The 121,896-nt window shown below is 53.9% G+C and overlaps 1 protein-coding gene and 1 long non-coding RNA gene across 9 annotated transcripts; one reads left to right on the forward strand and one right to left on the reverse strand.

The window, feature by feature from the left end:
- Window positions 1-12,678: 12,678 nt before the first annotated feature.
- On the reverse strand, window positions 12,679-24,210 carry LOC128312608 (uncharacterized). 4 transcript variants are annotated; one of them, XR_008292100.1, is made up of 3 exons: window positions 22,150-24,161; window positions 17,345-20,092; window positions 12,679-16,962 (listed from the first exon to the last, which is right to left on the reverse strand). It is a non-coding gene; the product is annotated as an uncharacterized LOC128312608 (long non-coding RNA). The 4 variants fall into 4 exon arrangements; XR_008292099.1 differs by having other exon boundaries at window positions 12,679-17,559; window positions 17,668-20,092; window positions 22,150-24,160; XR_008292097.1 differs by having other exon boundaries at window positions 12,679-20,092; window positions 22,150-24,210.
- A 13,632-nt stretch (window positions 24,211-37,842) lies between these two features.
- On the forward strand, window positions 37,843-117,905 carry PAX2 (paired box 2). 5 transcript variants are annotated; one of them, XM_027062876.2, is made up of 11 exons: window positions 37,843-38,651; window positions 42,166-42,334; window positions 43,131-43,328; window positions 69,364-69,449; window positions 70,724-70,843; window positions 76,411-76,479; window positions 95,754-95,929; window positions 98,122-98,248; window positions 112,600-112,701; window positions 114,888-114,974; window positions 115,449-117,905. In XM_027062876.2, exons 1-11 carry the CDS (start codon window positions 38,609-38,611, stop codon window positions 115,523-115,525), a joined length of 1,254 nt encoding a protein of 417 aa, XP_026918677.2. In that variant the 5' UTR covers window positions 37,843-38,608; the 3' UTR covers window positions 115,526-117,905. The 5 variants fall into 5 exon arrangements, with proteins under 5 accessions (XP_026918677.2, XP_026918674.2, XP_026918679.2 ...); XM_027062873.2 differs by having other exon boundaries at window positions 115,468-117,905; XM_027062878.2 differs by lacking the exon at window positions 76,411-76,479 and having other exon boundaries at window positions 115,468-117,905.
- The last annotated feature ends 3,991 nt before the right edge of the window (window positions 117,906-121,896 follow it).

Raw genomic sequence — 121,896 nt, forward strand, 5'->3', positions numbered from 1 at the left:
GCCTGCTTTCTCCCTTCAGACTCAAAGCCAAACTCTGACACATCCCCTTTAACCCAGTAATTCTACTTCCAGGAGAGCCACTTTGGCATTTTCTGCAGCAGTAGAAGACCCGTAACAACCAAAATGTACGTCCACACTGGTTTAACTAGTAACGATACATCCTCACCATGGAATGCTAGGCAGTTGTTCTCAGGCACAAGGAAGATCTTTATGTATTACTCCGGAATGACCCCTCAAATAATTTGTAAATCAAAAAAACCCCAAGATGTGGAGTGATGCGGATGGTTTGCCCTCATTTATGAACGTAGGGAGTATTTCTCCAATGTATGTGTACAATATTTCTACACACAAAAATGACACCAGTTGTGGCTTCTGGGAAGGAGAATGGTGACTGAAAGTTGAGGGTGAAAATGCACCTATATATAATGTTCGAAGTTTCACCATGCCCATGCCCTTAATACATAAAAGAGCAAAAGCAAAAACAAAGACAAAAATTGCCAAGCTTTATCTGATCACCCCACTGAGCCCGTCTTGGCTCCATGTATGTGAAAATGTGTGTCCTGGTCCCCCCTTTTGATGGGGACCTCCCAAATTAGTGTCGAATATGGACTATTTTCAGAGACTGAAGAAGTAGTCTCTTCCATCAGACTATAGGATTCTGCAGTCACCAAGGCCAAGGACTTCTGTTCCAGCCCTAGCTCTGTCATTTGCTGGCTGTGTAACACTGGACAAATCATTTGACCTCTCTGAGGGTAAATTCATTCTGTCTTCTCCATCAGTCAGGTGAGGAGTTCTCCACTGGCCCCCTAACTTCCAGATCTTCAAACAATGTGTCCCCTCTAGCTAAAAGTAGCCCTCTTCTCCCTTCCCTGTCTCAGTAGCTCCTACCCATCCTTCAAGATTCAGCTTTCAAGTCACCCCTGCAGGAAGACATCTCTGATCTCTTGGTCAAGGTCCTGTTCTCTTGCTGTGGGCTTCCCTGTCACAAGCCCCATCACACTTGGTCAGCACGACTTGTCCAGTGTTGCCGTCCCAATTAGATTACAAGCTCCATGAGGACAGGAGCCATGCTGCGTTGATCACACCTAGCACAGTGCCTGGCACATGCTTGGGCCCAGCAAATATTTGTTCTGAGAGTAAAGGGCCACATTGCCTTTGCCCAGCCCCTTCCTCAGATACCATGTCCTTATAGACTTTAGCAGCCTCCTCTTGGCTACTCATGAAAGAAGGGATGAGGCCTCTCCATTCCTGTTCTTTCTCCAAAGTCTCTCAGCCCCCTGGGGCATCAGAGCCTGAGATCTTCCCCACCATCACACCCACGGTCTCCAAAGCAGGCTTCTGGAGGCTTCTGTCCAGTCTAAGTCTCTCCTTTCAGGGAAAGGCCCACCCAGGCCAAAGTCAGGCCCCAAACCCATTCCCCACCTCCAACCCAGCCTGAGAACACGGTGACCCAGCCCAGCCTGGCGGGCCTGGCCCATCAATCGTGCTCCCAGGGGTACAAACCAATTTCTCTTGCTTTCCCGAGCCCGTCTCCCTGGCGGAGCCTGGAGGAGCCTTCAATCGCATTAATCCCAGCCTGGCGGCGGTGACGAAGACGGATTTCTCCACCAAACGATCCATTTGTATCTCTCGTGCACTCACTTGGTTTTTTTCTGCGCGGATGTTCAAAATATCATGAAAAAGGCGTTAGCCGGGTAGCTGTGGCGCAGCGAAATAATAGAGTGATCCGGCAATGCGCTCCTGACCTTGCAGGACAGCTAATCCATCCGCACATCTATCTTAATTATTCCCGGTTACAAAAGAGAAACTCCACCATCCATTCATTCCAGGCTGGCAATTCCATTTTCCACCCCCACTCACGCCCCATCCTTTCTCCACCATTCCCCTAGCCAGAGAGGCCCATTCACCAGGGCGAGAACAGACTTTCCCCATGGCAGCTCAGTCTAGCCAGGCCTGGGCCCATCCCATGACAACCCAACCCCCAGCTCGCTGCTCCTCGAGATCAGAAGAGGCACTTCCCTTCCCCAGTTGACCGACCAATGTCCACTGGAGGAAGACTGGCTACCAACAGGATTAAGGTACAGCAGGGACACACACGGACACACACATGGAGACACACACACACACACGCGCGCGCACGCACACACACACGAGACCCTCACAAAGGCAGCCGTGGACTCAGTCTCATCCAGACTTTGACATTCAGGCCACCTCTCACACAGACACCAACAGACAGGCCCACCCCCCTGCCCACCCCAAACCAGATCATTGGAACTCTCCTGCTGCCCTAGCTCAGATACTGGGACAGATACCGAGGAGGAGCATTTTGACTAAGGGGGGGGCTCTCTGGGTGATGTCTTGGTCTGTCTCCCTCCCCCAAAGCCAACCCCCCACCCCCCAAAACACACACACTGTGTCCTCTCAGGCCCACCCATTAATACAACCTGGGCAGCTGGAGGGGCAAGGTGGAGCAGGGCAGACAAAGAAAGCCAAAGAGGTGGAGAGAGGAGAAAGAGTTTGAGCAGAGGTCAGGCAAATGGGAGAAAAAGGAAGAAGGAAAGAGAGGTGGGTGTGGTATGGCGAGTAGGTCATTGGGATGGTTTGTGGAAGTGTCTGTTTGTGTAACACAATTTGAGCTAATTGTACCAGATTCACTTCGGGGATGCCTGGGCCAGTCTCTAAAGCCCTTTCTAATTCTACTCCTTCACGTACAATTTTCAGATCCCTCATTCTAATGATTTTAATGCAATCAGCAAAACTAAGCATGTAATTGTCTTGGCTCTGTGCTTGGCCATGGGGGCTCCTGGGACCCCCGGCTCCCAGCTCCTGCGCCCTCCTCCCCCAATCCTCCCCTCCCTCCTCTTTCACCCCTCTCTGCAGCCTCAGTCAACAAGTACCCACTGAGGCTTCTTTGGCTCTGGGGGCCGTGAGAGAAATAGAAGGAGGAGTTTCAGTCCCTTGCCCCATGAAGCCCAGGTCTGACTAAGGAAAGGACAGTGATGTCTAGGCTAGAACTGGGCAGCAGGGACTGTTTGCTGACCCAGCCTGCCTACATTATTGGGGATGGAGAGGGAGGAGGGCTTCCCGGAAGAGCGCGGTGGGCTCTCCCTCCCCTTCCCAGAAGCAGCAGGCAGCCGGGGCTGGGCCTGTGGGGCGGCGTGCAGGGGAAGGGCCATTTGTCCCGAGACAATGGCAGAGAAGGGGTCTCGGAGCGGCTGTTGAGAGCCAATTTGTAGTGGTGACGGCCGAGGTTGCTCCAAAGGCTGGGAACAGCTGGAGCTCCGGGTGACTGATGGGTGGGCCCAGGAGAGGGGCCATTGGTCTGGCAGACACAAAGGCCCCGATGGTGCGCGGATGGAGCCCGTCAAAATCATTAAGTGCCGAAGATGGGAGCCGCGGATCTCAGATGGGACCAGTGGTTGGGGGGGAAGAGGTCAGGGGCCTGTCCCTCCCACCCTGAAGCCCCTCCCCGCCCCCCATTCCGGCTTCGGAAAGTCGGCCACCCACACCTTCATTATCATCTTCCTGGCATAGACACCCCACCCCCAGCCTTCCAGGTCCCTGGCCTCACTCCATTGAGAGTCCGGCCTCCGGTCCTATTTCAGCAGCTCTGGCTCTGGGGCCAGCCCCGCGCCTCTCAGGGGACCCTGTCCACCCTCAGACATCGCAGTCTCTAGCCAGCGGCCTCATCCACTTCTCAGGGAACAGAACATGTCAACTCGGGACCTGGAAAGAGCTCCCCTCCGTTGCAAAGGAAAGAAACTGAGGCCCAGGGTGGTGATTTCTCTCGCTCTCCCCCTCCGAGGGAGATGCTGGTCCCACCCGACCTTCTCCGAGGCAGGGGGGCTGGCGGCGAGCCCGGGAGCCCCCCGCCCCTCCCCCTCTCGGCGGCGCTCCCGGCAGGAGGGAAGCAGTGACCCGGCCAGGTGGTGATGATGCGGCCGGCCGCGCTGGTCACTCTTGGCCGCTCCCCGCGCGCAGCCCGACCCCCCTCGCATGGGTCACGGCGCCGGCAAAACTCCCTGACACAGAAACGCCGCGGGGCCTGCGCGTGTCGGGAACAATCCTCCGCCTGATGGGAAGCGACAGCTCCGCACCGCCTCCCTCCGCTCCCATCCGTCCCGCGGCTCCTCCCCCGAGCCTCGCTCGCTGCCCCGCCGCGGGCCCAGCCCGGCTGGGGGACCCCAGCAGGTGCCCCGGGCCCCCCAGTCCGGCCCGACAAGTCGCCACCAAGCCCTCCTGGGGGTCCTAGGGTGGGGACGGGGAGGAGAAGGAGCCTCTCTCTCTGCCGCGAGCCCTCGGGGCTGGGGTGAGGGGGAGTGGGGTCAACAGGGACACCCGGACAGGTACGCGGCAGCCCTCCACGGTGGCAGGGGAAAGCAGGCAGCGGAACCGCTTGTGTTGTGCGCCCCTGCTTCTGGTTTCACCGTGTTCGCGTAGAAAAAAAGACTGGAAAGAAACACATCAACTTTAGAGGGGGCTTTCCCGGGGTGTGAAATGACAGGTGGGGTTTCCTTTCTTCTTTTTTGCTTATCTGTAACTCCTGGGTTCTCCACCCCGCCTCCCCCCTCCCCGTGTGTGTGTGTGTGTGTGTGTGTGTGTGCGCGCGCGTGTGTGTGCAATAAACGTAAATAAACATATATAAAAGCCATGCCAGGGCAGAGGTGCTGTTGGAGAGACGCTCCCACCCAGACCCCAGGCCCTGGCACTAATTTAGTCACAGGGAGGGAGGCTAGTGCACTCTGGAAGGGCCCTGGGTGTCAGACCAGGCTGGGGAATGACCTCTCACTGGGGGACCCTGCCCCTGCTCCCACTGCACCTGCAGAGGCTAAAGGTATGCGAGGAAGGACACTGGCTATAGAAGGGCCCAGATGTACAAAAGTAGCCTCTCGGCATTTCCTCACACATGGACACGCAGGAGCACACTGCTGTACCGGCACACAGCCACACACACTCACGTGTGTACTCACACACCTGTCACACACCCTTGCACTCATGGCCACACGTCCAAGAACACATTCGTAGGCATGTGCTCCTGTACGCACACACTCAGGCTGTCCCTCACAGCCCCAGACAAACACTACCCATCCTTGTCCAGCTGTTTTCCTGCTCACTTCAACCCAACCTCCCTCCGTCCTCTCCCTCTCCCCTAAGCTCCTACTCCACTTGGCCTTGAGATATGAGGGAAGATTTGCCTGCCCTAGCACCTGGCCTCACCCCAGATTTGGTATGGAAGGATTGCCTGAGGGAGAAAGTGAAGGAATTCCGCCCCCCCACCCCCCGCCACCCCCCCCAAACAGGCCTCCTGAACCCAGGGCCCTCCTGCCTTCTACCTGTGAACCCCTGACCTGCCCAGCTCCACCACAGAGCCTCCCTCTTCCTCCCCCTCCTACCTTACTCCTACCCATCCTATATGGCCTCACCTGGGGCCTAGGCTCTCTGGAAAGCCACCCCTCCTGGAGCCAGCAGCCAAAGGCCTGGCTGCTACCTGGGACTCCTATCCCCTGACATTACCCCTCACTCGGGTGACATTCCTTCTGTGCCTTCACCTGGGATTCTCTCTTCATGGTTATGAGTCCTGTGAGCTCCTACAAAACAGGGGCTTCATCACACATTCCCCCCAGCCCCCACAATCAGTCCCTAGCTGTCCCTCGGCTGACTTCCAGATGAATGAATGAATGAGCTGAAGGCTGTTTGTGAATATGGCTTGTCTGTGCCTTTGAGTGTGACCGCGTGTGAATGAAGAAGAAGTGGGGATAGAGGCAGGCACATGGGGGAAGCGCCGCCACCTGTTTCCTCTGCGAAAGTACTACCAACAGTGTGCTCGGTCTAAGTGGGAGGTGTTGATTTTATAAGGAAACAGAGGCTCAGAGAGGTTACGTTATTTCTGCAAGGCCACAGGGCTGGGCATGGCAGAGCTAGTCAGATTGCCAGAGTCACAGGCCCAGGATACTAGCTGCATCTGCCTCCCTCCTCAAGGCTCAGGATGGTGCAGGGGTGGGGAGGAACCGCTCTCCCATAACCCTCCTGGCCCACCCAACCTCTCCAGGAGCGAGGGGCCTCTTATCCCCTCTCCATCTTGGGTCCTAAGTCTCTCTCCCTCCTCCCAAACCTTTTCTTCAGTCTAATCTCCCCTTCCACCCTCTCTATAACATCATCTCTGCTCAAGACCACCATCTCCACGGTGTAACCTTGGCCTTGAACACATTTCCAGGAGCAAGAAGATAGAGACTACGGTCTTTGCTCCATCATTGCTTAGCTGGCGGCCTTGAGCAAATCCTTCATCACAAATCTTCTCTGGCTTGGGTTCCCCCAAGTGTGTGGAGTGGGATGGGGCTGGAGTAGGTGCTGTCTGAGGTTCCCTCCAGTGTCAACAATCTGCGTTCCAATCTCTGCTGAGAGCAGGGCAAAAAAACGATCCAGCACCTCACCCAACCCCATCCACCCCCAGGCCTCCCAGAGGGGTTTGGGCTCAAAGAGGGCTGGGAAATGCTGTGAATTAATTACCATCAGACCTCCGGCCGCTGTTCATCTCTGTAAACAAACATTTTAATATGCAGTAATTAATTACATCTGCCACACCGACCCTCCTCTCGTTCATCCTTCTTCAGCTTTTCTTCTGCTCACCCTGAACCAACCTCCTCCTCCCATTTGGGGCCTGAGAACCCCGTCAGGGCCTCCCCTCCTCCATCCCCAGCTTTCTCCCCCCCCCCCCCCACCAGATGCAGGTGCTCACATCTGCCATGCTACTCTGCAGCTTTTTGTTCCTTTTTCTGTTTCTCTAATACCTGTCTGTCTTTTTGACAGTCCTTTGTCTCTAGTTCTCTCCGCCCGGATTTCCTTCTCCAGCAAAGTTTGATGCCGGGGACACATTCTGGTGGAGACTGGAAAATGAGGACGCCGGTGGATCTGCCTCAGGCGTCTGAGCACATGAGCACACGTTTGGACTCCTCCGCGGTACAGGACCAGGCTGATTTACAGGGATTCTCCAAAAGCCAGAACAGACCCTGTTCCAGGAGTAACCCTCCCGGCCCTGAGAGCTCCTAAGAGTCCTCTTGGCCTCCATCCTTTCTCCAATCCCACTCCCTGCCTCCGCAGCAGGTCAGTGGGAATCACGGAGCGACACATCCGCCCGGCCACGTCACAGTTACTTTTCACCCTCTCCAAGGGCCAGGAGTACCATCATTGGATTCACCTTCTACGCCCCAGGCCGCCCCAGCCTTCGCGGCCCACCGTACTAGCCAGGGTTAGGCAGCTTAGCATGGTGGACTTGTGGGCTGCGCCCCCAGCCGGTGGAATGGAGTGAACCCCTTTTCTGGGGAGGTTTATCGTGTCCTGTCTGGAGTCTGGATGGGAGCAGGGGTGACCAACACTGGATCAGAGGCGAGAACCCCAGATGAGAACGAGACGAGGGGGGCCGGGTGCCTAAGGCTCCGAGCGACAGGACGGGTGGGAAGAGGACGGGTGGCCCGAGAGGTCCAGCCTAGCCTGACCGCGCAGGGGGAGCCGGGAGCGGGGTGGGCGGGGTAGGGCGGGCGCCACCAGGCGTGGCGCAGGGAACCGAGCAGAATGAAATGCAGATGCAAAACGTGCTCGTAAGAGTTTCCTCTCTCTCCCCATCTGCCAAAGCCGAGATTTTAATCTTTAATCCATGAGCAATCAGCGAGCAGCGGCGAATGGCACATTACAGATGTTTTACTGTCGCGGGCGCTCGCAGCTTCCGCGCTCCGCACAGGCGCGCCCGGCGCCCCCGCCCCGCCTCGCCCCGCCCGCCCCCACCCTCCCCCTGTGGTCCGTCTTCTTCTCCCCATCCCTGGTGGTCGTTTAACAACTTCCCCCCTCACCTGCACGCTCCTGGCCTGCCGCGGAGATGGGAGTGGGGCGCAGGGCCATTAACCTTTCCTAACGGACCTGGGGCTCCGCTGGTGCGGGCACACGCAGGGACACTGGCGGGGCAGGGGCGGCACTCTATTGTGTCGAGGCGGATTCCCGGCCCGTCCAGATTGGGGAACGCTGGAACAGGGCCACCGAGTGCCACACTAGCTGAGCTGCCCCACCCCCACCCCTTTCCCCGACCCTACCGACGGGGCCGCTCGCGGCTCTTGTGATTAGCGTTCCAGATGTTCAGTTGCTCTGGGGTTCCAACTTCCAGATGTTGGGCACCTCTGTTCTCACGCGTGGGACCACGATTCCCCTCTGCATGATAGGGGAGATTACTTTCGTGGTCAGATCTGGAAGGCCCTAGGGAATTCTGGCAGGATGGGGGTCTCACTTCACTTGTGGAGTTGTGCCCTCTGTAAAGTTGGGGCAGAAGTTCCTCCTGCTACTTGGAGCTTGAGCACGAGGAGGAAAATGGAGCCCTTACTAGGCTCTGAGTCCAACTTGCTCTCCGTAATCCTCATAGGATCCCTGAAAGCCACAGGGATGTACTCTTTTCCCAGCTCAGAAATCCTTAACAGTGATCCCAGTTTTCTAAGAGATTATTCTTGTGATGGTTTGATTACTATGTGTCACTTCCACAGTCCATAAGTTCCATGAGGTCAAAGACTGTTTTCACTCATTGTTGTGTTCCCTGGGTCTTAATACCCGGCCTGGCACAAAGTAGACACTCAATAAATATGAGTTGACAGAATAGAGAACTTGTACAGTCTGCTATAGTCTTGGATCATATTTTCTTGTGCCATTATCAGTGAAGATAGACCCTGCACCCCCATACACCTAAAGCATGCACACACATCCCCCTCCAAAGACTTCCCAAACTGTAGCTCTCATCACTCTGGTTAATAGCCCATTTCCCCCCCTACCTCCACGATGGGTCTCTTTCATTCAATACAAGGGGACGCCAGGGCAAGAGTGTGTCCGGCACTAAGCCAGGGCTCCTCTGGCAAGCTACCTTCTCTCCCCAGACCCCAGGAGCTAGGTCCCTCTGACTCAGGGTTCACCCACAACTCTTGGACATCCTCTCCATTTCCCCCAGCTAACTCCTTCTGTTTGCATGGCCAGGCACCATGACTTCTCTGACACTTCCCTTCCTAGTGGGGGATGTGCCCCCAGTCCAAGCCCAGTCCCGACCTAATCCAAAGCCCTATTTCACTAAGCAGGGTCCATTCCATCACTGGGACCACTAGTCTCCCCTCAGCTTCTGGTCTTCTTCTTCTTAAAAGTTTTTAAAATGTTTATTTATTTTTTTGAGGGAGAGAGAGACAGAGTGTGAGCAGGGAAGGGGCAGAGAGAGAGGGAGACACAGAATCCAAAGCAGGCTCCAGGCTCTGAGCTGTCAGAGCAGAGCCCGATGCGGGGCTTGAACCCACAAACGGAGAGATCATGACCTGAGCCCAAGTCTGACGCTTAACCGACTGAGCCACCCAGGCACCCCCAGCTCTGGGCTTCTGAGAAGAAAAAGTAAGGGAAGGAGGTGGAGACTCTGAAATGTAGTGTTTAAAGAGGTGGACAAGAAAAGCCGGAGAAGAAACCTAGACAGGTGGAAGAGACCCACAGCACAGGCAGGGGCAGAAAGGCGCACACAGAGGGGAAAGAAGGGCGCCTGAGAGACGGAGGACAGAGGCGGATGCAAAGACAAGAGGGAGGAACAGAGATTGGCAGCGGCCACGGGAGAGGCCCAGGCGGACGCTGGTGGAAAGAGGGATAGAAAGGAGGGAGGGTGCTGGCGGGGGAGAGGGGAGGCCCGGGAAGGCTGAAGAGTCGGGGCAAGAGCAAAGACTCGGGTTCTGGAAGCCGAGCGTCGGGGCGGGAGATGCTAAAGGACGAGGGTCCGAGAAGCGTGGAAGCCGCGCGGAGTCTGGGCCTGGCCGAGCCGCGGTGCCGGCTGTCGGAAACCGCCCGGAGCCTAGGCCGCAGGGCCCACAGGCGGCCCTGAGAGGCGGCGGCGAGGGAAGCCGGAGTGAGAGGCGGCGGAGCCGCGTGTGTGTTTTTATTATTATTATTTCTGATTAAAGAGGAATTCATCTCGTATCTGCCTCCTGCCAGGGGCCGAGGCGCCGCCATTGGGGTTAACGGTGCGGAAGAATACAAAAAAATTTCATTGAGGAGGATTATAAAAGTTACTAGCTGGAACATTAACAGAAGAGTAACTTGTAAAAAATGCAATATTACAATATTCACAAGGACGGCAGAGCGTGGTAAAGCTATAAAATTCAACATTAAAATCTTCCACAGCCTAGATAACCTAGTTAACAAACATGGTATTGGAACTACTTTTCTGTTGGGGCTGAGGGATACGAGCCGGGGGCTGATCACACCTCGGCGGCGGCGGGAGGGGCGGGGCGGCCCTGGGCTAGCCCCACCCCTCCCCAGCCTCAGCATCCTCCCCAAGGAAATGGGGATGACCCCGTCCAGCGCTGGGATTGAAGCACTTCACAACCTCGGGCAGGGCTGGGCGCTTGCGAGGCTATTTTTTGTGTGAAGTGCTAATTAAGGCAGACAATTCACCCATGGATTTGGTCCTGCTGAATAGGATATCCATTTCTGTAACTGCGGAATGTGCATATAAAATGTATGAAGAAAGGATTGTGTGTGTGTATGAGTATATGTATTCAGGGTGAGATATGTGTGCATGTGCAGGGTGGGTGTCCCCAGGGTCTCTGTATGTATGTGCACAGTTCTTGAGAACATAACGCGGGGCACGTAAACGTGTATGCAGGACACAGAGCTTTGGGGTGCAGAGTGTGCACCTTCATAAAATGTATGTATGTCAAGTGAATATGTAGGGTTTATGTGTAGGTAAGATATGTGTCTGCATAGCATAGGTATTTGCTATGGTACATGGATGTGCGTGGTGTATTCACCTGTAGGTCATGGTGTCATTGCAGGCATAGTATGTATCTTTGCAAGGTGTATTTATTAAAAGAACATAGGTTTGCTTGGTTCTGTGCGCATGCATGTGCAAGGTATATCACGACAGGGTATTATGTGCTTGTGAACACAAAATGTCTGTGTGTGCATAACAGCATAGAAAGTGTAATGTGTTTGCTACATGTGCAGAATATGAACTTTTGCATAAGCTCTGAATGGGATAGCGTGAACAAATGTGTCTATGTGTGTTCAGGGCAGCATGAGTGTATGTGAACAGAGGGGCTGTTTGTGAATGTGTGTGTCCAGGTATTTTGTGTATATTCAAGTATTTGTAGTGCATATGTATGTGAGCAGAATACATATATGTGAAAGGCATATGTATGTATATGTTACATGTTTATGAAAAGTACATAAACACCATGTGAGATGTCTGAGTGCGTGGAGTGTCTATGGATGTCACAGAGCATCTGTTTCTGTCAGGCTCCCAAGGACTTGTAGTGTGGTCATTAAAAGCATAGATTTGGAGACAGGCAGATTGGGACTGAATTATAGCTTTGTCATGCACTAAGTATATGACCTTAGTCAAACTTAACCTTTGGTTCTTTTAGCTCCCCCAGCTGCAAAAATGGATATAGTAATAGCACCACTTCACAGAGTTATTGTTGGAATTGAGTTAATACTTGCTGTGGTAGGAAGAATAATGGCTGGCCGCCCAAAGATGTTCAATTCCTAATCTCCCAAATCCATGATTATGTTACCTTACATGACAAAAGGGATTTTGAAGATGTGATTATGTTAAGGATTTTGAGATGAGAAGATGGTCCTGCATTATCTGAGAAGGCTCAGTGTCATCACAAGGGCCTTTATAAGAGAGAAGCAGGAATATGAGAGTCAAAGAAGATGTGAGGACAGAGGCAGAGATCACAGTGATGTAGCCGTGAGCCAAGGAATGTGGTCGCTTCTAGAAACCGAAAAAGACCAGGGAACTTTCTCCTCTAGAGCCTTCAGAGGGAACACAGCCCTGCTAACCTATTTTAGACTTCTCACGCAAGAACCGTAAAACAATAACTGTGTTTTGTTTTAAGCCACTAAGTTTATGGTACTTTGTCACAGGAGCAATAGGAAACTAGCACCCTTGTAAGGTGCTTGCAATCGTGTCAAGTACACAGCAAGTACTTTATAAGTTTGTTAAATAAATGTCTTGGCCATGACACTTGAGGCTCCAGGGGAAGCCTAGTTTGTTAGTCAGTTGCCAGATTTGCTTTCCCCATCTAAGACTGTCTTTGGCTACCCTGAACCCTTCAAGATTCTGGATCCTGCCAGAGGCTGTGTTTTGCCAACACAAGCATGGACACATGGTGGCGGCGGAGGGGGGGGGGGGTTGGTGGTGCGGGGGGGGGGAGTTCCCTCAATATCTGCCTGTTTATTCTTCTTTAATCATGCGCTGGAGTTCAGGCTAGTACTGGGAATCTAGGCCTGTGGCTGAGGGAGTTGGGGGGCAGGTTGAGAATCTTTGGACTTTTCAGCGTTCTTGCTCTTTGGCTCAGGCTTGGCAGGAGAACGAAGTTGTCGTGGGGGAAGAGAAACTTGTGTGGGAAGTTGGGCCTCGAGTTCCAGTGGAGTATACACTTGTCCTTGCACACAGAGAACTACACCAGGTCACACTCAGCCACAATTTTAGCCACAGAACTTGAGCCATCAATAGGCCATCAATAGGCCTTGGCTCTCCCCCTTACCTCTCTGCTTCTTCTGCTGTCTCCCTCCATCTCCAGCTTGGCGCCCCTGGGTAATACCTCCCCCCCCCATAGTTTCTAGATGGGGACAGGGATTTTGGACACATTGCCATAAGATAATGAAACAAGTGGGTTAATTTGCACCACAATATATTTTTAATTCATACAAGTAGGTGTCATGTATGAGCATCCGTTTCCTCATCCACAAAAAGGGAATAGTAATAGTAATCCTTTCCTGCCTTCCTCACTGGGCATTGAGAGATTCAAAAGAGGGGCACCTGGGTGGCACAGTTGGTTAAGCGTCTGACTCTGACCTTGGCTCAGGTCATGATCTCACAGTTCGTGAGTTCGAGCCCCACATCGGGCTCTGTGCTGACAGTGTGGAGCTTGCTTTGGATTCTGTCTCTCCTTCTCTCTGCCCCATCCCCTCTTGTGCATTCTCTCTCTCTCTCTCTCTCTCTCTCTCTCTCTCTCTCTCTCTCAAATAAATAAATAAATTTTAAAAAAGAGAGACTCAAAAGAGAACATGCTCTACAATCTCTTGGTACCGTCGACGCCCGGGGCCCTGGAGCCAGACTCACATCTACTTGAAGAAAAGAAACAACTCTAGTTGGTTGCTCTTGGGCAAGGACATAAGTAGGGAAGGTGAATCACAAGGATCTGAAGGACCATTGCTGGCAGTTAGATGTCCATTCCTTTTCACCACGGAAGAGGACACAGGAGGTCTTTGCAGATGTGTCTGGATTATAGGGGCCACTTGAGCAGGCCCCAGAGAGGTGTGATAGAGCATTCTTGGCATGAGTCCACCACGGGTGCAAACATAGGATTCAGAGTTCTCTGTGTGCATTGAGATGTTTAAGTCCTGCACTCTGGAGTTAGAATACCCAGGTAAAGATCCCAGCTCTATCACTTCCTGGCCAATGTAACTCTGGGCAGCTTAATTAACCTCTCTGTCTCAGCTTCCTCATCTATATAATGGGGTAGTAACGACCTCCAAGGGACACACCATGAGGAACAGAATTAATAAACATGTGGCCCAAAAGCCATAGCTGGCCTTCAGCTTGGTTTGCTCTGCCTATCCTGTAAATAGGTAATTGATGCAGTTACTGCAAAAGCCAAAATATACTGAACAGCATCTAGGGAAAAAGTCTTTGTATCATCCCTGCCCGGTTCCTTGAGGCAACTACTATTTCCAATTTTTTGTATATCTTTTTAGGACTTGTCCGTACAGGTACAAATGTGTGCGTACGTGTATGTGTGTGTCTCTTCTTCTCTCAATAAATGGTCCCTTATGCATTGTTCCATGCCTAACTTTTTCACTCACTTCCCCTTGGAGATCTTTCCATATCTTTATATATAAAGATTCACTTCATTCTTGGTCAAGGCTGTCTAATATTCCATTGAATAGATGTGTTGTAAGTCATTTAACTAAGCTTCTAATAGTGAACATTTAGGTAACTTCTAATCTGCAAACAAACCTGCAATGACTGACTATCTTTACACATTGGTCATTTGCCTTATACACCATCTGCCTGCTTAGGTTTTGTGAGTTTGCTTTGTTTTTTCAATTTTTGATAGTTTTCATAGGCACCTGGGTGGCTCAGTCAGTTAAGCATCCAACTTCAGCTCAGGTCCTGATCTTGCGGTCTGTGAGTTCAACCCCTGCGTTGGGCTCTGTGCGGACAGCTCGGAGCCTGGAGCCTGCTTCAGATTCTGTGTCTCCCTCTCCCTGCTCCTCCCCTGCTCACGCTCTGTCTCTCTCTCTCTCTCAAAAATAAATAAACATTAAATTTTAAATTTTTGATAGTTTTCAATGAATTTCAAATAAAAACTAAGACTCACGGGTATTCTTAAAAAAATCAGACCATTGGCATCACCGGCCCCCACTTCTGCATGACAGTCACATCCATTAGAGGGGCCTTGCCCTCTCCAGCTGCCCCAGAACCCCCACCCCTATTGGTCTTTCCAACCATTTCTGCCCTCACCAGCATTTGTATTTAAGAACCCCAAGTAAGACTTAGGAGACATTGGATGTAAATAGTGTTTTGTCTAGTAGCCAAGGAGTGCTAGTGTTACTCTTTCATAAAGAGGGGGATCACTCATCTACAGTCTTTGGAATGGGCCTGTTTTAGGGGCACAGGTTCTTATAAAATGTAGTGGTCCTGGCCGTCCACACAGGAAGAGGAGCTATGCTCAGAGACCCCCCTGCTGACACTTACAGGCTTCCCACACTCTGGAAGGAGGAAGGGATTCCCTCCCACACATCCTGCCCCATTTAATGAGATGAAGACTAACCCACCAAGAGACCCGTGCTGGTCAATACAGTAGCCATCCGCTACAAGTAAGCAGAATAATTAAATCAAATTTGATTAAATTTAACTTTAAATAAATAAAAGAAAAAATCAGTTCCTCTGTCACATCTGCCACTCTCTGAGTGCTCAATTGCCACATGTGGCTAGTGGTCGCCAGATTGAACAGCGCAGATATAAAACCTTCGCACGATCACAGATAGTTCTATGGGATAGCACTGCTCTAGACTGAACCTACATGGAGGCAGGACTGAGTATCTCTCGTCCGCCACTGGAATCCCCATGCCACGCGCAGAGCTGACACAGAGGAGGCACGCAGCTGTGGTTGTTGAATTAGTGACTGAGGAATGAATGAATCAACCAACCAACCGCCCATGGGACACACAACCACAGGCTCCCCCACAGTGACCAACTGAGGCAGGCTTTTGATGGGAGACTGAGGATGGGCTAGGTCAGAGGGAACTCAATATAACGCTGGAGGCTGGCTGCCTCCAGGAAGCCCAGCAGGGTCCCCCCAGGGTGGAGGCCTAGAAAGAAAACAGTCACCCACAGATGGTTGTTGGAGTCAGAAACCTGTGTTCTGAACATTGCTGCTGTCACTTGTTGTGAGGTCTCCCTCCTTAGAATCTGAATAAAGGCCTCTTTTAAAATATCCCAGTGTCTGTGAATCAGAACTAGGGAAACCTCACTGACCCCTGGGGGTCAGGGCAGAGCAAGTGGGGCTCTTCCAGTAGCTAGATGGAACACCTGAGATCTTGCTGGTGACAGGGGAACTCCTCTACCAAGGCAGAAGTTGTCCCAGGGGCTGTGACGACCTGTTCCTGCCTCAAGCGTGTGTACATGCTGAGAGAGAGAGGAGAGAGATGAGGGGGCTGAGAATCTGGGTAAGAGGGCATGAGAGGGCACTGCATATCTGCACACCTGTGTGTTTGAAAGATGTGTGCCCCTGAAACTTCTGTGCATCTGTATGCATTGGGGTGTATGTGTATGTATTGGGGTATGTGTATGTATTGGGGATACGTATTGGGGGGTATGTGTATGCATTGGGGGACTGTGTGCAGTATGAGGGGAAATATGTGTATGGAGAGATTGGCTACATGAGTGTGGTTGGGGTCAGTGTTGGGGAGTGTATTGAGGGTTGTGTGTGTTGGGGGCTGTGTGGGGTACATGTGGTGTAGGGCTGTGAGTGTGTGTGTGTGTGTGTGTGTGTAGCAGACTAGTGGTGGCCCTGCTTCATTTCCTTAGACTTCCTGGATATGGGCCAGAGTTGGCCCCTGAATCGATCTGGGGAAGCCCTCCTCGGCCAGGGAGGGGAGGCTCAAGCTGTTCTGTTAGGAACTGCCCGTCTTGCTTCTGGGATGGGGATGCTGGCTGGGGAGAAAGCAAAGGCCCAAAGAGACAGACAGAGAGAAAGAGACGAAAAAGAGGAGAGACCTGATGGGGCACTGGAGACCAGGTGAGGGGTTGGGGGTGAAGAGGGAAAGTGAGAGCCAGTGGGAGCAAGCTAGTGGGGAGGGAAAGAGACCCAGTGGATCAGAGGCCAGAGGGAGAGCTGAGAAGAGGGAAGAGAGTGGGAGAGACAGGAGAGAAAGAGAGATTAATGGGGAGGGGGGAGAAAAGAGAGAGCGGTGGGAGCAAGTGGAGGCAGCGGATCAAAGGCCAGAGTCGGGGACCACGTCCGGGGCCGGGGATGGGGGGGTGGTGGGGGGGAGGGCGGTTGGGGAAGGAGAGGCGGGGGGGGGGGGCCGGCGGGGGGAATTGCCAGGCGGGCGCTCGGGCGCTCCGAGCCGCGCGGCTCCCCGGGGAGACGGCAGACACTTTGCGGAGATGTTACTCCGGAGTTGGAGACGATGATAAATATGATAATTTGTATAAAATCTGAATGGGTCTTGTTTTCAGGGAGAATGCCTCGGATGATGAATGGGCCCGGCTCTCAGATAGATGGCTGATAAAAAGTGTATTGGATTGTTGAGAGCGATTTTAATTCTCATTCTGTACCTGCAGATGCCGCGGCCGCCGCGCCCGGCCTCCTCCTCCCTCCTGCCCACGGCGCAGGGCGGCCGGCGACCCGGCCGGCCTCGGCGGCTCAGGAGGCTTCCGAAATGACTCTAATTACAGAGTTATTAATTTTAAGAGGAGGGTGAGCGGAAGGTTTATGATTATTAATCGAGCGCCGGCGCGCGGCGGGCGGGGCCAGGCGGGCGAGCGCTCGGAGCGCGGAGGACGCACCAGGCCCCGGGGCAGCTCTAAGCCCCGCAGGCTCCTCGGCCACCGCCGCCCGGCGGGCTTCGGACACGAGCCGGGAGAGGCCGAGTCCTCCCGTGCGCGCCCCGCACCCCTCACCCCTAGCCTTGATCCGACCGGGCGGTCCAACCTCTCGGCCTGGCCGGCTCCCCTCTGCGCACCCGAGGGTCTGGCTCTGCGCCACGGAGACCGGTGGGGTCCGCAGCCCCGGGCCCGAGAGGCGCGGCTCTGCCCGAGGAGGCTCACCTCCCAGCTCTCAGCGTCCACAGGTGCTGAGCAGCCGCCATGAACCCCGAACCTGTGACCCAGGCAGTTCGGGTTCCTTCAAAGACATATGATAATGACATTGAAGGGTGGTCCCTGTGTGTGCCAGAAGCCGCGCCAGCGCTCCAATGTGTGCAGAAGGGATGAGCCTTCCCACTTCTCAGATGAGGAAACTAAAACTTGGAGAGTAACTTGTCCTTGGGAAAGGATGTATTTGCTTCAGGGATGCTGAGGGCAGAGCCTCCCCCCCCTCCTTTCAGCCCCCACCCCCAGCCCCCATGCCACCAAGTACACAACAACTTTACCTGAAGAAGACCTGGGGTAGGGGACAGGAAGGGAGCAGCGGGAGAGAATCCTCTCTCATTTACATCCATCCAGTCACCCTCGCTAAGTGCTGGTTCTGAGCGATTGGACTCTTGCCTAACACCCTGTCGGTCTTGGAGGAAGGTTCTCAAGAGACAAGGCTGCAAACTGGGAAGCAGACACCTATAAGTCCATAAAGGGTTTTGTTCTGTGGGCCTGGTACTTTGGGACTAATATCTTCCTGGCTACAGTGACCATTTTTAAAGAACTCACAGGTAAAGAATTGGTTAAATTCCCGTAAAAAAAAAAAAAAAAAAAAAAAAAAGAACCTCTCCAATGTAGGCCCAGACCTCTCCTCTCATACTCACACACACACTCATTTCTGCCTCACTCTTCCTGGATGGGTTAAGAGTGTAAATAGTTTCCACAGGCTTGGAAAATTCCAGAACTTCAACTTCTATCTTTTGGCGGACATAACTCCTGCTCAGAGCAGGGAAAAGAACGACCTCTGTGGGCCTAGAGGCGGGAGGAACTGTAGGTAGTTGCAGCACATAGCGGGAAAGGCAGCTCTCTGGCCACAGGGAAGTCAGTTCTGAGGACAGCCACAGTGCCTGGTATGTGAACCCAGAGGAGCCAGTGGACAGGATGGGCCCCTGAGTGGGGTCCTCTGTGCTTCCCTGCAGTTCCCAGGGGCACCGTGGTCCAACTCCTGGGGATCTGTGTGGGACAACCCAGGTTAGGCCTGGGAGGGGCAGGCATTGAGATCAATCCAGGCAACTCTTGGCTGTGGCTGCTGTTGAGGCTCAGGATCCACCCAGGTCTGATCAAAGCCTGAGTCCAGCCAGAGAGGAGCTGCAGGTCTGGAAGCTGGAAAAGCCTGAGGGCTCTTAGAGAGGGACAAGGCCAGGCCAGAGAAGTCAGAGTCTCCCAATACACAGGACAGCTCTTAGGGTAGGGCTCCCAGCTCCCTGAAGGGCTGAGCTGAGCGAGGGCTTGGTGGCCCTGCAGTTTCACAGACTTGTTTGGCCTGGTCCCAGGAGCCAGCTCTGAGTTTTGGATTCAGAGGCGCTAGGCAGAGATGAGAAAAGAGCATGGAGGTGGTGGTGAAAGGGGACTGGCGTGAGAATCTGCAAGAAAGAGGGAAGAAGGACTCTTGAGTCCCATCAAATGGATGCCCTGAAGAAATCCTCTCAGACCCATTCAACCCCTGAGCCACAGCCAGTGTCCCTCCTCCCCCTGACTTCTCTCTGAGCAGTAAGAATATCTACTACAGCACATGCTTAAGAACGCAGGTCATGGAAGCAACATCTGGGTACAGATCCTACTTTTGCTACCTCCTCGCTCTGTGATTGTGGAGACATTACTAAAATGCCCTGTGCCTCCGTTTCCACATCGTTAAAGTGGGGTTCATAATAATGGATGTGGATGAATGGAATTAATATGTGTAAAGCATTTAAAATGATGCCTGACATACCATAAGCCTTCAGGCATGTTAGTTGTTTTTACTGTCATTATTAACTTTGCTCTAGTGGGGCACCTGGCCTTCCCTCTGGATTGACATCTTCTCCAGAGTGTCTCTATCTCACTGCTCTTTGTACCCCCTGACACTTCGTGCCTGCGCAGGAGAAAATGCACAGTCAGTGCCTACAGAGGTCCAGGTCTGGGATGGGCATGGGGAATGACCTAATGTGGTCAGACATTATTGTTAGGGCTTAATATACACCCCTTATTTAATACCACCCAACAATTCCACAAGGCAAATACACTCACTCCCCTTTTACAGATGTGGACACATAGGCCCAATGAGTTCAAGGTCACATAACTGGCCTGTTTTAGAACTGAGAAAGAGGAGATCTACCTCAGGACTGCCTGGCCCCATTTTTCACTCTTGGATGCCACCCTCTCTGTCTTGGGTTAGTGAGAAGTTACCTTCTTCTTTAGGGCACCTTGTTCTATGAGGCTGCCTGGTAAGGTCATGAGATGAGGAGACAAGTGTTGCCTCCAGACAAGATGCCTGGATTTTGGCTTCTGTAACAATTACGGGGGGGCGGGGTGGGGGGAGGCTTTATGAGAGGAAGGGGATGGTGAGTGAGGGGAGGGGTCAGAGTTGAGACTGAAGTTATCCAGACAGAGACTTAGGCAGATCTTAATTTATCATCTCACCCCACAACACACACACACACACACACACATACACACAATCTGTGCCCAAGTACTCACCACTCTGCTTCCATTTCTCACCTCTCTTCTCTGTCTCCCTCAGACTATTTTGTTTTGAGGCCTTCCATCTTCTTTTGCTGAGAAGACTGTTTGTCCAGTCTCTGCCTCTCCCTGTCTACCTCTTGCCCACACCTGCACAGTGGTCTTTCCTCCCAAATCAGATCTTTTTCCTTCCCTGCTTAAAATCCTTCAATGGCATCCCATGGCCTAAAGGAGAGAAAGAAAAAAAAAACTCCTTAGCAAGTGTTCCTTGATCTAGACCCCCTCTACCTCCCAGTCTTATTTCCCTAGGCTTACCTTTGACCCCAGTATTGGCCTCCCAGAACCCTTCGCCAGGCCCCAGCTAAGTGGGTTTTTGCCCTCTCTCCGTGCCTTTGCCCCGATCCCTTTCTGCTTGGGAATATTCCAACCAGCTATGACCTACATCTAGTAGACACCTAATCATCTTGCAAGACCCCATCCCCTTTATGAGGCATTCTCTGACATCCTCTGTGTCTTAGTCACCCTTCTGCCCCTCATCTCGACACTTTCTGGAGTTTCTTGGCAAAGCTCTCTCTTTGCCACCAGATAATGTCCTCCTTGAAAATGGGGGCTGTGTCCAATTTACCTCTGTAGTCCTGGCATCCATCACTGAGCAGACCAAAGTGGACTGACCAACTGACTGATGCCCTCTGAGCTGGTTTTGCTTGGTCACTGCCTCCCGACTTCCCTAGCCCAAAGGATTCTGATCTAGGTTTTGTCCTGTCTCCATACAAAAGTAGGAATGGACTGAACTGTCAATCTTCTTCCTGAAGGTCTTTTCATCCAACTCCTCTCTAGTCCAGCTCGATAGCTGCACCGGACCTGCCAGAGAAGGCAGGAGAAAGGGGCAGGAGCGGGGAGGAGGAGTGGACTGGACTGGACCACATCTACCCGGAAATCCCAGGGGTTGGAAAATTTCCGGGCGCTAGTCACTCCAGGGGCGAAGTCTTCCTCGCCTCACCCTGGGTCCCACAGGCACAGAGGCCACCAGCGGCCCTGTCGGGGTCTCAGTCTCTAGCCCGACGTCCCGGGGGAGCCATAGCACAGGTCTCACTCGCAATGAGTGAGACCGGGGAGGGAGCGCCTTTTGTCCGTGCAGTGACCTCGTCAGACCGGAGGGGAGACGCCCCCTAACCTCCTTGCTCCTTCCTTTCCCTCCGGTCCACATTTCCACTTTTCATCCCTCGCTGCTTCTCTTCTGCATCTCTCCCCACCCTTCCCCACTTCTTCCTCCTCTTCTTTCCTCTCCCCCTCCCCACTCTCTGCCCCGGGAGGATCAGTGCGGGGCCTGGCCCCTAGAGCGAGAGGAATCTGCGCGGCGCCTCTGGGTCGCCGCGGGGAGGCGGTTCGGGAAATGCGCCCTCCACTGGCGCCGGGGCGCGGTTCTCCCCACGTTACTTTTTTTCTCCAAGCAGAGCAGGGTGCGCGGGCCTGGGAGCGAGGGCTCTGCGAGAGGGGGCGGGGGTGGCGAGTTCTCCGAGGCTCTGCCCAAGAACGGGCCCCGGGGGTCCTAGCTGCGGGGACGCCCAGGGGTCTGAGCTAAGCGACCGAAGCCAGCCCGCCCCGCGTCCCCGTCTCCTTTCGCACCAGGGCAGGAAGTCCTAGGCGCCCCACGCGCGCCCAAGAGAGCCTTGTGCCTTTTCATCTCCCCATCCCCTCCTCCGCCACGGATCTGGGGTGACGTCCCCACACACAAACACCATGCCTTCCGGGAGCAGATGCTCCTGCGTGCCCAGAGCCCTGGAACTTCAACTTGGAGTCCGATTCTGCACGCAACCCAGTCTAGAGCCCCGAGTGCGAAGGCTGCGCTGCCCACCGGGGCCTCTGGGGTCTGCGGCCCTGGCGCGAAATTCCTGGCCGCCGCGGGGCGCGTTCTCACTGCCGAGCCTCTCGCAGGGGAGTTTTTGTAGATAAAAGCGTTTGCTCTTTTGGGTTTCTTTTATTTTATTCTTTTGTCCCCATCTTCTTAATCCCCCCCCCCGCCCTCCTTTCTTCTTTAACTTCTCTTTCCCCTCGTTTCCCCATTCTTTTCGTTCGCCTTTATTTCTGCCTCTCTCTGTCCGTCTTTCTCTGTATCTCCCTTGTTTATTTTGGCCCCTTCTCTGCCTCTGGGTCCCTGACTTTCTTTGGGTCTCCCTTCCCGGACCCTTCTGTGTCCCTACGCTAGGGTTGCGCCATCTCTCTGCCTCTTTTTTTCTTTTTCTTTTCTTTTTTTTCCCCCTGACTCCGCTCCTCTTTCTCACTTTTTCGTTCTTCCGGCGGCCCCAGTCTGGTGAGCTCGGGTCCGGCTCCCCCGCCGCCGCCGCCGCCGCCACCGCCGCCTCCGCAGTGATTTATTCGCCTCACCCGGCGGAATCAGGTGCTGAACCGAGCCCCGGAAAGAGGGAACAGATTTCTCCCAGGAAGGGTTTTGTGAACTAAACGATGCTAATTACGGGGTGGGGGACGCGCTGCCAGAGGTGGGGAGGCGCGCCAGGCCGAGCGCGCAGGGCGGAGGGGAGAGGCCAGGGCCGGGACCAGGCCCTCCCAGGCCGCCTCCCCGGCCTCCTCCCCTGCGGCTCTCGCCCTGGCTTTCGCCTTTCCCTGGGAACTTTCCTGTCTGAGTTAACTATTAACTGTTGGCGAGAGGCAATTTTCTTCGGAATTCAGCGATTTCCTTTCCGCGGTGGAGGCAGATTAACATGCAAATGGGAGATGCTCGGCTTGAGTCTGCGCGCGGGCGAGGATGCCTCTGTCCCTCCAAACGGTGTCCTTCGCGACCGCGGAAAACTACAGCCCGCCCCCCGCCCCGTGCCGACGCACGAAGCCGTGACCAAGCCGGCGCCCGGCCGGTGCCCGGAGCGAAGGTGGAAAAAGCCGAACGCTCGTGCTTGGGGGCGGGGTTGAGAGGGCAGCTTTACCTGGGCAAGCCCGGGGCACCTCCGAGGAGCCCGCGACCGACACAGCCTGCTCCCTACTCGGAGCCCCGGAATGCGGGGACGCTCCTGGAGGCGTTGGCAAACTTTTCCTCCTCCAGAACCCTAGCACTGTGCCTCACTTCCTCCCCCTTCGCCACTGCCGAGCACCCCAACACACACGCACACACACCCTGCTCGGGCTCGTGATCGCCGCAAACTTTGTCAAACTTGAGCCACCGGGCACAAACTCCTCGCCTTTTCCTCCTTTCCTCTTTTGCCCCGGGCCGCTCTTCCTGGTGCAGGCCGGGAGGGGTTCCCGGCTTCCAGACAGGGGGGGATGGCCGTGCTGTGAGGGTGGTGGCCTGGCCTCGCCGGCTTGTTAGCCCCTGCCACCCTCCAGGCAGCCGGACCCCCAACGCGTTCCACCGCGGAAGGCGCTGTTGGGTGCCGCGGAGAGGCTCGGCAGGGCCCTGGCCGCCAGCCCCGCCGCCATCGGGCCGGGCTTTCCCGGGGCGCCCGGCCGGCCCCCCACTACCGCATCCAGCGGCGCTGGGGCGCGGAGCCCCGGTTCAGGGCGGCCAGGCCCTCGCCGGCCGTCCCCGCTGCGTTCCCAGTCTCCGCAGGTCGTTTCCCCACAGCCCACGCCCGGGGTTAGCTCTCTCCCGCCCGACTCGCCAGCTCCGTCTCAGGCGGGGCTGCCTCTGTCTCTCTGTCTCTCCCTGTCTCTCTGTCTCTGTCTCTCTTGTTTGTTTCAACGCGCGGACACTGATTGCGCCTTATGAAGTTCTAACTGGTTTTGTGTCAGGAAGATCTTTCTCGCTGCTACCCAGCCTGGCGTGACGGATTAAACATCAACTAGTTAAATAAAAATTAATATCAACTGCCTCCTAACTTCTAATGTCATGTTGTTTATAACTAATGAACTGATTAGGGGATAAACACATCACGAAGACATTCGGCTCTCCTGCCTGGGCTCCGCCGCTGCCCGGTGCCCACTCCCCGGTGCAGCCTGCAGGTTACCAGGCCAGAAGGAGGGCGGGGGCCGGAGGGGCTGCGAGTTCCCCGGGGGCTCGCTCCTCTGACTGCCTTGGTCTTCTTTCCCGCTCTTTCTCTGTGTCTTTCTCTTTCCCTTCCTCTGTACGGTTCCTTTTCTCAGTCTCTCCTCTTTTCCTTTTCTTGCCTTCTTTCTTGTGTCTTCCTCCCTTTCATTCTTCTCTGTCTTCCGCTTCTGAACTGCAAAGACCAGTGCATCAGACTGCCCCAGTTGTGTCTGTCTGTCTCTGACTGTCTGGGCCCCCAACCCCCTTTCTCTGTGGGAATCTCTACCTCTCTCTTCCTCCCGGCTCCCCCTTCATTTGGATTCATTTCTCTCCCAGCACAGAGTGTAATGATTAAAAGCGTCCTTGTGACCGCCCTGCTACAAAGCTGGAGGCTTCAAGCTCTCCTTTAGCGCCTGGTGAGACACTGACACCCCCTCCTCAGCTATTTAGGGGAAAGAGGAGGGAGCCAGAATAGGTGGGGTCTGGTTGTTTTTTGTTTTTTTTTTTATTTCTCCTCTATTTAATCTGGAATGGGAGGGAGAAAAAGAAATGTGATTTTTAAAACTTTTACCTTTCTTCTTGTCCCAGAAGCAATTACTACAGGTTCGAGTGCTAAATTTAATTTTCGAGGAAAGAAAAAGTGCTCTGGTCTTCTTCCAAGGCCTTCAGAGCCCTCTCCACACACACCCATCTCACCAGCCAGACCCAGCCTGATCTGAACAGCCTCCTGCAGGGCCCTTTCCCTAAAGCTACTTAAACGAGATCACAATTGTCATCACGACAACAATAAGTCAGGAGAGCAAGTAATCACAGACCTGGCCTCAGTGGTTTTTTTTTTTTTTTCTAAGAAGCCACAACGTTTAAACTTGGTTTGCCCTGGACCGCGGGGTCTGACAAGACAATAACAACAGAAAAAGCTTTTAAAACCAATTTAGCACACGTGAAAATGTAATTCTAATGAAGAATCAATAGACTGGTGGTTCATTTTTCCTGGGACTCCTTGGAGGACCTGAGAGAGACTTTCAATCAATGGGGCGGGCAATGAGCAAAAGGGCCCAAGAGACGGTGTGGGACAGGAGTGAGGGCTGGAAGACAAAGGGAAGCAGAGCCTGAGGGAGGAGGCTGGAAGGAGGCTGAGGTACAAAAGCTGGGCCCTTTGACTGGCATCACTTTGCAGGTTTCCGGAGTCCCCAAGGCTCCCAGAGTATCAGAGCCAAGAGCTAAGAAAGCTCTTTCCTCCTCTTGGCCCTCTGGTCTGCGACAGGCTACTTAGCACAATGGCCTCTGCTGCCTTCCCCTGGGCTTAGGCCCCAGCCCTGGCACTGTCCCAACCCTGGGCCCTGTGTTCAGGTAACTGTGACGAGCTGGCTCCGGAGCAGGCAGGGACACCGATCCCAGTGTGTGTTCTCCCCAGTTCAAAACGCCTGGTTCCCCAGTGGGTGCCTCCCTGTTATGTGTGTATCTGGAACGCTGGGCTCTGTATTCCTGTCTCTGATAATGCAGAGGCAAGAGAAACCAATGTGTGTGTGGTCGCGCCTAGATTTTATAAATCACTTCCACCCAAGTTATCTCTTGAGAGCTCTGGGAGAAGTGCAAGGGTTATTAGCACTGTTTTAAAGAGGCAACAAAGGCACAAAGAACTATGCAGGGAAGGTGTGACTCAGCAGGCCGTGGCCCTTGTGTATGACTGGGTGCGGCTCTGAGTAGGTGACTGGGTAAGAGGCTGTGTGTGTGAATATCTCATGTGTGTGTAAAAGAGTGACCACATGAGTGTGATTTGTGTATGTGTGACACTAGGGTTTCATTTATGCACATTGCTCTCCCATCCTTGCTCTTGGTAATGTTGTTCTGTGTATACCAACAAAAACAGAAAGCAAAACAAAAAAAAAAAAGTGGGTTTTTTGGCATCCAGTTTTTGTGCTCTCCGCTAATCACTGTTTTAATCTGTTAAAAAGAAGACAGAGAAAGACACACCGGCAAAGTCTGATGTTTAAAATCACAAACGTTGGCCAGGATAATTTGGCCATGACTTTCCTAAAAAGGGTAGACATTCTTGTTCCTGTAGGAAGATTTTTAAAAGTGGAGGAGCCATGACACAGGTTTGCCTCTGCCCCACCCCCCAGCTTCCTGTCCCTGGTTGCACAATCTGTCTGGAGAAACTTTTGTTGAAGTGGAAGGGACTCGCAGAGAAGAATTCCAGTTCCTAACCTAAGCGGGCTAGTGGGCCCTATGGACCTGAGCCCTGCCCTTTGCCTTGGTGCCCTGCTGCCCCAGGGCCTGGAGGTGTGTGTACAGGAGATGAGGCCAGCCGGAGACCCCTGCCTGCACACAGGGGCTTATCCAGCACTTTCCCTGTCAGCCTCTCTGTGTTACTCAGCACAAAGGAGCAAGGCTGAGTGAGAGTGGGAGGCCCAAGGTGGGCAAGTTTCTGGGCACATAAAACAGGGTAAATAAGAAAGGGGTACGTGGGGGTAGAAAGAGGAACAGACTGCTTGAGAGGTGTGCAATCCTGTAAGAAGTATAAGAGAGTGCATATGTGAAAAGTGGTGGAGGAGGGGTCTGAATGAGAATTCGTGACAAGGTGTGAGGTGTAAACTCCAGATGTGGGAGGGTATGATGTGGACAAAGCTAAAGTGAGCCTTTGATCATGGCTGAAAGCATGGGTGCTTAGAGATGGTGTCAACCTGAGGGTCCAAGAGACTTGGGGTAAGAGGACCAGAATATTTTGGAATGGTGTGGCTCAAGTCGGTGGCTATTTGAGTGTGGCAGGAGCTTGGGAGGGCTCTGGTCATTCTCCTTTCCTCCCTTTCCTGAGACCCTGATCACCTCCTTAAGGGCATGGAAGCCAAGACCTTTTCCTTTTATTCTAAGTTAAAGGAAGGAGGAGGAGGAGGAAGAAGGGGAAAAGAGGAAGGAAGAGGATGGGGAGGAGAGGGAAGAAGAGGGGGGGGAGGAAGGGAAACGGATGGAGAGAGAGAGGAAGGGGAGGACTAAGAGGAGGAGAGGGAGGAAGAAGAGGAGAGGGAAGAAGAGGAGAACTAGGAGGAGGAGGAAGAGGAGGAAGAGGAGGGGTAGGAAAAGGACAAGGAGGAGGAGGGGGGAGGAGGAGGAGGAGGGGGATTAGGAGGAGGAGGAAAATGAAGAGGAAGAGGAAGGAGAAGGAGGAGGAGGAGGAGGGAGGAGGAGGAAAATGAAGAGGAAGGAGAAGGAGGAGGAGAAGGAGGGAGGAGGAAGAGGAGGAAAATGAAGAGGAAGAGGGAGGAGGAGGAGGAGGAGGAGGAGGAGGAACAGGAGAGCTTGTGAGGAATTTAGTGAGCAGTTCCATAATATACGGATGACAGGGACCTTCAGGGAGCAACTATGTGTTCCGACAAAGTTGGGATGCCTTCGTAGGGATCTTGGAAACCGAGGCTGAGACAGGGGTTGGGGGTGGGCGGCAGGCTGTGGAGCCCAGTGGTCGGGGAAGCAGAATGGGGCGAGGCTGAGAGTTGAGGGGAGGGAGCCGCACGAAGTTGGGGAGTGCACGAGTGAGGACGCCCCCGCGTGCGAGGCCGCGCGGCTGCCGGGGAGAGTGTGACAGTGAAGAAGAGGGGGTGGGGTGAGAGGGTGTGCCGGCGGCTAGGCTGGTGGGGATTCGGTCTCCGGGCGCCCGCGGCGGCGCGGGCGGCGGCTTGCGGACGGCTGGCTCCGGGCCTGGGCGCGTGTGCGCGCGTGTGCGCGGGGCGGAGAGCCGGGGGCTCCTCCGCGCGGGGCTGTGCCTCGGCGCGGCCGGCTGTGTGAACGCGGGCGCCGGCGGACTCACCGCCCAGGCGGCGGGCAGCCTGGGTTATCTGAGCCGCTCGGTCTTGGGTGGCTGCGCCCAGATCTCGGGGAGGCGGCGGCACGGGCGAGACGCGCTGTCGGGGCCGCGGCGCCGCGGAGGAGCGAGACCCGGGCCCGGACGGCAGCGGCGGCGCGCAGAGCATGGACCAGCGCACGGGCCGGGCAGGTAAGAGCGAGGAGGAGCGGCCCGTCTGCGCCACAGGCGAGGGGCGGGGGTGGGGGCGGCGGCGTGAGAAAGATGGGGCGGCCCAGCCCAGCCGTGGACGAACCCCACTCTTATTTTCTGTGCTTGCGGGGGGGGGCACCGTAATCGCTGGGGACTGGGGCTCTGCGACCTCTCCCCACCCGTGGGACCTCCTGGGTACCTCCCTCCGGGTGTCCTCTAAATCTGCTAAAAACTTTCCATCCAGAAAACGTGAGTTTTACAACTTCTCTTGGTCTCTTTACAGAACCGGGCTTTTCCATTCTGTTGTGCCCTTATGACTTTATCTTTCCACTTTCCAGTGTATAAATATTTTGCATAACTTCCTCCAAGTTGGGTGCATAAGGAAGGTCTTAGTTTCTAGTGGGAATGGAGCCTGGGTGTGTGTACATCTGTGTTAGTGGATGGGGACATGCTGTGTGCACATGTCTCTGTGCACGTGTGTGAGGGTCCTGTGTCTGTGTCTTTGAATATAAACCAAAGTGTAAGCTCTGGTGTAGACGTGCCTAACATTTGGAAAGAAGACTCTGCACCCCCCCCCCCCCACAAATAAACAACTCAAGGGAGGCCTGGGGCAAGGGGAGGAATGGCAGCCCCCACCCCCACCCCCCCACAGGTGGGGATTAAAATCTGACCCAAAGGGCTAAGGGAGTGGAGAGCTGTTCCTTTTTTTTTTTTCCTTCACCACACCCCCCCCCCCCAGGTCTGCCAGCTCAGTTCTGTCTGCCCATCAGGGGCCCTAGAATAGTGTGGGTGTGGAAGCCAGGGACCCAGATTTAGTCTTGGATTGGTGGGGAGGGAGAAGGTTGGATTAGTTTCCAAGAGTTTTCCAAATAATTCCACAGAGGTCAAGGACCAACCAACTCCAGCCCCTCTTCCCTCCCCTCACTCCTTATCTTTCCCAAATCTCTCCCCCTTGAACCAGCCCCCACCAGCTCAGGTTCTAGCTTTTTCAGCTGATAATCCAGTTTCCTCCCTCAGCACTGGTCCTCATCTAAGCTTCTTGGCCCAGTCCCTGGACTGCCTCCATTCCCCCTTAGGAGCCTGGTACCCACTGGGGGACCTGGGTCCCCAGGAGGGTCAACTGTGGTCTCCTGGGCTTTGAGGGCCCTGGGCCACCCCTCCGCACCAGAGGTTTAAGTAGGGAGATCAATAGCAAACAGTTGTAATGATCTAATTAATTATGGCAAAATTAAAAGCGAGTACAAAATCAATCTCTGATGGTGTTGAAGATGGAATTCAATTGAGAGCCCATCTGTGCACCCCCTCGACCGTATAAATATGCAGCCCAAGGACAGACCTAATGGCTGGGCCTTCCTGGAAGCCTCTCTCCCCCTTTCTTCCTCCCCAGTACGGGGCTTCTCCCTCACCCACTGCCTCTATTTTGCCTCCTACCACCTCCTGCCCCGACCCCTCCTTCTTTCCCGGTCTTTGCTCAGGCTACCGACACTCCCACTCTTCCATTTTCCTGCTCCAAAGGAGGCTCTCCCTGCCTTGCAGGCCGGAGGTGCGTGGATCTGGTTCCTGGCCCCAGCAAGTCTTCCCGCGGGTGCAGACAGGCCCTCTCCACGGCGCCTCGGAAAAGAAAAGGCAGAGGGGTGGTGTGGAGGGGGCATCCTTGAGCGCCTGGCCAGGCCATCACCCCAAGTTTCTGGGCACGTGGGACACTCCAGAACGGACCAGGGCGCTTACCCTGGGGCGCCTGCGCCTACCTGCGCCCGGCCTGGTAGCCGCTCTCCTGGCACGGGTGGCAGAGGGGCCGGGCAGACCAGCTGTGCACCGCACTCCCTTTCCCTTCCCTCCTTTGCCCTGCTTTGGCCGGTGCGGGGGGTCGCACTGCCGCTGGCCAAGGCTTGGGGAAGGGTAGGGAGGAGCTGCGGAGCTGGGCAGGAGGTAGGGCTGTATTTGAGAGAAGGAAACCCCCTTTCCCCTTGAGGTGGCCCCACGGAGCCTCGGAGTCTTCCGCCCACGGAGCCGCTTTCTCTCTCTCTCTCTTTCTCTTTTCACCGCCCCCTCCCGTTCCTCTGCCTTAATTTCTTCCTTAGGCACGCCTGGCCGACACGGCTCCCCGGGGGCTCCGCGTCCCCCAGACGGCCCTGGCGCCCTCTTTGGCCTCATCCGGCTAGTTCAAAATGACAATGACACAGGCGCGCACGAGCGAGCGTGCCTGGTTGCCGCCCTGGCGCAACCGCCGCAGCCGGGTGTGCGAAGGATGCGGGTTTTATTTAGTCTCGCTGAGCCAGATCCCCAACAGCGAAAACCACCAGGAAAAGGTGAGGTATGGGGGAAGGAGAGATAATCAGTAACAAGGTTAATTGTGGTCTTTGGCCATCGTCGCCTATACCCCTAGAATCATAAAAATAAGACGTTTATTTGATGTCCGCTGGCCTGTCCTAGCTGGTCCTCTGCCTCTCCCTCCTGGGGCTCTGAGCCCGCTCCCTGGCCCACACTGAGTTCCCAGGTTTCTTTCTGCCCTCCGGGACCCCTCCCTCTCCCTGGCCCTGCCGCAGGGGCCTCAGAGCCTGGGGGAGACTCAGCCCGATGCCTCCCCGCCCTCTTTTGCCAGGCCTCCTCACCCCGTTATTAATTGCTGTGTTGACCTGCAGGATTGATTGGCGGCCCCGCAGGAAGAGGCTGAGAAGGCCTTGGCCTCCGAGCAGCCTCGGCTGAGGGCAGAGAGAGGAGGGGGAGGTGTTGGATATGGGTCCTGAGCTCCTATCTCGGCCCCGCCTGGGACACAGCTGTTTGCCCAGACACCCTTCTCCACCCCCTCACACACACACACCTTCCACGCACCCTCACAACACACACGCTCACACGATCCCCTCGCCAAGAGATGCTCAGCCCCCAAGGAGACCCATCAGAAATTCTCCTTAATTGATTTAGAAATGGAAAGAGGCTCCCTCCCTCCATTAGTCAGTTTCTTCAATATGTTCGTTAGCCGCGGGTCTAGACCTCACGGCCGGTCCAGACATGGCGGAGCGAACTACTGGGACCCGGGCTTTTTTCTGTCCAAGATTTACTTTGCATCTTTTTTTTTTTTTTCTTCCCTAGGAACAGTTACAGAAAGTTAAATAATCCTGGATGCCGTGACCCTTAGTGTCTCAAACCAAAGCACTTTTTCCAGAAAGAGCCCTTGTCCTGGCTCCTGAGGGATTCTGTGCAGCCCTTTTGTTTCAAGTTCGGGGAGTGGACGGCTCTGGACCTCGGAGGGTGGAGGGCGCAGGCTTGCAGCCGCCTGGGGTGGGGGGGGTCTAACCCTGCAGCAGCGGAGACCCTCCCTCCCCACCCCCCACCCCACCCCACCCTGCCTGCCTAAACCTCTGTGCGCGCGCGCGCGCGCACACACACACGCGCGCGCGCGCGCACACACATACACACACACTCTTCCACGCCCCCCCGCCCCCCAGCCACAGCAACACCCCTCGCCCCGAACCCAGGCCACAGGCCCGAGGGCCAGGCACCCAAGCGGGAGTGAGCCCCCGGACGTCCTGGCTCTGGGCTGGGGTGGGCGGAGGCGGCAGGAGTAGACAAACCTCAGCCCGTCCCCAGAGATAGCCCTGTGTCTGGGTTCTCTCCCTTTCTCAGCCAGCCCCTCTCTCCCCGGTTTTCCCCTCTCCCCTCCGCTCCGATCCTTTGTCTCCAGCCACTCCGCGGCGCCAAGCAGCTTGTCCCCCGTCTTGGCGGCCCTGCCCTTCGCTTCCCTGTTTCGTTGGCGGGTCTCCCCCTGCCTTACCCCTTCCCGGCTCTGGCGCGTTCTCCGCCTGCTCCTCACATCCACACCGCTTGCTGGGAGAGGAGGAAGGGAGGGCGGGCGCGCCGCGGATGGATCCGGCAGAGTAGATTTGGTGCTTGCTCGCAACTCCGGGAAAACTCAGCCCGCCGGGGTGCTCCCGCCCCTCTCCAACTATTCCTCAACGCTGCGGAGCCGTGCGCCCTCGCCTGCGTTTGGCCCCTTCCTTTCCTCGTGCATTGGCTGTGGCTCTTTCGCTCCCCCTGGCCTGCCCATTATCTGCAGTTGCGCTCCCCCACCCTGCCCTGCACTGCGCTCCCTTTCGGCTGCCCCCGGCTACCGCCTGCCCCCTCTCTCCGCAGCCCTCTACGTCGCGGTGGCGGTGGCGGTGGCGGGTAGCGCCGGAGCGGTCCGCGGGCCCGCAGGCACTGTCTCCCTCCACCCCAGCCAGGTCAAGCTGCAGGCTCAGGGCCTGGCTCAGAAGAGGGTTAATCATTACTTCTCTACCGACACAGCCTTCACTCGCACTCTCTCACCCGGGCTTGGGGAGGAAGGGAAGAGATAGTTGGCCGGATGGGGACCTCGGCTTCGCCCAAACCAGCCTCTTCGGGCCTTCCAGAGACAGGTGTCTTCTCTGTGCCCTCAGCACCCCTTTCATGTCCATTTCCTTCCCCTCCTCTCTCCCCGCCTTCCACGCCTCCCCTTCATCAGGCCTCTCCCCCACCGTCTCATCTCCGCTCTGGCTTTGGCAGGTTGACTGAAGGTCCAGAGAGGACCAACTTTCTTTGTTTGGAACCGGACTGGACGGGATTTCCTTTCCCAGGTCTCTGAGAACGGGCCAGCCTCCTCCCAACCATTTTGGCAGACTGGCCCGAAGGGGACTGCGCCCGAGGCCACAATTAACCTCAGCCCGGTTGGGGAGGGGGTAAGAATTTAATGGACCCTCTAGCATCTGCGCTGACGCAGGGGGGCGGCGAGGGTGCAGGAAGAAGTAGGAATGGAGTAGCAGGAAAGAGAGCAGAGTGATAAACATGGACAGGGTGTGGTATAGTCAATGGAAGGGGAAAAAATCCTGAATGGAAGGAACACAGGAAGCGAGGCAGCAAGGAATCCTCTTGTTACCTTTATAGGATAGAAGTTGGGTGGAAAGCACCACCCCTTGCCCTGCCTAAGCAGCCCAGCTCCCCCCCCCCCCCCCGCCCTTCCCTCTTTGTGGAGGGGTAAGTGTTCCGGGAAGCTGGGCACTTATTCCTTAATCTACCACAGAAATGTTGGGTTTTCAAAGTGCTTTTCTATTGGCTAGCTCCAGGTAGTAGGCAAGACAGGTAATCGTCCCTATTTTACAGGTGAGAAAACTGAGGAGGCTCAAGAGGCAAAGGGACTGTGAATGTGGTGGCTGCTGCTCCTTCTCATGGGCTGTGGGGTCAGCAGCCCCTTTAGCTGTGCAGAGGTCTGTGAGTGTCTGGGGACAGGCTCTGTGCAGGTCTGAGCCGCGAGTACCCCGGCCTCTGTGGGGCCTCTTGCCCCCCACCCTCCAGCTTGTTTTCTGTTACACAGGGCCCTCTGCTCCTACCCTGCAGACCTACTGGCCCAGTTTCTCCTGTTTGACTATTTTTTTCAGCTCCCCGGTCGGGTGGGCCACCGGCGGCAGCCACCTGGCAGGCCCGTGCCGCTAAGAGGCCGCTTTGGTGGCCAAGTGGCTTGCATTGTCGTTTTCCCTCAAAGGGCCGGGCAGGTCGCTGGGACCTCTGGCGAGGAGCAGCCGGGTTAAAGGGGGAGGGGCCGGCGAGGATAAAGGCGCAGCACGTGCGCCCGGCCTCCACAGGACCAACAGACCGAGCGGGCGGGGCCGGCCGGGAGGCTGCCCCCCCGGGCTTCACGCGGGGAGCCCAAATATTGGGAACAAAAGCGGGAAAAGAAGAGTGAGAGCAGGAGGGAGGGAGGGAGCCAGGGAGGGAGCGAGGAAGCAGAAATTAGGGGGTCTTAGATGAAAAAAAAAAAAAAAGAAAGTAGCTTTAGGGGGAATGTGCTGTGGAGTGTGAAATTGCAGCCCATGGTGCTCCATATTGTACCAGAAGCTCTTCCAAAAAAAAAAAAAAAAAAGCCATCCTCCAACGTGACCAGAGGGCTAGGAAGGGGGAGGGGCGGGGAGAGAATGGGGAGGAGGAAGGGAGAGGGCCGAGCCGGAGCCGGGCCGGCCGAGCTGGAGAGGGGGCCGGGTGCGTGCGCCGGCGGCCGGGGATCTGGTCGTGGAGAGCTGGCGCCCCAAGGGTGCGCCGGGACCCAGAGGGCGAGTGGGCCGCGGCCGTCCCGCACTTGGATTGTCAGCGAACTTTTTTCCTCTTTGCTTTTTTCTTTTTTGGTGGTGGTAGTGGTGGGACTTCCCAAACTGGGACTAATTCAGGAAAGGAGCTCGGCTGCGAAGCTACCTTCCTTTCTTCCCTCCTACGTTTCTGCTCTTCCCTTCGGACTAGTTTCCCCCCTTGGTTCTAAACAGCTTTTTCCCCCCTGAACTTTAATGCGTTTAATTTGGTCCGCGCTGTGGGGAGCATTTCCTAGGGAGATACATTTAATTTCGGAATTTCTAATCCCCTCCCTCAGAGGCCCGGCCCTGGCTCCCTTTGCCGCTCCCCAGGAGGTGAAAGGAGTCGTTGGAGGAAGAGGAGCCCAGGCCAAGGGGGAGGGGCGCGGCTGGGAAGCTCCTTCGGAGCCCCCAGGCCCCCACGGCCCAGCCGCCTTTCCAAACTGCCTGAGGTCGGGGGCCTGGGCTCTGGGTCAGGGCCCTGCCTGCAGAGGAGAGGCAGCCACGCCTCTGCCTACCCACACCCGGACAGAAAGCACAGAGCCAGGGACCGGGAAACCGGAAAAGGAGGCGAAGGGTGGAGAAGAGAGGGGGTGCAAGTGGGAGCAGCAGACAGGGTGTATATGAGCACTTCACTCCGTGCACAATCTACCCAGAAACGCATTTCGTAGCTCGGAGTGCTAGTCGTGCTTAGCTTGGCTTGGGATGCCTGTGCGTGTGTACACTTGGGGTGCGGGGTGGGGGTGGGGGAAGAACTCAACATATCCCACACGTATCCGAGTATCCCACACCTACCCCGTCCCCCCCCCTCTCCCCGGGGGCCTGCTCTGCCCCGGACAGTGGGAGAGTCAGGCCAGCTGCAGCTCAGCAGTCGGGAAGGAGGCAAGGGCTGGGGCACCCCGAGAGCCAGGCCGGGAAGGGAGCGGAGAAGAAGGAACGGAGATCCACAAGGAAGATTTATTGGGCAGATCAGATGCACAGAGGTGGCTAATGAAGCAAATCCCGAGATGGGTATCAGAGCAACTCCCCAAAAGTTTATTTGCCTTTAAATTTCCGCAGGGAGGCGGGCGCCTTGTTTGAAGTGTAAATGCCCCTAGGTTGGGGGGTGGAAAGGCCGCTTTGAAAACACCAGAGAGAAAAGGTTCATTTAGAGGCAGACGGGAAAAGCAACCAACCCTGACAGGTCGGAGCCCGGGTTGTGTTTGGGGTTGGGTTGTTTTCTTTTTTTCTCTTTCTTTTCCTCTTTCCTCTACTTTCTTCTTCCCTTTTTCCCTTTCTTGCTTTTTTCTCCTCTACTAGACTCTATAGAAGAAAGGGAAGAACAGGAAAGGGAGCATCAGAGGGAGAGGCGAGTGCCTGGAGAGAAATCTGTAGTCCAGCCCCGGAGCAATAGAAGAAGGCAGAGTCTTGGCTAAAAGGGTTTCTAACCATCAGGGATCATTGCTCTTTAACTTTCTAGACCCAGGAATGGGCTGGAGCTGAGGAAGAAGCTGCCAGGGGCTGGCTTGGTGGGAGGGTGAGTGTCGAGCTGGTGTAGTGCTGTGGAAAGGAATTGGGGGTGGGGTGGGGTGGGGTGGGAGTGATTCTGGAGCCTCAGAGGCTACCTGGGAATTGGACTATCATGGAAGGGTCTTTACTCCTCAGGGGGCATTTGGGAAAGATAGATGTGTGACTATAGCTTCCTGCACACTTTGTGCATTAAGTCCTTGTAAGTCTCCTTTCACAAAACGTAAAATCCCTCTTGCCCAATACATGAAAATGCCTGTTGTCTGCATCCACACTTCTTCATAGTGTGTGTAACATAGGGATATGTCTAGCTGGTTCTAGAAAAATCTGTGTGTCTTTGTGCCTAGTGTGTGGGGGGGGGGGGGGGAGGCGGGGTTCTGCCCACAGTTTTATTCCTGCAATAGTTCAGACTCCCCGGGACTTAACTTCCTGAACCAACGTAAGGAGACCTGGGGCAAAAGGTTCCCTTAGTTGTCAACTCCCCTCAGCAAGGATCCTTCCTCTGTGCCTCTCCCTACACCCCAATTCTTGGTTAATTACCTTCCTGCAGGAAGCCCAAGGCTGTACCAGGTAATACCACCTGAGAGCCCCTTTCTTCCAGGCCTGGGAGCCCTTTCCTTTAGGCTGCCGGAACTCTGTTTTCCTTTTTTCGCTCCCCACACGAAGTTAGCGCGTGTACGTGGGGTTGGGAGGCCAAAGCAAACCCGGGAGCGCCATCTGCAGGTCTCGAGAGGAAGAGACTGACCTTCGGGGCTGGACTCTGCGCCTTCAACCTCCAGCGGAAGGGAACCAGCCCCGCCGACCAAGGGGAGAGGGAGTGAGGACTGGGAGGGAGAGGGTTGGTGGGGAGGATTCTTTTTTTCCTCCCAGGAGTTACTCCGCAGGTGGATTAAGCGGATCAGGCTCAGGAGGATCCAGGAAGGGAGGCAAATGTCAGAATTCCAAAGACTCAGCCTCTTAAGGAGTGGGAGGTTCCGAATCCTGTGGGACTGAGCCTGGCTGGATCCCGGCCCCAGGATTAGGGGCCCTGGAAAACCCGGGTGTAAGAGGCCCAGGAGGAGTCTCCTCCTGGCTGAGTGGGGCAGGTGCGGCACCCAGCCTAGCTGCCGCCTGGGCTCCAGCCAGCGGGACAGCGGCGCGAGTCTGCGGCTCTTTCGCCGGCGCCAGGGTCTGCAGTCAGGGGCCAGAGGCACCTCAAGACCGGGCAGCGGGAGCGGAGCGCGGGCTTCCCCGAGCCGCCCTTTCGCAGACCCAGGGAAGCGGGGGGAGGGAGCGAAGGAGGGAGAGAGAGTTAAAACATCAGCTGAAGTGCCAAGATGATTTATGAGACGAGGGAAAATATTTCATAAAGATCTCCCGGATATTCTGTACTTAACCAGTTAGGAGACAAAGGGCTTCTCCTGCCTGGTGCGTACGAGCGGATCGAGCGGGTGCGGACGAAGGCTGCGGAGGCCGGGCCAGAGGCTCTAGCAGGAGCGGGCCCGGCCCGGGCGCTAGCTCGGGAGCCGCCAAGCTGGCGGCGGGCGGCGCTCAGCCTCGTTCGCAGCCTCTTCTCCCCAGCCGGGGACAGCAAGCCTCGTCTCCCGCGTCCTCTGCCGCCAGCGACCAGTCGCTCTGCACTGTCTCCCTCCCCAAGCCCTTCTCCCAGGCCACCCGAGGGTCCAGAAGCCAAGTCCCGGGGCTGTCCCACCGTCCGCTGGGTCCCACTGAGGCAGGTGGGTCCTCGCCGGAGGTCTCCAGCTCCATCGGAAACCGAGCGTTCTGGGCTGCCCAGACCCCGATGGGCAAGGGGACGAGGGGAGCCCTCCGCGCAGCCGCGCGTGGGATGCAAGAGGACAAACTGCCGGGCACTTTGCCCCGGAATGAGATTGGGGGGTGCGTGGGTGGGGAGGTACCTCAGGAGGGAAAGGCGAGAGGGAAGGACCAGAGAGAGGAAGGAAGAATCAGGAAGGAACGGAAGGGAACTCAGAGCTGAGAGGAGGGGGGTTAAGACTAGGGATGCGGACCGGGCTCGGGGCAGCGTGGCCCACGCGGGCACTGGCCGGTGGATGGCAGGGCTGGGTGAGTTGGGACTGTGAGCCCGGCTGCCGAGAGCGGCGCGCTCCGCGGCACTCTGTCGTTGCCTGAATATTCATTAGACCGGCCGCTCTTTCTCCTTATCTAACGTTTATCTTATCGGCGAGTTTCGTTGCTCAGTGTAGTTTTAATCCCGGGCTCCCCTTTCCCCTCCCCCTGGCCCGCTCCCCTCCCTCTCCCTTCCTTCGCCTGCTGCTCCCTCCCTCCCTCCCTGCCGTTTCCCCCTCCCCTCCCCTCCCCTCGCCGGCACCGGAGTGACAGGCGCGGGGCCCTCCTCGCCGAAGCTCGGGGCTCCGGCGCTGGCGAATCACAGAGTGGTGGAATCTATTGCCTTTGTCTGACAAGTCATCCATCTCCCAGCGCGGGGAGGGGGAGGGGGTCTGGAGGGGGCTTTGCAGCTTTTAGAGAGACACACACCGGGAGCCGAGGCTCCAGTCTCCGGCCGAGCCTTCTCGCAGCCGCAGCCCACCTGGGGCCAGCCCGGTGCGGCCGGCGCTGCTCAGCTCCCTCCCTCCTTCCCGGCCCTTCGGCCGCGGCAGCGCGCGCCTGCCTTTTCTGGGGGCGGGGGCCCGGCTCGCGCTCTCCCCTCTCCGAGGCGCCCGCTCGGACATCCCGAGGATTGCTACTTCTCTGCCAACTTCGCCAACTCACCCGCACTTGGAGCGGCCCGGCTCCCCGCCCGGCGCCCTCGGGCCGCCCCCCCCCCTCGGCTCCTCGCCCTCTCCGACCGCCGCCTCTCGGATGACCGGGTTCCAGGGGAGCTGAGCGAGCCGCCTCCCCCGCCCAGCCTCAGCCCTGGCCTCAGCGGCCGCGCGCGCCATGCGCCCCCAGATCCCCCCGGCCCGGCCCGCCGCCCCGGGGCCGCTCTGCTGACCGCCCGGCCCCGCGCCCCGACGGTGGGAAGTTGCGGTCGCTGCGGTTGCCAGCTCCGACCCGCCCGGGAAGCGTCCCCGCGGGGAGCGCAGCGCGGCGCCCCCCGCCCGCCCTGCCGCTGCCGGGCGCCCGCTCACCTCCCCCACCCCCGCCTCCCCAACGTCCCTCCCTTTTCTCCTCAAGTCCTGAAGTTGAGTTTGAGAGGCGACACGGCGGCGGCGGCCGCGCTGCTCCCGCTCCTCTGCCTCCCCATGGATATGCACTGCAAAGCAGACCCCTTCTCCGCGATGCACCGTGAGTACCCGCGCCCGGCTCCTGTCCCGGCTCGGGGCTTCCCGTCCTAACCCTAGCCTGTCCCGCCCCGCGTGGCCCTGGCCCCCTGCGCTCAGGTCCCACCTTGGGGACCACGCTGGCTTCTCTAGCCCTCCCCCCTTCGTTCTTCCTCTTCCCCCCATTTTCCAGTGTTTTCAAAGCCTCCAGTTTCTCTCTTCTGCCTTATGTTCCTGGTACTTCTTCCTCTACCAGCCTTCCTACCTTCCCTGGTGCCCATCACCTGTCTTCCCTCCTTCCACCTGCTTCTTCTTAGGTCATCGATCCACAGCCCCTGGTCCTGGCTCCAGCCATCCTACTCCCTGGTCACCCTCTTGCCCTGGGCTGGGAGACTAATTGGCAGGCAGTTTTGAGGGTTTGTGTTGTGGTGTTCTCTCTCTCTCTCCCTCCCCCTCCCTCCATTCATCTCTACCTTTCTCAAACTTAGAGTGTGATTGTCCAGGAGGAGACTCCTAACAGGGGCAGCTTCAGTGTCAGGACAATCGGGCAGAAGAGTGTGGGGGTGGGGTGCCCCCATCTGACCCTCAGCTCCCAGCACCTCCAGGCCGTGCCAGCCCCGGCAGGGCTTCTTGTGAGCTGGTTTGTAATACTTCCTTCCTCTCCTTTTCTTTCCCACCTCCTTCCCTTCTCCTTCCCCTTCTCTTCTCCTTGAGTTGGGAGTCTGAGATTGGCAGGATGTGATGGTCATCTTTCTCCGCCTCTCCCTGGGAGATGCTCTAAAAACAAAGAGGGGTTCCAAGGAGAGATCCAAGTCAGCAAGAGATGGGAGTGGAGGAGCCTGCCAGGCAGCCCCTGGGCACAGCCAAGCTCCGCTTGCTGTTCTGGAGGCTCCTTGCCGGCCTCCCACTCCCTGGTGAAAATGGTCCAGCCAGTGACCTGGCCAGTGGGTAGTCAAAGAGAGAGAAAACGAGGGGGAAAAAAACAAAAGGAAGGCAAGCAAATGCCAAAGCTGGGGAGAAAGGAAAGAGAAAAAAAAAAAAAAAACGGGGAAGGAAATAAAAGAAAGAAAACAGAAAGGATGTTCCAGAAGAAAGAGAAGGGGAGAAAAATAAAAAAAAAATAGAAAAAGAGGGAATTATTTTAATGAAATCTGAATTTATCTAATTCATGTCCTATATCTTTAGCTTGGAGAAGAATTCGGAGATTGTTTTTTGCAGGCTTTTTTTTTTTTTCTCTCCCAGATAAATGAATTCTAAATAGAAAACTTCTCCTCCTCTGTAGATTAATAATTAAGGATGGTTTGTAACTTTTCACAGGGAAACTTTTTTAGACCTGGCTTGGATCGGTGCTCTGGACAAGAGAGCCGAGGAGGAAGAGTTGTGTTTTTCTATAAGCATGTAATTAGCGTTACAGGGGGAGCTTCAAAAAATACTCCTGGGATAAAATATATTTTCCTAAAGAATTTCTAAGCACAGCTAATCCAAGTCAGGGCCCTCTGGCCGCGGCGGATCTCCGTGAGCTGAGCCAGAAATCCTGTCTCCTTTTCGGAGTGAGTGGAACCAGGTCGACCCGCCGTCTTCGCCCAGCCCGCCGGCCTCCCTGCTCCGCCGCCTCTGCTCTCGCCTTTCTCTCTGGCTGATTCCGCAGGGGAGTCTGCCGAGTCCCGGCCGCCCACTGGGTGTCACTTGGAAACCCAAAGGGGAGCAAGGCGAGCTGAAGGCGGTCGGAGGAAGGAAGAGACCGCGGAGCGAGCGAGCAAGCGGGCGGGCGGGCGGGGCAGCAAGCAGCCGGAGCCCGTGTCCGCGCCGGCGGCAGTGGCGCATTCCAGGCCCGACTCATCGGCGGCTCCCGGCCCCCTGGCCTGGACTCCTGCCGTGCCCCCTTCCCATCCCCTTCCCTTAGATTGGGGACGAGGGGCCGGGCCTGGAGCCCGGGGAGGCTGAATTATTCATCTTTAATCTGCCCGCAGCTGCCGCCTTTTCATACCGGTAACGCGAGTTCTCCCGGGGCCTAAATTATTGATGGTCGAGGTTTGGAGGGAGGGGAGGGGTGAGGAGTGGGGCTAGAGGTAGGGAGAGTAGCAGGGATGAGGGGCAAAAATAAGAGCTTGTGGCCTCCCCCAGCCTCCAGATCAGAAGCCTCTCCCCAGGGGTTTCGCCGGCCCTTGCTCTCAGCACCCCCAGAAGGGGACGCGAAAGAAATGAGCGGAACACAGATGTCCCCGCTTTCTCCGAAAGTCGCCTGAGGCTAGCAGGACAGGGGCTGTAGGTTGCCGGTCAGGTCAGGCTGGCCGCTAGAACTCTGCGCTTGGATTGCTCAGGAACTGCGGCTGCGGGTTGATGGCTCTGGGTGCAGGATTTCTAGACTGCTGTAGGCCAGGGAGAACGGGGCGCCGCGCAGCGTCCTCAGGTCTGGCATCCGGTGACCACTTGGGCTCTGAGGTTGAGGGCCCGCGCTGGAGTCGGGTTGGAGACCCAGCGCCCTTGTCCTGGGCGGGAGAGCAAACGCCCTTGCTTCGCGGTGTCCTGGGAGGCTGCCGAGGTCTAAGAGGTCAGAGGGACAGGAGCTGGCTCCGGCTGGCAGCACGGGGTGCCCCGGTGAGCCCTCAGCCTGTCTGGGCCACCTGAGCCATGTTACCTAAGCAAGGCAATGGGTCCCAAGCCTGGCGCAAGGCGGCAGGCAGACAAGCCCCTGCAGCCTGCGTTCTCTGGCTGTTACCGAGCAGAGCGCCCAGCCGCTCTCCGCTGCCTCCCAGTCTCTGAGCGCAGCAGGCTCCGGGCCCCTGCCTCTTCAGCCTTCCCTCCTCCACCTGGCGTTCTTTGAACTTTAGACACTAGGGAGACCAGTGGGAAATATGGCCCCCAAATATATAAATACAGAAAACATAAAGGAAAGGGAAAATCCCGGTCAAAAACCAAAATAAAATAAAAACAAAAACACAGGGAAAGAGGTAGGAAAACTCCAACTCTGATTAAAAATAGATACAAGAGGTAGGGAGCAAAAGGAGAGGGGCAGGGACTTAGCCCCTTTCTGTGCTTAGAACCCTTTTGTACTGAGTCCACCAGTCCCAGACACCCCCCCCCCAATCATCTGCCTCCAAGCCCTAGCACGCACCAACGACTCCCCCTTGCTTGCGGCTCAGGCGGGATCCCGCTTCGCGCTGCTTCTGTTCTCTGCTCGGCCCTTCCTTTCCTCTCCTGCATTCTTTCCTGCCTGCATTAATTCCCCCTCTTCCCTCTTTCCTCTCACCCTGCTTCTCCATTCCTTCCCTCACTTTCTCCCTTGCGAGGTACTGGCCTTCGAGACGCGTTCTTCCCAGCCCTCTGCCCAGCGTCGCGCTCCTGCATCTCTAACGCCCCGTGGGTTTCAATCCCCAATCCGCCGCGTGGTGTTGACCGGACCACTGTTCTTCCGGGAGTCCGGGATCGTGCCCCTGCGCCCTGCCTGCTCCCTTTGCACGTCCTGGGCCGCGGACCCTGACTAATGGCCGGTCCCTGCTGTCTGTGGGGTGTTGTGTTTTTTTCTTGTCTCTCCCCAGCAGGGCACGGGGGTGTGAACCAGCTCGGGGGGGTGTTTGTGAACGGCCGGCCCCTGCCCGACGTGGTGAGGCAGCGCATCGTGGAGCTGGCCCACCAGGGTGTGCGGCCCTGCGACATATCCCGGCAGCTGCGGGTCAGCCACGGCTGTGTCAGCAAAATCCTGGGCAGGTGAGGGCCTCAGAGTTGCCCCTGGGAGACACCTTGCCTCCTTATCCCTCCGCCCTGGGTCTCCAGACCAAGGACTTGGCTAAAAGTCAAGGACGCCAGTGGGAGAGGGGCTATCCAGATACTCAGAGGTATCTAGAGAGCTGCTCCTTTCGGTGAGGGCGCTCAGGTGGTGGCCGCAGCCCCAGGAGCCAGGGCGGAGCAGGGTCACTCAAATTCCGCCCAGCTTCGGGGTTCTCGAGGCTGCCAATTTCCAGCCTTCAGTAAGGGAAGGACTCCTCTTCTGGGAGAGTTAACGCAGATGGGGAGGGGGGTTGGAGGAACAGGGTGGGGAACGGAAATGGGTCCCCAAGAGAAGAAAAAAATCAGCACTGGGTAGGGGAAAGGAGGGTCCTGGTTCTCAGGGGGCTCTGTGCTCAGTAGGAAAGGGCTGGAGGTGGTGCCTCCGCCAGGGTGGGCCTGGAGGCCTGGAATCGTGCTGTTCCTCCAGTTCCTTCCAAATGAAAGTCGGCTTTCAGACTCCCAGGGGCGCCTATTCCCGCTGGTGTGCTCACAGCCCCCCTCCCCCGTGACTGCCTTCCCGGAGGGAGTGTCCCTCTCGTCCTCCCCTTCATCCTCCAGGCTATCCCTCGCCCTAGCCACGCGCCCTCTGGAAGCTGGCTCAGCCATGCTGAGTCTTTTCCCTCCACGCTGTTGCCTCGGGTGGGAGAGTGGCTCGGCCGCTCTGGAGCCTGCAGCCTCCCTGCCCCCGCCGTACGTAGCCTGCTTCTCGCTGACCCCGCCGGCCTTCCGGGCGCAGGTACTATGAAACCGGCAGCATCAAGCCCGGAGTGATCGGAGGCTCCAAGCCCAAAGTGGCGACCCCCAAAGTGGTGGACAAGATTGCTGAATACAAGCGACAGAACCCAACTATGTTCGCCTGGGAGATCCGAGACCGGCTCCTGGCCGAGGGCATCTGCGACAATGACACGGTGCCCAGCGTCTCGTCCATCAACAGGTGAGCAAGCCGCCCGGGGCTATGGGCTACAGGGCGGGACTCCAGCTCCCAGCTCTCGCCTACCAGCGCGTCTCCCAGCTTGCGGTCTCTGTTCTTTCTCCAGCCTCTGCCCTTGCTCCAGGATCTCAGCCCCAACGTCCTTTGGGCAGGGAGAGGGGACATGGGAGGCAGAGAGCTAGACAGACAGACAGAGCTGTCTCCAGCTCAGGGCTGGGTATTCCCTGCCAGGCTTCTCCCGCCGGCGTCCTGGAAATGAATCCAAGTGTTTGTGGTAATTAAGACTCCAAGATTACGTGCCTCGGTATCTAGAGACAATCACAGCCCACAGCCGAAGCCTTTAAAATGACCAGTGTCTATTCATCGCTTCCACCTTTCTAAAGGCATGCTCCCTTCTCCAGGGGCAGCCTCCTGTTCTGGCTTCCCCACCCTCCCTGCCAACTCCCACAAAGCTTGCCTCCCAGGAGCCCAGGCCATGCTAGCCAGCTCCGCACAAATTTCCGGCCTACGAGCACCGAGTATCCAGGCCTGCAGAGCAAACGCTAACCACCAGCCAGGAGTTGGCAGGGAGTAGAGAAGCCGGACAAGGAGTGGGGCACCAGGCGAGAAGGGAGAGCTCTGGACCCCGAGGCTCAACTTTAGGGTGCTTAGGTCCAGGACTCAGTCTGCACCAGATGACAGGCTCAGGCACATGGGGACGACATAGGCTGGAGTCAGCCGCACATATAGCTGCACAAGGTAGTCTCCCAATCCCCAAGCTACTCTAGCACGCTCTCTGGCAGAACGCATGTGCACACCCCATGTACGCACACCCCCGCCAGCGTGCAAACGGGCCTGTGCTGGGTACAGCACATGCAAACAGCAGTTGGATGCAAGAGCCCAGGATGGCTCCGACATCACGGAGCTGTGCAATCTGACATCAACAGAGACCCTGTACAAGTTCCAGACTGCTTGGCCGGTCTTTCAACCCCTGCCCCCCCTCCCCCCATTTTAAGGCAGATTCCCAAATTAGAAGAGGATTTCCTACCCTTGTTATTCTTTGCACTTTTCACGGGCTCATTATCAGGACAACTAATAATTCAGATGGTGCCTTTTCCTGAAACTGGCATCACGTATTAAGTTTTTTTTTTTAATATTTTGCAAATGATATGGAATTATCCCAAATCATCCTGAAAACAGCAGGTAAAATTAGCTGGTAGAATGTACCTTGGCTAAAGAAGATTCCCTCTGCCACACTCGTGCTGTAACGTACTGCGAGGCGACCCCAGAAATTATCCCAGTGTGTGCCATCTGTATTAAAATGGTTATTCAGTTATGAACAGGGTAACATAATACTGATCAGCTAATTATACACCCTCCGAAAACCCTCCAGCTCCCTGGGCCTGGCTCACTAGGTGTTGAAAGCATAGCGGTTTGACATTCAGACACCTTCAGAAGAAGCCCGAGAAAGACTGTGGGTGGTTTGGGAGGGGAATGTGTCTTTTGCATTTAAAAGCCAGAGGAGGCTGGGGAAGCTTTGGGGCCGGGGCAGGATTGGCGGTTAGGGAAGGGCAGGGGACAAAGCATTGTTTTCTGAGCCATCTGGAGACAGCCTCTTGGCTGTCTGCTGGTCCTGGGAGTGAGTTGGAACTGAGATCTTGCGAGGAGAGCAGCCTGCTGAAGAGCAGTGTTGTTGGGACTGGGCGCTGGTGTTCTGGGGGACGTTCCAGAGAAATGCTTGTTGTCAGTGATAGGATTTGCAAGCCTTTGGAGGAACCCAAGACACGCACAGTTAAGGCAATTTGCTTTTCTTGATGGGCAGAGGGTCAGAGCGATCAAGGCAGTTATGGTGGCAGCCTCCCTTGTCTACCACCCCGTCCAGCACCCACCCCCGCCTCTCCCCCAACATATACCCTTTCAGGCTGAGATGTTTTGGGAAGCTGGCTCATGCACGAGTTTGGGAATGCCCTCATCTTGAAAAGCCACAGAAGACGGGGAACGGGTGACCCCAGGATCAAGCTCAGGAGCCTTGGGGTACTCCACCGGAATTGGGGGGAGGTAAAGGAGTGAGGAGTAGAGAGCGGGTTGAGAGTGGGAAGAGAACAGCCTCAGCTTGACAGCTCTGACCGTGGCCCCGTCTGCTCAGCGTGGCGCCCCACCACCTAAGGGGCACAGAGGCTTCCTCGGGTGTGTAGAAATAGCCATCTGTGGGCAGGTGTTGCTGGAGATGGAGAGAGAGTGGGAGGAGAGGAACGGGGAAGCCACGGGCAGCATGGGCAACCAGCCCTGGGCCTGTGGTTAGGCCTCCTGGCTTGCTTTGTCAACCAGGAGCAGTCAGGGTATTCTGGATTTCACTGTGGGACAGAGTCCTACCATGGTTCAAATTTCGGAGGAAGATTCTGAGGGCTTCCCAGTGTGCTGCTGAGTTGGGGCTGGAGGGATGCGTCTGGGCCCCCGTGCCCTTCGCTTCATCCTTGTAGGCGCTTTGCTTGAAAGAAGGAAAGGTTTATTCTGAGATTTGTTGGTCCACCCTGAAACTGGATAAAGTGGGCTGTTTCTGCCAGCGTTGGTGATGTCAGGAACTTTGTGAATTCTCATCCTCTATAGGAAGAGCCTGAAGACTTTCCTCCGTGCAGAAAGTGCACCGGGGAAAGGGTGGCTCTTGAGTTTAGAGTCTTACTGTTGGTGAGGTGCCCACTCGTCTTAGGTACGTGTAACCATTGTCAGAGTGTGCATGTGCCGGTGGTTGGCAAGAAAGGAAGTCCACACATGCTCACCCACCTGGGCCAAATTGTGAGATTTTTTTCATTTTCTCCTCCCCAAAACAGATGCTGTCGCCGCACTTGAAATATGCTGTTATGGTTACAAACTCAATTGCTTTTCGTGCCTCTAAAATTGGTTTTGGCTTACTCTGATCCTGTCGCGATAAAGGCTTGGACATTCAATCCGTACACTCCACTGGCAAATCCTCAGAGAAATACCTCTCTGAGTCAATGGAGTAGGTCAGGGAGGCCTCCCAAAGCCACTCCTGCCCCCGGAGACCACTGTCAAACACCCAGAGGGTTGACTGGATTGCTTAGCATGTGGAACTTTTGTGACTCATTCTTGATGTTGGGTTACTGATTGCTGACCAGGGAGTTGCCAGTTCTTCAGCTTGCACACTGCCACTGTAGAGGGTGGGTGTTTACGAACAGGTGACTTGAGGTTGAAGCCTGGTGTGGGAAATGGCCTCTGGATGGGGGAAGTGATGCTACCGAAGGAGGAAGTCACCCAGTTATATCACTGAGCAATTGACGAGGCAGGAAGGATTCTCCTGATTATGTGCCAGAGTCTCTTGGTTTCGCTGTTGCTCTGGGCAGAGAGTACTGCTCCTTTGAAAGAATAGGCGCAAACTCCAGGTAGAGTCTAGGGTTACGGAGGATCCCCTGAGGGCGCCCCCTTGGAACAAGTCGATAAAAAGGCCATTGCCCTCTTAACTTTTTCAGCCTGCCCTACACTCTTGGGATCAGGGCCTTCCCTGCTCCTAGATCTTTGGACTGGACTCTTCCAGAGTCAGTTTCTCGCTGATCACCTGCTACCCACACTCTCTCTCAGCCTGTTTGGCTCTAAGTGAGCACGTTCATTTTCCCAGCAGTGGCAACAGTGGCTTCAAGGCTGCAGTCCCAGTGCTGTTCAAGAATTCCATCCTGTGTCGTTCACAGGCCTCATCAGAGGTCTGGCAGTGGGGTGACAGTCGTGGGCCAGCTGTTCATTCAAAGACTATCCAAACAAGCCAGGAGCCACTCATCCTAGCTGAGGGAATGTTGAAGACACGTAGACATGTTCAGGGCCAGAGCCTGTGTCTGTCTCTCTGAAACTTGGGTTCTACAACATTGCACTTTTGACTCTTAGACCTGACTTGGCCAGAAGGGCAGCTTCACCTGCCCCATCTCCATAGTCGTGGAGCTGTTTCGTGGTCAGGGCTGGTGGTCTCACGCCAAAGAGCTAAGGCAAGTTGGTGAGCTAAGAGGAAGACTTCTCTCCTCAGAAGAATGGGAGAAATAAGGACAGAGAACTTGCCTTCTGTGGCCTGGGACCTACCAGCCACAAAGAGCCCCAAATAGCGAACGAATATGGCAGTTTCTGTCTGAAAAGCCTTGCTCACCTGTCCTTCCCCGGGGAGGGCTCTCCCGCTGCTGAGGTCCCCCCCGTCATTAGACAAACATGTGTAATAGGCAGGACTGCTCATCTTATTTCTTAAAACGACCTGGAGTTGTCCCCCCGAAGGGTCATTTTTGTTCCCTTAGTTATGTTGGACTTCTCGGCCAGTGGTTGTATTGGTCTGACTGTTTCTCTCGTTGGCTGGCTCAGAGTGGGCCCTCAGGCCACCAGATGGCTTCAGGTGAGAGCAGTGGCTGGTGGCCCTGAGCTCTTACCTCAGCTGGCAGCTCTGGAGAAGAGGAAGACAGGAGGGCTTTTCCTAGTGAGAACTCCAGGTAGGTTTTGGAAGGCGATGCAAGGAAGAAAAGAGAGGGAAACTCCTAACTAACTAGCTAAATAGTGTCCCAACTATTTTGAGAACTCAATAAAACAATCACATCAAATATGAAGAGGCATAAATCTTGTGTCTGCACAGGTAACCTACTCAATTGCTTTTATTATCGCTCAGGCTGCCTCCATTTATTACCGTCCACAGCCTGGGCAAAGGAGGTTGCATAGAGGGTGGTCTCCAGTGCAATCCTACACCCTGAGAGGCAACAATCAGCCCATAGAGCCAGGGATTTCGATGGGAGCTCGGGAAGGGCCCATCTGTCTGCATGAAAACCAATCAATAACTCTGTAACCAGAGCCCTTGTCACAGGGAAATGGACAACACAACAGTTCAATACAGGGGCCACAGGGGGAATTAGCCAGTGGAGATGGGGACCAGGCAGGAGCAGACCCTGGAGAAGGGAAACAGGGTGCCTGGAGAAGGGAAGGTTGGGGAGGGAGTGGGCTGTGGCAGGGGAGAGCAGCGGCTTTGTGTGCATATTGGCAGAATGGGTGAATTATTGTGTAGAGTAGATCCAGGGACGGAGAGGCACTGTTGGAAGTCGGTTGGGGAGGGAACAGTTGGGCTTATTCTGGCGCACGGGAGATAGTGTGGTTGTATGTGTGATGGTATGTGCTTATAGACTAGAACATTACAGATTCCAGAGAAGGACTGGCAATGGTAGTAACTGGTGCAGAAGAGGAATCGCCACCCCCGACCCCTGCCACCAAGAGCCTGCACCACGAAGAGGGGCTTGGTATGAGCCGAAATGGGATAGGGGTCCTGCTTCCCCGTCTTGTGAGCAGGACTGATAAAGGAATACTGTGTGCCAAGGGCTCCACCATATGCTCCTAGCTTTGGAGATCTCTGGCTGTAGCTACTTTGCAACTTCCCCTCTTAGTTTCAGGTTTGTCCTTAGTCCCCCTTTGTTGCTACCTGGAGCTGGAGGTCCTCACAGCAAGAGGAAACGACGTATATGTATTTCCTTTTCACTTCTCGTCCTTTAAAAGAGTGCACTACAGTGTTCCAACCTGGGCCACCACTTCTCTGAATTCCCTGCTGTTTCCCCCCACTCCCCAAGCCAGTTGTCCAGAGTTCAGACCCTTGCAAAGGAAGCAGTTACAGGTACAGCTTTGGTCAGTGCAGCTCACCAGCCATGTGGGTGAGTCTAGAAAAGAGAGAAGGGCCCGTGACAGATCTGAGGCGTGGGAAACAGTATCTCACGGCAATGCCCAAGTAACAAGTGAAACAGATGGGAAATTAAATCACATTGGGTTTATCTATCTACCAGGAAGCCACGGGGTTGAATGGTTTCCTCCTGTTGAGCCTGTTGTTTTGGTGCTATCAAGGTGCAGCTTGCACATATTCACGATGGTTTCTAGGCATAGAGGTTGACATCTTCAGTGATGTGGATTTGTATATGTATGTGTGTGCCATCCTGTGTGCCTGCTCTTTGGTAAAAGGGCGAGGAGGCCAAGAACAAAGGGAGGAAGGCCCACAGGACGTGACCTACAATCACTGACAGAGGCTGGACACCTTGTCTCTGGCCCAACAGTTTAACCAGTGATGCAGTCATGGGGCCATTGGCTGACAATAGGACTCAGCTGAAGATTCTTTGTTTTGTAATTTGGGCAAACCCAGGTCAAATTTTCCTTCAATCTTTATTTGCACTGTAATACTCCATGGTCCAGTTAGCCCCCCAAAAGAGGGCCCTGGCTAGAGTGATGTCACCTTTGTAGTGGAGAGCTGAATGGTCAGCGGTCCATCTTCTCTGAGATACCTGACTCCCAGCCCAGCTGGCAGGACTAGTTAGGGGCCAACTGCACAAGCAGCCGAAAAGATGCTCTTCCCAGTGGGTCTCCTTCCTATAGACTTGTGTCACAGAGACCCACCAAGGAGTGCGGGTCCCTCCAGCAGGAGGCACGGCAGCAGCACTGGGGCATGGTCATTGGCAGAGCTCTCCCAAGGACCAGGCCCTGGGCCCAGCTTCCAAATCCTTCCCCAGTAACCCAGATGCCAGGAAAAGAAGGGAGAGGCTATGTGTGAGAACCACGTAATGGGAACTGGAGTGGGCTTGGAGACCAGGAAGGGCATGAAGGCACAGGCAGATGCCTGGGGGTTCCAGAGAGGGCTGGGCCTCGGGGAGCTGTTGGGAGTGGGAAATAAGAGGAGAGTGACCGAGCACTGGAGGAGAAGGGGCAAGGCCTTGTGCAGGTCCCTGTGGGAACTCCTGGGTGGGAGAAGAAGGTATGTCGAGGGGAGGTACGGAGAGGGGAGAGGCTGTAGAGCCACGTTCCTCTTGTAGCCCATCCTCAACAACCACACACACACACACACACACACACACACACACACTGGACTCTGTCTTTTGGTTTCTGAGGGATAATATATATGATAAGGAAGTATTTTGTGTTTTTCACATAACAGTGAGAGAAAATGAGACTTGCTGACCTTCTAGAGAGGTCAGGTTTACCGTAGGGATGTGGATGGAGGAGGGTAGGGCTGCAAGAGATGGAATGGAGCTGGTGAGAGCTGGACGAAAAAGGGCCTGGAATATGCAGGCCCAGCCCAGAGGCAGGAAGGTTTGGGGTTTAAAAACTCTGTGCTGGGCAAAGAAAACACCATTTCTGGCCTGATTCAGTGCACGGGCCCTGGTCTGCAGCCCCCAGGGCTGTGTAACAAGACATAGCTTCTCTTCTCTGCTTCAGACCAGAGGAGTAGCAGGGCAGGTGCAGGGGTGCAGGTGGTACTTCCTGAGCCCCTTGGTCCAGGAGCCCCTGAGGGAGGGAGGTGGAGGGGACATCCACTCTCTACCGTGAGGGCAGGAGAGGGTGAGGCGGGAGTGGGAGAGGAGGACAGAAGTCAGAAGGAAGGCTGAAGAGTGAGGAAGGAGGCGGGGAGGCTGAGGGGCAAAAGGGAGAGGCCTCTGAGCTGGCTTGGCCTGAGGAGAATGGAGTGAGTGGCGGGAGTACAAAGCAAGGAGCTCCAGAAGCTTGAAAATTGGGCTGGATCCCGTGCATCTCAGCCAAGGGCCTCTAGTAGAGCTTGGAGGCAGTTGGAGGGACCCTCAGCACTGGACAGCTGGTAGACCAGGCTAAGGGCGGGGGGTGGTGCTCAGGAAGCTTAGAAGGTGGGAAAGGAGAGAAGGGAGGCCAGCCAGGAGAGGGAGAGGTGTCAGAGTGAAGGAGGTGGCATGGGAGGTCAAGTGGCGGGAGCCGGGGCTCACGGCCGCCCGCATCAGGCAGCACACAGCACCAGGCAGGCTGGCGGCCGCTGCGAAGCTGTGCAGGTGTAGCTGCTGCAGCCTGGTCCCCGCAGAAGGGAGAGTGGGAGGGAAGCCAAGAGGAAGGGAGGGAGGTCCTCACTTCCTAGGTGTTCCAGAGTGGAGCCCCTTCCACCTGGGAGCCTCTGGCCGCTTTGCTCAGGGCTTCCTCTTCTGCCTGCCTTCAGCCCTGCCCGAACTTCTCTGCAGTGAGCTCCCTCTGCAGCCATTCAGGAACAGAGGAAGCCAGAGGATGCCAGGAGCAGCTCCTGGCAGGAGTGGCGGAGAGGCTGTAGGACAGGGCAGCAGGCTGGAAGGGGGACTGTCCCCACCTTGTAGGCACAGTAAGGTCACAAAGTCAGAGAGGAAGGGCTCAGAGGACTGCGGGAGGAGAAAGGAGGGCAGGAAGGGAGAGCAGTGGCGGCCCCAGAGCTTGAGCAAATGGGAACAAGCATTCCCTGCCCCGATGCTCCCTCTTGGCGCCAGGGTCTTTGCTGGGCTGGTGGAGGAAGCTTCAGGAAACCGGGAGCCTCGTGGGCAGTGTCTGGCTCGACAGACCCCAGGGATGGTCAGGGAGGAGACCTTCATCCTGCCCCTTATCTTGTGACTTTCCATCCTGATTGTCGAGGGCGAGGTGGCGCCTGCCGTGTGCATCATACCAAGAGAAGTTGGTGACGGTGTGTTGAGGGCCTCTGTGTGGCTCTGTCATGGGGAGAGTCTGGGAACTTTGGGAAGAGTGTGTGGGTCCAGCTGAGCGTAGCATTCGCGCCCTGGGAAGCTGTCTACCTGGTGCTGGTATTCCAAGGAGCTCTTAGAAGGAGTCGGGCTTATCGAACGGGGAGCTGGTGGCTCGCTACTCAGAGGGTTTGCGGCTGAAGGGATCGTTTGGTCTCAGAATGAAAGTCTCTGCCGTCGCTTGGACGACCTGCCCGTTTGGGACGTTAGCAAGCGTTACCTGGCAAGCGTGAGTTGAATGGACGGTAGAGCTCCCGCTAGGCTGAGGAGTAGGGTTTCCTGTCAGGTCCGCAGGGTCCCGACACACTCAGTCTGAACGCGGGCACATTGTGCGTGTTCTCTGCTAGACGTGAGGGTGTAGAGTGGTGTGCGAGGGCCAGGTCGCTACCGGGAGCACAGTCGCGGTGCGTGGTTTGCGTCTGTTGAGATCCTCGAGGCGGGTGTGCATCTAGGTAAGGACACAGGTCAAGCGATTTATCTCCTTTTTTCATCTGCAGAGAGGAGACCTCCCCTCCCTCCCCCTATCCCTTACCTTTTTCCTTCCTCTCTCTCCTTCTCCTCGGGTTAGCTGGTTTGGGTTAGGAGGCCAATCTCAGTAGACTCTAATTGAAGAGGGAAGAGAATGTGATAAGATAAGGAAGGCCATCCATGCTCTGGGGACCAATAGAGGTTTCATGTTCCCCCACTCCGCTCGGCTTCTCTAGGGAGCTGACACCAGGGCAGGCGGCCTTCCCACAGACTGTGACTGTCTGGCCTCTGGCAGAGCCAGAACAAATGAAGTATCCCTTGGGGTCAAGACTCAGGTTCCTTTCCCCGTCACCATGGGTCTGGGCGGGGGAGGCCCTGACCAAAGAGGAAAAAGGGGTAGAAGAGAGACGGCCTAAGACAGGAGCAGTGAGAAGCGGAGGTGACTGACACCAGTCAGCTCCAACTAAAGCCTGGTTTGGGGGCCACAGAAATGGACTGAGTATGTGTGTTGGGAAGGGAGGTCATTTTTTTTTTTATTGGAGAAGAGGCTCTGAAGCCTTTCGGCCGGTCTGCTGGGCTGAGCACTCAGCTCTTTTCAGAGGTACAGGCCTGGTTTGGTCCAGGTCCTCCTAGAAATAGTGTCCAGCCCTCACTCTTATGCCCCCTGCCCTCCAGCCCCAGCACATATGCATTCGCCTCTTCCCCCTCCCAACCCTTCCCTTAACTTAGCTCTGAGGATTAGGTAGTTCCTGGACCCAGGGAGGCAGCCTGGAGATTCCTTAGGAGATGACCTCCCAGGGTGGGTACAAAAAAAGTTGAGAGAAATTCATTTCATGGCCAGTGGCTGCTTAGAAAAGGCGATTCCAGCATACGAATGTGATAAATGTTAACTGAGCATTAATCGCATTAAAGAGGGCCCTATAAACTTTTCATTTCTAATTAAATTCGTCCAGTGATGCTGCCCAAGCGAGTACTCTGGGCCTTTGTTTATGTGGAAAATTAAAATGCAAATACAATGGGATTTATTTCCAGGAGTGGAGTGATGGGCTGGCCCCTCTGGCTACTGGTCTCCAGGCCTGTCCGGCCAGGTAACTGCTTCTTTGGAAGTGCTGTCCCCCTTGGGACACATTCTGGTGTGAAGGGAGAGGACAGAGTTCAAGGTCAAATAGAATTAGCAATGAGGAAGTGTGGAAAGATTTGAAGAGAGGGAGAAAAAGGCAACAGATGACCCAGAAATATAGGAAGGCATTGCCCTGGTCCCCCCCACCCCACCACTTCGAACTCACACCTCTACGAGAAGAGATCCCGAAAATCTTGCTTGGGAATAATGTCATCACAAGCCTCTTCTACAGCTCTGGGATGAAGGGTGTACTCGGGAGGGGGAATTTGGAGGAATCAGCCCTGCCAGGCATATGTGGGCCTCCTCCTAAAAGAACTGAGTGGTCATCAGCAGGGAAGGCCCTGGGCCTGGATTTATCTGCAGCACCTTGAGGGTGGGCTGCTGTCCACATCGTGGTTTCACTGATCTCTTCCTGCCGGTGCCAAACGGCATTGACACAGGGCAGTGGAGCATAGAACCGAGGACGCTGTGCAGGCACGCCCGCCCGCACGCAGCCTTGTCATGTGTAGGGAGAGCCGGTCGCTCATAAGCATAAACAAATGTCCCTTGCAGGGAGTCCTTTAGTGCCACGATGCCTTTGATAAAAAGCAGTAACCCTAAATACTGTTGAATGGAGCGATCTAAAGTTCCTATTTACTAAAACATAAATTAAGTCAAGTGGAGAGAAAACACGGGTAAGGAAAATCGTGTGGGTAGATCAGTAGCGACACTGAAAGATCGCTGTGCTGCTCCATGGATAAGGAAGTTGTAAACGGCATTAAAAAGTAGAGAGGGAAAGAAAATGGAAGTAGAGAGATGATAAAAGGCAGAGCACTAAATCACAAGTAGGGGTACGTGCACAAAGTCACAAACCAGATTTACACCAAGCGTTGCAAAATCTACAGCTTGGATTGACAACACACAGAGATACTCTGCACCCGGGCATGCAGGCATCCAGAGAGTGGATGGGGCCATGTCAGCACCAAGAGGCTGGATGTGGCCGCAACGTGGTCTCTCCCTGCCGGACAAGGGGACTGATTCATTAGCTCCGCCGTGCAGGGATCTGACTGGTCCGGTTCTGCAGACGGTCCAGGATACAGCCTTGGGACGTTTTTAAAGGTCTCTGAGTACATGAGGCTCTTGTGAACTGGATCCACGTTCTAATGGATCTCCAAGATGGAGTCTGATTGACTAGTTTTGTTAAATAGCTTGCTACCCCTGTTCTCTTTAGTCTGTTTTATTCTGGGTTGTTCTTGTCCTTTTTGGTGTTCACTTATGTCTCTTAGAAACGTATGAGCACTTGCTGACAAACAGGTAAATGTGACAACTCCCAAACATCTGAACGAAAATCAAAGCCTTAGTCAATCGTCTATAAGGGTTGTCAATAGGATGCCAAATATCTGGTGATTTAGAGACATCATTGATCAAATTTCTTAGTTTTTATCCAGGCGCAGCATCAACACTCGTTTTCATTCCACTGGTGTTGCGTTTCACTGGAAAACACCTGTTTCCAGAGGGAAGTATTGTAGGCGACAAAGCGTTGTGGTTAAAAAGCATCTTTGATGCACTTGGGTCTGGCTTCTGGTTTAAAAAGAGGCTGGTCTTGACCCGAAAGTCAGGTGGAGAGCTGGTACTTAGAGCGCTTAGTATCTGGACAAGTACAGCTGATGGACCCGGAAGGTTGGTTGGGAGGGCAAATCGCTTTGTCCAAATAAGGGTAAACTGTCTGGTAGGTCTGGCTTCCATAAGGGGATCCTTTTTGCCACCTTAAAGGGGAGTATCGGGTGCTTAGTAGACATGGCCTTTCATTCATTTATACTTTCATTTGTCCATCCGGAAAACCTTTGCTAAGCACCTGCCATATACCAAGCAATGCACACAAACCTTTGTAACCCAGAAAAAGTAAGAGAATGGGCTCTAGGAGAGATTTCTGGAGTTTGAAGCAAGCTTCCCTGCTCACTGGCTGTGTGGTTACAGGTCAATCTCATCTCCTCCCTGGACCTCACCCCTCTAGCACGGAGATAACCACACAGTTCTGTCATAGGTGCTTGTGAGGGTTATGTGAGTTCATCCACATAAACCTGCTTAGCATTGCACCTGGCACGAAGCAAGTGCTCAATAAATGTTAGTTATTATTGTGGCAGTCGTAGCCATCGAGTGTACATTTCTTGCGATGTGTCTGTGTCAATGTGTGTGAGTTCTGGCCTGTGTGTGCACAAACAGTGAACTCTTTTAAATAAAAAGCTCGAGTTGAAAGGATATTCTGTGAACAGAAATGTGTATCATGAATGCCGGTGAGAATTATGGTGCTCTCTGGGCCCAGCCGGATTGAGGAAAGGGCCTGTTCTATGTGTGTGCAGGGAAAAAGCGCTCTGAGTCACTTATCTGAGCACTGAACAGAATTAGTCAGATAATTGCCCCCTTTGTCCACGTTGTTGGAGAGCCCAGCCTGTGTGTGTGTGTGTGTGTGTGTGTGTGTGTGTGTGTAAACTTCGTATGCCTGCACACTCCTTCTCTGGAATGAGCTTACTATTGCTTGAGGAGTTGAAGGTTGGCATTTTCTGGGCTTCATGGCATTTTCATGGGTTGTGGTGCTTTGCATTTTATAGGGTTTTTTTAAGATAAAATGAAACAGTAGTGGAAAAAAAATCCTTATTTGATGGGTTTGAAGGGTTCCTCTGATTCTTAAATGTCATAGAGGGAAAAGAAGGGAGGTAAACAGGAAGAGGAAGGAAAGAGAGGAGAGAAAGTAGAGACAAGATAAAGGATAAAGAGAGAGGTGAGGGGGAAGTAAGCAAATATTTGACAAGTTCAAACTGATCTGTCTACTATTGTCCCACATATCTGGATGTTCCAGGGAACCATAGGAGGTTGATAATCACTGCAGTTATTTTCACTGCTAAGGGCTAAAAGATATTAAGAAGTAAATTTAGGAGAAAATTTTACTTTGGGCTTGATGTATGAACACATTGAGCAATGGCTCCAAGTAACGACAAGTACAGATTCTTTTTACCCTACACTCAATAAGAACAAAGGTGAAAACCAAAGTTCTCCAAACCCCCGATGATGTGTTCTGTCTCCCCACCTCTATGGAAAGGCCCGTGGAATGAGGCCAAGGCCCAATCCCATTCTTGCCTGTAGTTTTCCCGGCCCCTTTGGTCTGGGTGGGTAACCAAGTTCAGCTCAATGGACTTTCTTTCATAAGATCCACACGCAACTGCCTTAATATTCACTGATCTGATTTCCTTCTTACCCCTTCCTTATTTCCCAATTTGACACCTGGATTTCACTATCCCTTATTTATACCTATTGGCTGGCAAAGGTTCTGACTTTTAAAATTAGAAAGCAAATATTTTAAATGAGCTAAATTTGAACCCTGAGGACTCAATTATCCTTGAATTTTTTTCATAAGTGTAAAATGCCTAAGGGCCACCACCTTCCTTTCTGCCTATTCATCCTTGCGGGGCTGGATGCAGCCCTCTGTATGGAGACAGGCAGTGGCGAAATCTGTCATCGCCCAACCCCTGCCGCTGTCCAAAGGGACCGGAAGGCCGAGGAGGGAGCTACCCCCTGCCTCCACACTACCTGACTGAAGTTTTTACACTTCTCCGCTTAGATCACACACAGCTTTACTCATCTTGGGGTTTTAGGTACGTTAGCGCACGTGTGTACACGCTTGTGTACACATGCAGAGGCCAATCTATGACCGCTTTACTTGGTAAGCCCTTGTGTTCATAATAATAGTAGCTAACAAGTGCTTACTGTAGTAGAAATCATTATAAGCATGTTGCATGTATTAATTGATTTAAGCCTCGTAAACAACCCCATAGGGCTTTATAGGATTGTTTATAGATGAGGTAACTGGAGTTTAGTGACGTTAAGTAAGTTACTCAGGTCACAAGGCTAAGCAGCAGAACTAGGATTTGAACCCAGGCGGTACTGGCTCTAAAACCTATGTGTTCATCCAGCACTCCACCCTTCAGATCGCCTTCGCCGTCAGAGGAAGGGCAGGTGTCTGCAGTCTCTTGCAGGGCTCTGTATATCTCGCAGCCTCACACCCAGATGTAGTTACACATTTCCTGACAAGCTCAGAACAAAGACCCTGAACCCTAGTAGAAAGTTATGCCTAGTAGGTGTTGCTGTACTCTTCCATGGTGTGTGTGTGTGTGTGTGTGTGTGTGCGCGCACGCGTCCGCGGCCTGGTGAGTGCAGGCCGCTGCTGAGCCACATCATCTGGGGATGCTGGGAAGGAAGAAGGTGCTGATGGCCAGAATCCCAGAGAGGAGGGGACTGGGGAACTAGAATTCCTGTTGGACTTGGGTTCATGTTCCTTGGAATCGGGGAGTTTACTCCCATCTATCCTCCTCTACACAGGCTTGGAGGCTTAACTTTCCACATGAGGCAGATGTAGGGAGGGTGGCCCCAGGACCTGTGTCAGTGTGGTCAGTTCAGAAGTGTCCCACGGATCAGGGGCAGTGTGCTTCCAACAGAACAGAGCCGTGCTTCTGGTCATCAAGAAGAGATCTGTCCCTCATCTCTAGAATCTTCCTTCTGGAAAGCAGCAGTGCAAATGACCAGGTCGAAGTAAGCTAAAAAAGCTAAAGGATGGGCCCTCTCGCCCGCCTCCCGCCACCACACCGAGAAAGCAATTACCGAATCGTACAGCACCACCCAGATCCAACATCATTACTCAACCCACATCACCAAGGAGACACCCATTAACCTAATCTCTGAGACGTACATTACAAAAAAAAAAAAAAAAAAAGATGCTGATATGATCAACGAACACAATAATTCAAAGCTGAGACGCAGACATTGCTGCTAAACAATACTCAAATTCCTCCAGCTCAGTGTTACACAAAGTGCAGTCACCTCAATGTCATATCACAAAACACCAAGTAACAAACCTCACGCCGGCTGCAGGAATGCGTCTGGCCACAATGCGTTACAACGTACACCCAACACAATTCAAACTCTGCATCCCACAGGCGCACCCACACGCAAAGGCTGAAACCATGCGGCCACCAGAGCAATAGTAAACGCGACTCAGACAGACACAGCAGTGGACCTGGAAGCACAGCACCCGGCCCTTCTGCACACCCAGCAGAAACCGGTCCCCGCCGCAGCCTCCCCAAGCTCAGCGTGCTCTTGACCCCCAAGCTCAGCGCAGCCTGCCAGAAAGCAGCAGCACCATCCGGTTTCTCCAGCAGGTGGATGTGTCCAGACCATCACCTTCAATAAGGCCTCCGGGCCCTGGTTGCTAGTAAGAGAATAAACTGTCCCCTGAGCCTGCTTCCTGAGACAGGACGAACCCCGCTCTGTCCTGGTTGGGGTTTAATAAGACTTTGCTGTTACTGAGAACGACAGAGCTCCGGGGGGGGGAGGGAAAGGTGGGGGAGGCCTGGGAGGGGGCTCACCAGGCTGGGTGCGGGATTCCCCTTCCTCCACCAAGCCCTGCCTTCCGTGGCCATTCCAGAGCCGAAGCCCTCTTGCTGGGTGTTCACTGAGTATCGATTCAGTCTGCAAGCAATTTTAATATTTCTTCAGGGACTTTCCAGCAACAGCACAAGTCATTAATTCACCCTCCCAAATTGCTTATTCAATAGCAGGAACATGGCTCCTGAATAAAGTCCCGGAATTTATGTGACTCGCACGAGTCAGGAGGTCAAACAACTGTTATGGAGCGAAGTTAAAAATCCAAATAAAATATTGACACTTTTTTGGGGAGGGGGAGGGGGGACGTAAAGGTATTTAAAATAGGTTTTTGTTGCAATGCCCCCAGGATAAAGAATGGAAGGAGACTGAAGACAAGTTGGAGTTTATAAAATCAATGGAATTTATTGCACATCTACTTGGCATTTAATAATTCTCTCATTTCCACATCCCCTGCACCCCATCCTAGCCATAGACAGAAAGATACACAGGTGTACAAGTGCACATTTATGCACATCAATACTGGTTCACGGACCAATATAAAAACACAGTTGTGATGTGAGAATCTAGACACCCTGGGAAGGGACCAGTGATAAGTGTGACTGCGGCTTACATGTTTGACAGAAATAGGCATAACTGGGGCAGAAATTCATGAAGTAGGTTTTGATAAATATATCCAGTATTATACATCTTGGATCAATGCATCAGAGCAGACATGAATATAAAGATACACTAATCATGGAAGTAGTTTCTAGAAACATAGAAACCGAGAAACACTTCTGGATGCGGTATCGCCACGCGATCATGTACATGATTTGAAAACTCGAGAGATAGATAAAGAAATGGATGCAGAGAATTTGGAAACTCTACACCCAAACCTACCAGTGCATATAAAATACTGAAACCATAGCCACTTAACCTAAAATTGTGGTTCGTTTGTTACACGGACATGCTGCTCATCAAATACAGGGGAGAGGTTAAGCATGTTTGGAATCACTGCTGTATGCAATTTCTGTTTATTGTCTCCACATACATTTGCTCAGTTGTCCAGATCGCAGAGGCGAGAAGACTGTAGGGGAAATTTGTTCATGCCCAAATAGTTAATAAACACAGATAGCTATTAATGTAGAAATTTCCAGGAGAGGTAAGATGGTTCAGCCTATACACACTGGAGTCCCAGGCCTGTACCCAAAGTCTGGCTCCAGTGCTGTTCAGCACGTGACCTTAGGCGAATTGCTCAGCCTCCTTGTTGTCGCGTTGGTGTAAGAGACAACATGCGTATTTGACAGAGTTGTAGTTCAGATTTGCATGAGAAAATGTGCTTGTCACAATGCCTGTCAGTTAGTGAATATGAAATAAATTTTAGTTATTTCTTTTGCCATTATTATATGCAGCTCTTCTATTCAGGGCCAGCCCCTCATAGATTCTACCATCTGTTCTTGATATGAGTTATTCTACCCAGTGGTTGGCAACGTGGGTTCTGGAGTCAAGCTCCCAGGTCTAAATCCTGGCTCTGCTACTTACCAGCTGTGTGCGCTTGGGCAAGTGACTTAACTTCTCTGAGCCTCAGCTTCCACGTCTGTAGAACAGGAATAATAATCTTTGTAAGAAGTTGTAATAAATAAATTAAATAATCCACCTAAGGTGCTTAGCACAGTGCCTGGTACATAGTGAGCATATATTAGCTCACTATATCCCTTAAGGTGTCATCCTTATTATTAATAATAACATTCAGTTGTTTTTCAGCAAATAGTCAAAAAATTTTTTAAATTCTGCAAATAGTTTTGAAATACTGACATCATGGGGGCGCCCTGGGTGGCTCAGTCAGTTAAGCTTCGGACTTCGGCTCAGGTCATGATTTCATGGTTCATGAGTTCGAGCCCCAAGTCGGGCTCTGTGCTAACCGCTCCGAGCCTGGAGCCTGCTTCAGATTCTGTGTCTCCCCCTCTCTCTGCCCCGCCCCAACTTGCACTCTCTCTCTCTCTCTCTCTCTCTCAAAAATAAATAAACATTGAAAAAAGCTTAAAAAAATATGTAAATACTGACATCATGCCAGGCCCTGTTACTAGGTGCTGAAAATACAATAGTGAGAAAAATGGGCATGACATCTGTCCTTGTAGAGTTCAGAGTCCAGGGGAGGACTCAGTGTGAACTGAGTAAGCAAGAAAACAAGCTTTGAGCTCTGTGCTAGACCCTGAGGGGAAGAGGGGTTCAGGGCAGAATAGATCGGAAAGCCAGGATGGAGCCAAACTGGGGAAGATTGTGAAGGCCAGGCTAAGGAATTTTGAATGAATTCCGTTGGTAACAGAACACAGTTGTGGGGCTTAGCCACATCCCATTCTTTCAGCAGGCAGACTAATGGGTTGTTTTTGAATACTGAAGTAACTAGGTAAGAGGTAGAGGGGCTAGGGGCACAGAGGTCAGGTCCCACCTCTGCTGCCACTCAGGGCACTTCCTCCAGGCTTCCTTCCTTCCGCTCACCCAGGGAGGTGGGCATGCCAGGGAGGGACACGAAGGTTGGACGGGCAGGACTTGGTCCCAGCAGTGAGTCTACACAGCACCCCTTCCACCATCCTATCAGGATACAAGGCAGTCTTCTAGCCTCTGGACCTTCCCGAGCAGGACCGCGGGCTGGACAGCTGGTGGACCCCAGTTCCAGCCCAGAAGCCCTGACAGATGAGGGCAGGCCGGTGGCGAGAGGAGCTAGTCTGGTCACGCTCTGGGCTTGGCATGCACTGCAGACTGGTTTCCAAATGGTTAGTTAAACACATTGCCCCTTAATTTTTAAACCTATGCATATCTTGAAGTTAAATCAATCCATATGCTTACCATCCATCATATAAACCATCACTATTGCCCCCTTGGGCCAGTCCCATGGCCCATCTAGCCTGGTAAATTGTATCTGGCCTGGGCTCCCAGGGACACGTGGTGGAAGGATTATTGCCCTTAGTGCCAGTCTTAGAAGGCTAAGGTGATGCAGAATACCTAAAGAAATAATAGCTAAGGTGATATCTAAGGAACCCAGTGGGAATCTATCGTCCTGGAATGCACAAAAAACTATCTGCAAATTATTTTTATTTTTAACCTGTAGTTCAGTTTCCACAGAGGAACCGGTAGCTTCTTGAATTTTGGTTACTGGGCCAGTTAGAAGTCAGGATCAGCAGATGGAGAGAAATGTCAATTGATAGAAATGAGTAAGGAACCTTCTGAGCCACTAAGACTTTCTCTCAACCCTCTCAAGGCTCCCCTCTATAACCACAAGGATGGTTTCTTCCCCCTCTGGCTTAAGCTAGTCCTCTCAAATACTATAGAGTTTAAGAGTAGTCTAGAGAATTTGCTTAAATCCAGATTTCTGGGCCCTACCACCATCAGAAACTCTAATCAGGAGGCGTGGGGTGGTCCTCAGGGATTGCATTTTAGCACGAGTCCAGGGGATTCTAAATGCAGGTCGTTCAAGGACACTGGTTTGAGGAAACTCTTCTGCAAACTTTTCATTTATTGGAGCTCAGTCGTGACTTCTGAGAAGCAACCAAGGAGGCAGAAGCTCTTGACACATGTAGGGGCACCCCTGTTAACCTTGGAAGCTGTGCATTCCAGCTCCACCATGCTATGGCCAGAATGGAAGGTCCTGCCCATACCTTCTCCTCACCAGCGGCCGTTCTCCTGCACAGACCCTGCCTGACCCATGGTTAGTTGTCCAAACCCAAACCTGTAGGGCATGTGAGTGGGCGCGGGCAGGCGACTCTAAGCTGCACAAATTGCAGAGCTGGAACCTGGGACGACAGAGTTCACGCAAAGAAAGCGCTTCCGGGCTGCCAGTGGGGAGGCAAGATTGGATGGATGCTGTGTCCTCTGCGAGGAGGAAGTGGTAAATTTAGGGTTTTAGTTCCTGGGATGTACAGAGGGGAAATTCTAGTTCTTTACTCCCCCGGAGTGGGGGGAGGTAGGAACCATTTTTAGGAGAGGTGAAATCTTCCTGGAGAATCTGTGATCCCTAACTCGAGGTTCTGCTGTGAAAAGTCTCCAGCTGTTTGCACTGGTCCAGTTTGACTCAGGGCTGAGCCAGGGACACGTACCTGATAGAGGCTTTCTCAAGGGCCTGTGTTGAAGCGATTACGTGCAATCACTGGGCAAAATATCCTTTGCTGAAGCAAAAATCATTGTGTCCTTTGGAGTGACCCGGCCTGCCATAGCCAGGCAGCCCAAAGCTCTGGCAGGGGCCCCTCCCACCGCTCGCCTGGCTCAGTGGGCCGTGGGGCCAGCTAGTCTGAGACATTCCCTGGAGTTCCCTTGGTTTACCAAATCAGGAAAGACTTTCCCTCTGTGAAGAGTGAAGTATTTTCTGCAAAAACTGTGAAGTGAGCAGTCTACCACCCTAGGGCAATTCCAACTGATTTTTACATGTATATGGCACGTGTGTGTGGGTACCTAGGACTTCTTGTGCTAAAAAACCATTTCAGCAAACCAGTAATATGACCAGGCCTGGGGCCAGGCTGAAGGCCAGAAGGCCATTCTCCTAGGAAGTAATTCCAGCGTAGGGAAAGCCATCTGTTCTAGGCAGCTGGACGGGACGTGATGGGGACAGGCTTGCAGATCATGTGTATATATCGCATCGTCAGCCGCTGCTTCTAGTAGGTGTTGCCGCTGCTTCTAGTAGGTGTTACTACTCCCCTTTTAGAGCAGGGAATACTGAAGCTCAGGGAGCCCCTTACCCTTGGTTTCTCAGAACACAACAGCAGAGACTGGAAATAGAATCCAGGAGTTTGGACTCTGGGCTTTAGGGTCTCTCTTTTCTGGAGGCAGGAGAGTTTGGTGGTTATGGGTAGGGGCCCTGCATTTAGTCCACTTGAGTTCAGTCCCCAGACTTGCCACTAAGTAAACGGGTGACCTTGGGTAAATGATAATATGCCACATCTACAAAATGGGCTATTGTGAGGATTAGGTAAACTATTTGGGGCACACAGAACATTGCCTAACAGATGGTAAACCCTCAATAGACAATGGCTTGCATTACTGGAGCTCCTGCTAAGGGAGCACTGCTCCTAGAAATCCTGACCGGCCCAGTCCCGGAAGTGCCGCCACCTGCCTCTCCAAGGTGAGCTGTCTGAGGTCACCCCAATGCTAATAGGACCTCTTCTTGTCTCCACCTCAGGGGGAGTTTTTGCACCCCATTTATTATCATATAATACAATGCAATATAATATCATACATGACATAACATAATATGATGGGTAGGTTAACTTGGAAACCCTGAGGCGGACCGTGGATGGATGGATAGATGAATAGATACATTTGTACTAAGTATACATACATTATATCATTCTATTGATTTGTAAAAAGTTCCCGGTCTGCCTGGCTGTAATGAGATTTTTGAACTTTGCGTGGCGATCAATGAGTGGAATATTATTGGCCTGGAGAATTGATATACCTGCTCTCAGTGGCTTGTTCTGCTCCCAGGCTGCCCCGGCCCCCCAGGTGTACGATTTCAGCAGACACTTAACCTTTTTTACAGTGTCATCAGGCTAAAAGGAATCTAATAGTGACACAGGACTTGTGCTCAGCACTCTGCCACTATTGCTTTCCTGTCACAAATAATTTATAGCCTTCTATTTCCATCCCTGAGCCTGCACCCCAGCCCTGCCTCCCGCTTTCCCCCAGCTCCCGGGAATCAATAAACTCACACAGCCACAGTGGGACTACAGGGTGCCCAGAGACAGACAGACGGACAAAGAGAAGGGAGAGCGACAGAGGGGCAGAGAAAGACAGAGAACGAAACACAGAGGCAGGAATGCGAGGTGGAGGAAGAAGTGAGAGAGGGAAGAGAGCCAGCGGAGGGGTAAGAGTGTCCCCGGCGCTTTCTTGGAATGTTGAGAGCTCCTCGGTTTCTTCATGAGTTTAACAAACTGTTAATGGGAGTCTCATTACATGCTCTCCTTCTAACTCACAGAGCTGATGAAACTGTCTTGATCCCCAGCTCGGTGGGAGGCGGAGGCTTCCTGGGAATTTAACCAAAGAAAGAGTGGCTTCACCACCGCCCCCCCCCCCCCCCGCCTTGTCGTCTATACCCCGAAGCGCCACCACAGCTCCCTGGCATCTACCGGTCCCGAAGAAGCTACTGCTCATACTGTCTGTGGACCCTTCTTGGGGCTCCCAGGCAGAGGACCCTAATGTATCTTCCTGAGAGTGTCTCTGATTCACCTCTTTTTGGGTCAGGCTGTGACACCTGCCACTGGTGTTTCCTGTCTTCTCAGTGCCCTTTCCAGGGCCGCCATAGCAGCTACACTGGCCAGGCTGGACCGTGCTGGGCTGAGAGGCCTCCTGCCCGTACCTGGCTCAGTCCCTAAAGAGAAAGCAGCCAGTCCTGGCGGTCACTCATAGGAGTAATGCTACTACTAGTCGTGATTATTGTTATTAGCAACATTAGCATGTATTGAGCCCAGCATCATACAAATCATCTTACATGCGTTATCCTGTTTAATCCTCACCACAATCCTAGGAGGTGGGTAGTATTATTACCTTATTTTACAGATGAGGGAGTAAGAGACTGCCAAGGGTTTCACAGGCAGTTAAGTAACAGAGCCGAGCCTGACCCAGAGCCCAGAGCCCATCCCCTTCTTCCCTTTGCCCTAGTCGCACCCTTGCTAAGTGCCTAAAGTCCCCGTGCTGGGCTCGGGCAAAGCCAGAAAGGTGGAGGAGGAAGGGCATCCCTGTGAAGGAGAACATGCTAGAAAGGGAAGTGATGAGCAGGCGTCCTGACGTGTTCCCATGGCAACAGGAAACAGCGCTTCTCGGCTCCCCTGAGTAGAGTTATGGCCTCCAGCACCCCCACTGCACCCTCCGAAGACCCATACCTGCAGACTTGACTTGAAGGCCAAGCCTGCCCGGGGCCACGGAGGCCAGGATGTGTCTGGCTGTCTCGCCATGCCAAGAATGAAAAAGATCGGAAGAGAAGGAAGATCAACAGGGGGAAACAGTGCCAGACAATCACCCAAAGCAGTGCTTTACTTTATCCTTTTAAGCTGTGGTGATATTCCCACGAGTTGTTGGGTTGTGTACAGGATGCAGGGGGGCAATGGATGACTACCAGGGACCCGCGATCTCAGTTCTTAAATTTCCCGAGAGCAGCTCTGGGGACTAGCAAGTGCCCACTGCCTGGGGGGCACGGATGGACGCCAGGAGCATTAGTAACTCACGGCAGGCATCCCGCCCAGCTCCTGTCCCATGCACCACCAAGCCCCCGTCAGGGAGTAGTGATTTTCTATCACTTGCTGCCTCAGCTGAATCTGCACTGGTGCCTCAGGGGTCAGAGGCTCTGGGTAACAAAGACAGAGACCCCACAAGGCCATCTCGTTACCTGTCTCAACCAGCCCCAGCCCTGGGGCTCCCTTAGTCCAGGGCTCATCGGCCCGCAAGCCAGAGCCACCCACAGCAGGACCAGTGAGATCCCAGAAGCTTTTGCTGCAGTGAATTAGGAGCGGCTGCTCTGAGCTGTATACACAGCCTCCTTCTAGACTTTTCCGGTCCACCCGCCTACATCGCCCTTAGCCACTGTCCCATCTTTCCCATTGTGATCACGCTCCAAACATTCCCCCAACTCTTGGGAGATGACCTTCCCTTCTGCTTCGCTGAGAGATAAAAACTGTAAAAGCTCCTTCTCGAAGCTTTTGGCCACCTCAAAATGCACCATCTCTCACCAACTCCCCCTGGCACCTCTCCTTGTTCTGTCTCGCTTTCTCCATCATCCACATTCTGTCAGGCAACTTCAGGCCCTCCCTCTTCTCTGGTTCTCCCTCCTCAGTCTGCAAGTGTACCCAAGTCTTTCCTCCCCCACCCAGCCTTCCCTCCACTCAGCTGTCAGTCCCATCCACCGGCTTCCACATTTTTCTCTCTTCCTTTCTACGAACTCCCGAAGGCAGGAATCTACTTTCACTGACTCCCTCTCCTCCTATTCAATCCCTAACCTTTCTGTCTGGCTCCTGCTCCAGTTGTTTGTTGAGACCTCTGTCCCCCAAATCCCCAAACCTGTGCCTCTTCTTATTCCCAGTTCCCTCCAACCTTTGCATTGTCACCGATGCCGCGAATTATCTTCTCCTTCCGGAAACGTTTTTCTCCGTCGACTTAGGTGAAACTGCCCAATCCTTGCTCTGCCATTTCCAGTGTAACCAATTCTGACCCCTCTGCAAGGTCAGGTTCTTTCCCCCAGCCTGTGAAAGTCAGTGCCCTCCAACATCCACTCCTTCGGCCTCTTGTCCCTATCAACGCTCTTTTTCCTTGATGGTTTCTTAAATCCACATGTGCTGTGCCAGCTGGACACCCCCCTCCCACCTCAAACACTGCGTGTCTGAGACAAAACCCGCCACCTCCCTGCGTCTCTCCTCCTGACAGTGGTACAAACCACCAGCCTTCCAGGTACACAGAATTAGGTTCTTAGAGCCATGCTGGACTCCTGTTAGGTGCCCAGTCGGCCATTCTGCCTTCATGACGTCTTACAGACTCTTTCTTTTCTTTCCTGTGACCTTGCGCCTGTATATTGCTTTACCAGGATCTGTCTGCAAGTGTCCCCTCTGGTTTAGAAATCACTCATGGCTTGAGATTCTCTAAACCTGGTTGCTGTATGTTGGGAGAAGTATGACAAAGTACCAAAAAAGCCCACATTCTAGAGACTGAGTTCTGACTCTGCCCTGGCAGTGTGATTTTGACTAAGCTACTTAACCTCTGTGAGCTTTGGTTTTCCATCTGAAAAACGAGGATAATAGTATCTACTTTGGAGGTTGTTGGGAGAATGAACAGTAGCATATGTAAGTAATATAAATTGCATATAGTGTTGGCGCATGATAGATGACCAGCAAATGGAAAAATCACGATCATCGTCGTCACTTCCAAGTTTTCAGCCTTATTTCCTCTTGCTTCTTCCTGTACCTCCACTGCTCCTGGCTGACTGGTCTGGGCTTTACCCCTAAAGCTCATTCGGCTCCCATGCTTTGCTTCTGTCTTCCTCCAGTACCTACTTTTAATGGTCCCTACCCATCCCCTCTGCCACGGCTTCTCTGTTCACCTTAGAACCATGTTATTTTTTTCACTGCAGAGGAGACCTTAGAGATCCTGTAGTCGTCCAACCTTTTTTTACTTTACAACTGAAAAGTAAAGGTCCAGAAACGTAGAGTGATGTACCTCTGAGGCCCAGAGAAGTAGAATGATGAGCCCAAAGCTATGGTGGCCGATTAATGGCAGGGTCAGAAGCAGGACTCAGGGTCCCGGCCATGCATCCCGGTGCCCTTATCACTCTCCTCCGTGCCTTGGGCCCCTTCATCTGTTCAGCCCTGTCCTGCTTTGAAGGTCTACATGAAGCTCTGCCTCCTCAGTGACTTCTTTCCCAGTCCCCACCTGCAAGGTGGCTGGATTCCTCCCTTGCCTCCCTCTAGTGCTTATGGCCTGGCCCCTCGGGGCTCCTTTGCGTTCTTTGGGTGTGTGTCCTCCCTCCCCAACTTCATCTCCAGCACTGTGAGGCAGGTGCCTTACCTCTATTGCCTGTGGGTGCTCGGTTAAACCTGGTTACAGTGGAGTCTGCTCATGGTTTGTGACTCACCTGGTCAGTGTGGGTGAACTTGACTCACACGCCACTCTGCAGGGAGGAGCAATGCCATTGGAGAAATTGCCTCAAGGGTACTTATTTTGACTAGCGGATGGAGGAGAGCATTCCTTGGTCTTGGCCCCAGCATTGGTCTCTTGCACGTCTGAGCCCCGGGCTTCTCAGACCACTGACAAGCAGGCCTATCCCCAGTCCTGGGACATTTGATCCAGCCCTCTACCCCTAAAGTGCACAGGGTGGGTGCGAGGCTTTTCAACTAGGCTGGAAAAGAAGCTGTGGTCCAAGTAAGACCCCAGAAAAACAGGCCATTGGGGCAGCAAGCTGGGCAGAGATAGGACAGTAAGTGGGCTCAGGAAGAAGTTGTTCAGGGCTTGACATCTGGCAAAGGGACCATGTGCTATGCTGGATTCCCTGGGACAAAAAGGGTCATCTGTGACCCAGCCCTTTCCGGGCTATTTCTTTTTAGCCCAAGAAATAGGAAAATCTCACCTCCCCCCCCCCCCAACTCTAGAAGACTGATACAGTCCCAATAGGAAAAGCAGCTCCAAAACGATCTCTGGACAAGGGAGTCTTGTTCCTAGGAGGAGGTTTGCGTGTGGTTGAGGAGGGAAGGGGGGACAGCAAGCCATCAGGGCAGCCCCCACCCCCAGAAAGGGGAAGGATGCTGTGCTCCACTCACTCTGCTGCCCCAATCCTTGCTACCAAAAATCAAGCTGCAATTCAGATGATGCACACCGCAGGAGAGAATACAGACTCCCTCTGTCCAGCTGCACTAGGTTGGGTCTGCAGAGCCAGTGGGAGGGAAAGTGCGTGCCTCGCAGCAGTCAGTGAGGGCAGGGGTGCAGGGAACAGATACATGAGGAAGGAGCTGGGGAGCTTGGGCGAGCCCCTCTGGGCTGGGCTGGAGCTGGTGCAGGCAGGAGAAGGCACGTGATGTGTGATGCTGTCGTGATGCTGTTGCAGGATCATCAGGACCAAAGTTCAGCAGCCTTTCCACCCAACGCCTGATGGGGCTGGGACGGGAGTGACTGCCCCTGGCCACACCATTGGTAAGAGGGCTCAGGGAAGGGAGGAAGCGGGGGCCCACCCAGGAGAGCCAGGACGCCACCCCCATTCCCTTCAAAATGGCATGCCTGCTGAGGCCCCAGGACCCCTTCCCCAGCCCACGCTCTCCCTGAGCTCCTAGAGGTGGGGATCTCCCCAGGAGACTAGCTCACCAGGACTGTTTTTGCTTCTTGCGCACAACACCTTGTACCTGCCTTGTCTGTCTTTCTGTCTCTGTCTCCTTCTAAATCAAGCTTTTCCTTTGGCTTTTCTTCTCTCCCTGCCTTCCCCTTCCTCATCTTTTGTTTTTATCTGATTCTGTCTCCACTTGCCCCTTTTTCTTTCCTATCTACCCTCTTACTGCCTTTTTAAAATTTTTAAAATTCTTTCTCTCTTCTCCCCTCCTCTCCCTTCTCTCTCTCCTTTCCTCTCTCTGCCTCTCCCTTTCTCTTTTCTCCTCTCTGTATGTGTGGCTCTGGATCTGTTCGCATCTCTCTGTGTCACTCTTCACAGCTTCTCTCCTCTTAGCCTGTCTCTTCTTGATCTGGCTCTCCTTCCTCCCCTCTGTAACTCTCTGCTGCTCCAGCCTCCTTGTTTACTGATCCTTGGCCATGGCCTCTCAGAGACACAACCCAGGCCTACCAGAGCACCAGATAAAACCCCCTCCCATATTGTCTTCCCTTTGACCCGAGGGTGCTTGGTGGTGCTGCAGCCATAGATGAAGCCTGGAGTTTAAGGGGCTGAAATGTGATTATACTTTTGTTGCTGCCCCTCTTGGAAGCTGTCCCCTTATCTCTTGACCAGCAGGAAGTAGAATGGCTGGTCCCAGGCCTCCTGAAGTTGGCAGGAGCCGCTGTTCATGAGGCCGTGTCACAACGTGCGCCGGGAGGGAGGATTGGGCCGGGCTGTACCTGAGCAGAGTGAATGGTTTCACTAGTCTGTGCCCTGAGGGAGAAATTGGGAACTTCCCAAGTGATTTCAAGACCAGAAGCAACTGGGAGAGAGGAGCTGTGCCCTCCTGGGGAATATCGTGGCCATTCTTGTGTCTCCTAGAGAGAGACAGATCTTAGAAAGCCACGGCGGCGGCGACTGAAAGGAGATAAGTAAAGGCCAGCCTAGGAGACCAGAGGCAGCGAGCTGGGGTTTGTTTAGAGGGCGGAGGAGAACATGGGCTCGCCATCCCTCTTAATCCTCTGCTTCTCTCTGCCCCCAGCCTCGGGGCTTTGGTCTGTGATCACAACTGTTATCCTGATGGCATTTCCTCCTTACTCTCGTCCAGTTCCCAGTACGGCCTCCCCTCCTGTTTCCAGCGCCTCCAATGATCCAGTGGGATCCTACTCTATCAACGGGATCCTGGGGATCCCTCGCTCCAATGGTGAGAAGAGGAAACGTGATGAAGGTAGGGAGGAGGGAAGAGGCTTGGCTTCCCTGTGCATGCTTTGTCCTTGGACTCAGGGCTCCGGTTTCGGCCCGGCCTCGCAGCTGCTCTGCTGGGAGATCAGTTTTAGTAGCAAAGCCCAGGTCCCCCCACTGCCCTGCTGGCTCCTGGAGAGGGAGGCAGGCTGCTGGTGGGGCCATCAGCTTCACCATCTGCTCAGCAGTCTTGGTGGCCTCACCTTCCACCGGGACTGCCCCTAATATCCCAGTGGGGTGCCAGGGGAGAAGCACAAACCAGGTACCTTGGGAGGGTTCAGGAAGTTGGGGGGCAGCTGGTCTTTGACCCTAGGATGAGAGGCCCATCTGCCTTATTCTTACCTGATCCAACCCCTCAAAAGATGGGGGCGTGATGTCACGTGCAGCTGACCCCAGTGTCCTTTCTCTGTGACACATGGATTCTGCCCCCCATTGAGCTGGACACGGGCCCTCTGTACTCTTCTTCCCTATGGGAGGAGACACCACTCAGGCTTCTCTCTGTCCCTTCCCTTCCGTTCCCTATAATGTCTCAAGTGCAGCCAGCTGGTAGGCAGGGAGTTCAGGCGAGGGAGAAATGAAGAGGAGGAAGAGAGGGGAAAGGATACAGGAAGAGGGAGTGGTGGCCATGGGCCTGGGAGAAGGTGTTTTACAAATGTTGGGATGTGAGGGGTCCCTTGGTGACCATCTGGTGCTCTTCTCATGCATGAGCCCAGGGCGCAGGGCTGACCAGCCCAGACAAACGGAGACACCAGTGTCTCAAGCCTGCTTCCTGCCCCAGTCTCATGGTCCCTGCTGGGGAAGCAGTAACCTTCTGGTCTAGGGAGGTCTAGAGAATCTCCCATGAAATAGAATCCTCTAGAGATGAGCATACAGGGGGACTGCATACCCCTTTAGCCTGGACAGTCCCAATTTATGCCCTTTGTCTCTGCATCTTGGCCAGTCAGCATCTCCGTTTTCTCTCAAAAATGTCCTGTTTGGGCAATAAATCATGTGGCCATCCCAAGCATAGACAAGCCCTTGATTGGGTTGGCTTTAGAGGGTAAGGAACAGAGAAAAGGAACAAAACTGAGCTTCCCTGGGCCCAGGCTGAGGGGAAAGAGAGTGTGAAAGCCCTGGCCTCCAGCGGAAGGGACAGGACAGGCCTAGGTCTGGCAAGACAGTGATGACCTGGTGCTGGCCTCCTTCCAGAAGCCCTAATGGCCTCGTTTCACAGGGAAACAGCTTGTCTGGCTCTATTTCTCCTTCTTCCAAAATATCCAAACCCATTTGGCTGCCACGGCCTTTGCCACTCACTAAATTTCATTGTGGTTGTTTTGGCGGCCACCCTCGATGGGCAGGGGGAGGCCTTGCGAAAGGCCCTAAGTCCTAATTCTCCCTGGGGGCTGACCATACTCCAGCCTTAGCCAGGTGCCCTGGCACCCCGAGTGGTTGGGAAGATTCTGCCTCAGGCCCCAAGGGTTTCTCCTTTAACCACTGGCCCCTGCATTTTTTAGAGTGTGAGATGTCCAGCAGGCAGGGCGGGGGAGGCCACAGGACCCCCTGTGTGCTCTCCCCTGTTGGTTCCCAGTTGGGGCCAAGCATGCCCTCTGCTCCCCGGGCTCCCGTGGGCCATGAGAGGAGGCCAAGAGTAGGGAGGCACTGGCATGAGGCTGTGGCCACCCAGGGTCAGGCCCCACTGGCCCAGAACAGACTGCTCTCCTCCCTGCAATTGATTACATTCATTGTTTCAAGTCAATTCAATTCAGTGAACCTTTTCCTGTGCATCAGCTGCAAGAAAGGCTTGGTGCTACAGGATCCCAAAGCAGAACAAGATATGATTCTTGTCCTTAAGGAGCTTCCAGTCTAGTGGGGCGTGTAAAACACGTGACCCCAGAAAGCAGAAAGCTCCATCAGATATCTGTGTCGTGATGGGAGGCCTGGGCCGCAGGCCATGGGAACTCAGAGTCAGGAGGGAGTAACCTGGCAGAAAGGGCCGCATTTTGAGGAGGAACCTGAACGATGGGTGAGGGGCATGTGCAGGGACGATGCAGGGTGAAGTTCTGTCTGGTGGGGGAGCCTTAGGACCAGAGGGTGCTGTGGCGGGAAGGTGCAGATGTGCTCTGGCAGAGTTGCAAGGGCACTAGGGAAGGGCTGGGAGGGAAGCTCAGTAGATGGGTTAGGGCCACAGGGGACTAGGCCAAGACCGGACCAATTATAAGGAGTCTAGACTTTTTTCTGCAAGCATGAGTAGCCACTGAAAGTGTCTGAGCAGGAAGAGAGAAGAGCAGGGCCGGGTTTGGGAAGACCATCCTCCAGCAGAGTGACCGTGATGGCAGTGGGGAGACATCTCAGGAAGCAGTCAGTATCTCCTAGGTGAAGGATAATGAGGACTCTTAGGTGTCTCTTCCTGCTTAAACACTTCTCTCCTGGGCCTAGCCAGGGTACAAGGAGTATCAGAGGCCCTATTTCTTTTTTTTTTGGGGGGGGGGGGGGCGACGGTTCTCTGGCCTTGACTCCTGCTTCTCTTGACTAACCCCAAACCAGATGGAGCTGCCCTTTCCCTGGTGGAGGCCAGCACCTTTGAGGGAGGCTAGGTCTCCCTGACCTTCCCCCACCCACCCCCCCAGGCCACGGTGCACACTTGACCTGTCAGATCCAGGTGGAAGGGAGAAGAAGGAAAGGAGAGAGCAAAGGCAGACCTTTCGCAGCCCTGCCCCCTCCCCCACCCTGGGTGCCTCCAAGCAGCCAGGCCCAGTTTGCATTAGGGAGCAGCTCAGATGATTAAGAATAGGAGAGATAATTATGTGTCAAGATGATGTAGCCCAAGTCTGCAGTCAGGCCAAGGTAGCACAGCAGCTGGCAGGCCGGTAGCAGGAGGCAGCCTCAGGCGTGGGCTGCAGACACCCAGGTATGTCCTTCAGCTACTGGGCCAGCACCGAGGGCTAAGAGAAAACCGACTTGGGGCACTGAGGGGTGTTGGGACGAGAACGGGGATCCATGTCAAGGGACTAGACCTTGGGGGAGTGGAGGGGCATATCTTCCTCCCGGAGGACCCCACTCTCCCTTCCAGGCTGGCTCTCCTTGGGCCCCACACACTGTGGCATCTTTCTAGAAGTGCCATATCCCGACGGCAAGCCGTGAGCCTGTCTGTCCTCAAGGAAACCACTCCCGCTCCCGCCTCTGGGTACGGTCCGGCCTATTCTTCAGCTCTAACAATGTCACGGTGGTGGGCATTAGCGAGGACAATCACTGCGGCGTGTGCTGGCATTATTGGAGACAATCTCAGCAGTAGTTATTGGTGTTCACAGTGATAATACCCAGAGCGTTATTGGCATTGGCACTCGGAATATGGACAGCGTTATTAGTATCTGCAGCAATCATATCTGTGGGGATATTAGTAAAGGGCCGATCAGCTGTGACTCTGGGGAGAAAGGAAACCCACAGTGGCTGTCAGCCTGCTTGAGACGCCTTCTCACACCCTGGCCATTGGAAGTATGGAAAAATTCCGGGGCTTTCCTTTGAGAAATGTGCTAGTCAGGAAGCTTTGACACTCCCCACCTACCTGAGTCCAGGAGCCCCCAGAGTGGGACAGGTAGATGGGCCCGGGTAGATGAGGAAGCTGTGTCACGAAGTATCCAGAAGACAGGCTGTCCATCAGTCTGAGAAGGTAGATCCCCATTTAGTACCCTGCTAAAATCTCTGCCTCTTTTTGGCTACAATTCGGGGGGAGTATATTAGGGTCCTTGGGAGGGACCCTGTTTCCATGACTGTTGCATTCCCCGGTTTATGTGGCTGGAAGATACAGCCTCTCGACGTTTTCAGGCTGGGAAACCAAAGACCTTTGCCTTTACCCAGTTGCTCTCGGCCGTAGCCCAAAACATGGCTGTCCATCCGTGTTGTTGAAGCATGGAGCAGTTACATAACTTGTCCAAAAATCCAAATGAAGTCATATGGTATGAGTCTGTTGATCTGTGTGCAGGGAGGTGTGTTGGTATCATCCTTTGATGTGTGGGATTGCAGGGGGCCGTGATTTTGCATTCCATTAATTAGGTGCACAATGAATTGTGCAGTTGAGTGGAGCCAAACTGGTGCAGTTGTGCGTTTGCAGACAGGACGGCTTTGCACGGCCACTAACGGCTCAGTCCCGTCACTGCCTTTAATAGCTCCCTTCTGCTTTGGATGAAGCTATAACTGGAAAAAAGAGGCTTATTTCCTTAGTTAGTTTCCCTTCTCGAAGTCCCCGAGTGCGTTGCTCAGGTTAGACTTGGGGCAAATGAGGGGATTAGGCTGCGAACATGAGCCCTGTCCAGGAGCCCCGGCCTCGGGCAAGAGGAGGCTGTAAGACCCCCTGCGAGAAGGAGGATGCCAGGGGGAGCCCAGCAGGAAGTCCCCGGAATGGCGTGGATGGGCAGCGTGGCTCAGTGGGGAGGGGTGTGGGCTCTGGAATGAGGCACACCCTGGGTTGAATCCTAGGGCCTTGCGCAAGTCACTTACCCTTCATCAGCTCAGTCTCCTCCGTAGAATGGAGATGGTAACAGCACTTATGTCACGGGACTGTAGAGCGGGCTACACAAAATCACGGAGGTAGTGCTGAGTCAACTCCATCTTGGAAGATGGGTCGTTGGGGGTCTCTGGGGGAAGACCTAAATGGCAGGTTTATGTTTTGAGGGGAAATAAAGTCATGACAGAAGGAAACATTCGGGCACAGGCTCCCTCATCTTGGTGCGGGAAAAGCTAATGCTGGGATGAGCCAACCTGGATGGGACCAGGGCAGCGGGGGAGAGATGTCAGCCTCGCCTGTGTGACTTGGGAGGACCTTTGTGTAGCTCTGCTCAGTCATTTGCTCTGTGGTTATCCAGGGGGGCCGCATGGCATCTCATAGCGTCCGCAGGCATTTTAGATGTGTCTCAATAAATCTAGGACCCCCTTCTTTTCTAACGTGGAGGCACCCCTCCCTCCATCCATTGCTGTGCATTTCTGCTTCCACACGTAACTTTCTTTATCTAGGGAAACATGTGTTTGTTGTTTTATGGACCCCATGTAATTTCTTACGTGGTTTATGCAAATGTGGGTGTGTTTTCTACCATGCTGAGATCTTTGGGTGAAAAGGGGTGTGGAACGCCATGCACTGGGCAGGCGTGCCATCTTCCGGGTGATGATGGAGAGATGGAGAGATGATTGGAGAGATGACCAGATGTGAGCAGGTGCGTTTCCACCAGTACTAGTGAGCGGGGAGAGCTCGAAGCTAGGCCTGAGTGTGTTAAGGGTCCACAGTACTAAGACACAGGTGTGCATATAGAGTTTTGCCCAAAGGGCCCCGTAGGCATCACCTTGCGTTCTGTTGGCAAATGGATGGGCTGTCCTGAGCCTGCCTCCAGGTTTGCTCGGGGCCGAAGGCTGGGGAGACTGAGGCTGGGAACCCTGACACCCTCAGGCTGTGTGGGAGTCGTCTCTCAGGAACCTCACAGCCTCTCCCTTGAAGAGGAGCCTGGTCTCCCAGTCTCAGGGTCTCGGTCTTCTACCTGCCTGTCTTTCGGGATCTCTCAGTGTCTGTCTGTCTCTTATTTGCTCTAGTCGAGGTATACACTGATCCTGCCCACATTAGAGGAGGTGGAGGTTTGCATCTGGTCTGGACTTTAAGAGGTATGGGGGCCAGAGGGAACCTGGTGTGGGGGTCAGGGGAAAGAGCTGGGGGGTGGCGGTTAGAGACTATTCAGAGAGTGGGCTCCTGAGAGCCAAGGAGCAGAGAAGGAGGAGGTGGGTCAGGCTTCCACTGGGAAACCAAGAGGCTAACAGAGTCTTGGGGCCTGGATCACTTCCGCCATGGGCCACCGCTGGGTTCGGGGGCGGAGGCCCCGGTGGCCTGGAGGGTCAGGCGCTCAGTGGATGGGGGGTACTTTTCCCAGCCCTTGGAAAAACAAAGAGCGGATCGGGTAGTAAAACAAAAGCAAAGGAGACCTGGAAGCACCTGACAGCCCTAATTCATCACGGCCCAAGTTTTTTCCTGTGTTCCCATTATATTTGTTTGTAAAAGTGGAAATCAATTTTGAAGGTAATTTTCTGGAAAGAATGGAAGGGAGGTGGGAGGGCCGGATAAGGCAGAGATGGTAAAAGGAAAAATTTAGGCCAGGCACAGCCCAGGGGCAGCTCTTGGCAAGGTGAAAGAAAATTGCATATTCAATCTCCATCCATGAATCTCCCTCACTGCTGCCCGCCTCCTGCTTGAAAACAATGAAGGCTTTTTCCCAACGCTGGGCAGGGCCTCGGTATCAGCCCCACTTTAACTTCAGGGTCATTAATTCCCTGATTATTGAAGGAGAAGAGAGGGTTGCAGCACCTTCAATTCCAAAGGCACACCCCCCCCCTCCATGTATCAAGCCCGGGCTGGGGTGGGGCGGGGGGCAGCCCGGGTGAGGTGAGGTGGTGTTGCAGAAGACCAGAGGGGTGGGGAGGGAGGAAATGGGGAGCCAACTGGACTGGGGGGAAGGAAGCCAGGATGAGGGTGGAAGAAGGCAGTCATTACTGCATACCTCTGTTGTGTTGTTATTGCAAATTAAAAGTAGCATGTTCCACTCCACAGCTATCTTTGGGGAGGGAGGGGCACCGAGGGAGGTGGGGGATCTTATCATTGCTTCTTCAGCAGACCAGCCGTGGTGTCACCGTGTGAGGTGACATTTGAATTTACAATTCCGCTGAGAAAAGCCATTAATTCACAAATTAACATTTCTCCCTCTCCCTCTCTCTTTAACACTCTCTCCCTCTCTCACATGGATGTGCAAGCAATTGAAAAGACAAAGGAAATAGCCTTAAGGAAGAGACTTTACTGCTAGTCTGTCTGTGCCGAGATTGCTCCCCCTGCTTCCAGATAGATAAACCAATTACCTGAGCAGCCCTGCTCCTGGCCGCCTGCGATCGCCTCCTTTTGTGGGCTGCCTCCATGGCTGGATCACACTCGGTGTATCTCATTAATGTAAACCAGGCATGCCCTGGCCACCGGTCTCTCTTCCCCACTCTTTCTGGAGGGGCAGCGGGAGGAGTGCCGGTGTCAGAAAAGGCAGACGAGGAGGACCCCGGGGAAGAGGAGAGGCTGCACTGCCCGGCTGCCAGGCCCTGGGACTTGGGGTGCGCCCACAGTCCCGGAGGAGGTGATGGGGGAAGCCTGCAGGTGAGCATTCCTTGGTAGGCTGGCGTGGGCGGACGCTTAGAGGCAGAGGCAGGGGCCAGAGCCTGACTCCCCCAGGCCCGCAGGGCCATTTTCTGTGGCCCTTTGGTCCAGATGCAGAGGATTGGCAGAAGCAGAGAGGGACCCACGCACTCCTTGCACGGGAAGAGCTTAGGGAAGTTTTGTTGAGTATACACCATGTCAGCGGGCCAGGAGTCGGCCCGAAGGAGCTGGTAGGGGTGCCGAGGAGGGTCTAGAAGACTCCTCGAGGCTGTACCTTGTTGCAGATTCCTTAACCTAAACCCAGGACTGGGGCACAGTTATGTCTGTTTGCCACCTAACCCTTACACCTGTACCGAGCCATCCGCTTCCCTTCTCAGAGAACACTCACCCAGCAGGGTGGCCTGGGTGGCAGTGTGCTCTCAGAACTCTGGCGTGAGTTTACATCACGGGCAATGGAATCACAGAACCTCTTTTGGCTTTTACTCTCCTCCAGGCCCTGGCCAGGGACTGTAAGAAAACATTATATTGGCAGAGGGAAGCTGAGCAGAGTTTGAGGTTCTCAGAGGAGACGAGGACGTACTCTGTGGATTATTGCTGGGATTATATGATTCCACACGCACGATAGTACTTAGCCCGGGTCACGGATTCTGCGCCTCATGAGGCAGGTCCTATGAGAGTCCAGAAACCAAATGCACATGAAGGTAGTCATTTGTCTAGACAAGTGTCCGAGTCTAACTGCATCAACACAACTCAACCTATGTTCATTTTCCAACAAAGATTCAAAACCTGGCTACTGTCCACGCCAGTCCAAGAAAGAGCTAAGCTTCAAAGGTCAGCATTCACTAAGCCACCAAAAAAACAACAACAAAAAAAAATCCACTCATGAACACACGTTCATTGTTATGATTATATCTTCCTAGTAACCTGGGAAATTAGACCGTTCATACCTGAGGGGGGAGTTTTCCTATCTTAGTTGGATCACATATTTTAGCCAAACTTTCTGGGTAATGTTGGCCATGAGCCTGTTGAACACCGACCATGTCGTTATACAGAGGTAGGGGTAGGTCATGCTGGTATTTTCTTAAGACCTTTTTCCTTGTCATCTGTGCTTACGTGGACTTACGTGTGTCTGTGGGGAAGCCCTAGGACTTAGCCATGGCAGTGGACATAGGCATGTGCAGTGGACATAGGTGTCTGAATTGCTACATAAGTCTCTGCGTTTACGCCAGAGACTGGCAGCCAAATCATTAACCAGCGCAGTCTCCCCGCCAGGTCATGCTGCTGTGGCTAAAGAGTTCCGTTTGGTTGTTTGAGGAAGTATGTTGAGGTTTAGCACGAAAGAGAATTTTTTTCATAAGGTGCCAAAAGGTCGGAATAGGTAGGTGGACTCTCCCCCTACCCCCACCCCCCAGGAGAGAAGGTACAAATTTGCAGTCGGGGGGCCTGTATGTGTCCCTCCGCCACTGGAACTTGTGCTGGGGGAATCACAGCATCGCAACTTTTCCGACAAGGGCCGCCTCCTGCCCCCACCCCTGCGGCTGTGCACTCCTGCGCACCGCGCACGCGCGCCCGTTTTGTCAGACTAGGTCTTCGCCTCCGAGTCTTCCACTTGGTGACTACCTTCCAGCCCTGCCGGTAGGCATCGTTCTCCTTCCTCCACCGGCAAGGGCACCAAGCGAGAAATCCGCTGCCTCAGCTCTGCCCTTCTCCCCCAAGTGCAGGCTAGGGATGCAGGAGGGAGGAGCCGGGCCCTGCTGCTCTCGGGCTCACCTTCCCAGGCGCCTCCTCCTCTGCAGGCCGGGGAGGGGGCAGCTGGGAAGCGCAGGGGCATGGGGGACACTTCAGAGAAAGGGTCCGGAAGGCAGGTAGGCTGGGGAGACCCCGAGTGCTGCTGCCGGAGGGGTGGATCCGAGCAGCCTCCGGACCTTGGCTGGCTGCCCGCGGAGGAGCCCAGAGCTCAGGGCGGGACCCCTTCCCTGCCTGCCATCGCCAGGGCCATGGTGGCCACAGGACTCTCCCGGACCCTCCCCATTCTGCCCTGTGTGTGTGTGTGGGGGGGGGGGGGGGTGAAAAGGCAAGGAGGCTTGGGGGAGGGCCGGACCTGGCTCTGGGGCTGGGAGACAGATCACGAGCCTCAGAGCCGAGTTGCAGCAGCGCCAGTAATTCAAACCATCCTGACCCTTCGGTGAACCCGAACCTGCTGACCTTGACAACACCAGACAAGGGAGGCCTCACAAACCTCAACCTGCACGAAGGCCTCGCCTTCTCTCCCTCCCGTACTTGGAGCCCTGTGGCCCAGCCTCCAGGTGGCTCCTAATTTGGCTGTCCCCACCAAATGTCAGCATCTCTGCCTCCCTGAAGTACCCGCCCGCCTGCCTGCCTCAAAGCACCCTCTGTGCTTGGCTCCACTGGAGACAGTACATGGGCATCTCACGGGGTGGGGTGGGGGGGCTGCAGGGCCAGGTCCAGGAATTCTCCTTTAAATAGGGCTTTTTAAAAAAGGTTTATTTATTTTTGAGAGAGAGTGAGAGAGAGACACAGAGAACACAAGCAGGGGAGCGGCAGAGAGAGAGGGAGAGAGAGAATCCCAAGCAGGCTCCCAGCTGTTAGCTCAGAGCCCAACTCGGGGCTCGATCCCAGGAACGCAAGATCATGACCTGAGCGGAAATCGAGAGCCGAATGCTTAACTGACGGTGCCACCCAGGCACCCGTAAATTGGGCTTTTACGCCTTGCCCGTTCTCCTCCTGCCGGAGGCTTCATCTTTTCTAGAAACATGGCGTGTGTGTGTGTGTGTGTGTGTGTGTGTGCGCGGTCTGAGTGCACACAGAGGCAGGGATAAAATGTGATGGAGACAGAGCGGACAGAGGAGGGAAGAAAAGCCGGAGGAAAGCAGCCACAGGAACCTGCATTAAAGTAAATGCAGTTTATGAAGTTTATGCTTTCCTCCTAGGGAGAGCTGGATTCCATCCAACAGCCTCTCAGAGCCTGGCAAACAGCTCCTGAAGCAGAAAGTGCGGGCAGGAGCTCAAGCAAGCCAGTGACAGAGGGAGAGATGCGTGGACACATACACTCTTTCTCTCTCTCCTCCCCGTCCCCCCCACCTCTTCCGCCAGGTCTCCCTAGGCCACTGCAAAGTCTGGGACGGCAGGGTGGGGCTGGGGGTTGGTGGTTTGGTGGGAGTGACTCCAGGACCTTCACTTTCTTTCCCTCTCACTTCCCCAGCCCCCCACCTCATCTCCTTTGGTGGCGTGGCCAACCCAGACACATGGGCAACGTGGACACCTGGGTGGACTGGTGGTGTGGCAAGCTGGGCCGAGGGTAATGTGAGCAGTGTGGACCCTGGGGCAGCCGGCTGGTGGAAGCTGCCCCGGGTGAGGTGAGGGACAGCGCAGTGAGGATGGTCTTGGGGTGGTAGGCGTGAGGCCTAAGTAGTAGAAAGGACCAGAACGTGGTCTCCCAGGGAGCTGCCTTTTTTTTCTGAGGCTGGGATTCATTTTTTCCGGTACCTTGGTCTAGGCCAACTGGTTACCTTGCAGCTACTGAAGACAGCTGCTGGAGTCTCTTAAGCATAAACGATTAGCAACCGTATTTTTTCTGGGAATTCAGAGGAAACAAATGGTTGACAAGGTTAGGATACCCGCGTTCTCAGAGGGACTTACAAGCAAGGTGGGATAGCTGCCCTTCTAGACCTTTCTTCGTGTGCACAGGCACGCAGGTTCGTGTGTGCGTACGCTAATAATATGTAAGTGGGCCTTGACTTTAGAGGAAAGGGGAGTGTACAGTAAGGCTGTCACTCGGCCCGGGTGGGGGCATGGCGCTCCCTTGCCCCTGTGCCTCATATGGGGATGGGAAGTGGGGAGAAGAAGTCTGGCTCCCGCCTCTTCCTGGGAACTCTGTGTCCCTGTTCAAGTTCTGCCAGGAGCTGGGACAGAGGAGGACAGCAGAGGTAGAGTCATCCGAAGGCAGGGAGTCCAGAGAAGAGTCAGAGGGAAAGTGTAGGGTGGGCAGAAATTGCTGATTGCGGAGAACGCTCTGGAAGCCAGGAGATGCCAGGCATGGAGGGAGGCAGAAACTGGCCAGGGATGGCTCTCGCCCTTTCTCTCCCCTTCTCTCCCCTTTCCCCTCCCTCCTTCCCTTATCCCTCCCCTCTTCCCGCCACACATCTTTATTGGTTCCGGTAATAGCGTTGATTTGCATGTCAGGCAAAGCCTTGCTAGAACACAAAAAGAAAACCCCAGCCGTGGCGGTGTGGCAGTGTCAGCTCTCGCTGTTGTTCGACAGTGTAAAATTAAATTAATAAAGCCCCCAACACAGGAAAACATAACAGGAAATTAATGGCCTTTACTGTCGCTCTGATGCAGTCATTTGCAACCCTGCTTTCCGCACCAAAGACTTCATAAATGCAAGCAGTTTCTCTAAACAAGCATACTTAGGGCGGCCTGGTATGTAATTTTTCGCCTTGCTTGTGTCCTTTGAGCTAACAAAGCCCCCTTCCCTCCCGGCTCCAGAGAGGTTTCTAACTGGTTCTGGCCCCAGCTGGAACCCAGCACCAGGCAGGAGGCCCCAGCCCCTCCCTGAGAGCCCACGTAGGGCTGAAGGAGGACACAGGTCCCACATAGACAGACCCTCTGCCAGCCCCCCTTCCCCACTGGCGGCCCGGGAGACTGGAGTCCCAGCCTCGGCCAGCCGGCCAGCAAAAAGACACAGTACATGCTCTCGGGCAGGAATGCTGATCACTCTGGGGAAGTCACCCAATCCCACCTAGTACTCACCCCTCCCCTTTCTCCGTGCATTTCAGTTGTCTGTCCACTACCTGTTTGCTCCCCTCCCATCACTGGCTCTGGCCTTCCCTTCCCTCCAGCTTCATCTCTAACTGCTTACCCTCCTCTACTTCATATATGAGTCGCACACACTCACGCTGGCTGTGCGTTGGCCGTGGGTGCCCACGCCCTTCTTTGCTACAGGTAACCCCGGGCTTCTGGGAGGAGCGAAGGGACCTCTTACTCAGAAGGGGGAAAGTAACCGAACTGGCATAAATTCTCCGTGGAGTTCTAGGTCTCCCCCTTATCTCCCTCTTATCTACTGTTTGGTTACAAAATATGAGGGCCCTAAGTGATCATTCAGGCCATCCCTCTGTCCTTGGGCAAATTTCCTATAAACCATTTCAGAGGGCTGAGAGCCTATGGTTTTGCTTTGGTGTGTAAATAGTGGAATATTGACAAAACTTACACTTACTTCTTTGGGGAGCTGTGTATCAATGCGGGCCCAGGTGCCCGCTGTGTTGGGATGTATGAGAGGAACACGTAACGAGGACTTGGGTCTCCAGGAACGTACAATCTGCTGGGGGAGGCAAGGCTATCACACATCAGACAATAAGCTCTTAATTAAATGCTAAACCATGTGGCTGAGCATCCAATAGGAATCCGAGGAAGTGGCTAGAAGGGCAAGCAGGAGATGGGACTTGAGCCTGGGAGTGGCCAAGATGCAGACAGACTGTCTCCAGAGACCCCCTCCCGTGTGGAGGGGGGCCCAGTGGCTGTGCTGAGGGTGGTGACAAGGCAAAGCCTCAGATTCTTGAAGGTCATCTGGTCTTATCTGCCACTCACATAGGACTCTCCCTTCCGGCAGTTCTGCATGACAGGCCACTGCCCCTGCCTGGACATAGGACATAGATGGACGGTTGTCATTGTTAGCACCACTGCCTTTATACTGAGTCCCGGTAGTGTTGAGGGAAACACCTTGGAATCCGAATGTCTGGATGTGGGGTCTGTCTCTACTCCTTGCTTGCTGTGGGACCTTTGGCTATTTACATAATCTCTCTGAATCTCAGTTTCCTCATCTTTAAAATAGCGACGACAATATTAACCCCTTATTAGAGTGGTGGTAAAGATCTCCCTCTGACACTCTCTCTTCTCTCCCTTCCTCCCACCCTTCCTTCCATTCGTTCCACCTGATTTGCTGAGTGCCTGGAAAAACACTGGGCTGAGCCCTGGGTGGATTTTAGTTTCCTGCAATTGAGGAAGGTTTTTCACCATCCTGGTTACCCACCTCTGAATTCATTCTTGACAGTCAAAGTCCCTCCTACATGAACACTGAACTCTACAGACAGTCTAGCCAATGCCAAGATCAGTAGAACCATTGCCGCTCTCCATCTGGAGAGTCTGCGTCCATACGGTAGCCTAAGATTACATTCGATTTTTTTAGCAGCTCTGTCACACTCAAGATCATATTGAGTTCGTGGTCAACTAAAACCTCGAGATCTTTTTCACATCAATTGCTATCAAGCCAGGTCTACCCCATTCTGCACTTGTATAATTGATTTTTTTAACCTAAACATAGGGCATTCCATTTATCCCTGTTGAATTTCATCTCGTTGGTTTGGGCTCTTAATTCCACCTGATTAAGTAAGATCACAAGGATGTCTTCTGTAGCATCATCCTAGTAGGGTTTTTTTTTTTACAAGAAGTATTGGCCTTTAAAATAAAGGAGAGGGTTAAGCAGCTGACTTGATGAGATCGAGCCCCGCATTGGGCTCCCCGCTGGGTGTGGCACCTGCTTAAGATTCTCTCTCTCCTAGTCTCTCTGCCTCTCTTTCTCTCTCTCCCTCAAAATAAATAAATAAACGTCAAAAAATAAAATAAAGGAGAGACAATGCCCCACCAGCGAAAACCTCCCTTCTGGTTGCAATAAACAAATGCTTTAGGTACGATTGAGCCCAGCGGCCATCAACCATTTCACTTTTCTTCATCTTGTCCATAAAATTAGGAAGGAGATTCTTTGTGAAATGTTTACATGCACAACATCCACAGCATTTTCTTAATCGATTAAAGAATGCAATTTAAGTTGGTGAACAGATCTATATATAAAACAGGGCAGGACTGGGGTGCCTGGGTGGCTCAGTCGGTTAAGTGTCCGACTTCGGCCCAGGTCATGATCTCACAGTTCATGAGTTCGAGCCCTGCATCAGGCTCTGTGCTGACAGCTTGGACCCTGGAGCCTGCTTCGGATTCTGTGTCTCCCTCTCTCTCTCTGCACCTCCCCAGCTCATGCTCGCACTCTGTCTCTGTCAAAAATAAATAGACTTAAAAAAGATTTTTTTTAAACAGGGCAGGACGATTTACAAAAGTAAATAGAATGCGGTTCTTGACTGCAGGAAGCTTCTAATCCAGTAGGGAGGTTAAGTGTGTACATCACAATACAAGCAGAATGTGATAGGGGCTATGATCAAGGTATAAAGCACTACGATGAATTGTTTCTTTAAAAAAGAAAGAGCGGTTGCTTCCAACCAGGGCAGTTCAGGAGGTTCTAGTGGGGTTTGCATTTGATATCTAATCATTGATATCTAATTAATGTGCCACAACTTCTCAGTGAGCGCATACAGGTCCCAGGGCATCCATGTTCCTTCCTGGTGCCCACAGATTAACTGTATAATAATTTCTCCTATAAGATTTCCGCACCCTGGCATTAAATTTATCAAAGCGTTATTTGCAGACGCGTACCTTTCCCCCTTTTGCAGGGCAGATGGCATTGAGTTTTGTCACTGCTACGTCCTTCCATTATGACTTCTCAAGGATTATCAACAAAACATTTAGGATCCTACCTACTTTTCCCCCAGGGTTCTGGTGCATGAATTATCTGGGTCTGGGAAAGTTAAGTCCGTTGAAATTGTTAGGAGTGACCTGCCGGGCCCCCTCCTGACCTGGGCAACTCCTGCTGGTCCTGTTTTGAAGATTCTTTCTCTGAGGGAGAAGGCCAAGGCAAGCTGAGGGTCAAGAAGTTCTTCCTTGTCTCCCCCCCCCTTTTTTTTTCCTCAGTATTACCTCCCTTTCCCAAGTACTGAGCCCTAAACCTGCCTTCCTTTTTGTTCTTTCTTCAAACATAGCTATTGAAGACCCTTTTTTGTTGTCTCAGCTTGTTCTGAGCTTTTGTCTTCCTGACAGGTTCATGCTACTCTCATATCCATCCTTGGTTATGGTCCCCTCCTCCCATCTGTTGTGTGTCCTTTTTAAGAGGGGAAAAAAATAACTTTCGTCTGATGATCAGTGCAATACATGCTCATTGTAAAATATTTGGAAGATAAAGTAAATTTTTACAAAATCACCCATAATCTCCTCTCTGAGAGATAACCGCTCTTAAATTTGGTATAATCTTTATAGTCTTTTTTTTCTTCTGTGCATATATAATTTTTTATCAAAATTGGAATGATACTGTATATACAGCTTGTGTCTTGCTATTTTCACTTAACATTCCATAGGACCATTTTCACATATCATTAAATATTCTTTGAAAACATGATTTTTTAATGGCTGCATAATCTTCCACTGTTCGGTGTACATGTCCTTTTAAAATCTAGGCTCATCATATTTTAAAGCTTATCCGTGTGCAACAACAATGACTTTCCTTAAATGTCCTTCTCTTTAAAGCCCTCCCCCACTCCAACCCCCTTTGTTTTGTCGGGTTGATTATTTGAGCTTGTAGAGGCGGAATTTCATTTTTAGAGCACCCTGTCTTTATGGAATCATATTCCCTTGTAGAATCTCTTGCCATGGGATCGCACGACCATTCTTTCCCTCCACGTGTAACAGTTTGCTTTCCTCAAGTTGGATTCTGTCCAATGCCTCCTTCCTTTGCTACCGTCAAATTCAGACATGGTTGCTTTCTCCCCAGATCCCCATCACATCCTTTTGATCAGTTTTTGTTTCTTGGTCAGAATTAAGCGGCTTGGAATAGTGACACTGAGAACCTCAGTCCCCATCCTAACAATGACTAGCTGTGTGACAGGGGAAAATTACTCAATCTTTCTGAGCCTTTTTTTTTTTTTTTTTGGCTTTAAGAAGGAATCATATTCAATGATCTCCATAATAATTTACAGCTGTAAAATGCAATGACACCGAATCCAGAGCGGCAATTTCCTTTGTTGCTTCTTTTTTCTTCTAAAAGGTAAACTGTTGAGCGAGGCAAGCTAAGAATTTACCAGCCTTTACTTCTGGAATTCGGTTAGATGAATCAGTCAACATTTTTTTTTATCACCTCAGGCCCTATGCTAGGTTTACAAAGATTAAAAAGATGGGTTTCTGCCTTTCAGACAGTCACAGTTTAGTGAGGAAAAAACCCAAACCAAACAAATAACCATGATAGGGGCACCTGGGTGGCTCAGTCAGTTGAACATCCAACTTTCGCTCAGGCCATTCAGGATCTCATACTTCGTGAGTTCGAGCACCACGTCGGGCTCACTGCTGTCCATGCAGAGCCCGCTTCAGGTCCTCTGTCCCCCTCTCTCTCTGCCCCTCCACCACTCGTGCTCTGTCTCTCTCAAAAACAAAGAAGCATTGAGAAAAATAACCATAATATAGATTCCGAATTTGGCTCTGCCACTAACTGGCCATAGTAGATAATTTGGGGCAAGTTACCTTTCTATCCCTTGGTTTCTCCACATTACGAGCTCAGCTGCCACAGGCTCATTGCCTGGGTTTGCTTCTGCCTCTTCCATCACTTGTTAGCTTCATAGCCTTAGGAAAATTCTGGAACCTGTGCACGTCCATTTCCTCACCTACAAAATGGGGATGATAGTAGAAGCTTCCTGCTTAAGTTCTGGTGCAAATTAAATGAGTTAATATATGTACAGTTATTAGATGAGCCCCTAATATATAGTAAGCACTTAATGTTAGTTGCTGTTAGTGTAAGGATTAAATCAGCGTATATATGTTACGCATCCTGTCTGCTACTGTAATAGAAACAGGATAGATTTCAGTTATTATTATTATTTCTACAATAGAGGTTTGGATAGATGGCTATTGGAACACAGAGGAAGAAGAAATTAATACTGCAGAGGGAGGAGCTAGCCACCCTGGTGTAATTTTAAGGAAGCTCGGTCCAGAAAAGCTCATGGGACTTGGACAAGGCCATGTAGCAGTGAGCGACAAAACCAGGATTTCAAACCAGATGTTACCCCTAGTCCAGCGTTATGTTAGGATGTCTAATGCAGGTTAGTGTCCCTAGAGGCACGCGGGCGCGAATGGGCACAGCAAGACTGAGGTTAGGCAGACCAGCCGGCCACCCCCACGTTCCTCCCTGCCATGAACTCACTGAGCGTTTAGAGGCTGAGCTTGGTCAAGGATAGCAGGTGGTTTGCCAGGACTAGAAGGCTAGGCAGAAGCTAGTCTTGCTCCGAGCCTAAGCTTTGAGCCGTATTTCCAAGGGCTTCTTCGTGCTCTCTTCTTGAGCTTGGCTTGGCCAGGGCAGACCCACAGATTGTCCAGCTTAAAGATGGGAGGCAACGGGGCACGTCACCCCACATCTCCTTGGACACTGCTCCCACCGGCACACTCTCCAAGCCTGGCCCTTGCAGCCCTTCCCAGCACAGGGCAGCCCTGTTCCTGCCAATTTCTCCTTTCCTCCAAGCTTCCCCTCTTCCTTCCATCTCCCCCGCCTCTTCCGCCCTCCACTCCCCTTTCCTCCCCTTCCCTCTTCACTCCCTCACACTTTTCCCTCTCTTTCCCCCATCCTCTGCCCTCCCTGTGGGTGGCACGAATCCCGGCTCTTTCCCTGGATGAAAGCGGCCCACTCCTCGCTGGGAACGGGCCGCCCTGCTGCATCCGCTGCATCCGCTGCATCGCTGCATCCGTGGGAGGGCCTGGCGCCGCGTGGGGGTGGGGCCGGGGCCGCACCGGCGGCTGCCCTGAATGACAAGCGGGGATATTGATCGCATTCTGAACTCAGCCCAGCCGATAGAAGGTAATTAATGACTCCATTTGCCTCAGTACCGAGGAGAACAATTGAGTTTGAAACTGCAACAACTGGCAGCTGGGGGTGAACCCCTCAGAGGGGGAAGGTAGTGTTAGAGGAGCCAGGGAGGGGCGCAGAGGCCACTGGTCAGGGCGTTAGCCCAGAACCCCCACCCCAGCCACCGCTAGCCCCTGCTCCTCCCTTGCGCCCAGCCCCTAGGGGCCGAGGCCCATCACCCACCTTCCCACTTCCATGCCTTTCTCTTTTCTTCCTGTATCACTTTTCCCCCCCGCTCATTTTCTGTCTTGGGATGAAACAAGACTTCCTTTCCCCCAGATTGCTTCCTGTCAGCTGTACGATCTCGCACATCTCCCTCAGCTTGCTCCCTCATTTGTAAAACTGAACTAATGGTCTCTCTTTGGCAAGTGTTCTGTGGAAATTGGAGATAATGTGAGTAAAGCACTGGAGCCTGCCCAGTACATAGTTAGTGTCCGTAAATGATGGTGATGCTGATCTTTGACAAAGAAGGTAACTTTGGTGGCATAGAACTTTGGGGTTAGACATCCCCGAGTTCAAATCCAGGATAATGTTGAACAAATAAGTTTGCCTCGCATCTGAAGAATGAGAAGAAGAAGAAGTACGTTGTGAAGTTGGGTGGATTTAACGAGTGTATGTGAAAGCCCTAATATTGTCAGTTTCCCCACAGACAGGTAGATACGTGTATTTGGGCTCACAAAACTGCGGTTAGTATAGCTCTTTGCTAGACTTTAAAAGAATTCCTCTCAAAGGCCTGATTCCTACTTCTTGGGATTTGGGAGGTGACACTTGTTTGTCCCCCTCTTAATTCTGTAGACTTTGGTGAGCCTTGGGGCTTTCTGACCAAGGAAATGGCATGATTTCATTCTGTCTCTAATCATCACCCCACCCACCTTTTGGTCAGTGCACAAGAACTTCTCCTGTCCCTTGCGGTGACTACTTTGAGGACTCAGGTAGCATGTCTTCACACAAGGAGCACAGAACACTTCTGTTCCTAGCCCTGCTCCCTGCGACATGGTGTTCCCTGGCTTCCCTCCTGCCCAAGCTGCTGGGACCTCACTGGACAACACTATTCATGATTGGCCTAGCCTGGGGTCAGAGAGGTGGAAGGTAGGGCTCTGCCCTCAGGAAGCCCACAGTGGATGGGGAGTGACAAGGCTAAGTGAGCGAGGAGATCAGATCTTTTGCTGAAGAGTAAAAGATATTTTTATTAAAGATTCTAGAAGTGGTGCACGCTTGTTATACAAAGACCGGACAATATCGAAAAACTTAGGTGAAAAGAAGATAATTTGCTCCTGATCAGACGGTAACCATTGTCAACCATGTCAGCGGCTCTTCCTTCAGTCAAGATGACCTTTGGTTTTACAGTTGTCTTCATCCATGTGGGGACTGGGACGCCGTTGCTGGAGCCCATGCTCTGGATGCTGCAGCCCATTGCTGCCCTGTCCACAGCTGTGCTCAGAGCCCATTCCCTGTGCCAGGCTCCCTGGTGGATATGCCCTTGAGCTAGCCACTTACCCTTATAGAAGCTATTCTTTGTTTACTCTGAGCCTGTTTCCTCACCAGTAAGGAAAAAGAAAAAAGAAAAAAAAAAAGGGACCATAATCCCTACCTGCCTTAGAGTGTAGTTAGGAAGCCCAGATAACCCAAGGTCTATGAAAGCTTTTTGTTAACTGCTCAGCAAATAGGAAGCAGTCAGAGGAGAAGACAATATGAGCCTTTGTTCCCCCGAAAGAATAATATACGTCAGAGTTTTAGCTCAGCGGTTTGTTTAATTTAATTAATTAATTTATATCCGGCCTCGTTTCCAAAAGGACTTGTAGTAGCTTACTCTCCTTGACAACGCTCATGCTGTAGTGGACAAAACGCCCGGAATGGGCTCCAGTCCTGAGAGTCCTACTACCCAGTTGTGTGATCTGGGACTGGTCACCTGCCCCACGTCACCTCTCACCCCTTCTAGTTTTCCTTTCTGTAAAATGAGAATTTGGACCAAGTGTCCCCCTAATCATTCTGAAGTAGTCTGTGCTCAGCTAGCTCCGCCAGCTCACTGAAGACCCCTTCTTCGGTGTAGGGAGGGTGCAAGGCAGAGAAGGCTGGGGCGGGGGGTGGGGGTGGCTAAGATCATGTCCCGGATGGAGTCAGGTGGTCCCCAGCTGAGCCCCTGGGTTTGGAACCTGGCCTGCGGAGTGAAATGACGTAGTGGGTAGGCTCTGGGCCAAGCAGACCTGAATTCAAATCCCGACTGTCATTTATCAGCGGTATAGCCTTGGATAAGCTACTTAACCTCTCCACCTCAGTTTCCCTCTCTGTCACATAGGTATCACGGTACTCCCCTCACAGGGTTGTTGGGAGGACTAAATGGCATGTAATAAGTTCTGAGTGTTGTGAGCAGCTAATGGATGGTGGCTGGGTAGGGGACAGCTGGAGAACAGGGCTGACTCCTCCACATGTGGAGACTGACTAGCACACGGTCCCTCCCTTGCTCTGGCAGGGTGCGGGGGGAGGTCTTACTAAACGTACAGCAACCACATTTTCCAACCTTAATCTAAAAAAAATGGACCGGCCGTGGGAAAGAATCCTAAAACTCAGAATTGCTCCACAAAGCCCAGGACATGTGGCCACTATTCTCCAGCCCTCTTCTCGGAGCCCTGATAACAGGTTGGCTTTTGTCTTCAAGATAAAGGCTGAGGGCCTCCTCCCTTCATTTAGGGAAGGACTTCCCTGGAACCAATAGTCACCGTGGGCCGACAGACCCATTTTATCCCAACCTTGCTTTCTGTGACAGGGCCGTGGTGTGGGATGTCCAATTTAGAGGCTGTCTCTGAGCCCTGTTCTCAAGCGAATTCCACTGCCTTCTTTGGATGGCAGTTGTGTAGCTCCGAGGTTAAGTTCGACTCTTAACTGGGAACACAGTGTTCTCTGTCCCTTGGCACTTAGGCAGGCAGGTGGTTTGCTGAGGGTGGTGCTCACCAGAGTGGGGGTGAGTGAAGGAGGGGCATAAGTCTACCCTGGGGCCTGCTGTGGATCTTCCCACATCCCTCTGATCGCTAGAGATACACGGGACTTCCCTGATAGGTGACTGGGTGTTCTGAAGCACCAAGCCAGTCCGATGGCCAGTTCAGACACCTCCGGCCAGGGCTTTGGCTTTGAATGTTACCCAGGGGAGCCTCGGTCATTCATTCAGTCACTCATCAACACCGACTCTGTGCCCACCTCTGTGCCTGGTGCCAGACCAACAGAGATGCATCAGGCATGGTCTCTGCCCACAGGGAACTCACAGCCTGGCACCTTGGCACAAGGGAGCAGTCGGTGTTGGGTCAGGAGTCTTCTTGGGGAAGAGTGCTATCTAATTACTCACATATTTTCCCTCCCCACTCACTCGGAAACCTAGATCAAGACCCGCTTCTGCCTCCTCCTCTACTTTGGCCCAGCTCTGCCAGAGAGCCCTGAATGTCCGGGCCTAGCACTGGTGTCATAGCATGGTTCCAGCCTCTCCTTGCTGTCACCTCTGAGAATCCACCCTTGGGAAGCCCCACCCTGAGCGCTTTCTCCATCATCCTGAGGAGGTCCCTGCCAGCGGTCAACACTGACCCTGGTCAACGCTTCATTTTTCCATTCCTTTTCTATTCTCCCCTGTTCTCTTTTCATGCCTGCTCCTCTTCCTCTCCTCTCTTCTCTTTTCCCCTTCCTCACCCTACTGTCCGAACCCGCCCCCATCCAGGCCCTCCCTTAGCTGGATACCCAAGTGTACCATTCATGTGCCCTCCCCCAGCCAGCATTTCCCTAGGCTTCTGGCATGGGGAACATCTGCCCTTTTTCCTCTCCCTCTGTCTGCCCTTTCTCCGCCTCTGGTTTTCCTCCTTCCTGAGCTCTTCCTTCTTGGACCTCTGACCCCAGGCTTCTCCCCACCACCTTTCCTCACTTCCTTCCCACACTTTCTCCTTGCCTTCGTCCCTCCCTTCCTTCTCCAGCTGAAGCAAGGGTGCCACCCCTCCTCTGGAGAGAGCCTGTGAGAGCTCCCTGTCCCCACCAAGGATGCCACTGCCCTCTCCCCGCCTGCAAGCCCCAACCCCCTCCTCCCAGAACTTTCTCTGTGCTCCTGCACCATTCATGATTACAGCCACCTTTCCTGACTCTTCAGGATCTTCCTTCTCCTCTGGGGCGTTTCCTCAAGCTTCCTGCAGCCTCTCTTGGGGTTGTTTCTCTGCAGGCTTTCATCATACCACCTTGCCTCCCTGATCCTCCAGCACCTTCTTTCTCTTCTTCCCCCACGCCCTTCCTCCTCTTGTTCTTCCCTTTGCCCGCCTCCCACTGCCACCTCTTCCAGTAGCAGGCTTCCCTTTGCCTCTCCTTCCTCCCTCCCCCTTCCATCGCTGCCTCTGTAACCTGTCTTATCACCAGGGCCTGAGTATACAAAAAAATAAATAAATAAAAAGGTCAGTGAGTGGAGGGAGCAGCAATAACCCCTAAAACAGTACTATCAGTGGAACATGATTGATCAATTGAATTCCATAGCGGCTGAAAAATGTGGGATTAAGTAGTGTATTATACGCACAATGAGTTGAGGCATGATGTTCATTTCAAGTTCATTTCGCCGGCCTCTGCCACCAGATCAGGCAATCAATAGGGGCAGCAGATATCATATATCACCTCTCTGCGGGCTGGGGAGAGAGCACCATAATCTCTCGCAAATTTAGAGTGACAGATTTGTCAAGATCTGAAGGGCCCCTGAATAAATGAAGGAAAAGAGACTCCTCCAGCCAGTGACCTGAGGACAAAGCCTCAGTTCAGCCCCTACACACACACATGCGCGCGCGCGCGCACACACACACACACACACACACACACACAAGGTTGAGCCAAGCCACACACAGGCATATACACAAATCCACATAGAGGCATGATATGAGTCTTCCCACACATATGCACACACTCATGCACATCATGTGTGAGCACATGCTCGCAGACAAATGCACACTTTCCTTCCCAGGACCCATTTGGTGACACCGCAATAACCACACACAAAGACACCCGCTGCCTCCCTCGGCCCTGACAACAGGGCTTCCCAGAAAGGTAGGAGGACTCTAGCAAGAGAGAACTGGACACAATGGAACATGCAAATAGCTACGAGGGGGTGGAATTGGGATGATAGCACCTCCTCAAAAGAAAAACAGGCAGAGAAGAAACATGGGGCACATGAGCTCATGCTCTGCTCCCCATGCAATCACACACACACACACACACACACACATCCTTTGATAACGGTTCTTGCTCTGTCACTTACAAAGACACAGACACATATTTATCTGGATGTTTATACATGTACAAATACATACACACAATGAATGCCCACACAAAAGGAAAAAATAAACATGCCACACCCTACCTCATATAAGAGAGACACACACACTCTCCAAGACAGAACATCATTCCAGAGGCTTACACAGTAAAAAACACAACCACCAAGTTTTGTGTCCATAGGAATGTGGAGACATCGAAATACCATGAAAGCTGTCCCTGTCTGTCCACCTCAGACTTGGTCCTGGTCTTCATTTCTCTCCCTTTCTTACACACACACACACACACACACACACACACACACACACACTTTCTTTGCTTTCCCACCTCCTGAGGAATAGAGTGGAGGAAAGGCAGCAGGTCCCATTTGGAAAGCAGACCCCCATGCTCCGTCTGGGAGGCCAGAAGAGAGGATGGCTGCAGGTGGAGGTTAATCAATATGTAATATTTTCTATGGTCTCCTGAATGATACTGTATGGTGTTACTGTATATAATGCAATATTGATTATATCATATCATATAATCACCTATAAACTGATATATATAACAGTCCCAGAGGAACACCCTGAGGCCTACAGCATGGGCTGGCCCCAGGCCCAAGGCTCCCCAGCAGGTCTTGGGCCGAGGGAAGCCGAGAAGTGGCCCTGCTGTGCCTGGGGGGGACCCAGCTTTGAGCTGGGGGGCTGCTGGATAGAGGTTCAGAGAGAGACAGAGAGCAGGCACTTAGCTCACTGCGTGCTCCGAAAACCCTAACAGACCTGATGCAAGGAGGTAGGGAGGGGTAGAAAGCCCCCACACGTAGAAGAAAGCCCAGGCAGAGCAGGACATAGACAGAATTGGCCTGCAGCCCCAGGACGGGCACTAGTGTGGCACCACCATGGCCTTTTCTTCACTGAGTGAGTCTCAGCTCTCTGTGAGACCCGCAGGAGGAACTGGAGGGCAGAGGATGGCCTCTGATGTAGGCCTACTCAGAGTCTGGGTCAGGGACAGAGGCTGAGGCAGGCGGCCTGGGCACAAGAGCATCCACAAAGACCCTGTCTTTAGTCTCTGCCCAAGGCAGTGTGCCACTGCTCACGTGCCAGCCGCTGTCCTCCTGCTCTGGTCTGAGTCCTGGCCCAATGCAAGCAGAATGCCTCAGCTTGACTTTCAGAGCCCCTCCTCCCTCGGTGGTGAAGTTAATTACTTCACCCAGTCTCCATGTTACACTCAGCCTCGGAGATTTGATGATTTTCCACCCCTGGAGTCAGTGGAACTGAAATTCATCTCAGAGCCGAGTTCAATTCTCCACAGGCTCGGTAATGCTGGTCTGAGACACCCAGCTCCTCCCTCAGGCTGACCCAGGCCTGGGGACAGAAGGGGCTCAAGGGAGACATCCCCTAAGGAGACGATTCCTAGCAGCCCCCTGGCTCTACTTCTGCCCAGTTTTTCCCTCACTCCCCCCCCCCCCCCCCCACACACACACTGGGACAACTTCCCTTTCTCTTCCCAGGTCCTTCAGAGGCTCTGGCTTCCTCGGCCAGATCTCAGAGGCATGGCCAGCCCCTGGGTCAGCTGCTCCAGCCTAGAAGCTGGGAGTAAGGGGTCCCAGCAGGGGTACAAAGCTCTGGGGGCCGAGCCAAGTGCTGGCCCCCCCGGGCCCACTGTACCTCCGCTGGCCTGTGCTGATGCCCCCAGTGTCCATGTGTCCTGCAGATGTGTCCGAGGGCTCAGTCCCCAATGGAGACTCCCAGAGTGGCGTGGACAGTTTGCGGAAGCACTTGCGAGCTGACACCTTCACCCAGCAGCAGCTGGAAGCTTTGGATCGGGTCTTTGAGCGTCCTTCCTACCCTGACGTCTTCCAGGCATCAGAGCACATCAAATCAGAACAGGTGAGGAAGGCGTTTTCTGCTTGCAGAAGCGCAAAGGAACAGGGCAGGACAAGGCCTCTGGACAGTGTGCGTCCCCAGCATCGCACGTGCTACATGTGTGTGCACCACGTGTGTGCTGTGTGAACACACACGAGGACGTAATGGTCGAGTTAAGAAAAACCATTCTGGTATAGGGCAGTTAGAAATGATGAGCTCTGGGTGCTAGGATGGTCTTGGGTAAGTCTTGCCCCCTTCAGAGCCTCAGTTTCCCCATCTGTAGAATGAAGGACTTGGGTAAAGTCTAATAGGTCCCTTCCAGCCCCGCTGTTCCATGAGTCTGGCATAGAATACCCAGAAAATGTCCCCTTGCCCCTGCCGTGTCCCTCGCCTAAATGGCCCGAAGGTCTTACAGAAAGTTTGTGCAAGCCTGGGGTGCTCTTCTTGCCCAGCGTCACGAGGAGAGCCCTCTGTGCCTGCCTCCTACTCCCCAGTGCAGCTGTCCGGTGTGACCCCAGATAGGCCAACGGCCCTCACACCCAGTACTCCCTCCAGATGCAGAACAGCCCAGCGTGGCTGCAGCCCGCAAGACAGCGGCACGATGCACAACGCGGACAGACGTCTCTGATTCCTCCCATGTACCCATGTGCACGTGTTCACCCACCACCACAGGCCCCTGCTCACTGTACTCAAAGCACGGCCCCGAGAGCCGGAAGGGGCGCCTTTCCCAGGCCACAGCTCAGCACACCTCCCGCACCTGCCTCCACCCACACATCCCTGTGGGCCCCGGTGCACGCACGCAAGGATAGGAGCACACACCCATTCCTCCCACACCTACGGCCCAGGCCAGGCCCACAACCGCAGCCCAACACGGTCAGCCGGGCTTGCACGCGCACCCGCGCGGTGGCACAGCAGCGCCGCCCCGCGCGGCACAGTTCCTCCCTCGGACTCCGGCAGCTCCCAGCCACTCGCCTTTCTCTCCGCCCGTCCTTTTATCCCATAAGCTGTTTGTCTTCATAAAACAAAAATCAAAAGTCTTTTTAAGGTGCCCTGAGCCATAAACCAACAAAGGAGGAGCCGGCCGAGGCGGGCGGCTCGGTGCACCCTCCACGAGTCCCCGGCTGTATTACAATGAATAACCTTTATTTACTTTCATTAGACTATTAAACACCAGCACAGTCATTTTTCCCCCTGAAACTCGGAGCAGGGCCCATAAAGCAAATCCGAAGCCTAATTGAGTTCATTTTAATTTCTCTCCGATCACAGCGAATTACTCTGGTGATAAATCAGGGGGCAGCTTCACCCCCAGTAGAAGGCCTAATTTGCAGCTAATTACAAAACTGATTTCTACAGGAAGATCAATACGAGAAGGAATTGGAAATGACGAGGCAATCCCGTCCAGCCAGGGAGGGGAGGGGGCCCTCTGGGGGGGCCAGGAAGCGGAAGGGAAAAAAACGGACCCGAAAGAGCAGAAAATCAGTTTTAATTTAACGTAATATTAATCAGAGCAACTTTTCCTGCTTTGTGCAGGCTCCTGGGCTGCCCAGCTCTAGGGTCTGGCTTAGCGGTGGCTGCAATAAAAAGGCAATTACCCGAGTGTTTCGGGCAGGACACCCTTTCAGAGTCAATGACTGGCCCCCTCCCACCCTTCTGTTAGCCATGTGGACTCTCCCCCTCCCCAATTTCATACCCCAGTGCACAGGCAGAGAGCGAGGGGCCCGTGGGGCTGTCTTTGTTTGTTTTTTAAAAAGGGGGCGCCAGCACCCGAGCAGCTAGCCCAGCGGCACCAGGCCAGAGGCCCCGCTAGGCCCTTCCCCCAGCCCCTGCCTCTGCCATCACTGCACGGTTCGCCCTCCTCCCCAGGACTCCAGGGGGAACCTGAAAGCACCCCTTGCCTCGCAGCAGGGGGAACCCAACTGCTACACTCTGCCCTTGGGGCTTCTTAGGCAGAGGACGCTGTGGCAATTGGAAGGATGCTGGGATAACCACCAACAGCGTATACCTCCAGCTACGCCGAGTCCGGTCTCCCCCCCACCCACACAAAACTCTCCATCATCCGCCGAGCCCGCCCCTCCCTCCCTCCCCTCCCTCTGCCCGGCCATCTCCTTCCACCCCATCTGGGAAGGCTCCCTGTTCCTCCTCCCCATCTGCACACTGAGCCCTTTCTCCGCATGTGTGCATCAATAGAGAGCTGTCGCTTTTCTCTCTTCTCCCAGGGGAACGAGTACTCCCTCCCAGCCCTGACCCCTGGGCTTGATGAAGTCAAGTCGAGTCTATCTGCATCCACCAACCCCGAGCTGGGCAGCAACGTGTCAGGCACGCAGACATACCCCGTGGTGACCGGTAAGGAGGCTTCCGGGAGGGTGGGGGCGCTGCTTGCAGTGGGGGCACCTCAGCCGGTGCCATCTGGGCCCAGTGTGACAAGGGGCCCCCTGGCATATCTGCAGAGAGAGCGAGCCTCCGAAAACCAGGGTGCTTCCTGAACAGATGTGTGCAGATGTGGCGAGACAGAGTTGTGGTCAGGGTCTCTGCCTGGAAAGGTCGAAGCGAGGAGGGGGCTACTGCTGGTCCCTTCTGCCCATCCTCCTGGCTCTCCTTTTGCCTTTTTCTCTGGCCTCCACCGAGGCACCCAGAGTTATTAGCCTCTTGCTAGGACATGTGCAGAAGAACGCGGAGGCCGGGCTGGGGAGAATGGAGCATGAGGCCCAGGGTCCAGCCTCCATACTCCCATGTCTCCAAGCATGCCTTCCTCTACCCCCCGGGAAGCCGGGTTAGCTGTGTGGCTTTGGGCTTCGTGGCATATGGCATCCAGCTCTGTGGTTACAGATAAGCACGGTTCTTCCAGCCCTCCGTCCGCTTCCCGGAGAAATCACAGAGACTGAGGCTTGATTTCAAGGCAGGGTCAGGCCTGTCGCACAGTCAAACGCAGGGGGAGCGGGCATTTGTCCAGCCGCTCTCGTGGGTTAGGAGCGGCAGAGGCAGCTCGCGGGAAGAAGGCCGGAGTGTGGCGCCGCGCAGGGCCAGCCGATGCCGCTCTAGGCTGCCGGGCTGCGGGCTGTGGAAGGCGCCTGGCACTGTGGAAGGCTTTCCGGGCCAGGGAAGTGCCCAAGTGGGAGAAACACACATTGAGGTGTTATTAAAATTCACCTAATTATTCTGGAGACACTAAAGCCAATGTGCCGTTTGTTCCTTGGGAGACAGAATGATTGAGAAGGGTCTCGGTGGGGATTGGGAGACACTGAGGCGTTACCTGCCGAGCGAGGCGGGCGGAGGCGGCCCGGGGACCTGGCAGCCAGCGTCACAGCCAGCGGCAAAGACAGGGAACAGGCCCTGTTCTGACTTGGAGCCCATCTGAGCAGGGCTCAGGCCTGAGATGGGCTGTGAGTGGCCACACGGCCTCCAACTAGGGTCTGGGGAGGGCTCTGCTGTGAGCTCTCGCAGCTTCTCCTCCAGAGGTGTCCTGCTACAACTGTTTCTGGCCCGGACAGGGTGGAGCTCTTTGGCTAGGCAATCAGAGACTGTTCTGGAAGTGTCAGAGAACTGGATGGGGCTTTCGGGAGTGACAGGTGGGTGGGTCAGGACACTGCCTGTTATCAACTGGGCCTCGACTCAAGCCCTCCTTAGCCAACGTGGAAGCCCTCTGAGCCACTGGGGGTTCTGACCCAAGGCAGAGCAATGGTGCAGGCCGGGCCACCTTTCCGGTCTGCTGAGAGTTTCAGTGGCCACTTCCCAAAGGTGGTCCACCCCAGGCAGCTGACAAAAGAGAGTCCAAGAGACTCGTCTCTAATCCCAGCTGTGCTTCTCTGTGCCCAGGGCCACAGTCCAGAAGGCAGAGGCTCCCTGGGGTGGAGAGATGGACCTTTGGGTAGGGTTCCTGCTGCAGGAGAACTCAGGCTGGTGCAGAGAAGTGCCTCCACCTTGAGCATCCCCCGCCCGCCTTCCTGCCCGCCCCCCCCCCCCCCCATGGCCCTGGAACGGTCCCAGCTCAGCCTGGGAACATCTCCGGCTGATCCATCTGGATCCAAGTGTGAGAAAAGTTCATTTCAGACCCAGCTTGACATTCCCAGGTGGCAAGTTAGCACTAACATCTCAATCTGTATGCGACATTTCAATCAAGCGAGGAGTAACAAAAGCAGAACCATTAACATTCGGAGCTGTTCACCAGTGGTAATGACGGGAAACTCGCTCAGAAACTGGAAATTACCAAAAAGAGGGGAGTGTGTGGAGAGGTGGGGGAGGGGAGGTGGGAGGAGGTGGGGGCAGGGAATGATTTTTCCAGACTTAGGCCAAGATCCAGTGTTTGGATTAATGGTGCCATCACCCAAGAAAGGGCTTCAGATTATGCTCATTCTTAAAATGTTTTTGCTGGCAATTAAACGGCTGCAGTTATTGATCTTTGTTGATTTTATGTCCTCCTAATTTGCATAATCTATTAAAGATGAATGATTCACGATGTGTTTATTATGGGGACAAACAGAAATTGCTAGAGGTACTATCAAGGTGAGAAACGGGGCAGTGCCCAGAGACTTCATGCGCCGGCTCAGGAGCGGGTCCAGCATGGTGGCCTTCGGGCCAGGACTTTGTGGGGAGCAGTGAGCAGCGATGCAAGGAGAACAGACACGAGAGAGGTGGACTTGGGCTGTGTTCTTCTAGAAGGATCTTGGCATCTGTGACAACTTCAAGCCCAACTGGGATACGGGAGAGGCTTTTGGTGTATTTGTGGAAATTCCCCTCGGAGAGTCTTAAAAAGCTTATTTGGTTGGAGAATATGAAGGGCTTTGGTGGAGAAAGAAAAGGGGAGGCTCGTTCTGGCCAGGCATGTGCTAAAGGGGAAGGAGCAGGGAGGTCATCCGTGCCCACAGCCTGGCTTGGGCGTGCTAAGGTGTTCAAGGAACCCTCTTCATCCCCGCCGTGCCTCAGGCACCCAGCTCGCCTTCCTCCCCGGGGGACAGGCAGCTGAGGCTATAAACCTTCAGGTGTGAGCCCTGAGGAAACCGGCCCAGCAAGGCCCTAGCCCAACCTGAAGAGCCGACCTTATTGATATTCCTGCCACCTCCTGGCACTGGAGGCTGATTTCAAACTTCACCAGCCACTTGATACAGCTGTTCCACAAGGTCAGGACTGAGAGGAGAGAGGAGCCTTGGCTATTGTGTGGAGGGGAGAGTGGGGCCCAGTGGGCCAGGACACAGCTAATCACATTGCAAGCAAGGGTGGCTGCCAGCGACTGGGGCCTGGCCTGATAGCCTCCCCTCCCCACCTTCCATCTTGGAACCAAGGAGAGAGACCGATTTTTCTGGGTAGTGTTTGCAAGTTCTGCCGAGATTTTAATTTCACTGCATCACAACTCAGCAAGCTGCCAAGTCAAGCTGGTTATTTAAATTTATCACCCACTTTCCCTTCCGCCGCTGGGCTGCTCTAGCTCAGCGGCGTCTCTTCTCTCCAGCCCACTGCTCTAGGCTGCTGGTCTGGAACGGAGCCGAGCGTCTCCGAAGTGATAAGGAAAAAGGGACCAGCTAGATGAGAGAGTGGGTTGGGGGTACTCTGGCCCCAGGCTTCCTCAGGTTGGCTGGCTGATGGCTGGTGCCTTCTATCACTTCTCACCCTTCCAAAGGACTCCATAGGGGGCCGCCATCGACCCCTCAGTAGTCCCAGGGACCTCTAGGTCAGGACTTCAGTGAGGACTCTGGCTCCAACTGTGTGCCTGCCGATGCCTTCAAATCTCCCACCACTGGTAGGAAACAGCCCTTCTTCCCCCGCTAGCCCCACCCCAACCTCTCCCTTCCTGTGTCTGTCCAGGTCTCTAGCCATAGAGGAGCATGAGGGGACACTGGCAACAATGTTGATCTGAGAGAAGATGAGTACTAGTTTCGGGATTCCCCGAGTCCCTTGGAGACGCGCCTGAGCATTGAGAGAGTCCCTTGACCTGGCGAAAGTCCACCCTGAAGGGGAGAGCAGGTTCCCCACCCTGGAGGCCAAACGGAGCGAGTCAGGGATGGTTCGGCGGCTCTCCGTGCTTACCCTGGCCTCCCAGGAACCCAGCGGCCCCTGGACTTGATGCACAAGTGGGCTTCCCTGGCCTCTAGTGGGCATCAGCACCAAGCACCAGGAGAGATGCACGCGAGCGTAATCCTTGCCGCCCTCCTTTTAGTCCCAGAGAGGTAATGGGGGAATGAGGCCAATGTCCAGAAACCAGGCAGGCTGCACTCACCAAAACACCGCTGGGTAAAATGTAACAAGAATTGTTAATACACAGACAAGTCTCACTCTGTGGCACCAGACGTAGAGGGAAACTCAAAGCCCGGGCGATCTGTGAGAGACTGAGGGTATCGCACTGGAGGTGGACCCTAACTGGGGGACGTTGGGGTTGTAACACACCAGAGAGGAGCCATGACCTTGGGTCCAAAAGAAGCAGGACGCTAGAACTGAGCATTACCCCGCATAAAGCCAGGGACAGAGCAGGACAACACTGTCCGTGAAAGGGAGACACATAAACGTATCCCAGTGGGTCCAGGGAAGCAAGCAAGGGGGAAAAATGGTCTCCATGAAAAATGGCACCCTGAAGCCTGACCCTGGTTCAAGAGTTCAAGTTTATACCTGAGAGTGTGACAGGAACTCCCCAGCCAATAGCTGGCATGAAAATGTGTCTAGAATAGTGACCCACTCAGAAACCCCAGCAGGGACAAGGGCAGACCTTCTCTGTAGGGGCAGTCCCCAACCTCGGGCACCTGGGACTCCGCCACTGAAGATGAGCTTGCTACAAAAAAAAAAAAAAACAAAAAAAAAAAAAAACCACATACTTCATGTGAATACAAGCTATTGTGAGGGAGAGTTAGCAGAAGCAATCAAAAGGACGATTACTCTCCCCAAGAACGGGACATAGTAGAGCAGTCCAAAAGCATCTATAAAATAAACATGTTTTAGTCTTAAAAAGATAAAAGTTAAGTATCAGTTTTGTGTTTGTTACAGATCTAGATATCACATCCCCCTCCCCGCCACTGCTCAGCCAATCGTCAGGTAATAAAAATCAGAAAGGACAAAGGCTGAAGACCGCACCTATAGCGCATGGTTTTGAGGTCCAGGCGCCATGGAAAGAGCTGCTTCTCCAAACTCCCCTGCTTCTCCAAACTCCCAGATCAAAGGGTCAGCAGAGAATCTTCCCTTTTCTTTGGAAAAAAATGTCTGAACTTTGGAAAGCTAGGGATGAGGAAAATACATTCCTCCTCAGTGAGAAGAAGAGCCTTGTTAGCTCCCTACCCTGGCAGTGGGGGGAGAAGGGGGTCTTATTCCAAGAGTTTGGGAGAAACTTCTCGTGATGCCTTAAGACTGCAGCTCTGAAGGAATCTATAGCTAAGACCCAGGAGGAGATGTGGATGCTGCTCAAGGCGGGGGAGAGAGGGAGCAGAAGATTCTCCTGGAAGCTGGTAAATTTGAGCAGAGGTGGGGGGAGGTCAATAAGGCAGAGGTCAAAGCTGGAAAGCAGGGCTGACCCCCCCAGGTCCTGGAGGCCTGTGCGGACAGTGCAGGCTCAGCTTCTGAAAAAGGGTTGTGGGCTCTCAGAAGCTCAGACCCCCTGCCCACATCTGGGATGGTGAGCGAAGCGGCTTTTTAGCCGATAGAAGTGTGGGTCCTGGGAAACCCTCCTCCTCCTACCGGGGAGTCCTGAGGACCTCCAGAAACTGCCTCTTTCCTGTAGTTAACAACCCCCTTCCAATGCAACTGCACTTCCCTCCATAAAACAAACAGCTTAGCTCTTGGCCAGCCCCTCCGGGGGAGGAGAGGGCAATAAAGGCTGAGAAATGTTTCTAAAGGAGGCTGGGAGTCTCCTAGCCTTGTCTGTCAGCTCAAAGACCCTGATTAGCTAGAGGAATTTAGGGCACAGACATCAGAGTTCCTCTCCAACCTTGAAAGAAGGGCGCTAGGGCAACTTCTGACATACAGCAAGTCAGAGCCCTTTGCTGAGGAGGCCAAACCAGACCAGAGGGCTTCTGCACAGCACCCACGGGCCCTGGACTCTTCATTTAGGCTGAGAAGGCCCAACAGTATGAAGCTAGCCTCCTCCAGACATCCCTGAGGCCTCCGGCTACATCCCCAAGGACCTCCAGGCCTTAGACCTCAGCTCTGATTTAATTATGGGGGCATTTCCATAGCAATGAGACATTGACAGATAATGCGGGTGCCCTGGGCCTGCAGCTTAGGGAGTCATTGAATCAGGGCTCTGCCCCTTCCTCCTTTATCCAGTTCACCTCTAAAGGGAAAGGATACTGAAAAGAAGGCGCATCAATCCACTCTAGGACTGGGAGAGTGAGATCAAATTGGAGCAGAATAAAAGCTGTACCACCCCAATTTTCATCCTCAATCCACATCCCATGTCTGTGCCTACCAGCCATCCCAGTGGCGATGGGCTGTCCATCCCAGCAGGGTGCCTTGGACAGAAGCACAGCGGGGTGCAGGGTGGGCTGCTAATGAGTTGCAGAGGGGAGGAGAGTCATGGGGAATATGAAGACAGTATGAAAGGCTCCAGGGTATTTTAACAAAGATGCAGTACTGTGGTCATACCTTGGGCCTTCCTCTTGACTTTTCCCTTCGTCTCTTCCTTCCATCCAAGAGACCCAAAGTCTGAGCACCTCAGATGGATTGTGTTTTATCCTCCACAGCAAGGGTTCGCTGACCCATGTAGAGACCAGGGAGAGGGGCCAGGTTTTTTTTTTTAAATGTTTTTATTTATTTTTGATAGAGTACTAGCAGGGGAGGGGCAGAGAGAGAGAGAGGGAGACACAGAATCCAGAGCAGGCTCCAGGCTCTGAGCTGTCAGCACAGAGCCCGACGCGGGGCTCGAACTCACAGACCTTGAGATCATGACCTGAGCCGAAGTCCGACGCTTAACCGACTGAGCCACCCAGGCACCCCAGGAGGGGCCAGTTTTAATATGAATTCAAAATATTTTTAAGAAATCAATGATCTTTATTCCAAGTGCATATAGTAGCCAACTCAGGCTAACAAAGAGTTGCCTGATAGAAAGCACTGGGCACTATCTTCATGATTAGCTGGGTTAGAGAGGACCTTTCAGCTGTCATAGATGTTTAGAGATGCATGGGGGGGTCCCAAAGGACAATTCCCCAAAAGGGGGCTCCCCTGCCACTGAGCTTGTTCATTATTTGGCCCTTTCTAAGAAGAAAAGTTTGGCTAAGTAAAAGTAAAATCAGTCAACTTAATCTTTTCTGAATAACCAGAAATTCTAAATGGTGGTATCCTGATGAATATTCCAGGTATGCTTTGGGACCAAGGGCTCAGAAATGTCCTGGTGGGCTCAAAGCCACCTAGGTAAGACCTGAAAGCCCGTTTTCCCCAGAGAGCCAGCCACCCCCCAAGGTGACAGGAAACACCCCCCCTTATCCCCCGCCCCCCCCCCCCACCACACACACTCACACACCTGGCCCAGGGTGATCAGAATCTTTCCTTCCCCCACTATTAGCCTCAGGACAAACAAGCCAGTACTTTTTCACCCCTGAGCTTTGGGAGGCAAGCCTTGCCACTATTGTTACTTCTGAGAGGGCTTTGCTCCCTTCAGCCTGGAATCCTCTCCTCTCCTCCCCCGTGGCGGCTGGGCTGCTAGGCAGGGAGGGAGGAAGTCTGCGGCCCGCTCCAAGAGCAGCCTAATGCTCCAGCAGCTTAAGTGGCCGTTTTCCTTGGGATTAGGGTTTCACTTACACAGAGCGCCTGAAAAACGCTGCGCTTTCGGAAGGATTAGAGCTGACAATTCAGTGGTCTCAGAGAACAAAATAAAGCCGGAGAGGAACTGGGAGACCTGGAGTATCGGGAGACTGTGCAAACAGGCTTAACCTCTGCCCACCCAGCACGAGGGTCCCTCGTGCTCTTGAGCCCATCCGTGAGCCTGGGCCCGCCTCCGGGGGGTGGGGGGCGGCGGTGCGCCAGCACCTGCCCAACTCCTGGTCTCCACTTGGGATTTGCTAAAGGAGCCAGAGAAGGCAGCTTGGGGAAGTGAGGGAGGAGAGGGCTGGGATGTCTTCCCCTCTCTCTGAGCCTCAGTTTCCTTCTCTGTAAGGTAAGGGGGTTGGACTAGGAGATAGCCAGATTCTCTTTCAGGCCTTTGACAATGTGATTCTCCCCAACACTCCCTAGCCTTATCCCAGGATCCTGAGGCTGTAGCTCCATCCATGGTCCAGCTGAGTTAAAGGGAAGCCACCTCTTGGGGGGCTCAGATGAGGGCAGTGAGTGTGCTGGAAGGGGAAGGGGTGGGGACGGCATGGCTGGTGTATCCAGCTGGTTGGCTGTCTGGGCGCAGACCCCCCCTGAGCCCACACAGATCTGGGCGGGGTCCCTGCCCAGGACACCGCAGGGACTAAAGGTCCAGCTGTCAGTGGGGAGCAAGATCAGCTAGGAGAGCAGCCACCTGGGCTGCGGGCACAGCCCCCTCTGCTGGAACCCAGAGTAGGCAGGGCTCAGGATGAAGAGCTCTGGGGCCAGCACGGTGCCCGGGGCTGGCGGCCGTCGCGCAGGCACCTCTGCCCTCAAGGAAGAACCTTTGGGAGGATTTGGAAACCTTGGAAATAAGAAACAGCACGAACTAAGTGGGAAACTCCTTAAAAAGCAGCTTTCACGGATGTGAAGTTTGTTACTTTAGCATATTATTTAAATTTGGATTGGTCATTAGGTGATTATAATCGGTACACCAGTGTGAATGTGCAGTGTGTTGAGGCGGTAATTACAAATTTAATAACTGCGCATTCTTGGAAGTATTACGGATGCTTGTGTCAAACGCGGGCACAGACCGCCAACCTCGGAGCAATCTAATGTCTTCATCGTCAGTACCTTATGAGAAGCAGACAAAACTTGAGACTAGGATAGTAAACCAAGAGTTATGTTTTCTGGCCTTAGGCTCCTCCACAGTGTCGAGCGGATGGCAGAAGTGCTCATTTTCAGAGAACGATGCTGCGGAAAAGCACCCCTACACTCACCGACTGGAACTTTGGCTGTATAAATCTGTGTCTAATAAGTCTGGTGGTCTGAGTCATCCCTGAGCCCGAGCACCTCCGCCACTCGGGCAGCTGCCTTTTTATTGTTTCCCGGGTCTTGGGGATGCTGACGTTTCCCCTACTTGAGATAAGACTCTCCGCTCCCTCACATACTCTCCTGCTGTTCTCTGTAGGATCTCGTCTACTGGTACGATTGAAGTGCTTTCGAACAAATCGGTGTCTTTCTTAGGCCAAAGAAAGGAGGTTCGTTTGGTGTGTTATAAATAGTGTTTCTCAATCTCTTAGTCAGGCATACTTTTGCGAATATGATAAAGGCCATCTAGATGTTATATATGTGTACTCATAACATCTGATGTATAGCTTTACATGGACCCTGTGAAGCGTATCTATGGAGTCCCTGCAGGATCAGTGAACTCCAGTTTAAAACCCTTGCTGTAGAAAATGAAAGAACCTGAACCATGCAAGAAACAAGGAACCACAAGATGTTGCTGTAGGCAGGATTCATTTAGCATCATCCCAGGTTACCTTCCTGGACCAAATACCTATTTTCTGGGTCTATAATACTCAAGAATGACATTCTAGAATCAGTTCCTATGGTCCTGCTTATTCTGTCGTCCAGATTCAACCATCTACTCTCTGTGGAATCTCGAACATAATACTTCGCCCTCTGAGTTTCAGTTTTTCATCTATACAACGGGGATTACAAGCAGATCGACATCGTTGGTGGATATGAGGATTAAAAGAGAGAAGACACAGAAAATGTTTCGGACAGTGCCTAGCTGTCATCGGTGTTCGATGAATGCGAGCTAGGCTAGATCAAGTAGAAACACAACTCTGCCCTTGAATCTTAGAGCTGACAAGATAGCATAAATTCTCTGGTGACTGAAATTTTCCAATTTCTTAATAAAGTCATTCGCCTTGCTTTTCTCTGTGCTTTGTAAGAGGAACTGCACTTAGATTCTCCAAAACAGTTGATTTGATCTGGCCCATTTGGTAAGGAATGTCTGACAAAAGTGCACCGTCTGATTCAGATGTAGTGATTGCTGTAGAAATTGGCTGTAGACTCTTCAGGGACTTCTGCAGTTGAACTGAGAAGACATCCTCATCAAGTACAGTGCTGCTAACACTTCTGGGTGCTTTAAGACTCTCGACTACTACTGTTTCTTAAAGAGCCTCTTTGTTTTTTAGAAAACTCTCCAAGGAGATTAATACTCCACCCCATGGAGTTTTACTACAGACTTTCGGTGTCAGTATTTTATTCTTTATGTCCTGTTTTTTCTTGCCTCATCTTAATGACAACGGCGACAGTATGAGCTTTTGCCTGTTGGATGACTTCTTTTCCTCTCCTTTGGCTCTTTTGGGAATTATCTGGCTTCACGTTATCACTAAAAGGCGGTGTGGGGACAGACACAGCTTCGAACTCTGGCTCTCTCCTTTACTAGCTCTAGACCCATTAGGAAATCTTGATGCCTCTCCGCGCCTCCATTTTTTCTCAACTTTGAAACAAGGACGTTAGATCATCTCGAAGGCTCTTCCATCTCTAAAACGTTGTCATCTTAGGAAGCAAGGATCCAACACGAAATGCCCCTTCCCCTGGTCATATGTGGGTTCTTGTCCATTTGTGATTCCTGGTGCTGTTGTCCCATGACTGGCACTGTGGGTGAGCAAAACACTCTTGCCTCTCCCTATCCTCTGTTGGGTAACACGTACTTACTAACCTATGTATTTCACCACGTGGCTGTTTTCTCCTCCTTCTGTGCTTTCGCTCCTTTGTTTTTAGGGGTTGGTTGTGCTTCCAGTTCTCGAGTCTCTCTTTGCTCCCATGTGTCCATCCGTCTGCAGTGCTCTGCCGATTCTTCCTTGCACACATTCCATTACCCATTCATATCTCTCGCTAAAAGAGGCTTGCTCAAAGAATGCTGCTGGGCAAATGGTATGATGGTCTTAGTAATTTGAAAACTTCCTGCGGTACGTGTTTTCCATTATTGACAACGGGGTTCCAGAAGAATATATGGCTCTGGCGAGAGTTTGGTCAATTTTTTCCTCCTCTTCTGGTGTCACCTGTGTACTAATGAAGCCATTGAGCGTGCTTTGTATGCGGCGGCTTGCACCTCCGTTGGCTCAGGGGTCCTGATGGGCACCTCTTTGTGGTGATGCTGATGTTTCAGAATCCGCAGTGGCAGCAGCTTCACAGCTGTATGCAGAACACCAGGAAGCTTGCGTGCTTCTTCCTCGGCCTGGGCATCTTCTCTCACATTTTAAAAATGTCTGAAAAGCACTTCCCGGGTTCAGTTCTTTAACTAGAATTTGGGAATGTGTCTTTCAATGAACAATTCCGCGGGTGACTTCCAGCATGCAGAAGTTTCTGTGTGCCGGAAGTTAGCCTGACTGTTTTGCAAGAGCAAAAGCCAGTGGAACTAAACAGTGCAGTGGGGATAACTCCAGGCTAGCTGGAGACACCTTTCCAGGCATCCAGCCTCTCTTCCTTTCTCCGAAGCTAGGTAGGGAATTGTATGACACAACCTCAGATTACAAGGAATTCATGTGTGGCAGGCTGTAGGAACCAGGCAGCTGAAAATCAGAATTCGGGCGCATTTAGATTCCTGTTTTTCACTTTTCTGGCTGCTTTCCAGGCATTAAGATCGCAGGACCAGGAGGAATTGGATTTCTATATCTTTCTCATTTCAAAACCTCTACATCTTCCCTAACTCTCCTCTGTCTTGGGGCTTTTTGACCAGCACATGCCATATTATTAGTCTCTCAAGGAGTTGATAAATATCGCCGTCCTTGTCCATTTCAGACCCACTCCACTGAGAGATGGTCAGGAGGAGTGAAACTTTTATTGACAATAGAAGTCAATGAAAGAAAACCCACAACAAAGCAGGCACAGATACTTCCTTCTTCCTCTCTGGGAGTCCGAAGTGATCTCTTGTCTGATGGTTCTGCTCCGTTGTTTGTTCTTGAGTTTTAGGAAATATAAGACCTTAGCTATATTAGACAGTAGAGAAGGGAACCAACCATTCTATTGCTTGATGGGCTATAAGTCACAATACAAGTCACTGTCATCTCTCATCATCCCCTAAAAATTCATAATGGCCTGTTCAAACTATTTTTAGAGAAAAAGCAGATTTCAGCATTGACATTCTGCCTCAGCCTTTACCTCTTCAAAGGAGACCAGCACACATGAAACAGTCAGAAAACAATACAACCCGCCTGGTGTTGGCTGTAAGTGCAACAGAGTGATAGAGAATCAATCAGTAAATATTTATTGAGCATCCTTTATTGAGTTACCAACCATGCAAGGCACAGAAGACAAGGCCCTGCCCTCAGTTTGATTATGGTCTATTTGAGGAAGCAAGCCATAATATGAAACAACGGGTCTGATGCCTTATGAAATATAATGTCGTGGTCAGCCATGCAGCACAGACACTGTAGAAATTTGGAAGGAAGAAACTTCCCTGATGGGTAGAATGGTAGGCATTTTAAGGCTCGAGCTGGAAGGAGAGGGTAGCTAGGCGGAAGACAAAATGATACGGCAAAAGCACAGAGGTTCCACAGCGCACCTGCCCATGAAAGCAGTCCAACTAAACCAGGTGGAGTGAGAATCAGAGCTGAGAAAGTCAGGTGGGGAGAGTACCCAGGAGGCTTTGAAAGCCTTGGCAGAGTGTGGATTGCAACTGTGGACCGCAGAGAATCCATGGCGGTCTTCACAAGGGAAGTGATAGGTTGAACGCAACGTTTCATGAGGACTAGCCAGGCAGCCACCCTTGGGATAGACGGGAGAGGCAAGAACGTGGAGGCAGGGAATACAAGCAAAAACACTCTTGTGGCTGACCAGGGGCAGGTGCTCAGGAGCTGAGCTATGGAGGTGGGAGAGGCAATGGAGACGGGACTGATGTTACAGACATTGCTAAGGGGAATTGATAACACTTGCTGACTGACCTCATCTAAAGGGGAAGGACAAAGGCTATACATCCAGAAGGATTCTAAAGTGTTTGGTCTGGCGGTCTTCAAGAGGGTCAGGAGACCTGATTGGGAGGAAGATGAGTCTGTGTTTATTCCTGCTCAGTTTTAGGTGACAGTGGGACAGCTAATGAAAATGTTCAGCAGGCAGCTGGAAATGCAAAAGCCTGAGCTGTAGCCCTGTGTACTTTGGGAGAATTGAACCACTCAGATGTGTTGAGGGAGAAGTGAGGAAACTCACATGGGTCAGAAAAGTAGGAGATGAGGTGAAATTCACAGAGAGAGTGGCCAGGAGAGCGAGGGGCACTTTGGAATAGCCATAGGGAGGATGAAAGCTGCGGGTGGGTGGGGGGAGCTGAGGAAAAGGAAACGCACTGGGCCAGATGTGCAGAGTTCTGTGACTCCCTGCATCTTGCCACGCCTTGCCTTCTCAGGGTCAGACAGAGGCACCGGAGTGGGACAGTGGACAGGCTGAAGAGGAGGATAAGGGGAATCTGGAGAGGATAAATGGGACCCAGGAGAGCATCACATTGTCTCTAGGGCATGGCACTGCGGGAGAGGGAAGAGGGCAGATTGTTGGCATTAAAGATTGAGGCATAAAACGTAAGGGAGGTGGTGATCCCTTCATGGTGATGGAGGGGACAGGCAAGAAGGGGAGGCCACTCAGGTGTCGCTGCATCCCAGAGATGTCTGTGAACCATGGGTGGCTCCCTAATACTGGCTTGCTTTACCTTCACTCCAGGACACTGTGAAGGAAAGCCCTGCTTCCCACCCTCCAGACTCTAGCTAGTAGAAGTTTCCAGAGACTGAGGTCCGGCAGTTGGTGGGGGGAGAGGGGTTTGCTCGTTGGAACTTGATCTGATCCACTTGAACTGTTGGCTCAAAGCCCCTGATTCACTTCAGGGATGGTTTTTTTTATCATTTAAATTTTTTTTAATTCTTTATTCATTTTTGAGAGAGAGACAGCGATACCGAGTGTGAGCAGGGAAGGAACAGAGAGAGAGGGAGACAGAATCCTAAGTGGGATCCAGGCTCTGAGCTGTCAGCACAGAGCCTGAGGCGGGGCTTGAACTCATGAACCACGAGATCCTGACCTGAGCCAAAGTCGGATGCTCAACCCACTGAGCCACCCAAGCGCCCCATATCATTTAAATGCCATAAACACTAAGAGCAAAGTAACCCACTGGATGCCTCCCCCACCCCCACTCTCCACACCTGCCAAGCCCAGCACCTGCAGCTCCACTGAGAGAGGACAAGAAATACCCATCGGGCCCAGAATGGGTGGGGGTGGGGGTACCCTCCAAGTCTGAAGGAAAGATGGGGTGTTAGAGAGGTGCGGGGTGAACAAGATGATAGAGGTCCATTTGGCTACTGGAGAGACCACAGCTGAGTATCTTGCTGGGGAGGAGGAATAAAAGCAGGTCACCCCCCCACCCTTCTCCATCTGGGTTTGGGCAACAAAGGGACACAAGCAAAGGCGAACACGTAGGCACATGAACGCACACAGAGACACACGAAGTGCTGGAAACAGCAGAGGTGCATGGCCGATCATAGGACAGACGTTAGCTAATGGGCTTCAACGCGTGTAAGGGCTCACGCGGACCTGCTCATTCAGCTCTTCTGCCACATGTCTGCTCCCTCCTTGCCAAGAGCGTCCTTCCCATGGAGTACCCTGGTGGGAGCAGAGGCAGGCCTCTCCCTTCCAGGCCTCACTCCTTCCCCTTTGTGTCTTTCTAGGTCGTGACATGGCGAGCACCACCCTGCCTGGTTACCCCCCTCATGTGCCCCCCACTGGCCAGGGAAGCTACCCCACCTCCACCCTGGCAGGAATGGTGCCTGGTAGGTGACAATGGTGCAGCTGCCTCGTTTAGATGGGGGTGACTACGCTATGGGTGAGCTGCTGAGTCGGCTGTAGTCTGAGGCTGGGGGTGGGGGGAGACCCAACGTCCCCTCCCCCCAAGCCTTTTCTGTTCCATCCCTCTCTCTCCCTAGAGGCTGCAGTTGGTCCCTCGTCCTCCCTCAGGAGCAACCCAGGGAGGGAGTTGGCCGAAGGGGCTCTTGTGTGCACCCCACCGTATGCCAGGGCCCCTCCACGGTGCCCACCCAGCGGAGCCTGTGCCCCGGCTCCTCTCTCCGTGCCCCAGCCCACCCCAGCCAGCTGACACTGCTTGGAAGGGCCTGCCCTGGTTTCCATGGAAACTTGGAGCCCAGAACCATTTCCAGGGGCATTGTCAGTCACTCAGACAAAGCCACCCTGGTCCACACCAACCCGCAGGGAAAACCAGTGTGAACTGACCCCACCCCAGGGAGAGGAGGGAGCTAGTCCCTAAGGAAAGAGGAACAGAAGACAGGCTATGGCAGGATCCAGAGAGACTCTGGCTTCAGAGAGACAAGCTAGAGAACCACGTCTCCTCAGAGGTACCGGGCCCTCATTGCTCCTGGGAGGAGTTGGGTCTGGACTGTGTGGATCGGAGAGGCAGAGGCCGGGTTTAGGGACTGAGGACTGTAGCTGGAGGTTGTGCTCTTTCCAACCTCCCATCCCAGATTGGGAGCCTGGCTTGAAGCCAGAGAGAGCTGAAGCTTCTGTTCGTATACACACCAAAAAACCCTCTTATCTTCAAGAGGGTGAGACTCGCTGGGCCTGCAGTCCACTCCTGCTGGTTGCCCTCTTGTGTGTCCCTTCCCTGACACACAACCCTCACGGTGGGGGAGGATAGAAGAGGGTGACTGGCCCCACTCCCGGATGTGCATCCAGGGGCAGCCCTGGGGAGGCAGAGCGTGGGGGGAAGGGCAGTGGCAAAGAGGAAGACTGCCCCGGGGTGCTGTACCCCCATAGGGGCTGAAGGGAGTTAGAGGAACTGGCTAAGGAAAGCTGGGAGGTGTAGGTGAGGGGATTCCTGGCCAGATCTGGAGGGGCGTGGGTAGGAGTGTTGGGGACAAGGAGATTCTTCTGGGAAGGTCCCAGCAGTGAGCAGGTGGAGGCTGGAGAAGGTCTTAGAGAGGTGGGGGTGAGGGAGGGGGGAAGCCTGCAAGGAGGTGGGGATGAGGGGAGTCGCAGAGAGCTCATGGTGGCAAGGGGGGAGTCGTTAAACAGAATCTAGTGCTGATGAGGAAATTACACTTGTTTCATTAGCGATGGGGAAGGAGATAGCTCAGTTCCTCTTGGTCACAGTTGAGCTCAGAAGCTCATTATCCTGCTGCACGCATGCTTTCCCTCCTCGTCAATAAACAGGCTTTCCAGTGGCTGCATCCCCCACCCCCACCCCAGCTCCCTCTCGGAGAGGGGCCCCTTCTCCTCTACTTAACCCGCGGTTAGGGATCACTGTAAACAGTCTGGGGTCATCACACAGGAGAAAGGGCGAGGGGGAAACCCGGAGGCCTGGCCTTTCTCCCGCGGAGGGAGGGAAGCAGCTTCCGTCCGCTCCCAGCCCACGGGGCCCTCCGCTAACCGCTCGCGGACCGGCGGGCTGTCCCCCTGCTTCCCACCGCCTCCTTCTGCTGCGTGGCCCGCCTATCGAATCTCTCCAGGGAAAGGCGGGAGGGGGGGGCGGTGTTTCCCAGCAGAAACCCCCACCCCTTGCATTGGCACCGTGCTGAGATGCCATTCTCAGGACTTTCTGGGACAAAGTGTCCCGAGGGCCTTTCTTCGCCACCCTCCCCGGCTTCCATCCCGTGGGGGCTACGATTCCTAGAACCAGAGTATCCACTAAAAAGGCCCTAGACCCCAACGCAGCGGGGTAGGCGCTCCTGGACCCGGAACAAACCCTCCCTGGGTGACCCAGAGCGCCTCCGCGGCGGAGCCCCGAGCCCCCAGGCCCATGTGCGAGGCCGGTCGGTGCTTCTGCACCCGCCCCCCACCCCACCCCCCCGCAACGGGCTCTCCCCACGCAGACCCAGTGGATTGCTCTGCCTCTGTCCTGCCCGCCGCACCTGCACCTCGGAACCGGGGGAGGCCGCTGGCGGGGCACGTCGGGTCCGCCCGGGCGTTGCGCTGGTCTGATCCCCACTCCCCAACCCTCCCGCAGGGAGCGAGTTCTCCGGCAACCCGTACAGCCACCCCCAGTACACGGCCTACAACGAGGCTTGGAGATTCAGCAACCCCGCCTTACTAAGTGAGTACGCCACCTGGCTGGCCGGCGGCTCAGCGCGTCAGCCCGCGGGCAGGCTTGGCCGGGCTGCTTCCGGACGCCGGTCTCGCTCCCCTCGACCCGCCCTTCGGGTGCCGGGCGGGCAGGCTCTGTCAGTGCAGCACTGAGGCCCCGGGATCCCTAGAGGACGCCCGCGCCTCCCGTCCCTTCCCTCCCTTCCTCTCCCTTCCCGGGGGTTAGAAGGCTCTGCGCCGCCCCCACCCTCGGCCCCCCTGGAAAGTCCCCAGTCGGGCGGCGGCGGTCACCCATTGATCGGGCCCCTCTCCCATCGGTGAATGAAGCTCTCATGGGGGCAACCGGCCCAGCAGCCCAGCCGAGGTCTCCCTTGCCCCCATCCCGCCAGACCCCAGCCCCGGGGAGGTCTTTGCTTTTCTTTCCTTTTTTGTTCTCCTGTTTGTCCTCTCACCCAGCCCATTCTTCTCCTGTGTTAACTTCCAGGTTCCCCTTATTATTATAGTGCCGCCCCCCGGGGCTCCGCCCCTGCCGCTGCTGCCGCTGCCTATGACCGCCACTAGTTACCGCGGGGACCACATCAAGCTTCAGGCCGACAGCTTCGGCCTCCACATCGTCCCCGTCTGACCGCCCACCCCGGAGGGAGGGAGGACCGACGCGACGCGATGCCTCCCGGCCACCGCCCCAGCCCCACCCCCACCCCAGGAACCCTGCAGCCCTTCACACCACCCCGTCGAAGGCCGGACAGGACGGGTGGAGCCGCGGGCGGGACCCTCAGGCCCGGGCCCGCCGCCCCCAACCCCGCCCGCCGCCCCTCCCCGCCTGCCTGGACTGCGCGGCGTCGAGAGGAGGGCGCGACCCAGCTCGCCCCGACTTGGCCCGAGCCGACCCCGGAGCGGACCAGCCACACCGCGGGACCCTGGCCGGGCCCGCCGCCACGCGCGGGGGACACGTTTCTGTGACACACAATCAGCGCAGACTGCAGCGCGGCCCAGCCCCGGAGCAGCCCGCGTCGGACGCTCCGGCGCCTGGAGGCTTCGCTGGAGGGACTGGGCGAAGGAAATTAAGAACAAAACGATTTTTCTGCAGAAGGAGGAAGAGCCCCCTGCCGAATCCTCGGGGAAAAGTCCTTACGCTCGCGCCAGCCGGACTGCCCCCACCTTCCGAGTGTGCCCTACCCCAGAAGGCGGAAAGGAATGGCGTGGGGTCCGGGCTCTTGGGACGGGGGTTGGGGTCATCAGGTCTTTCCGAAGTTGGGACCCAAGGCACGCAGGCCCCAGCAGCGCGCACCCACCGAGCCCTACTCTTGGCTCTACCCTATTCCACCTGAACTGCCTGGTTCCCCAGGGCACGCCTACTAGTGACCAGACTCTCGGCCCCATCTCGCCCCTACCTCAGCGTCTCTTCCATCTGCGGCCCTCCCATTCTTCCCCCCTGCCTGTCCTTTTCCCACCCCACGACTCTGCACCTCTCCTTCCTAACTCCTCGCCCCCGCGGAGGCTCTCCAGTGCCCGCTGCAGGACCAGTTTCCGTAGGCCGCGGGCACTGGTCTTCCCGGGCAGTTCCTGGACGTCCCCTCCCCCGACACAGACTCGCGATCTGCCGGTGGTAGGAGCCGGTTCTGAGCCGGCGTCTGAGCTGCGGCGGGGTGGGGGTGAGGGCCGCCCGCCCCATCCCCACCCCCACCCCCACCCCCAGCCTCCTCCTCCGGCAGGAACTGAACAGAACCGCGAAAAGTCTACATTTAATATGATGGTCTTTCCAAAAAGGAGAAGCAAAACAAAACAGAAACCCAACAGGCTGCTGCTTTGTAAAAAGACGGTGTGTGTCGTGTGAAGGCGAACCCCGATGTATATAAGCCCGCCCCTCCGCCCCGCCCCGCCCGGTAGAGTCCCCGCTGCCCGCCCGCCCTGCCTGTAGATACGCCCCTCTGTCTGTGCTGTGAGAGTCGCCGCTCGCTGGGGGGGAGGGGGGGACACAGCTACACGCCTACTAAAGCACAGCACGTCCCGGGGGAGGGGGGCATTTTTTATGTTACAAAAAAAAAAAATTACGAAAGAAAAGAAATCTCTATGCAAAACGACGAACATGGTCTTGTGGACTCCTCTCGCCTCTGTTTCGTTGGCTATTTCTCTGTAATTCCGTGTTTTCGCTCTCCTCGTCTCTCTCCTCCGCATCTCTCCCCCTCTCTCCATCTCTCTCGTCCCCGCCTCTCTCCCCCTCTGTCTCTGTCTCTGTCTCTGTCTCCGCCCCTCCCTCGGCCTCTCCCCCCAGCCCCGGCCCGGCCGCCTAGCCCTCGCCGGCTAGCCCCGAGGTGGCCCCCCGACCCCAGCCCCGGGCTCGCCCCTCCGGCCGTGCCCCGCGCGCCCTGGGCCGCCCCGCCCCGTAGTTGCTCTCTCGGTAGCGGCGATGCGCCCTGCATGTCTCCTCACCCGTGGATCGTGACGACTCGAAATAACAGAAACAAAGTCAATAAAAGTGAAAATAAATAAATAAATAAATAAATAAAAATCCTTGAACAAATCCGAAAAGGCTTGGAGTCCTCGCCCAGATTATCTCTCTCCCCTTCGAGCCTTGTTATTTGAAAAGGAAAACGAGAAAAGAGAATAGTTGAAGGGAACTGCCGGCGCCCGGCCAGGCTCCAGTGGCCCGAGCGGGGCCGCGAGGGCGCTGAGGTTCAAACTCCGAGGCCGGGTCCTTCCCAGTCCTCGTGGAGCTGGCCTGGCCGGGCAGGGGCCCCAGACCCAGGACCCAGCCAAACCCTCGAGAGATCCCCGACAGCTCTGGTCTCCTTAGCCACTTTCAGCGCGTCGGTTCGTTTTGATTCTTTTCTTTTTCTTTCTTTTCTTTTCTTCTTTTTTTTTGTGCACATGAGAAATAAATAATAATAATAATAAATAATAATAATAAATAATAATAATAATAATAAAATTTTGTATGGCACTCCCCATGGCTCCAGGTTTGTCTCTCCCTGTCTCTGGGACAGGCCTCCTCTCACACTGGTCGACCCCAAATACCTGACTCAGTGATCCTCCAACCGTGACCTCCCTGTCACCCCCTTGCCAAGACCCTTTCGTGATGGCTGAAATCCAGCAAAGGCCCAGATGAGTCCTCCCTTCAGTAGCTACCCCCACCGCCCGCCCCGCTCTGGGGGCAAGGAGTTTCGCTTTCCAAAACTTAGGTAACTTCGAGTTAGGCGTCTATACCAGGCCTATTTGGTCACCCTGCCTCTCTCCCCGCACCCCGCTCTCGGAACGCAACGTCGGAGGCGCTCTACCCGTGGGTGGGGGTTGCCTGCTGTGCCCGCTCCTTCCTCCGCTCATCCCTCGGCCGCATTTTTATCCCCTGAGTCCACACAGCGACCGCGGAGGCCGCAGACGCCTGCCACGAGTTTCCTCGCCCGTCATTTGCTTCCAGGCCTGGACAGTGCCCAGACCCGCGGAGACTCAGGGAGAACTTGCCGCTCACCGGACCTCATGTGCCCTTGGCTTTGTCCTGGAAAGGGCGCTTAGGCGCTTCTGTCTGTGTGTCTGTCGGTGGCTTCTATTTATGTTTCCGTGGGTCTGTACGGCCCTGGGAGGGTCTGGTAGTGGAGAAGTAGGAGAACAGTTCGTTTTTTCGGACACTCTTACTGTTCTTGTCCGGAGAAGGATTTGTGCGCCCGTCCCTGTGTCTCTCTGTTCCTGCTTTGGGGAGGGATGGAGTGATTGTCCAGGATTGTCCAGGCTGCATCCGAGGTACTTGAAAGGGGTACCCCCTCTATCTCTCCAGCAACCTCCCAACTCCAGCCCTGCCACAAAGGCCACAGCCTCCACCTGGTCTCTCTGCTCGCAGAGACTTTCTTCCTCGGCCGTTAGCCCCCAACTCTGCCTTTTCTCACTTGAAAGACTATTGAAACTCTGAGCTGCCAAGGACAGCAACCAAGGCCTGGAGGCAGACTAAGGAGTGACCTTCTCCCTTGGTTGGTATCTCCCGGACACCTCCTTCCCACCAGGATCCCAGAGGCCTTTCTTTCCCCCAGCCCATTTGCCCAGCTTCACCCACATCATGGGACTTCAGGAGGATATGAAGGATCCCCAACAAATCAGCAAGCCCCTAATCAAGGCTATCCCCTCTCTTCTCCCTCTCCACCTAGGTCTCCTCCCTATTCCCCATCTCAGCAAATGACAGTCCCGATTTTCCACCCTGCGCAGTGAGTCTCCTAGAAGAATGGTCTTCAGACTTCTTTGATCATACACATCTATTGGCAAAAAGAATTCTGAACGTGTACCCCCAATATAGGTATATTTCCTTATTTACAAATTCCGTAAATGTACTACCGGGCTAACGTTATGAATTTCATAGCACGTAAAAAAAAGAAAAAGGGTGTGATTGGAATACATAGAAAGAGAAGTTCTAGTGTTCTCATCTCATGCCTAAATAGATTCTTTTGTACTTCCTGGAAAAGTTACACCCCACTTGGGAGATCCTGCTCGGAATCCATCAAGACCCAGGACATCCATCCAGCAGAACCCCTAGCTATTGCCTGATGCCCAGTGGGTGAGTTCCTAGAAATTCCTGAGTTGGCCCAGCCAATGCTGCTCTCATCATGTAGAAGGCTACCGGGCCCCCAGTACCTGGCTTTGCCTCCAGGTGGAGGGAAAACCTGGGAAACCTTCCCAGGGTTCATTAAATTAGAAGCCAGCCCTTACCTGGGTCCCACCAGAACCCCTTGCCTTCTATTCTATTCTGGTCACCTTCAGACCAAGTTGGACAGCAAGGATCCCATCGTCTACAGTGAACATCTTTGCCTAGAAGCTTTCACGTTGTGCCCCTCCTGAGGTACTGATTTCCACTTGGAAATCTGAGGGGCCCCCAAGCAGTTCTGCCCTCTTTGGCCAGTTTCCTGTTCTAACTGCAGCCCCATTTACCCACCCCAAACACCAAGAGGGCCCATTCTCTAGTTTCAGTATCCCCCAGAACTCACCTAATTTTGACTTGGCAGGTCCTGTCCCTGCCCCACCCCACAGAGTTCCCAGCTGAGGTGCACCAAGTATGACAATTAGAAACAGATGAATAAAGGTGTCCTGGGTTGAAGGAACAGCGGGAGGAAAGACATAGAGGCATGGAAATATACCAGATAAAATGTGGCTGGAGAATCAGGTGCCTGGGGAGAGACGGGGGGGGCGGGGTGGAGGGAGATGGCGGGAGATGAAGCGTAAAAGTAGTTGAGAGCCAGGATACTGTGCTGGAAAATGTCAAAATGGTATCCATCACCTACACGGCCCCTTTAGGGAAGCTGCCCTGCTCCCCGCCCCTCCTGCGCATGTAGACACCGTATTTGCACCAATGACTCTGCTACGTGAATTGGACTCTAGCACAAATCCAAGCCGAGCCAATCAGGACAGCACACAGGACGCGGGAGACAATGAGGACATTCCCCTTGGGGAGCAAAGCCCCGCGGAGGCCCTGAGGGGATTCCCCAGTCTTCCTCGTCTCCGTCTCCGTGGAGGACAGCTCCATTCTACCACTCAAGCCAAAGACTCACATCTTCCCTGACGCCCTCATCTTTCTCACTCCACTTCTGATCCACTGGCGCAATCAGACGGCTCTACCTTTAAAACAGACATGGAATTGGACCGCTTCGGACCACCCGCACTGCACTGCCTTAGTCCACGCCACTAAGATCGTTTACCTGGGTTTACAAAAGAACATTCTCATCAGTCTTTCTCCTTCCATCTTTGCCCCACCCACCCCAGGCTGTTCTCCCCCAGGCAGCCAGACTCATGCTCCAAAATGTAGAGCAGACCACGTCCCTCCTCTGCCCAGAGCCTTCCAGTGGCTCCCCTTCTCCTGCGGAGTCAAAGTCAGAATCCTAAAACTGACCTATAAGGCCCTGCACATTCTGGCTCTCTCCCTGCCCCCACATCCCTTCCGCTGCTATAAGTCACCTCCCATTACCTCCTCTAGCTCACTGTGCTCTGAGCCTGCTGACCCCTGCACAATACTTTGGTTTCTCCAAGCATGAGCCTTCTCAAGACACTTGCACTTGATGTGCTTAATACCCCCTGACACTCGCCCAACTTCCTTAAGGACTCTGCTCCAATGTTACCTTATCAACAGGCCTTCCCCGACCAACTTAAACATCCCTCTGCTTCTCCATGCTCTTTACCACCACCTGAAAGGTTATGTTTTATTGGCTTCTGTCTTGCCCTCTCCCATTAGAATGTGAGCTCCATGAGAGCAGATTTTTGTGTGATCTGTTTGCTGCTGTATCGCCAATGCCTGGACAGTGTTTGGCACACAGATGCTCAGCAAATGTGTGATGGACAAATAAATGAATGGGGTGATGAGAACAAGAAATTGTGAGTAGGCAGGGGGCTAAGGCAGGGGAGAGAAACAGTAAAGAGTGAGAGATGAGAGGAACCCTCAGTCACATAGAAGAGGAGGATGACCCCCAGAGAGCAGCCGAGTAGCTAAGAAAGAAGTGAGAAAGGGCAGAGGCTGTTCCTACTTCTCTCACAGCCCAGTGGTTTGATGTGATCACAGAACTCCTTGAACAACTTCCTCCGTTACCTAGGGTGACTCTTTGCCACCATTGTCCCCATGGGGGCGTTGAGGATGCATCTCTTCATCCAGTGGGACACTGCCCCTCCACCATCCTGTACAGTGCTTATGGGGCTGTCGATCAGAGTGTCCTAGCAACCCCTGACCATAGCTGTGGGCCTGAGACCCACATCTGGCCAATGAGGACCTCATGTCCTTGTCCAAAGCACATAGTCCTCAAGTTAGGAACAGAGTCTTGTCAGAAGGCTCATTATTGGGAACTGGAAGAGAGAAGTTCTCTTCTCTTGGCCTATAAGCTCAAGTGATAAGGGCTTTGGACCCCTAAGGACTGCCACCCACCATGTGGAGAAAGCAGACCCACTCAGAGTCAGGCAGGGACACAGAGCTG

Source organism: Acinonyx jubatus, chromosome D2 (genome assembly GCF_027475565.1).
Source record: "Acinonyx jubatus isolate Ajub_Pintada_27869175 chromosome D2, VMU_Ajub_asm_v1.0, whole genome shotgun sequence".
NCBI lineage: Eukaryota > Metazoa > Chordata > Mammalia > Carnivora > Felidae > Acinonyx > Acinonyx jubatus.

Excerpts from the sequence above, each read along its gene's own strand:
- PAX2 (XM_027062873.2), top strand. The coding sequence starts at position 38,609 with ATGGATATGCACTGCAAAGCAGACCCCTTCTCCGCGATGCACC. Across the intron at positions 69,450-70,723 it reads TGCCCCTGGCCACACCATTG|TTCCCAGTACGGCCTCCCCT; the intron begins GTAAGAGGGCTC and ends ACTCTCGTCCAG. Across the intron at positions 70,844-76,410 it reads GAAGAGGAAACGTGATGAAG|TCGAGGTATACACTGATCCT; the intron begins GTAGGGAGGAGG and ends TATTTGCTCTAG.